The 144,179-nt window shown below is 37.0% G+C and overlaps 2 protein-coding genes across 9 annotated transcripts in view; one reads left to right on the forward strand and one right to left on the reverse strand.

Moving 5' to 3' along the window:
• Positions 1–508: 508 nt before the first annotated feature.
• Positions 509–92,841, reverse strand: LOC146000260 (sodium/potassium-transporting ATPase subunit alpha). Of its 8 annotated transcripts, none has more exons than XM_083137718.1 (19): positions 92,185–92,841; positions 91,318–91,398; positions 59,125–59,250; positions 54,981–55,184; positions 50,061–50,174; positions 41,060–41,312; positions 39,717–39,985; positions 36,472–36,670; positions 33,874–33,985; positions 32,413–32,738; positions 27,221–27,469; positions 26,147–26,285; positions 23,202–23,344; positions 21,943–22,199; positions 14,020–14,114; positions 12,505–12,679; positions 8,199–8,329; positions 5,736–5,837; positions 509–3,355 (listed from the first exon to the last, which is right to left on the reverse strand). In XM_083137718.1, exons 1-19 carry the CDS (start codon positions 92,194–92,196, stop codon positions 3,235–3,237), a joined length of 3,108 nt encoding a protein of 1,035 aa, XP_082993844.1. In that variant the 5' UTR covers positions 92,197–92,841; the 3' UTR covers positions 509–3,234. The 8 variants fall into 8 exon arrangements, with proteins under 8 accessions (XP_082993844.1, XP_082993842.1, XP_082993840.1 ...); XM_083137716.1 differs by lacking the exon at positions 14,020–14,114 and adding an exon at positions 17,022–17,116; XM_083137714.1 differs by lacking the exon at positions 50,061–50,174 and adding an exon at positions 49,398–49,511 and having other exon boundaries at positions 92,185–92,840.
• Positions 92,842–115,074: 22,233 nt separating this feature from the next.
• The window catches only part of LOC146000261 (sodium/potassium-transporting ATPase subunit alpha-like), a 471,911-nt gene continuing 442,806 nt past the window's right edge, over positions 115,075–144,179 (forward strand). Inside the window, exon 1 of the mRNA XM_083137721.1 lies at positions 115,075–115,191. The gene's annotated coding sequence lies outside the window, so the exon portion shown is untranslated. The remainder of the gene's footprint in view (positions 115,192–144,179) is intronic.

The following is a 144,179-nucleotide window of genomic DNA, read 5'->3' on the forward strand; positions in this document are numbered from 1 at the left end:
ACCCTAAGATTTACGGCCGAGATTGATGTAGAATCAAGTGATCCCAGGTTGGATACCTGGTGGATGCAAAAGTGGTTCAGATCTCACTTTAAACTGTGGGTCCAGTCTCTATTAGCCTTTCTGTGCATAAAGTGGACTTAAAAACTAAACAAAACCAACATCACCTGATGTAAGAGGGGATGAAGCTCATCAAACAATGTCACAGAATATTACAAGAATATCTAGGCAGTTGGGAAGGCCCCACGTCACCCTTCATATGTTGGAGCGACCGATTATATCCAGAGTATGCCACCATACAAACACTTATATTGACGCAATATATCTGAGGAACAATATGATCTGGTACAATGGAGACATATCGCCGACAGAGTCTGTAGTTTGGCCTCTGCTTAACATGCAAACAAATTCAGCAGTATCAAAACTGGTATACCTGAAAAACATCACTGACTGCAGAGATTTTCCCCCACAATCATTGGATAACAAAAAATCAAGTAAAATTCCATGAACATACGTTTCAGTACCTTTATTATACTGTGGACTGTGGCAATTTTTACAAGATGTTACCTTCCATTTTCTATCACCCAACAGGCTATTTAGTAAGGTAACTGACAGCATAGAGGGGGGTGTGGGTAATGGGAGGAGAAATTAAAATCATGCATACGATCCACAAAATGAAGATGAGACAATAGGTAATAACGGCTTCATAACATCACCACATAACTTTTTAGGTATTGTACTGGTTATTGTCTATTGTATAGCACTCCCCATTAAATCACCACGCTACAAAATAATGTAGTACATACAAACATGAAGGTTATTCTTTGTGTACATCATCTAAAAAAAATGATAAAGTCACAACCAAACAATGCTTTCATCAATGTTGAACCGACACAAAAACATACGTCAAAAAGTGTAGGGTACAAACATAATAGTATGTATATAATATATAATATCTTCTATATTATCATCAGTATATGTAACAATAATTATAGTCCTGTCGAACCTGGCACTCTTTTTATCTTAGAGAATACAATTTTAACAAATAAATACCCAATTGAAAACCGTTTTCATCAACACACACAAAAATAAATATTTCGAGTGTTAATGTATGATTTCGCACGGCCAATACAAGGTAGAAGAAACATTTAAACAGGAGGTTGAGGAAATGGGCTCTTCTTGCCAATATTCTGTTCTGTAAAGTTGTTTCTTGTTTTTCTGAATCTGTATTACCTGCCCACAGCAGCCGTGTGTTCCATTCCTTTGAATTTAAAAAAAAAAGATAGTTCCGGACTTTTCCTTCTGGTAAAAACCCAAAACAGAGCAGTTCTTCCTGCTTCTACTAGCACACAAAACACTTGTCGATCACATAGTACTGATGTGTAGACTGGAGACAAAAAACCTTGAATGTTCTCTGGCTAATTAAGGGTTCGAGAAAGCCCTTCCACAACAAAATGGACACTAATTCACAGATGCTTGTTCCTGGATAGTCCCCTTCCTATGTCCTGTTGTCAGTTTCAGGAATGTGGCCAGACACCCTAACCTAAAGATACACCTAATTTAAAACTACAGAAGTATTAAGCATGTATTCATGATGCAACCCCTTAACACCTGACCTGTTTTAACACTAAAAACTATGATCATACTGAGGCAGATTTCTACGCATTTACTGAGGAGGAAATAATAGGAAACCTGTTATGTCACCAAAGAAACAAAAAAAAAGTTACATTTAACAAGGTGATACAATGTTTTTCAACAACTTTGAGATGCAACAGACAAACTTCAGTCCACACCAAGCTAAAATGGAAAAATGGGGAGGGGTAGAAGGGGAAAAGAACTTTTTTTTAAAATTGTAACATTGAATTCTAGCGGATGTTATGTGCATGTTTTGTTTTTTTTTGTCATTATCACCACCTCCGTAAGGCAACTGATCTGGTTCACTGGAATGTAATGAGTGATTACCAAAGCCAGGTAATGTTGATGGCTGCATTTTTTTCTGTTTTTTTGGGCATGTCCAATCCAGCATAGTTGAGATGAGAATTATCTTACCTAACAGGACACCAAGTACTCTGAGGAAGAAGAAATTAAGGAACGGAGGATAATGAATGAACTTTGAAAAACTGACACAAAAATTGTTCAGAAGAGTAACTACATTTTGTTTTTTAACAATAGTGTATGTGTATGTGTGTGTAAGTGTATACGTGTCTGTGTGCAAAGCAGCAGATATCAGCCTGTTGAATGCCACTAATTTGAGCAAGGTGAAAAAATGCTTCCAAAGAACTTTGCGATTTCTCTGGACACTCCCAATGTAACAGCACTTTTTTTCTTATTTTTTTTTAAATATAACATTGCTATGTTGTCATCAATGATTTAATTTGTACAATTAACTCATTACATATATGACAACTTTCTTAAAACTTCAACATATGACTATATATAATATATTGCATTTTTACAATCACGAATTTTTTCTCTTTTTTTTTTTTTAACACTTCCGATTAGCTTAAGTGGGAACAATTTTTCAGCTCATTATAGTCCTTGGAACTACCCTGTAGGCATGCCTGATGCCTCAAAGGAATTCCTAGTAGCTTTTCTAAATCTACTAATAAACCATAAGGTCCCTGTTAACACAGTCACTTTCAGGATAGGCATATCTCAACAATGACTGTGTACACAATAACCTCAACACCTCAATAACATTGTTAGAACCCTGATCTATACAAACTAAAAACAAGTTAAAGTGTAGATTTAACAGCAGTATGATATACATCCCCGCAGTTATGACCAAACACTTTTTCTCTCCTCTGCAAAATACATCATAATGAAAGTCTAGCAATAACGCTTTTATATGGTGATCAACCAGCTGCGAAAAACTTTTTTTTTTTGCTTCTGCACTTCTAATGGTCCTATAACCCACCAATATACATTATAAACCAACAATTGCACATTTTTTTCAGCTCTCTTTTAAAATCCTTCGGAAGTGCCTACACAGGCATCACCACTATTACATGATTATTTTTTTTAAAAACTTTTTTTCTCCCCCTCAAAATCTTGCCATATTCAGAAAAAGTCTAGTGGTTGCCTACTAAAACATGGCTCCAGCGAAGCGTTGGTTGAATTTGAAAAATTGGGGGCCCCAGAGTTACTAGTACATGGCAGATGCTATTCACAATATTGACACGGAACATCACTAGTTTTGGGAGGCTCCCAGGTGCTGAGGTTTTCTGTTCTGTCCGTTTAATAGTAGGTTTCCTGCTCAAGCCATCCGCCTGGATTGCGACGAAGGTAGAAGCGACGGCACTCATCATACAAGAAGATGGCGAGAGAGAACGGCAAAGCAGGCAGCCACCAGTTTATCCTGCAAAGCAAATTAACAATTGAAACCACAACTTATTAATGATAGTAATTGTTATACAGGGTTAGCCTAAAAGAAACACAGTTTAAACGCTTTATTAATTGAAATTTGTTTGTTACATCAGAAAGCATTTAGTACTGTTTTATGGAGAAAGTCTTCAAGTTTACGACACCCACTTTTCCTTTGTTTTCATGACGTCAGCATCACATGAGCATCCTTGACGTCAGTCAAGCAATATGGCCCCTAGCCAGGTAGAAAAGACTGTGTGCGTGTGCTTGAATTTGCAAAAACAAATTATCTTACTGTTGTACAGCATCAGTTTAGAACATGCTATGGCAAACAACCACTCGTATCTTGCTTGATGGTTTGGTGAAACCTACCTCTTGGTGATAAAATTACAGGACATAAAGAATCATGACAATTTTTAAATCACCAATACTTCAAGCATGTTTTCTGAAGTGCACCTAAGACACTGGGAAAATATCTCAAAAAGGCACAAAAAGAAAGTAAAAATGGATAATTTGGAAGAGGCCAAGGTTTATGAGGTATCATGTACCGATTGTGAACAGAATTTATGGGTGAGAAGGAATGTAAACAAGGACAGCAGATGATAAGAAAGGACTGTATTGAGTAGCATGATATACCACAGACAAGAGTTAAAAAAGATAAGGTGCATTGTTCCATGCCATGAAGGCACATAGGGGGTTTGGAGGTAGGACTCCACACATTCTCAGCCTCCAACATAGTGGAGGTGATGTGATGAGCATCATGCTCCAGCCACCTTTAGCCCTACCACTACTTCAAGCTGGGTGAGCAACAGAGTCACTTTATGCAGGGACGTTATCAGATGCCCTAATCACTGGGCCATCAAGGATCTTGAATGAAATTAATTGAAAAATGGAAGCACAATATTAAGAGGAAGCTTAGTGGATTTGTGAAAACACAAACAAGAGTGTCAATCAAGTCAATCATGAATAATGATTTTCCAATTTCCAAAACCTGTTAACAATACAATTATGTTCACACTGCCAGTCCAGCATAAACACACAACACACACCAAGAGTGGCAAAAATAAAGTTTGATGGCATGGTTCAATAATAGGAGGAAGACCAAATTTCATCTAAGATTATTAACATTCTTTTGATTTTCATAATTAAATTTTAATTTGCTCAGTTTTATATATTGCAACAATTGTTACAGAGTTGTTGTACCAAGAAGTACTGAAACAGCACGAATTTCCAAAATGTGCTTTTAAGGGTGATTTTTCTGGCTTTGAAGGATATTTTTTTTAAAAAAAATCCTAGACTAATGTAGCTTGGACACAGTTTTCAGTTTTATATTTCTTATTAACTCCCTTTTAGCATGTTTCTTAAGCAGTGTTCAATGAATTAGGTGCAAGTCAAATAAAATTCAATTTTTGTCAACAGAAGCCTTGAAATTATTTGGCTTTCATGTTTTTATGGTCTTTATAATAATTTCTTTACATTACATTACATTAAATGTTAATTGCATTGTATACTTAGCTCTTGAGAAGGATGTATATGCAGTACACCAAAATATTTAGCAGATTAAATAATTTTAGCACTAAAGCTACAAATCTTATTATTATCTGAAATATTAAAATTAAATTAAATTCCGAGTTGATTTACTGGCGAAAAATTGTAGAAAATTAATAATTGGATGAATAGATGTGGGGTTCTGTGAAGTCTGGCAAACATAGGAAAGGAATGCGATGGAAATAAGGTACAATGTATAAATTGGGCATTGTATTATGAACTATTTTGTATTTAATATTGTAAACTACAATGACAAGAGCTTTAGGTAATAAGGAAAGATGTATTACTCACTTGAAGGCTCAAGAAATCAGTTACTATAAAACTGTCAACAAATTGCCGAATGAATGCTATTTTGTCGTATCTCCACTTTTTTTGTCTGAAATTAGTTGATCACGTAATTGTATTCTGTACATGTATCCTGTTCCGAATCGATGTATCTGGTTGTCAGGTGGTGTGAACTATCAACAGTAATAAAATGTTTATGCAAACTTTGTAGTGTATTCCAAATCCACATAAAGAAAGCTTTAATCAGCTGTCCTGAGAAGTTACTGTAGATGGACATACAACAAAATAGTATTCAGCCAGCAAAATGTCAAGTATTGCTGAAAAAATATATGTATAAAAATGACTTTGCTCTGCAAGCTAACTGAACAGTGTTCTATAGGTCATTCTATTAAGGCAGTATAATTATTGTTAAATAAGGGAATAGGTACAGTTAGTATAATGGGGATTGTACTCGAGTTCACATATACAGCACTCACTCTTGATAAACCAAAGAACATGTGAATCAGCTCACATAAAACTAAATATGGAAACAGTATACATACTTCAATGGGTACATCCTTAAACCTTTGTCCATTCCGGGTGTATATGACAAGAATGCTGCCAGGCAAGTTTCAAATACCAAACCAAAGTTCAAAACCCAATTCCTGCAAATAAACAGAGAGCATGTTAGGACACCACAAATTTTAACATAAAAGAACTGAGTTTGGAGTCTAACTGTAACTAGGGTTAAACTTACACCGAGGTACTAGTATTGGAAAGCATCAGTTGAAATTTACTAACCAAAATCAGCTGATCCTTGCAGGATCCGCAAAAAATACTGCAACACTTTTGCACATTACAATTAACCTAGAAATTATGCAAGAGCATAATTTTCATTGTTTTTGAAACAGTATTGTGGGGAGAAACACATTCTGATTAAATATTTATCTCGTGTAAAATTATGAATATGATAAAGCAAAACTATATTAGATTGACAAGATATATAGTACCTGCAAAAAGTTTAGGAACAAGAGAACAAAGACAGACATATATTGAACACGGAATGAAATGAAATGTGTTTCAAGAAAACAGCATGCGAAATAGTGGTGAGGTTTAGAATATCTGTCCACAGTGTCTGGGAATCAGTCAATCGCCAAATCAAATATAATATTATTGGGCATTTACTGATTGTCGTCACTCTTAACAACGCAACAAATTCCAATGATGATGGTGGCAGTGGCCACCGAAATTAACAACAGCTTTGCGGAAAACGTGAGTACTGAGTTTCTCTGCAATTATTTACTACCATGTGTCTCATTTCTCAAAATATGAAGTGCAAGTTTATTGTGGTGACCAGTAAACAAGAGTGGCACAAAACAATCCCAGAAATAACATGGAAGAAATTATTGAGCATTAGGACAGAAGGCAACCTACCCAAGAATGTAGTGGTAATGATGCAGCAGAGAAACCACTACTGAAGTGTCAAAATAAGAAGAAACACGTAAAGTGGACTCAGGAACAGTGGAATTATGTACCATGAACCAAAATTTGAACAGTTTTTCCAGCAAATGCTGCCAATATGTCCACTGAGGTGAGAGGAAAAAAAGTTGCCTGTTTGCATCCAGCCAACAGTGAAGCATGGCAGTGGTTCAGAAATGGTAAAGGGATGTTTTGCAGGTAATTCAGTTGGGAGAGTTTGTCACAATCGAGAGGAGCATGAAGAAAAATCATGCCTTGCACTACCAAGTGGCGAGCAGTTTGTTGCAAGAGACGTCACATATTTCAGCACAATAATTATCCAAACCACAGTTCAAAACTCTACAAGAATTACATACAAGATCTAGAGAGGAAGCAACAATTGAAAATCATAGAGTGGTCACCACAATCACCCAACTTGAATCCTATTGAGCTTCTGAGATATGAACTTGATCGAAGCATGCAGAAATCTGCAACAGCCCACCAATGCTACTCATACCTGTCAGTCCTCCTTCGATGTTTGGGACATTATTTCCAGAAAAAGCTTCTTCGACGAATGCAGAGGTTGTGCTAGTTTGTCGTCAAGGCAAAGGGAGTGATACATACACAAAAACAAAGTCTAAATAACAATATTTGTGTTTGCTCCTAAGTTGTACTTTTTGTCATTATTACCAGAAATGCTTCACGTTCCTGATTAACGTTTTATGTGTGTAGTTTGCAGCAACGAACAAGAAAATTTTTTTTTGATTATTTACAAATAACTGCATGTTTTGGTCTTGTTCCTAAGCTTTTTGCGATAGTGCAGATCAAGCGGAAAACTTATATAGGGTGTCACCAAAATAACAAATCCAAAATTCTTGACTTCCTTTTAGTTTTTCTTCACTTTCATTTATGTGACCCCACCTTAGGTAAAGTTGGAAATTAGCAATAAAAATTTATTTAATGAAAAACCCCTACCAAAAGGCCAGTTAAAATTAAAACTGAAGCTGTATTTAACAAGAGAATTAGACCTGCTTTATCTGTTAACACATCCTGGACTGCATTTGGCAGACTAGCGAGGCTCTGGCATCTGGACTTGCAGCCAATGTAATCTTATCTGGGACATACGTTGGTGTCCCTATATATTTGATATTGTCCCTTCATCTATCTTATCATACCACCTTCTTCGCGATTAGTCAAAGGGACAGAAAAGTGAAGTTAAATCATCTAAATCAATCATTGTGATAGCAAAAATTCTTGACCGGAAGTATAATATATTGACTTTTTATTGACATCGTGACCTACTTGTTGATTTCTTTACATTTTCTTGACTTTCATGACTGGTAGACCCTCTGTTATATAAAATTGTTACTAACATTACTAACTCTTTCCGCGAAACTTACTTGTAGAAGTTCTATTAATTTTCGGTTGCCCCTGCCTACAAGTAAGTTTTGAGGAAAGAGTTAGTAATTCGCTTACGTGTATCAGTATTGGCTCAGCACAGATTGTTAACACAAAATAAGATTTGAATTTACACTCAGAATAAATGAGCACAAAAAAGTAATATTTACCTCATTCCCTGATGTACTATAGAGTTACGTCTAGTTTTACAGATGATTAAATCGGCCCACTGCACAATCACAATAGAGACGAAGAAAGCTGTGTGGCAGGTGTACTCCAGAGTCTTCCTGTCAAAGTAGGTCTGAAAAGGAATTAACATCAGTTAATTTGCAAATCAATTACTAGCAAATATCATAGAAATATGTACACTAGATAATTTTTCATTATTTTGGCAATAGCATCGAGAGGAGAAATGGATTTTGTGATTTTACCTTGTGTGAAATTACAAATATTTTAAAAGCGAAAACTCTGGTGGATTGATATGTTATGGTTCCAATTAAAAAATACATTTAAAAATTTATAAACACTGAAGCAGGGTCCACGAATTTTAAATAAAAATTCAATTCTCGTCCAGGAGAGAAAATCAGCGTAAATGGGTTCTGGACCGTAAAGGACCTTTTCATCTGCAAGGTATTTCAATTTGGTCCAGGAACCTTTCTTCTGGATCAATTTAGATACGGTCCGGGAACCTTTTTTCTCGAACGAATTTAAATAAGGTCCGGGAACCTTTTTTCTCGAACGAATTTAAATAAGGTCCGGGAACCTTTTTTCTCGAACGAATTTAAATAAGGTCCGGGAACCTTTTTTCTCGAACGAATTTAAATAAGGTCCGGGAACCTTTTTTCTCGAACGAATTTAAATAAGGTCCGGGAACCTTTTTTCTCGAACGAATTTAAATAAGGTCCGGGAACCTTTTTTCTCGAACGAATTTAAATATGGTCCAGGTACCTTTTTTCTCGAACGAATTTAAATATGGTCCAGGAACCTTTTTTCTCGAACGAATTTAAATATGGTCCAGGAACCTTTTTTCTCGAACGAATTTAAATATGGTCCAGGAACCTTTTTTCTCGAACGAATTTAAATATGGTCCAGGAACCTTTTTTCTCGAACAAATTTAAATATGGTCCACGAACCTTTTTTCTCGAACAAATTTAAATATGGTCCAGGAACCTTTTTTCTCGAACAAATTTAATTATGGTTCAGGTACCTTTTTTCTCGAACAAATTTAAATATGGTCCAGGAACCTTTTTTCTCGAACGAATTTAATTATGGTTCAGGTACCTTTTTTCTCGAACAAATTTAAATATGGTCCAGGAACCTTTTTTCTCGAATGAATTTAAATGTGGTCCAGGAACCTTTTTTCTCGAACAAATTTAAATGTGGTCCAGGAACCTTTTTTCTCGAACGAATTTAAATATGGTCCAGGAACCTTTTTTCAATGAAACAATACGCAACTTGGACCGAATTTAAATTGTGCGAGAAAAAAGGTTCTGGTCCTGCAGCGGAACCCAATCGAACCCAATTAGAATTTTTAGGTTCCTGCACCTTTAACAACCCTGCTCTTAAGTACTTTAAATTGTTTCAATTTCTAACTTATCAGCATTAATATTGATGCGAATCACTAGCATTGGGATTGGTATCAGTAGCTAAAGTTTTGTAGCCCCCTCAACCCTTCTTCAGGGATGGGAATTAAATACAGGGTGTTTAAAAAGAAGGTAACAAACTCTGCACTCAAACCATGTTCAGATACTTTTTTTCAAAAACACCCTGTACAAGTAGGGCTGAGCTGGTACTGAAATATTAGAATCTGCCAATACCAGTGCTATCTGTATCTGAGAGTATTGATCGGATGTTATTTACCAATACCGGCTGATACATTCCTGGCATTTGATCAGCAAAATTGCAAAGCAACACTTTCATGGAATCTAATTATCCTAGAAGTTATGCAAATTCAAGGTTTCTATTGTTTTTGCACCAAAAACTCTTCTGTGATTACATAAAAGGTATTTTAATATTCTGATGTAATTTTTTTAATATTTTTAAGCAAAACTCTGGTAAACTGATGCTTATAATTGCAGTGGAATGCTCGCCCACTAATTTTAATCAATATTTTGAAGAACTTTTAATTGTTACAATTCTCAGACATCAGTACTGGTGGGAACACTAGGCAACAGCCATTTTGTATTATGTTAGCTAGTATGTGTTTTTAACTAATTTCGTCATGCTGATTTCGGATTTGCCACTAATTTTTCTCCATCACGTACCATTTTAGAGATACGCGTGACATCATATTTCGTATAATATGGGTAATGTATGCACCGCTGAATTCAGCTTTTCTTGTAATCTGGCAACACTGCAAATGTTTTGCATGCCAAATCATCATTTATACCTTCAGTCCTGTCCTGTGTGTTGTTGAGGTTTATTAAAACCCTGTGTGCTACAATAAAATATATTATATATCTTAATAAATAAACATGTAGTTTACAGCGGTTGATTTGATTTGTGCAGTGCTGTGATAAACTATGTCGACTGAAAGAAACCCTTAGCTGTGTATATCACCCTAACACATTCTGTTACATTTCTGAGCAATGCACTCCAATATTGCAATGTACATACATCACAGATTGTGTAAAGCTAGTGTACCACCTGTACTTTGGTTGTCGCTGGTAGATCAAGACCTGCCATAGGCCTCACATGGCAAATGTCATAGCAGTGATGTAACGCTAAGAGAATGGTTGAACGGCATTCATTCAGTGCCTTTTGATGTCTCTATGATATGGATTGAACGAAGAGACCACAAAGACAGATTGTTATTTTTGTTGCACTGTAATGCGTGGCTATTTCTAGAAGAATAAAAGCATGCGTATATGCCGATGTGCCCTTCGCATTGGCTGGTAGCACATAGTGAGAGATTCCACCACAGTGGAATTGAACATTTCTCGTGACAAGGAAGGTTCTTTCAAATATAAAAGATAGTGTTAGATAGAAAAAGATAGGTAGGTTAGTTTTTTGCACGATAAATTTCAAATCTTTTCTTTAATCTGGAAATCAATTGAATAACATCGCCAGATGTTGGTACACCTGGTACTTTACTCTTGCATGACCAATGTTGCCAGTACACTTAGTAATTTAAAAGAAAACATTTCTTTATGAATATGGCATAATCAATCCTATAAATAGTCTGTAATGCACAGAATTACTCCCACATCCCCTAATGTGCTTTTATTGCATGGTGCTACATGCATGGGGAACTTTACCTTTTTTTACCTTTTTATGCATAGAATGCATAAAAATGTGTCGTTCATTTATCAATTCGATAAATACCCATTGAGACCATGGACACCCATCGAAAATTATTTCAAGCGACTCAATATCTGTTTTTTATCCATGTTTTTATTTCCTTCGTACAGCATATTTTTTACACCTTACAAGCTTTTATTCCATACTGAACATTCATGCAGTGAATTATTTTCATGTTTAATGTTTATAGAATATCCATATAAATAAAGTTAATAACTAATACAAGGTTCATGACTATTGTTTTTTGTACAAAAGTTAAGAACGTTCAAAGTCTCTGTTTCGTGACTTTTGGGACACCCTGTATATCTCGGAAATGTGACGTGATGCACAAATTTTGAGACCTTCTCTGAATTCCTAGCACCAACATTAGTAAATGACACATTTCATCCAGGATACAGAAAAAAGTTGAAATTTGTTGCAAGGGTTTAATTAAAAGTGGTATCTGTTTAGACCTACATAAAAGTTAAAATGTGGATGTTCACCTTCTTACCACATCTTGTACATCTCTCTCATCCCTAAAGGATGATCTAGGTAGATTAAAAAATAAGACTATGAACAAAACAAAGGGAGTGACTGTATTAGCTGTTTGTAATGTAGACGACACGTGGTGTGAAATATCACTTTGATGGAATTCAAACAGATACTGGAATTGGCAACAGCTTGGTGTTGGACACTGAGGGGGGGACTGGAATTGTAGCTGCTTTCTAGGGAGATTGAATACACAATACAATATTTCATATACAGTAAAAACCTCGTCAATCCGGACAGGCAAAAGGCAAAAGTTGCAAGGTTTTTAAATGTGGCTAGAAGTCAACAATCGCATTTGTCATATTGCTGTTACATTTTACTGTACTGCATAGTGTATGAGGCCTATGCCCATTAAATACACTATAAAAAATGTGTTTTGTTGCTATAAACGGAGTTTTAATGCACTTTCTACTGTTCTTTTAGGTTACTTAAGTTAATCCGGACTTTCGTTAAACCGGTCAACTTTTCTCCCCATTAGTCTGGATTAATGAGGTTTTACTGTATTCAGAATTTCCCACTCTCAAAAATGGCAATCGGGGGTTGTTTCAAGAGGTTTTCACTTACCACTCCTGTTTTTCCAGAGCTTTTCACCGTTTCATTTGAAAAATGTTTATTTTTCTCAAGATTTTGTCGGGTCTATGTACTCACCCATTCTTGTCCATAAGAATCAGTCAGATCATTCACAGCTTTGGAGTCCCACTGCTTCCTCAGGCCTAATAAGTCCATAGGCAGGAATCCATTCTCTGCCATGATGACGCAATACACGAAGAAACCAGCAGCAGCTTGAATCATACCAATCTGACCATATGCCATGGAGATTAACCTGTTAAAATTATGCAAGAGATAATTTTGGGCAAATATATATATATATATACACACACACACACACACGGAAATTTTTGAAAAAAACTTTTAAAAAAGAAACATGCACTTTATATGTACTTTTCATTTAATATTATCTTTTAGTTACTCAGATTAATCCTCTTTGAAAACAAACAAACTGTTTCTTCATTTAAATTACTTGAAATCTTCTCAGTGAAAACATTTTAAAGTCACATGTTAGTAGTGCACACACACAAACTTCAAATCATTACTATTAATTGCTTGTTCAAACTTCAGAATGGTTAAGCCAAAAAGAAGTAAATAAGTGCATACTTACTTACTTGCATTAAGTGATTGGTGAATGCCAAAGTTCACATTTGAGACAATAATGATCACATTTTGTAATGGAAACAGACAAAAAAAAATATTTGGGACATGTATCAGACACATAGTAAATACACAGTATTTACAATGGACACTGAACTACTCTAGGTTACTAAAAAAAAAAGTACGTACTAGAGAGACATAGCACAATATAAAGCTTAAAAGCTTGAGTATATGTATTATGACGTATGTACAACGGGTCCATGTCTTAGCATACACAGCGAAAAAAAAAGTAACTATTGTCAAAGTCTTGACTGGTGTGTTACGGAGATTTAACAAACGGTCCACACACACCAATCAAAAAATTTGTCAAGACAATATGTATATCTTCATATACACGAATGTATTGTCATTTTTTAAAAAATAAATAATATACTTCCACATTAACACATGTGCAATACGTAACTATAGCAAGTGCAATGACAATCACACCACAAAATACACAATTGCATGTTCATTTATTGGTTTTAAAAAACAATTTTACAACTACATGCTATCGAAAGCTAGCACGTATTTAATTTTCTTTTTAGTTTTGCTTCAACAATTGAATGTGTACGTAGCTTTTGCATTCTAGCAATATCTCCCTAGTACTTAAAATTTATGACTTACAAAATATGCAAGAAGACTGTACATTTTTCTTTTTTCAATTCTTTCCAGAAAATAAATTTTGGAATTTTTCTAGCATTCTAGAAGCATTTGCTTTGTAAAAAAAAGTTCTGGAAAGTATAAAAACTGTACAAGTCATCCTGCAATAAACTTCTGCTATATCTTTTTTTGAAATTATATTTTTTGTAAAAAAAAATATACAACACTTTCGCAGCCAGAAACACACAAGAAAATATGGGAGATATTCAGCCATGCAAGGCATTAGAGAAAACTATATACTCCAAAGCACAGATCAGCCCTACACGCCAATCAATCCTATGAAGTAAAGACGAATCAAGCACAAAGACCCACCTGTGGTTCACCAGATTATCCCTGTATGGGTCACGTGGCTGCCTTTTCATAATGTCAGATTCAGGAGCTTCGTATGCCAGAGAAATAGCAGGCACCTATAGTATGGCAGTGTTAACAGAAGTTAGTAGAAGTCAAGAAACATGCAACTGTTTTACCCTCGATAGGATCTAGGTGTCAAGTTTACTAGATCCTGGTGCCTTTTCTGTCACTCTGAGAATTTTTTTTTTAAAAAAAGAGCAATATCTACGAAGTATAAAAATGTGAGTTTATAAAAAGATAAAAATGTATCAATAAAGAACAGGAAAAAGGATATTATTATTATTATTATTATATATATTCAAGGTTATACTTAGTTGCACGAGTTGTGAAAAAAAAAAATTAAAGCACAGAAGCTCGCCGTAAAGCATGCAGAAAAGGGAAAAAAGAAGAAAAAATTGAGAAAAAGCAAGAGCAATGAGGGTGGAGAAAAACAGGTTCGTCGGAGGAAAAAATAAGCCCCATTAGAAGAAATATGTACTTACCTCACAAGCAAGTTAACATTTATTATTATTAATGCAAAAATAAATAATTGAAGCAGAAGTTTACTTCATTTAATGGAGCAGTCGCATTTATAATATATGCTGCTGCTCGCATTACAAAAAAAAAAAATCATGTATACAAATATGTCAAGAACATACATGGGAGAGGCTTTACCTTTCGTTAACAAGTTTATCTGTGAAAGGGTTACGTGGCTGTCTCTTCATGATATCAGACTCTGCTTCTTCATAGGCCAGGGAAATGGCGGGGACCTAACAAAATGCGCAACATGATGAAAACCAAATAAATTTTTCAAAAAATTTTAAAAACAAAACAAAAATCAGGTACAAAAAAAAATCAGGTAGGATATAATACTTCTGATACAAAACCAGCAAGACAAAAAAATAATCTGCAGGTTATAAAAGCCAAAAGCAGCACTGTGCAAGCAAAATTGGTACAAAAAAACAAACTATACTCTGGTCAGGATACCAAATACCTCACATTTTAACTCTTTACATTCGAGCACGCAGTAATCTACAAACTCTGGCAAAAGTGCTAACTACATTATTGAAGGGATAAAAAAAAAAATGTAAAGAGTTAACATGTTACTGTAAGAGGATATTAATATATGGTAATGCTGGTATAAAGGATTCTGTCATGTATGAAATTCAACTCTACAAGGTCTATTAAGAAACACATTTTCCAAAAAAATATCACAAATCATTAAAAAAAAGGAACAATACGGCATCCAAGGCACCATAACTATTATTATTATTATTTCAATGTCAATTTTATACTTTTCTTTTTGTAATCTACAAGGGTATCAAATATGCAAACTTAAAAAAAAACACTCTAAACTCTCACTCCAACCAGGCAGGATTCTACCTCTCGTTTACTAATTTGTCTTGTCGAGGATTTCTTGGTGGCCGTTTCATAATGTCAGCCTCAGCCTCCTCATAGGCAAGAGAAATAGCAGGAAGCTAAAGAATAGAATACTTACTAAAACAAACTATTAAACTAAAACTACAAAGACTTAAGAAAAGTGCAGCCTATATGGTAGCATATAAAATAACGTACAAATAGAAATCAAAATAATTTCTTAATGATCAAGGCATGGAATTATTATATACACAACAATAATACAGAACCATCTGGATTAAAGACTTATATACACTACTGAACTTTATACTACCCTAATATGCACCTCAAGTCTATATTTTTTAATATTATCTTCACTATGCAACACAGATTTCTACTAAAACTATTTTTTTTAAAAAATCTGATTACATATTTTTGTTTCTTTTAAACACTACTTATTTCTTTTCCTACTATCAAATGTGATACGGTATCAACTCTCTAATGCAGTTTCATGAACATAAATGCTGGTAAAAGAAATGGTTTTCAGGGTATTATAAGGACCTGGATAGATCGAAAAGGTATTTAAGTAAAATAAAATCATGGCAGAGAATATAGAATAGTCAAAAAAGTTTTCACACACGCACGCACACATACACGCACAACAAACGAAGCTCAAACATATCCAGCTTAAAAAATTCATTTGGCCATGCAACAGACGAGTTTGTGAAAAGAACAAATGCTTTGAATAAGGCAGTTGTGAGAAGAAAGTTTCACCAGCAATTGTGCAAGAAAGCATGCAAAGAAATTCATAGTAGGTTAGCAAGTGGACTCTTAGATGTCGAGGATGGTGGTATTTTTCAATTTGTCAATATATTTTTATAAAGTTAACTGTTAGAAATCTTAACTTGCAAATGTCTGCTTTGTGTAAAAACTAAACTCTACGGTCTTTTGTGGATCTATTAGCAACTAAAATTTTATGTGTTTCCATATACTAGCCGATGTCTCTTAGTGAACATTTCCAATAGTTAAAATAAGAAAAATCATCAATAAGACCACTAGTGTTAAGGACATTGAGGATGTACTTTCTTCAGTAACTGTAGTAAAACAATGTGAAATGTATGTACTACAGAAGTTATTTACAATTATTACAATTAGTGAAATTAAGAAAAATATAAAAATTTACTTTAAAATACCACCACTATAGCATGCATTTAAATAATTATAAAGAAACATGCATAAAAATGCAAATATTTTTTGACACTCACCTTTTTACCCAACATATGTATAAAAATTAACAGTTCAATCTAAGAGCCCACCACATCCATAATTAATTTTAAAATGAGGAATTAAGAAAGCTATCACGTACAACAACAAAGAACAAAAAGGATAAGAATTGATAGAAGAAAAGAAAAAGCCACTTCAGATACAAACACACATCACACCTAGTCACCCTTCATTTTGTAGGATCGCAGAATAGTTTGTAGATGTTCAGATTCTTTCTCATCGAATGTTTACGTTTAACTGCTACCCAAGCAGTTATCAAATAGTGCAACAGGCATATGAATCGAAAAAGAATGAAAATTGAGAAAGAGAGAAAAAAGGAAGAAGCTATACTCATGCCTGGTTACCTTTCATTAACCAATTTGTCAAAAAAAGGATTACGAGGTCGTCGCTTCATAATATCCGATTCTGCCTCTTCGTAAGCCAGTGATATAGCAGGTACCTAATAATTACGTAAATGGTTACCACAAGAAGAGATGTGTATTGATATGCAAGAATTATAACAAAATTTTACACAATTAATTAATTAAACCTGCTCAAATTGTTTACAAACCCTCAAATTTTACAATCCCCTAGTAACGAAGGCATGCTTGTTCCTTACCCTTTTAGGGCATGAACCAGCCCTCTTTTATATACACAATCTGTGAACAAGTACAGAACACACATGCACAACAGAAAGACACAGAAGTGGCAGATGTAGTTAGTTGCCTGTTGCTCATTTATCCAAATATTTAGTGTTAACATATGTACACTTGCACCAATCAAGCACATGTATATACATCACTTTCACATGTCACAACACACATTACAGAACTTACTAGACAACAAATAAACAACACACAAATCAATGATGAGCAATAAATTACAAAAAAAAAAATATGTGCACAATCTGACTTAAATACACATTTTCTTGCATGGTAACAATTATAATTATTAATTATTTGCAATTTAGTTATATAATATTTTGAAATAATGAAAATACGGTGGCGATTGTCATATTATTTAATTTAAGTTCTCTAATCGCAACACAACCCGAATGAAAACTTTGTGGCTTGGTAGTTATTTTGTGCACATAATGTACGTGTTCGTTATTAGCAGTAAAAGTGTGTTTTGTTCCCTCTGCACAAGAGTATGGTAAAAACTACTTTGAAATGGATTAGATAAAAATTGACTGATAATTACAATAGCCATGTCATAATATTAACATTTTTATTATTTTCAAACTGTGTTAACTGCCTTTAATTTTGTAGTGGCAATTAATCTATGCATATTATACACACACAGACATATGGTGTGTGTGTGTGTGTGGGGGGGGGGGGGGGTTCAGGTTAATTATGCATTCTTTCATTGTCAATGTCGAATAAATTCTTCACTCTTACAAATAAGCATGTCATGAGGTTTTTGAATATTTCTGACAAAATAAATAAATTTGGTTTATCTTATCAATGATCTGACCACAGCTGTTATCTATAAAATATGATGATAGTAGTATTGATGTGTTTGTTATTTTCACGATTTCTATATTAAGACATTTGCATATTAAGGAAACCTTTTTATACAACAACTGCGCACATCTTGAGCTTTCAGGAGGTGGAAAAGATCTGTATGAAAATTATTAACCATATACTATATTTTTGTGAAGTGAACAATGCGTTTAAGTGTTTCAGATATTACAATGCTCGTCATTGACGGTTACATCTAAAACCACATACATGCATCAAAATAACATCTAACACACTAAAACATAAGCAGACTTAAGCAACATTTTCACCACTCTCACACTTGCACCAAGTACAAGTATCTTTTAAGCAAAATCAGCTACTCACTTCACATAAAAATGATTATCTATGCTGATCTGCAGCATGAAAATTAACCATAATCCTATTTGTCACATTTAATTTTTGAAAGTAGATGGAACATCATGTCTCAAGAAAGACTTGTGACAGGATCATTGGAATGTAGATTTATCTTTCATAGTTACATGGAGTAGTATGATGTTGAAAAGAATATTGAATATATTGGGTAGAGTTTTCATTATACTGTAAGTCTGAATTCACTTTTCAACACATGGTGGCTTTTCTAAATCAGGTTATGATAGCTGCTATAGGGCAGAAATAAAAAAAAGATGGTTGTTCTACAGCCTGAATTTAAAGAAGTGTTGTGAATGATGGCTGCCCTACAGCCTGAATCAAAAGGCAAGTTGAACAGCATTCTGTCCTACAGCAGAAATAACCCGGAAAGTCTCATACAATACTGCCTTAGCAGAAATGAAGGCACAGTTGTGCAAGGTGGCTGCTTTAAAAAGAATACAAAAGCAGGACTTAATTCAGTGACATGGATTGAAATAGGGTCTTCTGAATGTGATAATTTATAAAAATATAAATTCAAGATATACCAATATTTGTGGTATGTTAAGTATTCATTGCTTCCCTGAAGGTGAAAAATGGCCTAAGAGTAAGAACAATTACGGCATTTTAGTAGTTATATAAGCAACTACGATCTATGACATTATTTTGTAATTCCAATCAGTACTCTTTTTGCTCGAGTATGGTAATTGTAAATAGAATCATGATACATATAATAGAGGCGTAATAAGAATAATCACTTTGGGCCAGGGAAATATTCAGAAGGAGTATTCATAGATCAACCAATGAAACTTGCTATGAATATAACCTAGATCAAGATCAAGTAGAAATATATTTTCAAGAACCTGAAAAGGAAATTTCATACAACCAAATCATATGCAGTGTAGATTAGATCATTTACTTCGAAAGCCACTTTATGCATAAGACTAGGTGCTCTAACACTGAGGTAAAATTACTAATTTATGGTGCTCAAAGAAAATGAATATTGGCTGTTAATTTTTACTTACTGCCTGACCTCTTAATGAACATCAAGAATGAATTCAAAGGCTAAAAATAGCACAGACGGAGCTCACACATCATGTTACAGAACTACCCTTACGTATCGTACTCGTTAAAATACAAAATAATCATATGAATGAGCAGAAGTAAAATTTGTTCATTTTTCTTAGCATGACTATGATAATCTATAGGTCATACTTAATTCAGATTAACTTTTGTGTAGGGAATGGACCAAAATTACAAAAGTGCAGAGTATTTAGCTAATGCTAATCTTGCAAACCTTACTAAACTTGATTTACCAGTATAAAATTTACAGACACCAGCAGACATTGTACTGATCCAATATAAAAAGGTATGTACTTTATGAACAAAAAAAAAAATTACTTTCATAAACAAAGAACGAATTTGATTGGTTCTACCTTACAAAAAAAAAAGCATGTTAGAAGTTTTACAAAACCATGGTAAATCAAATAGATGTTCATATTTATAAGAATGACACTCAACTCAAGGTTCGGTACTCATTTTAGATTTAGTTTTTAGAAATGGGAAGTGTGCAGAACTCTGGGAAAAATACTTGTTCTATATTGAACCATGTTCCAAGATATCATTCCTTTAAACTAGGACTTATTACAATTCTCGTAGTCTATCAATATATTTTGTTTTATAAGTTGGAATGTTTCAAATTTCCTAAAAAATATTTCATTTGTATATTACTGCAGTGAATGAATAGAAAATACTTAAGCTAAAATATTTTCTCTTTCCAAATTAAAACTGTTTCATATCAGAATGTGTTAATGATCTGTGCCAATTACGACCTGTGTAAAATTAAAACATGCTTCACTATAATTCAATGGTAGTTATATAATTTACTGCTAACGCACAACTCTCATGGCGCAGATTTGAAGTTCGAGTAAAAAGTTCACTTAAAGTAACCATTTGATGATGATAAATCTGTATCACCTCTAGATTGTTACATATTTTACTAGCATTCAGTATAGTGGTTCACTACTTAATTGAGACCCCCCTGAAGCTGAATGGCTATCTGGCTGATGCTGAGGAGTTCGAAATGTCTTTTATTCAGCATCGTCAAGTCAACTACAAAGTTACTTGAAAGATAAAATACCAGATTTTGGTGTAGAAAGCCAGTTAACAGAACTATGTGATGACCACATGTTATCCAAGAAAAGGCTACTTGGATGTTTCAACTAGGAATTCAGTTTAACTATGCTATGTAACGGACTGTTTTACCCACACAAAACTGCAAGTATAAATTTTAATAATTCAACGATACAAAGTGGAACAATAAATCTTTATCAGAATGTAAATTTGACAATCTGGCGAGTTAATAACTTTTTAAATCTGTTATGGCTTAGGTGATCAAGTCAAAAAAAACAAAAACTCCAGTAACCAGATAAATCTGGGATAAACCATATGTATTATTTATTTCTGCACCATTTTTTTGTATCCTATACTTATTCTTTCTCGTACTCTCGAACATTACTAATGAATTATAATTACTGCTGAGTCGATACCGGCCAATACCAATACCAGGGGTATCTGTAACCATAAAGAAGGAAAAGAAAAAAGTGTTCCCCTTTGCTTTGCACAAATGTCATGAAGGCATATAGGGGGTGTGGAGTTAGGGGCCCACGCTTTCTTGATCACAGCCGAAGATGGGGGTGATGTGATCAGCACCATGCCCCTGGCTGCCTTTACCCCCCAGAGTTTCCTCCAGGTACCCAATTTATACGATGCTGGGTGGACGCCGGAGAGGCTTGAACAGGTGGAAAAAATCCTGGTTCTCCCCCACCAGGGATTGAACCTGGGACTCTCACATGGTAGTCAGAAGCCCTTACGACTGAGCTACCATGGCCACTAACCATAAAGTATCAGTTTGAATTTTATTTCCTGCATTTTGGTCTTTCATGGGGTCTGTAAAAATGCAAGACACTTTCGTCAAGTCTAATTATCCTTAAAATTATGCAAAATTCATAGTTGTGTGAAAAAAACACAACTGTATTTTGTGATTGCACAAAATTTACTTTAATATTCTGATACAATTCTTGAATATTTTAAATCAAAACTCTTGGTAAATTGATACATATAATTGGGGTGGAACACTTGCGTGCTAATATTAATGAATATTTTAAACAACTTTTATTTTTTATTACAATTTTCAAGCATCGATATCAGTATCGGGTGGGAATCTGTATTGGTATTGGCTCGGCCCTAATTATAATGCATGAACTTGTACAATAATCTGAAACAAACTCCCTGCCATGAGATTTGTATAGTTGTGTAGAAAACTGCTAAAATCTGCAATTACACTTCTATCTGCATATTTCAAATAACTCCTGTTACCACAGCATAGCCTACCCCCAATGTGGCTTGTAACATCACTTACCATGTCTGTACCCAAGTCGATACACAGGATGGTGACGGTTCCCAGAGGCAGTGGCACGTTGGCTAAGATGAAGAGCAAGAACGGAGAAATTTCGGGGATGTTAGATGTTAAGGTGTAAGCGATGGACTTCTTAAGGTTGTCAAAAATCAATCGTCCCTCTTCTACTCCAGTTACAATGGAGGCAAAGTTATCGTCCAGCAAGATCATGTCAGCAGCCTGCTTGGATACATCAGATCCTGCAATACCCATGGCAACACCTGTGGACGAAACGATTGTTTAGTTTTTCTTTGTATGTACACGTATTGATTACTTGTAGAATTAATTCTGTTGCAGTAAATGGTTGTTACAAACAGTTTAATTAATGTTACAGATATAACAATGGATTAAAGTTAACGAAAGTTAACAGAATCTTTGTAGAAAGGAGGATGATTTTGAATTACCTGATATTTGGGATGCACAATTAAAATTTTATTATATTATCTTCATTTAAAATAACAACAACAGAAGATTGCTTGTTTCACAGTTGTTATGGAGTTTGAATTTGAGTTTTAAGTCTACTTAATGCACAGAAAGGCTAATCGCAACTTGACCTACAGTTTAAAGTGGGATTCGAACTTGTGCCTCCACCTGGTACCAAATCCAGTATCCCTTGATTACAAGGTGACGACGTTACCATCGGCAAAGCATTAAGATGTTATGTTCCAACAAAGTAACATTATTGACAAGATTCATGCTTCTTTTTATTTTTGTTAAATTTATTTCATTGTCATAAATGTAACATTAAACTAAAAATAAATGTCTCCTGAAGAGAGCATGTTTTCCCCTGAAACGTACATCAAAAATTGTTTTCATACGCTTGTAACAACCATAACTACAACAGAAAATAATTGTTTATGGCAAAATGTTCCTTCATTATATAAAAACTACACCCTAACATGAAATGCCTGTTCATTTGAAATACGAGACTGTCAAATGCACACCTTTAACTATAAAATTCCTTTCATTAGGTGAAATGTTAACAATGTAGGTATTTACTTAATGCTATATGCAACTAAAAATAAGTAAAAGTTTAACATCTATTAGCATATAAAGACACGATAAAATATCAATAAATATGTTCAACATACTGTATTCCTTCAAATGCATAATGCATGGAAATATGAACACTTATATTCAGTTCACTGTATATAATCAGAGTAAGTGTGCACTTCCTCCAACTTTTTAACAGGCATTAACATATTACTATTATCTTAACCTACCAATATCGGCCTTCTTGAGGGCAGGTGAGTCATTGACACCATCTCCTGTCACGGCCACAATGGCTCCCATTCGCTGGCAACCTTCAACGATGATCAGCTTCTGTTGTGGTGAAGTTCGGGCGAACACAATTTCGGTGTGATGCCTGGAATGAACCATGTGTTAGCAATACCCATAGAATTAAAATCAGAAGTAAAAAGGTAGTTTTGCACTGGCATTAACACAGATGGAATCTACAATGCAAAGTGTGTCTGAATTAGGATAACAATGCAAATTTCTGCATTTCTTTGACATATTAGTAGAGGCATGCAGAATTAGTTTTTGATGAAAACATGAGAAGTGAAATAACACACTGTAATGTTAATTTTTCATGTTTCTGAAAGGTGTGAGGTGCATTTTCCTACCCTGTTTTGTCAAGAAATGAACTGCAAAATGTGAAAGACTCTCTTACACATGAAATTTACGGTTTATTTACAGACGCGACACTTTCTGAAGTTTGAATTATCCTGAGAGTTATGCAATTCATGGAAAATTGATTAATTCTGCTGTAAATATTTGAGAATAAAAAATGGACCCCTTTATACAGGAATAAACTTTATTAGAAGGGATATGTTTATTTTGTGTAATCGGTGCAATTTTTAAATCAAATTGAGGATTGTATTCAGAATTTTGAAACCAAAATGTCATTTCATATACCACTTGCTCACCACTATAACAGCAAAATTATATTTTATTTACCACTTTTGAACCCGAAATTGACTGTTTTTGTTCCGAAATTTTACTTTTTATTTACCAAAAATATGAGTCTCTACATATTAGTCAAGTGTAGTGAATGTAGGACTTAGCTGATGCCAATATGAATATCTGCAATACATTTTTGCAGTTCGGATCCCTTGCAGTATCTGCAAAATGCTACATTGACAGTCAAAATATCCTGGAAATTATGCAAAATGTGTAATTTTCATTAACTTTATGCCAATGTTGTGTGGCATAAGTTGACTCCATATTTAAACAGTTATTTTATCATTCTGATTACCTTATGTGAACCAATGATTATTTTTAATTGTAACTCTCTTATATTGATATGGAATAGTGGCAATTGTTACAGTATTGAAATATAAGTATTGTTGGAATCTGAAAGGGGTACAGACTCACTCTACATTATTCCTACACAGTTTTCTTCCAACATTGCTCCAAACTATAAGTCCTTCCAGTTACCATTTTTGATAAGTTTTATTATTAGTAGAGACCGGATGTTAGGCAAAATGCCTATTCGTTCCTGTTAGAGATATGATGAAAACGAATGTTGCGAAGGCCAGGGGGTAGGGATTAGCTTCATTTAAAGGCGATTTAATTTTGCCTATTTCATACGATATTGCCTATATTATTTCATAAATGCCAGATATTGCCTATTTTAGGCATTTTCTTTAAAATTGGGACATGACTGAACTCTGTGCATACAATTTCCTGTTCCCAGGATTAGTTTCCGATGCTTCCAAGAAATTTAAAAATAACAGTTAGCGAGTTATTGCAGCTAATAAGGACTTGGACAAATTAACGGCAATTCAACAAGTTCTGAAAGGTGAAAATATACAAACTGAGTTAGATCCACATGTTCTCCCGTGCTTTAAGTATGCTCCGGTAATGTCTGTGGAGGTTGAAAGATCTTTTTTCAATTCTAAAAAATGTGTTGTCCGATCGCAGACATAACTTGTCGGTTGATCACCTGAAGAAATACCTTGTTTTGATGTGCAACCACAATTAGTGCTTCTTATTCAGAGACTGCCAAACCGTACAGTACAAACTTGAAATGCATTTAAACAGATTCTTAGTTCGAACTTTTTTTAACTGAAATAACCCTGTGTGCAATGATAAAGTGTATATTTAAATAATTTGCGTACTGGTTGGAAGTAGCCAACAATTGCTTTTGTCAGACTATTGTGTGTAGCCATTATACAATGGAAAATTTTGGGCTGACGTGATTCCTATATATTTCAAGCAACTATAAAGAATGTACAGGTATGTTTCTATATTTTTTAAACACCTATTTCTTTTTGTATGTCTATCTTCATTATTTTGAGTTAAATTTAATTGCCTTTTTTATTGCCTATTTCTATTTTAATGCCTATTTTGAAAATTATAAGTGCTTATTTGCCTGCCTATTTTATATGTTTTTAGTGCCTAAACATCCGGTCTCTAATTATTAGGATATAATTGATACTCAGGAGAGATTCTGCCAGATTCCTGTCGATAACTGCACCTACCTGAACATTACAGTAAATTGTTCAATGCAAGCATACAATAGCAATGTGTCAGAGTTTAGGTTTAAAATAGTCTTAGGTTTGCTTACGATAATAAGAATATTAAAATGTCTGCTGTATAGTTACAAAACACACCTCTGTCACATAAAAAAAATATACCTGAATACCCTATGCAAAGTTTCCTACATCAGTACTGGTCTTGAAGGCACCTCAGTATTACTTTTTACTAATGTTTTTGAGTGACTTGTGATTATATTGATGTTTCACTTAGATATTTCAGAACCTACAGCAAAATATTTGGTGACCGGACATTCTAAGAACTCATACTAAACTTAAGCCAGCACCGCAGCCATGCAATCTAAGGCAAAATGCTTTGGACTACAGGACACACTCAGGTTCAAGTCTCCTGGGGAAGAGTAACAATTTTTCTCCTGCGTATGGGACCAGTGGCCACCCACCGTGAGAAAATTGGGAAGCTACAAATGAGTAGCGTAACCCGGTTATGGAAATCTACAACAATGACTGGGGCTTCTTCGTGCTTACCACACGTCACCCCATAACTGGTTGTATGATCTCCCACCTCGGGTGAGCGAGTGAGTAGGATCAGGTGTGAGTGAGGCCGGTGATCATTAGGTAGGCCTAGGCCGTCAATAGGCACCACAGATTATATGTTATTACATACTAACCTTAAAATTTCATCCAATTGTTCTGCATTCAATTCCCTCAATTCAGAGCCGTGGATAACAGCTGCCTTTGCTTCTCTTGGGTTAACTTCAGACACTGGGATGTTAAGACGTTGTGCGATGTCTTCAACAGTTTCATTTCCTGAAATTGTGAATTACTATGTTAGAAAGAAACTGCACAATTCTTCAGATGTTACCATGATCTCAGAACCACAGGGAACAAGTAATAAAACACTCATAAAAAGTGCTACAAGAATTTAGCTAGTTTTCATGACGATACCATTACAGAATACTTAAGGAGAAGGAAATTTTTGCCAATGCACATGAAGTATTGATAAAAAATTTACCGATACCAATAAATTATATGTATGTAGAATAAATGATAGTTTTAGCAATACAATACAAAGTTTGAAACATCTCATGAAGGAGCTGAACGGTCCATTCGCTTTCTTAATTAGCACATGTAACCAGGTAACAGCAACATGTCTTGCCTTAGAAAACTACACTGTATAATTAGACATTACCTTTACAACACAAATTCGGGATGGGACAGGTTAACCAGTACTCTATCGGTAACAGCCGATACAGGCAAATTGATGTATCAGTAAAATTTTACCGATCTGATATGTCTATAAATATATTATAATTTAGTGCAATATTCTGCACTTTGTTATAGATATAAACATATCTGCATTCCCTATGTTTTTGTTTTTTTAAATAAATGTCTAAATGTGCAACTTATCTTGCACTGGAGTCATCTGTAACACATTTAAAAAGGAGGTCTTCAAGGAGCATTTGAAATTCTATCTCGGATCAAAAATTTCATATCACTTCATCCTCAAAATATCTTATACCTTTATGTTCGTAAGCAAACAGTAACGAAACTTTGCATTGCTTTATAGAAATGCACAACATTAATAAAAATAGGTGCTTATGAGTGGGCCTTGTTTTGAAATTACATGTACACGTTCCTCCTATTTGGTTACAAAATTTTACCACTCTGGAACTGAACTTGAACACATTGTGGTCAACAACAACAGCAAAATCACATATGATGTGTACACAACTTGTGCCTACCTTCAGAAATAATACCGACAGACTTGGCGATGGCTTTGGCAGTGATAGGGTGATCACCAGTCACCATGATAACCTTGATACCAGCAGACCTACACTTGGCGACAGCATCAGGCACTGCTGCTCTTGGAGGGTCAATCATAGACATGAGACCGACGAAGCGAAGTCCGCTCAGGGGAAAGTTGGGGTCGTCGCAATCAAAGTTGAAACCAGAGGGGAATTTGTCTGATGGCAGCATCACATCACAGAAACCTGCAATAGAAGAGGATTGAAATCATGAATACTCTGCAACTGGTATTTTAAAACAAGAATAATGTTGCATTTAAATTCCGAACTGCACATGCTCAACATCAAATGAATAATTTCTTATGAGATTGGATTGAATCAACAGATTCTGGGAAATCCTTACTTTATTACCAGGGAACGGATTTATATGTAGTAAAAATGTGCTAAACATGTAAATACATACATAGGCTGATTTTTTAGTAGTGGCAACTATGCTGTAGTGGACACCATGCAATGGAGCCAGGCAATGCCGTTTATACCAAAGCTTGGTTACATGTGTACCCTCCCTCAGAGCAAATTACCTAACTCTTCCCACTCCATGCCAGTGTGCAGTGACAACAAGAACAAAGCAGTTGTGAGCGAGCGGTCGCGGAGTGCAGTCGCAATGTTTACAAAGCAGGAGCGCGGAGCTGGTTAAAAATTGAATGAGCTAGAGGTCGCACTGCACGATTGTCACCATGGACTGCAACAGGCTTAATCCCTAAGATGAAGGAACCACTTCGTGGGATTTGCTTCCGAACATTTTGTGACATTCTTCTGGCAGTAGATCACTCTCTTCACAGTATCAAAAGATTAGGCTGTGCCAATGGCTTCCACATCGATGGCAACACGTTGTACGCAACGCTGGGGACTACAGCGAAGGCCTGTAAAACTTAGAACCATGTATGTATGTATGTATGTATGTATGCTGTGTGTCTAGAAAATAAACAGTTGCCACTACTAAAAAATCAGCACTTGTATTTAGTTAGTTTCACCAAAATATGGAGTTAAATATGGACTTACAATTGTAAAAATTTACCTTTTTAATAATATGACATTACGTACATAAATCTAGAGTTTTAAAACAATTGATTGCGCTTCTCTTGGCACTGTAACTATTACTGTGTATCTTGAAGAGAAACCAGAAGCGAATCATGTACGTGTCCCACAAAACTGTTGCTTCTGGCAGGCACGAAACTAGTAGAGAGAATGGGTCACAAAACTGTTGCTTCTGGCAGGCACGAAACTACAGAAGGTCGTTCGGGATCTCTGAGGACAATATTGGAAGGGTGATAAGTTCATGAAAACCCATGTCGCCACCAACGATCATGCTCAATTAGAAAACCAGCATTCCGCGCTATAGCCCGACAACGTAATTTCCATTGCAACAGACTTTTCCGAAGATTTATCATGTCCAACTTTTCCCACTCCTCCTGACAAGCTTTCCAGAGGCCATTGAGAGTGCGTGGACGTCTCTTTTTTAAGGCCCGTTTTAGGAGTCCAAATGCAACGAAGTCCATGGGTGACCCATCTGGCGCCTTGACCGGAATGTCGCTGTAAGGAATTGCACGGATGCCAGTTTCCACACACATTCGCTGTACGAACAGACGAGTCGAACTGGAGGTATGGCTGGATGCTTTATCTTGGTGCACCCAGACCTGGTTTTTGCCCCCCCCCCCCCCTCATACAGTGCCGGGATATCTATGTTATAAATGGGTGTTAAAACCTCATCCTGATAGTACGTGGAGTTCATCTTCACATTATTAGCTACACGGCGAATTGCTAGCTTGCCATTATAGCAGTATCCAGCGATGATCATGAAACCCCGTAGAAAACTTTCCTGGCATTCTCGATACAATGTTTGATAATTGTTTTTGTCACGAGGGCGGTACTAAATCGCGCGGGGTTTGTGACAGTCACTAAGGTAGACATATGCTTCGTCTAATGTCACCACATTTTTCCATCACTCCCCTGCAAGATAGGTCTCGTAGAGCTTTCTAGCGTTTGTGCGACGTTCCGCAATGTGACGAGGCACCAGCTTGTGAACTCGCCGCTTATGCCGCATTTCTAGTTGCAGGTCCTTCTTGATTATGGTGTTCACTGTTGACACAGACATTCCCAACTTACGTGCGATACTCGTTTGGCGGGCAGGGTTACCACCTGACACAAGGACCTTCACTTTTCTCACTATGTCCGGTGTACGACTCGTAGCTGCTCGTGGATATGCCTGTTTCTTCCCCTTTGGAATTAGGCCCAGTCGGCCTTTGCCTTTTTCGTTCAATACCGCACCGATCCCGTTCTTCAATATCACAAAACCACGCTTCTTGCACATTCCTTTGATTGCCGAATAGCTATATTTAGCATCGGAAAGGGCTGTTATGTAGCCCTCCCAGTATGGTTCAATTTTCTTCGGCATCGTTCTAGGTAAATGGCACTACACCCTGCACACGCGTTCTCAGTACTGACGTGACTCAGCATGCACCGTTTGGACGGACTGACGTTGATAACAGCGCCGCCAGCGGCTTTCAAAATCGTCACCAGAGATCCCGAACAACCTTCTGTAGTAGAGAGAATGGGGTTAGCTAAGGGCTTCTTGACTTGGGAGGGACTCTCTTCCAAAGCGGCCAAAATAACGTTTGTAACAACCAGGAGCCAAAGCTTGAGCCCTCATTCTCTATTGTTGACAACAATTGTAAATAAACAGGGATTTCAAGTGTTTTACAATAGCAAAAGTAAAATTGAAAAAAAAAAAAAAATGTTGTTCTGATGACAGAAAACTTGTAATTAACACAATTCGAGGGTATAAAAAAGGTCTTAATAAACTTTTGTTTTGTTTAATGTTGCTTCATACCGTTTGTTATTTGCAAGAAATTCACCCAAATCTCTTTGGTCACACAGGGACACACTGTTGTGCGAATATGGAGTAAATGTTGAGAAATTTTCTGAAATAATATGTAAAATATGAGCCAAAACCTAATATATGTACAAATATGAAAAATAAAAACTGAATTTCTTGAGTCTACAAGCCATGATGCGCGAAGATAGAAAAAATATATATAACTGATTTCAGCTTCAAACATAATTATGTATTTACATATAAATCAGTTCCCTGCTTATTACATAAAGGTTGTAATGTTTACATGAATTTATATTAATTGTGATAAGAGAGACATTAATTTTGGTGTTTTAAGTCCACTTTATGCATAGTAAGGCTAATCAGGACTGGACCTACAGTTTAAAGTGGGATCCGAACCACTGTGTGCCTCAACTGGAGATCAAACCTGGGATTCCTTGACTGCAAGGAGACGACGCTACCACTGCACCATCAGGGAGGCCCTAAGAGAGACTTGATGAATATATTCTCTGACCATTGACTGGGTGAGTTCTGGAGAGTTTTCCAAGCTTTGAAGAGCTAATATGTAGAAGATGAGAACTCAATTGGCCAATAGCCAGAGAGAATGTATTCAGCAATCATTGCCAGGAAAGCTTCACAACTTTCTTGTCTAATTCATTAGTTCATCAAGACTGATGAAGTATTGTGAAAGAAAAAAAGGGGAGGGGTTGTTTTTGCAGAACTTACAATGTGGGAAAATTCATCATCCTGGGGAATTTTATGCATCATGATGCGAAATGCATAAAGATGGAAAATGTATAATCTGGGAATGCAAATTTGAGGTTCCTGCAATTAATAAATAATTATTTTGGTACAAATCTGAGATGTGCATTACTGGTCAGGTAATATGAATCCTTCAGAGAATACATAAAATGCAAGTTGCACTGTTAAGATGTTTTAATAAGGTTGAGATGATAATGAAGCTGATACCAGCTGTATCCGTTGGATTTGATTTGATTTATTTTATTTTACTTCGAGTTTTGTGCCTCTTGGCTAATTTGCGAAGATGGGGATGAGTGATGAAATTGATGAATGGACATTCACAAACAACCATGTCCGAGCGGGATTCGAACCCAGGACCCTTGGAGTCTCAGCGTGATTCGCTAACCACTCAGCCACAAGGTTGGAATATAAACCTAGATAGTGACCAATACTTTTCCAGTGTGTGGATATTTCACGAAGTTTGCACAAATGTTGCATGATAGTTTTACAGCTCAAAATACCCTGGAAATTATGCACAACAAATGTTATTTTTTTTCAACATTTTGAGGTTGTTCTTTTACATATTGTAGAATTTCTCTTCTAGAAACTTTGTAGACAAGGAAAAGATTTTGAATTACTTGTTGATACAGTAGAGTCTTGTTTATCCGACCTTCTTTATCCGACATTCCGTATTATCGGACATACCACCGGAAAAAAAAAAAATCATCAATCGGCAACAAGAACTGCAAGTTGTGAGCGTAGTCTATTTTTAGTTTCTCCCGCGTTGCGCGCCCGCCTACAATATGACTCGTGTGTCTGTCATTCACTACTCAGTGCAATTATAACATTAGTAATGCATCTGTGTAAAATTATAACATTAGTTTGATGTTTAATAGACTTTTTCTTAACACCTCCCTATTATCAGACATTTTCGCTTATCAGATGTTCTGCTGGCCTCTCTATGTCGGATAAGCAAGACTACTGTATTTAGGATTTCATAATTAAAGTTTGATAAGATTTTCAGTGAAATAATGGTTGATCACTTCACAGTTGAGTTGTTTAGGCCCCAACAATGTAGTATTACTCACCAGATTTACTGTGTGTGTATGTTTATTTTAGGAGCGTGTGTTTTCCAAAACATCACACCACAAGACTTGTTTAATCCTTGAAATAGCTGTAAACTAGAACATTGTCAGCAAAAATGGATTTTGTTATTAAATGATTATCCCGTGTGAAATTATGAATATTTTAAATCCAGTCGTAAATCCAAAGCAGTTCTTTTATGCACATCGACTAATAGCGATTGGAGTCTTGAGCCACTGAAATGTGCTCCCATGTGGAACGAAAACTCCTGAATTAAAAATGAGGTGACAAGTCTTAAAACTAGATTCTCTTGGTGGTACCTTATGAAATCATAAATGATACCATTGGTGACTCATACCAATAAATACAAAACAGAAGTGTATTGGAAAAGTTAATCACAGTCAAGACTTCCGTGCAAGCACACAAGTTTCACATTCCCTACATTGCACACTAAAAATATTAAATATCTAACCTAATACTCTCTCTCCTAAGCCACCAAGTTCAAGGTAAGCATTGTTGAAAGCCTCCTTCATTTCTTCATCCAAAACCTTCTCCTTTCCATTGATGAAGATCGAAGAGCATCTATCCAAGATTCTTTCGGGTGCACCCTTCATCACAAGCAGATATCTGGGGTCATTGGCATCCTCCGTATCATGAATTGAAACCTGATACTTGTTGGTGGAGTTGAATGGAACTTCACACACTTTCTTATTTTTCTTCCTTATTGACATGACATCTCCCAAAGCCAATTCCATACATTTCAGTAAGGCAGCTTCTGAAGCATCTCCGTTCACCTCTCTGAAAGTAACAAGATACAAATAATTCTCTCATTTTGGGGTAGATTTTTCACAGCAAAATGTGAATTTTTCCCATGAGTGTTGTGTGTTCCAGGGGTGCATTAAGGGGCAGAGTGTGCGCAAACACATAATACTGAGATATATATAATATGATGATCCCTCCCTGAGGCACACAACACAAACATTCAATTAATATAATTGATTGATTGAGTTGATGTTTTAATTACACTTTATGCACAGTAATGTTAATTGGGACTGGACCTACAGTTTAAAGTGGGATCCGAACCACTATGTGCCTTCACCAGGTATCGAACCCGGAATTTACAAAGTGATGACGCTCCATTGAGGAGGCCCTCAATCAATTAATATGAGTAAGTTGCAACCCCCTCCCCCTGCTCAGTCACCCAAATTTAAGCAAGCACCCCCGAATGCTAAATCACAAAATTAAGTAAGCACCCACTCCAAGTCACCAAAAATTAAGCAAGCTCTCCTTTCCCTTGAATCACCCCAAACATAACAAGTAACCCCCCACCAAGTCACCCAAAATCAAGCAACTGCACACCAGAGTCAACCAAAATCAAGCAACAATGTACAGTTGTAGAAAGAAATAATCCCCCCCAGACTACTTTTATTAAGGTTCTATGGGGGAAGTATTTTTTCCCATTATTGTACATACCCAAGTCACCCAAAATCAAACAACTGCACATCTAGTTCAGCCAAGATTGGGCAACTACCCCCTCCCCTCTCCCAGTCAGCCAAACAGTAGACCTCCCCTAAACAAGCAAGTCATCCAAAACTAAGCAAACACCCTCAGAAACAACTTCTTCCTCTCCTGCCAGGACCACTCAGCAAGTACAATTTAAGCAAACTTTATTCGCTTACACTACCATGTCTTTTTGATTACAAGGTGTCTTAAAACTAACAATAAATTGCCAATTAAATTAAGTCATCTCTCCCGAAGAGTACATCTGAAACTAACTTGTGTCGTTGAACCTACCAGGGAAGAAAAAGTTGTCAACACTGTCAGTGTTCACTATGCGAGAATTCGGGGAGACCACTTCAGGAGTGAAAGCTAGTTGTCTCATTATATGGACACTGAGGCAGAACTCTTGTATAATAAGACTTTTGGAACTTACTTCTTCAAAATAGGAACACCATCCTGACCAGGTTTAAATTCAGCTCTGTTACACAGGGTCGCAATTCGAGACAGAGCCTTAAATCCTGGGCTGGTTCTATCATACTGTACACCTAGAAAATAAATTACAAATAATTACATATTTTTAATAACAATCTAAATTAAAAGCTATGAGAAAATTCAGTGTTCTCAATTTTACGTTTTCCTCCATTATACACTGGACCTTCCTGGTCTCAATAACGATAACTAGAGGCACATATTTTTGGTAAATAAAAAGGCAAAATTTCGGTACAAAAAACGAGTCAATTTCGGGTTCAAAAGCGGTAAATAAAATAAAATATCGGTGTTATAGCGGTGAAAAAATGGATGAAAAGTGGTATATAAAAAGACATATTGGTTTTAAAATTGTGAAAATAATACTAAATTTGATTTAAAAACTACACTTATTCCACAGAATTAACATTTCACTTCTAATAGCACATTTATGTAGTTATCAGAGTATTAAGTTTATTTCTGTGTAAAGGAGTCCATTTTTGCTTCTCCAATATTAACAGCAGAATTAATCAATTTTCCGGGAATTGCATAACTCTCAGGATAATTCAGCCTCGGAAGGTGTCGCGTTTGTGAATAAACCCTTGAATTTCGTGTTTGAGAGTTAATTTCGCTTTTTGCAGTTCATTTCGCATTATTTCGTGACAAAATATGGTCACAAAATGCACCTCACACCTTTCAAAAACATGAAAAATTAACACTACAATGTGTTTTTTCAAATTTCGTTTTTTCGTCAAAAACGAAATATGCATGCCCCTAACGATAACACTTTAATGAACTATCCTAGATTTTTATGTTCTCTGCATCAAAACATTATTTGTGCATTTTATTACAGTGACGTATACATTCAACAAGTAAAAAATACTCTTTCAATGTATGCAAGAAATTCATGAAAATCACAAAAATCAATGAGCAATTAAACTACCTTTTCACAGGCAACCCATAACATTCACAGAAATAACTTCTAACATCACATGCTCAGCAGAACATGTTTATTTTACCTATTGGAGAGTACAAAGACAAGAGAAAACCACAGCATGCATAAAAATAAACATTTTCATGTTCCCCTGGCATCGTCAAGGACACAATGGAGTTAAAAACAGGTGTGGCCAGTACTGTTCATTTATTTTCATGGTTTGATTTATTTTACTTCATTTTTCAGGATGAGTGATAATATGACGAAACTGATGTAGAGGTTCTCACAAAGAACATCGATGCCCTGGTCAGGAACCAAACCCAAGACCCCTTGTGTCTTAGATAGCATGCTGTGCTAACCACTCCAACACGGAGGGTTGTTTGGCCAGTAGGAGAAGCAGAAGTATATTGTGTATATATGAGGCACAATCAATGAAAACCTTACAGTCTGACACAAAGTATATGACAGACTGTATACAACTCAAATTTGTGTGGGGGTATCGACTGCTATTTACAAAATGACCTCAAGGCTGCAACACTGACCAAGCGAGCTTCACAAAGTCATTTTTGTAATTTTACACATGGCTTTTCCTCCACATATTTGCACCAGTGGAGAGCAGTGGTTTCTTACGAGCAATGGTTTTTTACCCTCTGGAAGCCTAACACTTACATAAATTTTCCAGCAAATGAAATTCAATATCTCCATGCATGTTTACAATGCCAGCAAAGTTTATGAATGGAGGAGAAAGTTCGACAATGGCCTTAGTTTGCAGCAAGATGGGTGGGAAGTCCCTTGCAATGACTCATAAGTAGGGAGCGGAAGTTGATGACCTAAAAAATATAGGTATATAACCTATAGAATGTCCTAAAAAATGAGAAAAAATTACCAATAAATTTGTTAAAGTTAAAAATTGAAATGAAAAGGAAATTATCTGATCTTAAATCTGAGTTTGCCCCAGACTGACACCTGGTAGTTTCCTCCGACACAACAAAGACTGTCACCAGTTCAGAATTTCTTTTGCTCGGAAATTGCAAGCCTGCGAGATATATATAGGCCTATGTTAACCTTGGTGAAAAGACTCAAGAATATTACCAAAATGAAAGAGAAGTGACAAAATATGACTGAACAATACACCAAATATTGCAAAATTAATGACTGAAAAATGCCAAAAATCTGGAAAAATGAATTAAAATCTGAAAATTGGCAACAAAAATGCAAATAATGCACTTTAAAATTATCTTTTTTGGGTTCTAGACGAAGTGTAATATTGTATATATTTAATGGGCATCGTGTTAAAGATGTCAGAAAAAAGATGACATTTCATCAACTTCCGCTCCCTACTCGTAAGTGACTGCTTGTGCACCACAAAGATTATTCTTCTTCAGATGTACAGGTGATAAGTAAAGACTTGAAAATATACATAGATCAGCAAAGTGTCTGTGCTAAACTGCAACAAAATTGTGCAACCCTACTAGTTACAAAACAAACAAATTAAGGTTTTCACTTCACTTTCCCATGTATATATATAATCAACATAGACCAGAATAGTTGTTTTATGTGAAGAATTGAATTTTAACCATAAATGTATGCAACATGTGCCATGAATACAAAAAACAGATTAAAGCCACGCACCTGATTGGTCCTCTGTAGTATCAGCTTCAATGATCTGGTTGTCGAACCACATGTGAGCGACAGTCATCCTGTTCTGAGTCAGAGTTCCGGTCTTATCTGAGCAGATTGTAGACGTGGATCCCAGAGTCTCTACAGCTTCCAAGTTCTTCACAAGACAATTCTTAGAGGCCATCCTTTTAGCTGTCAGGGTCAAACATACCTGAAAATATACAATGTCTACTTTATAGACATCTCTAGGAGATTTGACACTATGAATAATACACAAAAAAAGAAATGTCCGATGAAAAAGAAATGGTCAAAATACAACCTGCAGTTATACTTTCATACTATCCCTCAAGTAGAATGTACCGGTAATATATTGTATTTTTGTTACTTAGCATCAGCTTTTTCACTCAGATTGTTATTAATTTTGTTTCAACAAATTACATGACTTTTTCAAGAATTTTAAATAAATTTTCAGACTACTCTGTAATACTCTGATTAATAAATGAGTGTTGCAAATGTTCATTACTCCACACAGTTACATGATTCAATTAAACAGATCTCGAAATAAATCAATTTAAAGAAATAAATGAAATGTGATGTCCTCCATACACAACAGAATTATGTTTTATGTGTAAGCAGAGCATAATTTGCTCCATGGTTTTGCCAACTCGAAAGTACAGAAGGTCGATCCGCGTATGTGTGTCCGATTTTGGACTAGCACTTACCTTATGAAAATCCACGGGATCACCATCGGTTGGCCTCAATGTGATCACCGTGTGTCTTGGCAATAGCCCTGCACCATAACTTCCATTGTAGGAAGCTGCGATGAAGTACAGGAAGTGGAATCTTCTGCCATTCCTCCTGACAGGCTTTCCACAGCCCCCTGAGAGTGGTGACACCATGAGAGGAAAGTGCCCCCGTTTCAGTAGACAAAACCCACAGAAATTCATGGGACTCGCATCCGACGACTTCACCAGTATATCGTGAAATGGAATACCCCGAATGCCGATGGCTGTCGCCATATGTGGCAAAAAGTTCTTAGTAGAACGAGATGTATGTGATGAGACATGACACCGATAGGCCTCACTGAGGTAATGTTCACAGCTTTTAAATCCTTCCGGAGGTTTGATTTCTCACACAAGGTGCGGTTCACAGTTGACTGGTCCACGTGGAGTCGTGTGGCCATCACACGTTGCGTCGGGAGGTCTCCTTTAGTGCCATTCGATGCAGCTTCCAAGACACGGGTGGCATCACTGCAGTGCACGCTCCCTTCCTCGTCCCCCTGGTGGGCGACTGAATAGCTGGAACCTTGAGGATTTTATGCCGCTTGATTGTGTTCTTGATGGTCATCGAACCCAAGGCACATCCATATTCTTTGCACTGTTTCTGAATTTTTGACACAGAATATTTGGCGTGGAAAAGTGCAACTACGTACCCCTCCCAAAAAAGGTTCACCTGTGGAGCCATGATGCACACAACACACACTCGTGATAGTGCCACGATACTACAGGCTCTAACCATCCTCCCATGCTTTTAACCACTTGGATTGGTCGATTCTGTGCACAGGGGTGACGGTTCAAAATCGGACACACATACGCGGATCGACCTTCTGTATTTACTCAGCACTATAATCTGGAACTGTTTATGTTTAATATTGATGGCCCTTAATCTTCCTTGGACAAAGACCTCTGGTTTACTGGTTCCCTTTGCAAGACTTTTGTGTTGATGTAACATACCTGCTACAATAAAATGCCATCTGAAAAATCTACACATGGTGAGCATAAAGTCTTGCCCTGATTACAAACTTTTATTGCTAAAGAACTATGCTAGATACATATATGCAGTTTGTTGGAAATGGTAGCTTAACTCATAATGTTTTGTTATCAGTACACTTCAGTACACTTTGACATGTGCTCCCTTTGGTGCCATTAGAACGTCTAGGCGATACTCAATTTCTCTCCATGTCTTTGACAAAATCTCTTCTGTCACCGTCTCTATAGCATCCCGTATTCATGTCTGAAGAGTTTGCATATCAGGAACTGGTGAACTAAACACTGTGTCCTTAACGAACCCCATAAAAAGAAAGTCAAGAGGTGAAGTCCGGTGAACGCAGTGGCCATGATATGGGAATCGGAATAAGAATCAGACAAACCAAAGAAATGGAAAAAACTTGATGTATTGCACTACTTATTTCCATAGGTTTTATTTGCCTATCTACCGTGGAAGTTGAGATATAAATATTCATAATCAGGGAAAGACTTTATGCTCACCCTGTATATGTGATAAGTATAACCAGATGTTTGTAAAAAAAATCCATGTTAGTTGCAAAAAATATATATATTACTTGCTTATTGATTTTGTCAACACAAGTCATTCACAACTGACTTTAATTGAACCTGGAATATAAATTGCAATCTATTTGTGGAGTGTCACTGAAATTAAAATACTTTCTGGAAATATCGAATTATGTTTTCTGCAATGATAGTCTTTACAACTGGGCCCTTTAAGAGCAACATTTCAAATTATGTACAATACTTCTCTAAATAAAATGTTCGATCTCAGACTGAAGAAGCTGTAGATACGATTTGTTCAGAATTAATCATGCTATAGTGTTTTGCTAAAAGCAATCATGTATACCTTCATATAGTGGTTCCCAAAGTGTGCCGCAGCACCCTGGGGTAAGCCGTGGCTGGCTTACAGGGGCACCGTGAAATGTTCCAACATTTTCAGTGAAATGATATGATTGTTCCAAATATGTGCTTATTTAGTACTTTTTACACACAAAATGTGTCTGAATTTGAAATGTGTGTTTATTTTTTAACTTCAGGCAAGCAACCTAACATCAATAACTAAGCATTGTAAGTGTTAGATAGGCCTACATTCTGACTTGGGTGCTGCAGAAATGTCTTGAAACACTAAGGGTGCCGTGAAACCAAAATGTTTGGGAACCCCTGCCCTAATAGTTTTTAAAAAGTGAAAAATTTGTTTTCACAACATTCGAACTTAGCTTTCACCTGCCCCAGAGACCATGAATTTGTTATTTTTTCTTCCCGTGGGCAAACAATGAATGCAACTTATCATGCCTTATACACAGAGACAATGCATTAATGCATGTTTCAAGATCTGGTATTTCCCCAATGTCATATTCCATCACATAACAATAACAAAAATCAAATTACTCTACTACTTTAAATAATTCAGAGTAAGTTTAACACCCTAACTTAATCTTATTTTCAAATAATAGATGCAGCGCCACTTACCGTTACAGTAGCCAACAGACCTTCAGGCACATTAGCTACAATGATACCAATCAAGAAAATGACAGCATCCAACCAGAAGTAACCAAGGATGAATGCAATGACAAAGAATGAGACTCCAAGGAAGACAGCCACTCCAGTGATGAGATGGATGAAATGCTGAATTTCTTTGGCGATTGGTGTTTCTCCTGTATCCAGTCCAGATGCCAAACCGGCAATTCTTCCCATCACAGTGTTGTCACCGCAACTGATCACAATGCCCTTTGCAGTACCTACACAAAAAGAATTTCTATGTTAACACTAGCTGAAGGTTAGTACACATACATGTAAAGTTGACTGGCTGTAGGATCAGTGGAGTATTCTGCACGTTACCTGGTTTACAGTTTTTTCATATATATAGAAATTGATGGAAAATTTAAAGTTGATGGACTTCTGTTTTTATTTTACATGCATGCCTGAATTGGTGTTTTATATCTAATTAATATACTAGGTAGGGATGTGCCGAAGCCGATTACAGATGTATGAAAATTGGCAGAAATTGACATATCGGCATCGGTATCAGCAAAAATCCGATATTTAAACCGGTACAGATAATACTAGAGTATTACCTTCTAATAAGTTTTATATTTTAATTTTGTAAGATTTATTGAAAATTAGGTTATGATTCTTCATCCTTGTCGAGTTTTTGTAATAAAATTATTACAAACTCTCATTCAGAGATCAACCTACCTCAAAATAAAGAAATAAAACAGTACATTGCTGAACGAACTATTCCACGTGACCGCTGTTGTATTAGAAATTCAAAAGTGAGTATCCAAATCTGAAGCAAGTGGTGAGAAAATACTTGGGCATACCTGCTGCATCAGTATTCAGTGTTGCTGGACGGATTTGTGATAAGAAAAGAAGTAGGTTACTTCCAGAAGTGATTCAAAATCTCGTGTTTCTGAAGTTGAATCAGCCAGCATTAAATTTACAACATTCAGAACAGGAATTCATTTTGCATTTCAAAGAACTGCTTGTGTACTAATGTTAAATCTCTTGAGAATCTATGCTGCTCTTAAAGGTTCACATACATATGTATATTCATATGATATGCAATAGAAAGGTACATACCAAATTTATTTTTGTCATGCTGAAAACAACATCCCATTTCTGTTGAATCATCTTATGTATCGTTATTGGAAATCACCTTGTATTTTACATAAAAAAGTACTCTAATGAAGATAAAAAAAATATATATATAATGGAAAGAAACCAGCATGTGCAGGACTGCACACAAATTTACAAGGGGAAAAAAGATCAGCACATCAAAACTTTGTTACATTATCAGAAATGAATAACATTACCTTCAACAGCATTTGTTGAGAAGAAAGCCAGGTTCCTGGTTTCCAGTGGGTTCTCATTTGTGAACTCTGAAGACCTGTGTTGAGGTTCAGACTCTCCTGTCAAGGATGAGTTGTCCACCTTGAATCCTCTGGATTCTATAATTCGGATATCTGCAGGGATCCTGTCACCAAATTTCACTTCTACAACGTCACCAACAACAATATCCTCTGCACGTAGTGTCAACTTCTCACCTTCACGAAGCACTGTTGCAAACTGCACAAATGCAAAATGTGTCACTATTTGTTTTCATATAATGCAAGAATGTCATATTTGGCAACAAACTACTAAACCATTAGAAAATAAAAGCTAATCATTAGACTGGATAATACTTGTTCATCAATATACTAATGCAAAATTACAGAATTTACAAATACAATTATATGTGGTAAATTTAATGCAAACAGTCAAGGTAAGTTCCAAGTTACATTAATGATAAAACATTTTATAGGCATTCAAATGTTACTATTATAACAATGAAAAAATTTAGAAAAGTATATTACCTGCATAGGTAGTTTTGCCCACAATACAAAGAAGGATAATGTACATTACTTACATTTTTTTTAAAAAATGTTTGAAGGAAATTTTCTAGATCTATGTAAATTTTTGGAACCAAATTCTCACCCTTATTTTACATTAGTTCCCCCTACTTTTTTAAATATCATTACTTCTATTTATTATGCAAGATAATTTTTTGGGGTGTGTGTGATCAGCATCACACTCCAGCTACCTCCAGGGATAAGGTTGGAAATATTCTGACTTTATATCACCACCCTGGGAATTGAACCCAGGTCTCCAGTGTGGCAGACCGTATTGACTAGACCACCATGGCTCCATGTGTACAGGTTACAAGACTATCAATCTGATCTTCTCTTGATGTATCTGTGCAGAAACCTAGTCATATTTGTACTGAAATATCTATCCAAATAGTTACACAGAGTAATATAAAAATGGCTAGAACTGATAGTACTGAACCTACATTTGGTTAAAATGTCAGATTGAACCTGTCACAAAAAACGTGAAGCTAACTGCTATTAGAGGGGGGGAAAAATAGCAGAAGGAGTCCCAAGATCAAAACTGCTTGAATTTAAATTATTTTCCCACTTGAATAGTACCGTCAAGAACAGCATTACAACTTCCTCTGTTTATTGAGACTGAACAAGAAATGCAAACGCTGGTTTATATCACTACAGATAGCACCCAGATAAAAAAAAACAGCAATAGATTATAATTAGTTTCTCTAGAAAATGTTCCCTTTCAATGCACATTGAAGAAATAGCTACACTACGTTCATATTTTCCCTGGTTTTAAAATTTAACTTACCCCTGATATTTCTACATATACTTTTTTCTTTTTACTATATCAGTTCACACATGCTATGTCTATACTGTGACTATATCTATTCTACTATTATTTTTCAGAGCAAGCATTTACTTACTCTAGTCCGCCAAAGAGATACCAGTTTTTCAATCACTCATTTTCTAGCCTAGTTTCCAAAGTGATTCTTATTCGTCTGCCTAAATTCTAAAGTTATGTGCAACTAAAAGCACTATGGTGGAATTTTTGCCTAACCCTACATTTGAAGCCATGACTTAACTAAGGGCATACTAATAGTATTAATTATTTCATACCGGTTACCAAGAATTGGTTCAGTACAATGCATCAAGGAGATAAAAACAAGTTAACTCCACACTAGTTAGAACACACTGGAAAGCTTTAAAATATTAATTACTTCAGAAATGTGTGGAAAGTTAGTTGTAAAATAAAAGTTGAGCAAATGTGTAATGAAATTAGTGATTGGTACGGTTTACACAAGCAGGTTGTTTTGTCATGCAGAACAATTTTAGAAGTCGAGCTGAGAAGATACAAAACTTTGAGCTGATACAAATACAGATTTCTGTGCTCTTGCTGATTCCCTGCCTATGTTTATAAATTATACCCATTAAAAATTGCTCAAAATATCCATGAATACTAATATGCATGTATTCCACTGATTTGAAATATTCAAGAATTACATCATAATATTAAAATAGTTGTCAGTTAACCCTTAAACACAGAGGCTGATTTTCCAGGTATTTGCACTAACGCCGAGCATGTTTTCAGCAGGAAATTTGAAATTCTGCATGCTTCTAAATTAAATTTTATATTTCCGGAACTAAGAATGTTAGAGGTACAAATGATACCTTGTTTTGTTCAGTATACTTTGGGCTCTAATCCTGATGAGAAAAAAATCCGTAATCAGTTAGAAGAAAAAGAGAAACTAACTATTTTTTTACACAAAATTTGAAATTCCAACCCTTTGTTGTCAGCTGGAGGCTTTTGACTTTATTTCCCTGCCGCTGCCCCCACCCATGCTTTTGGCACCAGGAATGTTGGAAAGTCTTACTTCTATTGCCAAAAGCATGTTTTGAAACACCTAAATTGAGAAAGAGGCTAGGTTTTCGAAACCAATTGAAAAAAAAATTATCACAATTTTTCAGACATCGCCCCCTCCCCAATAGTAACAATGAAATTAAACTTTACTAATTGTTAATTACATACCTCTAGACTCGTGCACAACTCAAAACATGTATCTCAGATCATTATCCAAGTTACAGTATGTTAAAAAAAAAGTAACATACTATGAGGAAAAAGCTCCTTGTGACCCGTCACAAGCAGTCCTTAAGGGAAATACTTGCTGTGACACGCCTGTCACGGCCTGTCCTTTCATAGTTAATCACAAAATGTATTCTTTTCATGCAATACTGGTGCAAAATAAATTAAAACTGAATGTAGGATATTTCCAGGAAATTTATTTTCTGCAAAATGTTGCATGGCACTTGCAAAATAGACAGACTACGGAAAAGTATCAGCCAATATCAGTGAACAAATTCAAATGGATACTTTCAGTTAGCAATAGATCAGCATGGGTATCAGCTCACCGTAATAAAAAGTTTTGACATTTTAATATTTCTGGAATGGATCTAGACATTACTAGAAGTAACAGTTTTCAGGGTTTAAAATAATATGAAATGCGACAAGGTAACTTGGCTATGAACAATTACAGACAAGTTGTATTTTTGTTTCAAAATAAATTAAGAATTTAGTTACATAGAAAATTACAATTTTTATTTTCAAATACGTAGATTAATTAATTTTATTGAAATATTTCAGAATATAAATATAATTTAAAAAAATGTCAAAACAAGTGACTAGCAAGCAAGGAATCCTAGTTAACAAACTTCAGTTGCTTTCTCTTGTCTTCTATGTTAGAAATGGTATATTAATAGCTGTCTACTTGTTTACTTTAATAAACCAGTGTGTAAACAAAGCACAGTGTTCAAAACAAACTACCAATTACAAATTAATTCACGAAATTTCATGCACCCTACATTCTTCTTAAATAAAACATATTCTGAAAGAGATTTCACAGCTATTAAGAAGAATGAGCAGAAGTGGTACGAGATGAAAAAAATGGCACAAGTTTTCCTGTTAAGTACAAACCTAAGAACTGGGAGTGAAAAACTTGATTGATTGATTTGTTGTTTTAAGTCCACTTTATGCACAGTAAGGCTAATCAGGACTGGACCTACAGCTTAAAGTGGGATCCGAATCACTTGTGCCTCCACCGGATATCGAATCCGGGACCCATTGATTATAAGGCAACAACGCTACTACCACTGCGCCATCGGGGAGGCCCTGGGAGTGAAAGTGCTTTGAGTTATGTATCCCTAGCTTTTCATGAATCTTTTTTTGAGAAACTCAATATCTGACTTCTGGAAAATTGTTCTTATACAATACAGAACCACCAAATGTGATGGAAGATGTGTCTTAATGGAATATAAAAATTTTATATCATCATGTGTGGAGTGTGAATATATGGATCATAGTTCATACAAAAGACATTCTTACTCAACATAGTTCATACAAAGACATTCTTACCAATCAGAATAATAATGAATACCCCCTCGCCCACCTGTAACAATGTAAGTAAGATATAGTTTTGGTGCAATAGCTCATTTTGTGTACACCAAAAAACAGAGTGGGGCATTATACCAAGCATTGTCTCCCAAAAATCTGACAGTGTTATGGAACACTCCTTTAGGTGTTGATGCAAAACATGCATTGTACAGCACCACCTTCGAGGTTTTATTGCACCAATGCAATGGCTGCAAAATAACACCACGTATAGAGGGCTTTATTGCTCAAAAAGATCATTCTTTCCTTGCATGTGTAAAGCCAGATCAGTAAATTCAAACAGCCCACAAGTTGGAAACCTGAAATTGTTGTGTGCCAAGTTTACTGATCTGGAATCGTGAAAACCTGTCCTGTTCAGCATGTGGTGTTAGAATGGACATTTCCACTTTGACATGAAAAACGTTTTAAATCCATTCATTTTACAGATAATGACACAAACATGAGATGTGCAAAATATCTCGGCGATATTTGTTTCGGTTCTCGAGAAACACGCCTTCAAACACCGCTGAAATTCACCTACTACGTCACGGATTTGAAAACGTCCTCTCCACAGACAGGAGGTCCTCTGACGTCATCACTTAGAAATGCGTGCAGGCGGGGCTTCTGCTCGTCCCGTCAACTTAGCATCAGCCACGGAAGCGACAGAAAATTCACTTGTTACTGTGTAAAACGAAAAACAAGTATCTTGGAACTTCCAGTGCAAAAATCTGCGCTCCATTTCTTGGAGATGAATTATGCCCTAGCAGTTTAGCAGTATTTACTATAATTCAGCCACTTGGTAGAGGGTTTTCCCATTAGGGTGACAAAGCAAAACTTGTAACAGTGAATGGCTGAACACGTGAATAGCCTTGTTCATTGAATACATAGGTTGGTTCTGACTGGCAAGAACTTAATGTTATAGGAATGGCTTTTCTGGAATTACAATTATTTTCGTCATAATATTTTCTTCACAAATGTTAAGATAATACTTTTAGAACACACTGGTTTACACGCCAATTTCTGCAATATAAGAGGTGATACGGTATAAAAAGGTACGGTGAGTTTTGAAATTTCCTGCAGTAAATGACAGTTTTCTTCAGTTAATATACATATTGCACATTTTTGTATTTAGCCTACTTTTACGTCGCTTTTCCGTTCACTTTGTTTAACCGCAATGATGAGAACGCATGGTAAATTTATTATGTATCATCTCTAACATCACATTTCTTCCCACTTTTGGCTAATCGCTACAATGAAGATGAATAACTACAAGCTGTATTCGAAGTCGGGGTGCAGGAGTACACCCCCCCCCACACACACACACTACCACCAACTGCACAATCTAAGTATCACCCAACCTGCCATGATAAGAGACGAAATTTTTCTTCTGTCCCATCTCATTTCGAAAACATTAACTTGTCCCCCAGATGGAACATGCCTCGTCTCGTGAGCAACACTAACGTTAACAATAGAAGCATCCCCCTAACTGTCTCCAAAGTCTCGAGCAAACATCCTCCCATGTAACAATTTCCAGTTCAATGAAATGTCACTCACAAGGAAACAGTCATGCCCAGATCGAGAGTCAAACCTGGAACATGCGTCTTCCTCAGATAAATCATGAATTTTGTGAATAATAATTACAACGCCAGTTCATTCCTGGTAATTCTGAATCTGCAGTTTGGTTTGCATATATAAGCAGGATTATATTTAGTTTTCGAGGGCTGTACCGTCGAAACGAGGAGTCAAATAATAATAATAATAATAATAATAAATATTAAGAAAGTTTTTTTTTGTATTTATAATGATAAGTCTCTGCATACGTTGTTAATTCTATATTTTTTCTAGACTTGAGACGAGAACGAGAATTGCCCTCCCAACCCGAGACGGATGTTTATAAATTGAGACGAGACTGTCAATGAGACATTTACAAATCAACACGAGACAGACATTTACAACTCTCAACAAGAACGAGACCAAGGCTGCCATCTCTCGTCTCGATAGGATCCTTAGTGGTGAAGTTGTGAACCAACCAATTAATGCTTTCGGGGTAACGAGATGAGGCTCCTTTTTTCGCAGTACAAAATTCAAAATAATTATATCGTACCATTTCAGTATGGGATATTGTTATACACATGGGCGTATATATAGTTCACGGGGGGAGGGATGGATCAACTTTTGGTATGATTAGGGTTGCTTTATTTCGTGAAAATCCAGGACACTGCTGGCCGGAAGCTTGTTGGGGAGAATGGGGGGAGGGGATGTTGGACCCGACAAAGTTGTGTGTTTGTAGTCACGAAGTAGTAGTAGTCCGTTTTTAAGAACCAAATTTCTTTAATATGATTCGAGGGGGAAAAATAACTGATTTGACAGTCTCAATGCAGTTTTTTTATCGCAGAAATTCCGAAACTATCAGGAAATTGCAGATATTAGTCTGCAGTCCCATCTGGTGTGTGGAATTACGAAATTTCCTTCCCATCCGTATCCCGTCCTATACGTCTCTAATTTAAGAGAATGAAATAAGTCCGAAGGAATTTTTTATGAACAAGCGGATAGAACAAGGAAACTGGTAATTTTGTGAACCAAAAAAAGAAGGGGGTTGGAACCGTTGAACCCCCTTAAATACGTCCATGGCTATACACATTATTTCCTTGTAATAATTATACATAAACTAAGTATAGATATGTACTGTGCAACTAATGTAATCTTCTCAGTGTATTTTCTCTTATCTGCACGAAAATATTTGATCATAAATTGCGCAACAGAAATGGAACATAAACTGAAATTGCTTTATAGAAAAGAAAGTTAAATAGGCTTTATAAAGTGAAGAATGTGAAAATTCCTATTTTGCACTACATAGGTTACGGTAAATATCCATAAATATAAGTTTAAAAAATATTTTTGAGTGTCTTGTCAGCAACCAATTTTATAAGCAATATTTTTCGCATGGCCTGAGAACACACGCAGCTGAACCCTTTCATTTATCTTGCACGTGAGCAGCACGGATATTTCATAGAAGAATGATCATTACAAAGCATAGCTTTCCTTTCTCCTATCGCTCCTTCTTCCATTATTTAAATCGGTACAGATTTGTAAAACTGTTGCACGTGTTCGCTCACCGTGGACTACCCATCCGGAACTGGACGCTCGAAGCAGACGACAAACGAGCTCTCCCTAAGGAGTGACGTAGTAACATGGCGGCGGCGTGTTTTCAGCGCAACGCTAGCCTCGCAACTTTGGAAGTCTCGTTTCTGCCTTAAACTGGACGCAGAGAAACGCGAGAACTTGCAGAGGTCATTTTTCCAGGGTGTAGTATTTAAATATGCTTTAAAAAAAATTGAGTGGAAATGTCCATTATGTACATTAATATTCTATTGGATGTTGTGCAACACAAATTATCGTGGCTACTACTGTACCACTTGTACACTCACCAGCAGTAAAAATTGGACAACCTAGATCCTGAATACTTACTTGCCTGCAAGGCGTTGTGTGTGCTGCCTAACTAAGGCAACTAAGTAGATTTTAACAGCAAATTTTCAATGGCAAGTTCTGCCACCACCGTCGAGTTAGGCAACACACAATGCAGAGGAGTGAGTATTTCAGGATATGTGAGACCTATTTTTATTGTACGCGACTGTACATGCTACCACTTGGCAACTCTGCAGCAACTACACTTGTTACTCAAGTCTAGGCACCTGTCTTGATATTTCTTGCCACTCCAAATAATAATTTGATGGTATATTGTGATTACAGATCTATCATTTGGCATAATAGTGTTAGATGAGCAATTCATTAAAATATAAACTGTACAGATTCAGCAAATCTTCATCAGAAAAGTATTAAAAATAAAACAGAATGCACAATACAAATTCACATAGGTTGTAGCAATTAAGTTTCCAAAATTTAAACATATTCATACCAATGCTATTCTTGTGCCATGATTACAAATTTGAGTGTGGTGTCCACTTCATGTACAGATAGGTTAATTGGGACTGGGGCTAGAGTTTAAAGTGGGATCCAAAGTATTATGTGCCTCCACCTGCTATCGAACCTAGGACATCTTTATTACAAGGCTACAATATTATCATTACTCTGCCATCAGGGAGGCAGTGAATCATGTGTCCTGATCAATTTGACTTATGACTTCTCTGATGAAGATTTGTTGCATAAAATGTTACCTGAAAATGTAATCTGAAATAAATTAATTTTTTAACAATATAGTGTAGTGTTGTAAATAAACATGAATTAAGTATTGTGCACTTATTCTGTACATTCTTTAAAAAAAATTTACTTCAATGTGTTTCCGCAATTAACAAAAGAGAGTTATATTGATACACAAACACGCACATACACACAACATCAACATACCTGTGGAACCAAGTTCTTGAAGGACTCCATGATTCGAGAGCTCTTGCTTTCTTGGTAATACGAAAAACATCCAGTGATGATTACAACAGCAGCGAGTACGACACCCAGGTACAACTGTAAGTGATTTCAATGGAAAAGCTACTATACTAAAAGTGTACAACAGCTAACGTCCATACCTTGCCACTGTTCAGCTCGCATGTCTCGACAAATGCTGTTGAAGCTTGGTACAGTGGCCTTAAAAATATACTTGCAAGGGGTGAGCAGTTTCAAAAGTGCTGAAGCTAGTTAAACTCAAAAAAATACATCTATATGTTGGTTGCTGTTGCTAACATTGTCAATACCTTTGTAGTGGTACCATAGAAGTGAGATACAAACTCATAAAAAACAACAAAAAAAATTGTTATTAATGGCTTCTAAATGTCGTCCTGTCACTTGCAAGCTGCTATTGTAACTACAGCTCACACTAAATAAGCGTCGTTAACGTTCATACAAAAAGCCAGCAAAGGGTACAAGATAGCAAGGGTGCAGGGTACAACTAGTCATCACAACACTCATATTACCTGTACAGTGCGCATACATTGGTCGTGATGACTAAACACATCAAACGTGTAGCCATCAACTACCTACAGTCTGGTCCCCAACAATTATAACATAATGCCTTACCTGGGGTACCAAACTTTTAAAGGATTCCATAATTGCAGATGATTTGGCTTCTTGATAATAGGAAAAACAGCCAGTGATGATCACAACAGCTGATAACACTACACCCAAATATAACTAGAAGAATCAGGAAGAAACATTACAATTTCTAATTTGCAATGGCGCTAAATGAAACTACTGCAACACATTTTCCCCAGTGCCAAAAGATTCCTAGAAAGGTTAATCAAGTACGATGGAAGTTTACTCCACACCAAATTTACACATGATTAGTCACACTGACGCATGCACTGTTGTGTGAAGGAAAACATTAGGACACAAAAAAAATAAAAATTTAATGTGTATGTATTAGGAACAAAACTGATTAATCTGTAGTTAGCACTCTTGCCTTTGAGGTAAGCAGTTTCTGGGAGATATAAAATTTTGGTGTTAACCAGCATCGCGAGAGAAATTGGCGGAAGTGCTAGAAGTGAGGGGGGGGGGGAATGATCTAGACCATTTTTGAGGTGATGTGATCAGCACCATGCTCCAGTCGCATTTACTCCCCAAGGTTGCCTACTTATTTGAGGCTGGATGAGCCTCAGAGCCACTTTATGTGGGAACAACATTGGAAAAATTCCGACCTTAGATCACCCACTCCATGAATTGAACCTGGGTCTCCCACTTGACAGTTAACATGTCCTAGTGATGGACCACTACTGCTCACTGTTTTGTATCTTTCTTGTTTTCCATTGCTTTTCTACCACTTTTTGGCTAATCATGATGATGGTTACATGAAACTTATGAAGGGACATTCACAAAGAACACCCATGCTCAGACTGGGGCTCAAATCTGGAACGTTCAGCATTTAGATTGTAAGTCTTACCATTTACCAAGACAACTACATTGTTTTGCAAAGTAGATTTATAAATATGCAGTTTCTCATAAGGCAAAACCAACCGGAGTCACTTCATTACATACACTAAAGAGGTGAATAAACCATTCAGGTTCTTCATAGAACGTTTTAATTTATCATCAGATCAGTTGTTGGCAAATTATCAGTACTTTATTGTTAATTGATATCCTGCACTGTGGCCTAGTGGTCGAATGCATCATGCTTTGGATCTGGCTACAGCTGTGCAGGTTCGTGTCCCCTGGGGTTAGCGTAACAACTTTTCTCCTGAGATTTCGGCCTGTGTATGGGGCTGGTGGCCACTCACCATGATGAGAAAACCCCGTCATAGAAAGCTACAACAACTGGGAGATCCTCATGTTGACCACACGTCATCCCATAACTGGTTGGATGATATTCCACTTCGACAGGTGGTAGTGAGGCTGGTTGTCAGTAGGTAGACCCTGGCCCTCATGGGCTGTTGTAGCAACGTGTAATTGTTAATTGATATCTTAATATTCCACATCAGTTTACATCCCTAATACATGCAAACACACATACACACAGTACTTATTCACTACTCTTAGAATAAAGAACGCATATCTATTTTCACATACTAGTAAAACATTTCTACGTAACTGATGGAGGAAGAATTCTGTTTTCAAAGAGTTTCACAAAAAGCAGAAAACAACAAATGTTAACAATGTGTTCAATTTTTTATGATCTATGTCAAGTATGGTATTCCCTAAATATATCAAAATGAGGTTAGTGGAATAATGAATCTTGCAGAAAAAATCATGTGATAAATTTGGGGGAAAAAACTTTTCCATGATGTTAATTATGCAGCTCACTTTTGCATTTAATGTTTAATTCCACTTTTTGGTGCCAAAGTTCAGTAAATGTACCTGAGATTGCATGAAAAATTAAAATGCATGTTAGAAATGCTTGCCTTTGGACAATTATCACTACAGTTTTTTTTATAGCTATTTTCAAAAGTGTTATTGATTTCAATAACGAAATATTCGAAACCTACGAAAATTATAATATAAATAATAAGGATGATGCAATTAAGCTGCAGTATATCAGTAACTGCAAATGGAGGCATAAAAGTATTAGTAAAATTCCCAATAATTTTTACTAATCCAATATTTCTATAAATGGCCTCTTCCAAGGTGAATGAACCATTCTGGTTCTTTGTGGAATATTTGGCATTTTGTACCTGATCAGAATGTTTCTACACAAAGTAAAAGTCTTGGAAAACAATGAAAATAATTTTTTGCATAGTGTGTCAAACTATTAATATATATTTAAGCCACAAAAACAGTGCATTTTATTATTGTTGTTAAATTTAAGATTGGACAAAAATATGGTTTTGAAAGTGTTTAGAGCAAACAGGAAAACAATTGATGTGAATAATGTTTACATCAACAGTTTCCTGCTATTTTGTTTTCTTTCTTCAATTTGTGACACAAATTTAAACAAATCTCACCTGTTCCCCAAAAAAAAAAAGGACAGTTTGACACATGATTTGCATGAATCATTTTCTCACTGATGTAGTGCAATTTATAAATTAGTTTTTCTTTTTAAAAACCTCAAGGAGGGAAATAAAACACTTCTGAAACTAGCTTCTGACAAGATTATTCTCATTACCTACACAGTTTCTACAACAAGTGGTAGAACAGATTTGCACAGCGCTCCAACACCACTACACACGGAAATCTGTCTCTACTCTACAAGCTACCCACACACAGACCTACATATTGATCTAGCTTCACTATACCATGATTATTTAAGACTAAAAGATTAAATACTTCATAAAATAAGATCCATCATATTTTAACAAAGGTTGAGTCAACTGCGATTCATGCAACGAGAAAAGTTATTACAAGTAACAGGAATCACTAGTCTTTCTTCCTTGTCAGATCATGACATCTTCTTATAATTAATTTTAAAAAATGCTGTACTGCTCAAGAATACCTCCTTAAGCTATTTGCAAACAGTTTATAAATTACATTTGTAACAAAATTTGTAACCTTTTTGTAACTCATTTCACGTAGCCCATCCTATATTTCCAGCAGAAACTTCCAAGAAAAATATTGATATGACAATATTCAGAATTTTGAAAAATTAAGGTTATTACAGCATTCCAAAACAATCAAAAACTTATCATTCTAATAAAGATGTGATTCATCACTAGGTTTTAAAACTTGGAATTCTGAGAAAGGTAAATGTGATGTATGGAAACTCCAAAATACAGTGGAACCCCGATTTTACATTTTCAGGCATTGTACATTTAATTATGATAATCTAACACAGCAAAACGTTATAAAATTTTCCTCAACATTACATTTTTCCAGCATTTCAAGTTTTTTCAGCATAGTCCCCTGAAAAATGTAAAATCAAGGTTCTACTGTAGTTTAAATTCAAGTACCTAAAATGAACAGAATGCTATTAATTTATCATAGTATATTAAAGCATGTTACTACTTGTAAATTTATTCACTATAGCAAATATTAATCCATAAAAAAAAAGTAGTTTCTACTAATATTTAATATAAAATGTGTGTTGTGAACACCATGGATTTTCTGCAAATACTAAGATTCTTTTCATAATACAGTTATCACAAAGTAATTCACACACACATTAAAAATTACTGAGAGCTTTACAAAAAAAATTTTTTTTGAAACTTTGTTGCTAAGAATATTGTTTGTAGCAAAAAAATACTTTCTTGTTTAACAAGTTGTTCAAAAAGAAAACCTGTTTTTTCTAGCAATGAAGTTTCCAAAAAAAAAATATTTTGTGAAGTACTCAATTATTTTGAAGTCTGTCCAAGTGGAAGTGGCATTTTGTCCCATTTTGTAACCAGTGACAAGGATTACCAGTTCAATTTATGCACCAAGGTTAATCATGGCTGGAGCTACATCTTGCTAATTGTAAAGCAACAACTGCAAACAGTTCAAACTACTTCATGGCTCATTTCCACAGTAGGCATCATAAGATCTTCCTAACTCCAAACGTTTTTGGCTGCATTACTGTAAACTTAACTAGTTTTGGCTTAGAATCAGTACCTGCGATAAATTAACACTATATTGTTGAAAGTGTGATGAAATTTTCTACGCAAAAATGTACGTGCAATTAATACTAATGTATGCACTGTTGTGTAAAGCAATTAATTTGCACAATGCCACCATAACTTTTTACTAGAAATAGCAGTTTTCATGGAGTGGATGCTCAATAGGAAAGCGAAATATATTTTCCTGAAACTACTCATTTGTCACACAACTTCATCCATAAATTCCTTATTTCTAATTCAATAATTTCAATAATGCACCGGCATCAAGTGAAAATAACTTCTCTCTTCTCCAAGTTTAAATTATTTTTTGACTTCTTGCGACATGTTAACTCTGTGATAACTGCATTATGAGCCTAATTTTGAAAAATATATCAATTAAATCACACAGACACTGTGAAAGACAAATATTATACACTGTTATACAGAATATTCCAGAAAAGTGATCATATTTTCAAACTTAAGTTGATTTTAAAAAAATAATCTTTCAAATTCTGGTATGATACTCAAAATTCTTACAAATTACATCTACTTAGAATTTTTTCTAGAGCATCCAAGTAGATCATTGCAAGGTTTGTTTTCACTGTCTACATAGTTGTAACAGAAAATACCTTTATGGTGCCATGAAATTGAAATATAGACAACAGTGAAAGCAATCCACACAAAGATTCCCATGAATGTTCTAGAAGAAAAGCTAAACAGAAATAATTTTTCAAAATTTGTAATATCATAGCAGTTCTTGAAAGGGACAGTGCAGGCCAAATGGGCTGGGAGATTTTAAAAAAAAGTTTTCTTCTGCATCAATAACCACAATATATCTCTAAAATGTTTAACATGTTGCAGTTTTATACACCTTTCAAAAACATTCTGTATATAAAAATTTACTGACCAGCAAAAACTGTAAATAAATCAGAGTTTGTGCATTAGGTGTGTATGTTAATGGAAATTTGAGTGGAAAAAATAAAGGCATAAGACCAATACATACATTATCATCTTGCGGCTCCTCAACCGTACTAGCCTGGATGGAATAGGCAAGAAAACATAGAATTGCACCAATCCACAACAACAAGGCAAAACCTCCAAACAAGTTTTTGCAAAACTTCACCCATTCGGGTGTCTGCTTTGGAGGAGTAAGGGCATTTGGTCCATCTCTTTCCAAGTTTTCCTTTGCTTTTGTGTGTGTGAGACCCTGAAAGATAAAACACATACAATTACATTCTGAATGGCTGTTAAATAAAAAAGGTTTTAAGAACCATTTTGTTAATTACAGATCCCTTTAAAATTTCTTCACAATCTTTTCTGTTGCCACATTCGTCATTGAGTTTGAGATATCATTCATATAAAATCACAGTATTGAAAGGGTAAAAATATTATGAGGCAAAAATTGGACACTATGAGTCATTGTCATTTGGTATGTCCGTAATGCATATGTAAATCTATTAGAAACACCTACATTCTTGTTACAAACCCCCAGGACTTCCACTAGAAGTAAAAAAAGATGCTAGAGATGCCTTAATGCATGGGATTCAACTCGTTCTGAATTCTAAAATATTGGTGTTTATTGCTTTAAGCGTTCCTTTTATGCAACTTAGTGCTACTTTAATGCATCAAAATGTTCATCACAGTCTTATTACAATACACATTTTTTATTGAAATAAAAACAAACAGTGAATGAAGGCTCCTCTCCATTATATAAATAAAAGATAATTAATCTTGATTAAAACAAAAAATAAATAACTATGAATATGTGAAGGTGGTGATGAGTCCTTCAGTTTGACTTTTGATAATTAATTCTTGCTAATTTTAACGATGTGTCAAAAGAATGCATGCATATGCACATACGCATAGCGCAGGCTTTGTAAATTATGATGCTTCTAGCATTACATGAACAATGTAATTATTAGCATATTCGTAGAGCCTTCTCAACATAAGAGCATGTCACATAGTAGACATTGTATAAACCAGCCAGTTTCTGAGAATGCATTGTGGAGATATAAGGGGAAGAGAGAGGGAGGGACACAAAAGAGAAAAAAAGAAAGTATTTATGGATTGAATTAGGTTATTTTAAGTCACTTTTCTGCCACTTTTGGCTAATAGCAGCAATGGGGATGAACGGTGACATGATGAGCTGAATGAAGGGACAACACACCATAATTTCAGCAGAGGATTAGTCTGGCTGTAGGTCCGGCACCAGAGCCTCGGTCTGCAAAATACAGTTCAGGGTGTAAAATGTGGAAGACAGGTTGATACTCTGGTGCTAAAAAAAAAAAAAAACGGCACCCCTTACACCCCTGAGAGAATTTTAGCAGCCATAATAATCATGTCATATTTCAGGGGCATTAAAACAGCTACTGTATACACAAAAAATATTATACTGTGCATTTTAAAAGTCCTGCAGGATTCTAAAAGCCTATAACTTTTAAAAGTAATAGGTTTATTACAATGAAATATTGTTTGTCACACAGAGGAATCATCCTGATATTTGTGTAATGACTGCAGAATGAACATTATAAACGCAAGCAGTGCGAAATTTGAGCCATCAAATCAACATCAGAACTAAAGACAGCATCAAATCAACTACATGCGCCACCTGACATTTCATAGGGGGTTATACAAGACACATACAGAGGGGTTATATTTATCATCCATTCATAGACACACAGTGGCATTACAAGTCTTATCTGCATGGAATTACAGCAACTTAAGTGATAATTTATGACTCCATATATTTTACATAGATAAAAACCTTAGCAACCTAAAGTCAATGTGTACATTTCCTGCATGTTTGATCAGCAGGCCTAATTAATCATATCAAGGCCATGCTCTTGATAAGAGAAATCACACATTCTATTACATCAAAATCCCAATCAGACCTTTATCAATGCATTATGAAATGGTACAATTATTACATGTAGAATGCAACAGTCAATCAATTTTTACACTGTGCTTAGATCAGGTTTTTCCAATAAGTTAATCCAACACATTCTTCAAAAGATTATGCACTTGTCAGGTACAAGGTTACAATGGAAAAATTAATTCTTTTATCAATAAAAGTGTCAGCCAATTTGAAACTAAATTTTTACTGTTACTTTCTTACAACCTGGCATTATTGTTAATTTGAATCTTTGCTCCCATGAGCTCCATACAAATACTTTCAGATATCTCAAACATGGAGGCCATCTCAGAGTAGACAGTTGGCAACACTTGTTACATAAAAAGGTCAAAGGGACTGATTATTGAAGGGTTTGTGTCTATTTTGGTTAATTTAAATTGCTTCTTTTCCTCTTGGGCTAATTGCAGAGACAAAGATGAATGAACTAACATGGGTGTCTGGAATGGGGGAAGGGGCAAGGGGAAATGAAAGTCAACCAAAAATTATATATTTTTCACATATAATTTCATTTCAGCCACAATAATGTGTGTTCATTATTGCATGAACATGATAAATTCAAATTTAAGCAATGTTTTTTGAGGGAACAACACTATTATTGGGGAAAATGTGACTTGTTTGCCCCCCTTGGAAAAAAATACTTCTTTGCCCCTCCCTGGAAAAAATCCTGCTGACGTTCATGTGAACTAATGAAGGATGGTTGGACAAACAAGGGCACTCGCAGGATTTTTTCTCAGGAGTGCTCAAAGTGAAGGGAACGTGGGAGATCTCCCAGTTAAGAAATTCTCAGAGCATCCCCACTAGGATAATTTGCATATGAATCCACCTACCCACTGCAGTCTCTGTTGGTTTACATAAGCATCACACAACTTCCCCAAACTGGGCAAAGCATTCCATTAGTTGTTTTAGTACTCCCGTGTAGCCATATAATTAATGCTCTCCCCTTTATTGTGAGCAGTGTGAGATTTGATCCCTGTTGATATCTTAAAAATTTGACTAACATTGTCGGGACAATAGTGGAGCTATTTGAAAGAATTACATTCCAGTCTAGAAAGACAGTAAAATTTGGTGTTGAGACTATGCAAAGTCATTTAGCAGGCAGGCCTTGGGTTTCACAGTGCAGTTGTGTCATGGACTTAAACCATTGTAGGTCCTATGGAAAACCAAAACATTGCAATGAAATGTGAAGAACTATATCTACTGTAATAGTCCATGAAGTTCTGATGTAGTGTCAAGTAACTCTTAATAATGTGAGAAAACAGATTTTGAAATTGTGTGCCAAAAAAACAGTTTCTGTTTACCAACTGCAAATATTTTTGCTGTAAATTATTTATCTTTGAACCAATTTCTTTACTTACAACCCCATCCTTGAACAATCACAAGACACTTCTGGGTTGTAATGATCCCTTGACTTTCAATGGAATTGTTACAACCCAGAAGTGCCAGTGACTGTACACAAGGTGAGGGTATTATGGTATAAACACCTCGGATTGGTTTAGTAAATAATTTACATTATATGCATAATAACTGAGAACACAAAACTGAATATTCAGAAGAGCTCTGAAAAAATTTATTGTATGCTTTTGTAGGTGGCCTACAAATATACCCAGCAGATATATATTTTTTAACTTGAGTGCATGTGTAATAATTCTGATCCTAAATTTAACTATAACCCAATAGGATTTTTTTTTAAAATTAGGAAACATGTGGTTTCTTTAATTATAAAGTAATTTTTCTTCACAATTTCATGAATATAAGTGTTGACATATTGTGATAGGTAATTCATAATAATAAAGGCAAAAAAAAATATAGACATACAAATAATGTTTTTATGGACATTAAAATTAATATACTAGTAACATCAATTTAATATTTGGATTTCGTGTTTAGAAATGAGTTAGGTATAATCTCAGTACTACTACTAAGTAAAATATTATTAACAACAATAGATTAAAAATTTTAGGATCTTTGGGTGCCAAAATAGAGCCCATCCTATTCTTTATGCGCACGGCCAAGTACAGCCATGGATGGACACTTGTGTTGTAACAATACCACTGACTCTCAATGAAATTGTTACAACCCAGAATTGTCCATGACTGATCTTAATATGACGCTCCCGTTTATTCAGTATTTCTACTTCTCACATTCAGTGCATAAGCTTATTACTACCAGTCTCGGTATGAATAATTCAACTGATTCTAATAGCTATGGACTTATCCAATTATAAAATAATGCTTACTGTATCAGGATTTGAGCTCAATCGTTGATATAGTTCTTCAATCGGAACTTTATGATGATCTATGTCCAATTCCTGTTTCAGGTCATCCAAATCATCTGCCTTCTTTTGTTTTCGTTTGCTACGTGACTGAAAAACCAGAATGCTAGTCAGTACATGGACACACTTAAAATCTATACATATATGAATTATTTCATTCACATGTTATAAATTACAACTATGGCATTACCAACCAGTAAAATAACCACTTTTTCTTACACAGAAAAACTAACTTACTTATAGAATACTGCATCATATTTAACAAAAGAAAAAAAATGAAAAATATACGCACTCAACATTTTATATGATAACCAAATCAATTCAGCATGCAACAAATACTTCCCCAACATGCTAGTTACCAAGAAAATATATACACATTACCACTAACTAGAAAATGTACCACAATGTACTTACCATCAAGTACACTTCGGTTCAGATAAAATCTCGCTACTTAATACATCAAGTATGTTACTTGAACAAGAGTACACATGGTCATATTAGCAAGTTTACAAAAATTGATGCAGTCATGCCCTAGCCCACAGGCTATATAGTTCTTATATTCTGGGCTGTGTTACGACTGTTAATATTCTAACATACTTTCTTCTATTTTGTGACTTTCAGCACCAAGCTGCAGAGTTTATCCAGAATTTTCAACCTTGGGGAGCAACGGGGGGGGGGGGGGGGGGGGTCAAAAATTTAGATGAAAGATGAACATAAATTAGGGTTGTGTGTAAATTTTAGGGATATACGGAGAAATTTCAGGTCTTGTTAGAAGAGGGTGGATAAATCACAATCTACAATAACAAACATGGTGGTGTTTGAAGGGGAATTCCCATCTAGTTACTGCACATATAATTTATATTATATCCCAATACTTCTAGTAACAAATTCCTCAAGCCCTGGAATTCTATCAAAATACAATACTGATAACAAAATGTTCTTTCATTATCCAAGATAGAGCTTCCTGCATAACTTTCGTGAAACAAGGAAATATATGGTTCGGAGACTATGATGGAAATGGAAATCCAGTATATAACTTTAATCATGCTTAACTATGAGAGGGACACAGTGATTAATGGTTGCATTGGCAGATTACATGTATTTATTTGATATTAAAGGCACCTTTAAGCACATTCAACTTTTGTTTTTCAAATATCACAAGTTTTTTGCTATGCTCAGTGACATCGTTATAGATTCTGGAGAAATAATTATAAGTAACGATATCTGGTTAATGCAAAACTACAATTGTTATTTGCAATTTAATAGCAAGTGCTATACATGTATATGTCTACATACAGGTCATGTTCGCACTAATGAACATTTAGCACAATTACACATGTGGAGAAATTAACCAAGATGCCACACATATTTTTTGACAATGTCCTAATTTAGACAGAGAACGAGACAAATTATATAATGGTTTACATCGGCATGGAGTTCCATTCCCTACATCTCTAATTGCCCTGCTCACGGATCCCATTCCTCCCACTATATGGCTTCTTTATGGATATGCAAGAAGATGTAATTTCACGATCTAGCTAACAGCATATATATTTTTCGTCACTCTTTCTTTCTTGTGAAAAATAAGTGCATAGTGAACTAAATATATTTTGCCAAAAATTCAGAAAGATAACTAAAATCGACTAACAGTTGATAGGTTCACAAAAAAAGAAGTAGTACATGTAAGGGACATTCCACAAAAAGTGGCCCACCCTACTTCATGTAAATAACAAAATGAATCAGCCTGGAAATTATTGTTTTAAATTGCTTTAAGGTTTAAATGTTTGAATGCATATAATTAGCATATTTTACCAATGAAAATTTATTAGCTTCTGTAGCCTATATGCTTGACAGAAAAATGAAGTCAAAATTTGCTACATTTTTAAAACATACACGTGTAACACATTTTTGTTAATACTTTTCATGTATTCCGGCTATGTAATCAAACTCAAGAATTTTTTTTTTTCATTTGTTAGCAGGTACCACAAAGTACTTCATAATTCTATGAAATCAGTTCATTATGAATATTCATCCAATTGCATGTCGAACCTTAACATGTCATGTCACACATGTAACGCTGGAAATCCCCAACAACAGGTTATGGCAACAGTGATTAATCTTCTCCCTGTTTGTAAAACTTATGGTTCTATGACAGTGCAAATCTACAATTGCATAAACTCAGTGCAAATACTTTTATTTGTTCAAAGTAAATAAGGTGAGCCATGTACCAGATCATAATATATTTAACATTTCTCAAAAGTAAATATTATCATCATATTTAATCTTGCCAGATAAATGATATTATGCAATGTATGTTTGCTTTATATTATCAGTGTCAAGATAAATTATAACATATTGTGCCTATCTTCCTTCCTACCACTCAAATTGAGTGTTGAAATGCTCTAGTAGAAGAGTGCATAATTGCTGATAGTAATGACAATTTTGAGAAGAAGAATATTTCGAAACTAACAGCATCATTAACTTTCATTTATTGCAAAATGGGTGAGAGTGGGATAAATATGATCTAAATTTTAAAAAAAATAGAAAAGAAAAAAATCACGAAACATACTTTTACAACTAGTTTATCCAAATTACATTTATCCAAAAATTCAGCTTATCTGAAATGATTTACTATTTTTTTAAAAAATACATGAACATTTCTATGTCACTATACTCAATATTTAGTAGTGTACACAAGTGATTCCACATAACATTGAGCACCTATATATATGGCAATCCTAACACAAAGTAGAACAGATAGTAATGCACATTTATGGAAAGTTTTCATTAGTTAATCATATTTGTATGCATGTGTGCTTGTGCTCAGTTGCATAAATTCCAAAAAAAAAAAATTTCTGATAGTAATGACATTCTATACAAAATCAAATGATTGGCAGACTAAGAAATACATGCATTAAGAAAATTGAAGAAATTAACTATAACATGTATGTGGCATTCATAATGAAATTAAAGCATTTACTAAAAACATATTCCAAAATGTATTCAGATCAATTTTAAATCTTGATGCAGATGTAAAAATATACAAAGACAGGCTGACAAATATCAACAAAGGTGATAGTACCAAGAACATTCTCAAAGAACATGCAATAGTCCTTACTTAAATTGGCAATTGTTGATAAGTACTTTGTGTATGTGTGTGGGGTGTAAAATAATTTGGAATAAAAATTAAATGTCTTGAATACTATGAAGACATTTAAAGAAAAACATGCAACAAATAATAAAAATAAAGATTTGGAATAGTCACAAAACTTTCTCAAAGTAATACCACAAAACTGCTACTAGATATGACATGTAGGTCGAAACATTCTTTGATGATTTTGAGGAGGGGGAAGAATCTTTGATACAGTTCTCTCTCTCGTCAACCTGATATGCTAATAGCTACTAAGCTTACCAACGCTCCTGGATTATCCAGAAGCATTCCAGAATTATGCACGTTCCCTCAGCTCATCTATGAGTTTAAAATCTGTTGAACCTAGTTTCACAATTACTTTTCATGTTATTAATTTTGTGGTGAAACTGTGTGAATACTAATTACTGGAATAAATTATTATTATTTGTGTGACTCAAATAGGAAATATTTTATCTCATTAATGCTGTATAATTTATTAAAAAAAGAAATAGAAAACGTTGTCACCAAGTTTTTTAAGATGTTGCATTTGATAAACTTTTCTTTGAAAATCCCATAAAATCTAACAAGTATTTTCTCTCAATTTCCATATTTTTATACTGTATGAAAACAATGGGTGCTGTATATAATCAGCACATGGACATTATTATACACAGGCCAGACCTTGGGGGGGAGGGGAGCATGGGTATAGAGAGATCATGTATGCCCATCTTTCCCTACAAAATTCATCTTAAATTGGAGCAACTGATGTTACACCGAAGTGATGTAACTTAAATAATTATATCTACAAGTGAGATTATGGTAATACTTCAATGGAAAATAGTTGCTAGATGGAGCAAGTGCTCTCAGCAATAAGTAGATTTTAATAGTAAATTTTCAATGGCAACTTCCACCACCACTGTAGAGTTGGGCCACACAATGCCTTGCAGGGAAACTAAAATTTCAGCATCTAGGTGTCCTATTTTTATTGCAGTAGATGCTTCTTGTGGTCTAGCTGATATTATATAGAGATTGCCCATAATTTTTCTTCAGCCATTTCGAAATTAGCAGTTTGAATTACATTGAAGAGTATCAAGCACTAAACACACGGCCATGAAAATAGGTGGCTGGTGCCACATATGGGAAAAGCAAAGTGAGAGTGGGACAAAAGTTGCTGGTTTCCGTGCACTGTGTGGCAATGTTAACCGGGCTGTGTTGCCTAGTTCGAGCGTCAGACCGACCTCTGTCCGGGGCACTTTTGTGTCATCCCTGACCTTTTGATCAAATACTGTCAGTTTGTATCACATGGATTACAAAGACCAACTCTACAATGAGAACCTTCATTCTCTTAAACCTCCAAACACACGGGATTGTGCTTAGACATGGCAACAGTGCAAACTTCTGGCACCCGCCTTATTTCATGGCCATGTGTTTAAAACTAAACTGCATAGTGCAATAGCACCTACAATATCAGGGTCTACATAGCAGGTGTTTTGCAGGGATAAACATTGTCCACACAGAGTCCCGGCTTTCTTGGCCAGAATCCACTACTTTTCCAAGCAGCTCCACAACTGTCCTGGAATAACAATGAAACTTTGTGGTTACCACTGAGGAACACACTTTGGACCACTCGCACCAAGATGAGAGTTGATCATTTCATTAACCTTTTGACAATAAAAGAATATGTATTGCACGCAATATATGTATGTATGTGCCTATATGGTCAGGCAAGTGATCGAAGTGAAAATTCCTAGCTGGCAAGATGCTTTGTGAAAATATTTTTAACTAGAGGGATAGCATCCCTACTTCAAGCACTGTGATTTAGAGTATAACATATTGTGAATGAACAACAGGTTATATTCTCACCACGTCTCTTGTACATGTGCACTGAAAACTTATTTCAAATTTCAATTGCTAGATGAGCTGAGTCTTACATGTACACTTGTCAAATTGCATTGTGCTTTCACTCTTGAGAATTGCATGGAACAATTTATCTGCACATATTATACATCTGTGTAAAGAGGACAACTTGTAGATTTCAGGCAAGTTTGTTAAATAATAAACTTTGAAACATATTTTCTATGATTTTTGAAAAACAGAAGGAAAAAACTATCCTACGTGGAAAAACAATATTTTCAGGCCAGTCAATGTGTTAAAATAGTCCCCCTGCCAAGTCTTTTTGACATACAACATCCACATAATGCAGATATAACAACAGTGAAGTTCCCAGATGGGAGAGGGGTGCACCCCAGTCAGACCATCTCCTCCTCCCAACAGGTGTTAAACGAAATATCAAATAATAAGGGCTTTCACTTCTAAGAGTATGACGATTTATATTCGCCGCTCTTCAGTCATAACATGCAAGTTCTCTCTTTGCATATGTCAAAGAACATACATACACATAGCATTGTCAAAAGGTTGGGTCTATCTCCAGCAATAGTACTCTCAAATATAACTAGCTTTGCCGTCCAAATGGTAAATTAAATCTAAATTCTCTCGTAGTGGCATACTGATCTTAAGTATAAAACAGGGTACATATGCATTCATGTAATAGGCATAGTTCTGCATATGTATTGTGAATGGTTAGATTTTAATTGTGCTGAAACATCTAACATTGGATATTTAGGATATGTATCATTTTTGACATCAATCTTTAAATTTGACATAAGAGGCTCAAACATGTGAAAATCACCAGGAATATAAGCAGGTACCATTTGATTACAAGACAATGGTGTTACCATTATGTCATTAGGTAGGTGCACACACAAACGCGTACATTAAGGTCATAACTAATTATTAACCAGAAACAATTGACAATATCTGCCTCTTGGCTGCTACACCATGTAAAATTATTTAGCTACAGTCTGCACGTCCAAATATTGGACTTGAGGAAAACCAGACTTTCCGCCTCCAGTTCAAGGGGGAAAAGCTATGTTGCTACCGGCTGTTACAAGTCTGACTTTTGTCCAGTCGAACACGACACCTCTGCCTGTCAGCATACCCCTTTCGCTCGCATTTCAGGGAGAGGCAGGGAATCGGAGACCTATTCGCTTGCTGTGCTGCGGCAACCATTAGGCACCGCTGTGCTTGGCCTTGTTGAGGGTGCCACCCGTTTCGAAAATTACTCAAAACGAAAAATTTGGCAACGCGTCGCCACGGCAAGTGGACAAAGCTGATTGGTTCAGAGGTTCATGTGACCCTCTTAGGCTTTCGACAGAAAAGATAAAAATAGAATTTCCAAGTCCATTCTCTAGCCGGAACAACTGTAGTTGTAAAATATGGCAAACCTCTAAACCCACAATTGAATTGAAACTGCAAATGAAATAGGTTAACCACAATCAGGAGAAAAAAAATAAAAATTTCCTGATCCCCCCCTCAAAAAAGGCAACTTTTCATCGGGACATATCTTTCCATTCAAAAAAGATGGCTTTTATGCAACTCAACTCATGAGGAAAGATGTTTATCTGGCTGTCTCCTCCCACTAGGTTGTGAATGCTTATTGTCTGTGTTTGGAAGTAGCGAGTTCCTGTATTGCAGTTACAAGCAACAGTTACTTTTTTTCTGAATAACGGTACCTGTAATCAATTACAATTAACCGTAACTTGCTTTTTTCAGATACATTAGTAATGGAATTAATAGTTTAATAGAAACAGTAAAGGATAGAAATAGGGACATCTTCATAAGATGCAAGTTATATATAATCCAGAATAAACAATTAGTTACTTTTTTTAAAGTAGCCAACTGCAACAGAGTAACTAACTATAACGGTGTTTTGATTTTTGAACAAAGCAAAACTAACTGTTACTTTTAGTAAGCCAGCTTAAGTTTTAGTCTTTGTCTCTGGAGTAATTGTTTAAATGGCAATGTGAGCTGACTACTATCCTTTTTTTAAGACATCCAGTTTCAGTCACTATTCGCTTTAAACATTTCAGAAGGGTGGGGAGTTCACCTAGTCATCTAAGATGCGGTGATCTATTTAGATGTTGAGGAAGAGCATTTTCAAATTAATGTTATCTTAATTAGCAATTTATCGAGGGGAGTTTGCTAAATTTTAGAATTCAAGGGATTGCGACCATTTTTTTAGATGCCTTGGGTATCACTGTCTTTCCCATTCCCTTTAATCCAACCATGCCATACTGCAAACCTCATACGTAGGGACTGATTTTTCGCAAACACGATAGCACCTAAAAATGTTAATTGCTGCAAAAAAGTGTTTTTATGAATGTGCAGTGGCATGTTCTAAACATATTTTCACCCATTGGAAATCGCGAAATAATGCGAAATAGGCATAAAATGCGAATTGTGACCTCTTCCGCAAATTTCAACACATTTTGGGCTTAAACAACGAAAACACATCGAAAATCCAACATTATCATGTTGCAGGCTTAATATATATATATATATATATATATATATACACACACACACGTGTTTATGCATGTATAACGCGCGCGTTTTCCAACATTTTATCCAAGTGAAAACTATAATGCGAGTTATACATGGAATAATTCTGAAACCACGTGTAAATGGATTTTTCCCCAGGGCGGGATTCTGACAGGAGATCGATCGAGAGCGAACCTACCGTCACACGGGAGCCCCAGCATTGCGATTTGTCGCGCGAGAAAATTTTTCCATTACCGAGCAAAGTGGTGCGATTTTGGCGGAGATCGAGTGCGCACCTGCCGTCACACAGGTGCCGTAACATCGGTATTTGTCGTGTGAAAAATAATGGAAAATAACTTAAATCAAAAATCGGTTCCAGCGCACCACTCTCCCAAGAACAGGCGTATGCTATGTGAATTTTATTTCGGAAAAGGTTATTATTGAAAAGGTATATTCTTGTGTGGGGGTGAGGGGGCGGAATCCACAAAATATTTCATAATTACTAGGGCTGGGCCGATACAGATACCCTTGCCTATTCTCAACGATACCGATGCCTGAAAATCGTAATTACTAAGAGTTGTTTAAATATTGACATATTAGTGTGTAAGTAACTATTGCCAATTATATGCATCCACTTATTAGAATATTACCTTCAAATGTTCGATGAATATTAAAATACATCTTATGTAATCACAAAATACTGCTTTTCCACACAATATCTGTGCAAAATAAATGAAAATTGAGTTTTGCATAATTTCCAGGATAATTACACTGCGAAAGCATTTTTGCAAACCCCGCAAGAATAAAATATCGGAAAGTATCGATAAATAAAATCCAACCGATACTTTCAGATACCGATATAAGGTTAAAAGTTGCTAATCAGGGACCAATTTACGGGGGGGGGGGTTCAGTTACCAGTTTGATTTTCCCGAGTAATTTACTAATTTCATTTGAAAATTTCGGGAGGGGCGATACCCCATCAGCTCTCCCTGCATACGCCAGTGGACCTACAAGACTCCAAGAATATAAAATCTGTTTCGAACGAGGTTACAAGAATTCCAAATGTTAGTGAAAATTCTAGATCGATTTTTCCAAAAAGTAGCCCTCTCAGCACTGTCTCCCTGTTATTTCCACTTGCTATAAAAATACAATTTATTCGATGTCGTTCAAAATACTATATGAACAAAATACAACTATAAAAAAAACATCTTTATATAGATCATCTCTCAAGAAGTTGGTTCCAAAAAAAGCGGGATTTATTTTTATTTCAAAATCCTGGCAAGTACAAAAACAAACTAACTTACATGACTTTTCCAGGCATGAATTTTTTAAATTCCGTGACTTTTTCACTGTTTGATTTCCCTTTACTTTCCCATAATTTCAAGGTCAGTGGAAACCCTGAATTCAAACAAAAATACATACATCTTCGGTGTATTGAACTCCTACAAGAAACTCAATTTAGCACTGATCCCTCCTTAATACATCTAACACAGAGAGATACATTGTGTGAATTTTCTACAATTGAGCGAAAAATTAATCAGTTTTTACAAAAACACTCACGATAAAATTATTTCACGTGCCTATAAAGTTTGAGGATAGGAGGGAAAAGTTCACAGCACGAGAATTTTGTGTGTGGTTCGGCCAGTCACTATCGTTTAGTTGATAACAGACTTCAAGGTTACAAGATTACTCAAGAGCTGGGTGGAAATGCTGGTAGAAAAACTGGTTGCCCTGACAATGTAGCCTGAAGGAAGTCTCTTTCCATTTAGTCTAAAAGAACAGAATGAATTATCACTGAAAACGAGGAAACTAAGGAGAATAAAAGTTACATGACCAATTGAAGGACTTTGGTGTAAAACATGGTAAGTGACATTTTGGTCATTTTTGAGTTACAAAGTAAAATGTGCAATCCTCCAATTTTCGACTGAAATTGCCATGTCATACAATTTGCTCCGTGAAGCCTTCTGAAATTGGTAAACACAAAATTAAATCAATTTATCTACAGTGTAGCTTCTAATAAACTGTTTTCTTAATGAACTCTGAAATGACCAACATGTCACCATATTTTACACCCGAGCTCTTCAATTAAAGGCATTTGAGATGAGATAAAGACAAATAATAGCCTATCAAGTTATTCAGTTCTAGGTAGATTAGAATATGCAAAGGATCTAAACAATTTGCTGACGGTGAAAATAATTGCACAGAAAGCAGACAATGGGGAAAGGTAAAAATAAAACTGCTCATGAAGTGTTTAATAATGTTTAGTCAGTATTTTAAGTCTGCAATCCGATCTATCACTGGCAATTCCTAATATCTGACGACGAGGTGGACGAATGGTTAAATTGAAACTATGAATGAACATAACCTGTCCGAAACCCGCACAAAGAGAGATTAGGAGTCAAAGAAGCAGCGGCAGTGTTTGTACTACAGCAATAAGTCCACACGCTTTTATATAAACAATGGCCACTTAAGCAAATGAGCTCTTGCGTAGCGGAACTGCCAACACACTCGCCTTTGGCGAGAACGCCAAAATTTGTTTATCCAGTATTCTCGTGGACTACTTGAAATTAAAAGGTTAAGCAACAGTGGCGGTGAATGGAAGCTTGAACACATTTTTCAAAATCTAGTTTCAAACTAAAACACTTAACTCTTGCGATGTCACATTACGTTATAGTTTATTTAAATCAATGTCGTCATATGGAGCGTAGAGTTGCGATTAGCCAAAATCGGAAGATGACTTAAAATAAATAAATCACCACTGAGTATAGAATGTTAGGTATTGAAGTCAGGCTGCTAATAATCTATAAATGCAAGACATTGATCCTAATCTGAAAGAGGAGCTGCATTTACTTTCCTACTGGCGACAGTCTACAAAGATATGACAAAGGAGAAAGCCCGACAATAAGCGGCGATGAGACTCAATGTGCTGACCACAGATCTCACAGTGAAAAACTGGCCGGCATGCTTTGGTTCTCAAAAGGACAAATATTGCATCAATCCAATCCTATGCATTCGACGTCGTCCACAGGGGCGACTCAAGCTAAAATGTGCTCCTGGGCGAGGTGGATTTTTGGTGCCCTATAGTTTTTGGAGCACCCCCAAGAACGGCGCCCCAGGCCTTACGCCACCCCTGGTCGCCCATATCAAAAATACAAACTCCCATAAGGAAATAAAATTGCACTGCGTTATGTTAAATACTAACAACTGAGGCGAACGGGTTTGCGCATGTGCAGAGCGTTTTGTCGCAAGCATACAACAGACAAACCACGGCCAGACTGGGAACACCTTGCCAAAAAGTTAGCCGGATCAGCAGGCTAGCATTGCATTGTAGATTACTTTGGAGTAATAAAATAAAACTAACCCCAATTAGAAGTGCGGCCATGGAAGTTACCATTCGACTGGAACGTTCTCTATTATGAACCATTAACTCACGAGAGCCCAGGCACCTAGCAACCCATCTCAAATAGAATAACGTTTCTACACAGAGGAAACCGTTTGTTGTGAATACCCCCCTCCCCAAAGTTTCTTGTAATCAAATATTTGTTTAACCAGGCGGCAAACAACAAACGAATCAGCACCCGAGCCGAATTCATTCAATAATCGTGCACATTTGCTTAGTTACACCAAAGAATTTAGTGAACATTAACAAATTTAGCAAAGGTTACTAAGAAGCTTAATCAAACGTGGTTTTTGTTAATTCATACATTTTTTCTGTTTTTTTTTCCCCACTAGCGCCAAGGTATCTGAAACCTCTGCTTCTTTCCCACCGTTGAAAAAAGTTAATTGTTGAGAGTTTTCGATTCAGTGAATGTACTTTGCCCACCCCAAAGGCCATGTTAAGAAAATATCAAAATTATACCTAGGATGAAGTAATAAAATTCAAATTCAAAATAAACACACTCTGAAAGCACAGTTGATTGAGTGTCCTCGCATTTGGGTGTCTAACGATACTGCTTCCAGCTAGGCTGATGTGTTTTGGAGGGGAAGAGGACAGGATAAATATAAGAGTTGTATGTGTCCAAGATGAAACCATTGTAATGTGCATGCAAAGTTTTCTAAACAAAGATTTTGGAGAGCTTCTATAATATATATTTCTTTTTGATCTAAGCCACGGAAAATTTCTGAGTGGGCAGTGACCTGCCCTTGACGTCCCTGACGCCAGAGTTTCAAATACGGTGGTGTTTCAGTCTGTTACCACGCAGAAAAATAGCATTAGCCGACGAATTGGCTTATTTTACTGACAACTGGATTACTTACCCCAGAACTTTCCTTGTGAATTCCTGGAGAAGTCGTTCATTTAGAACAGTTGAATTCAGGCTCAATTATTAATATTACCGAATCGTGTGCTTTAGAACTCAAATACACTGTATAAAAACAAGTATAATAATTCTTATTACTTTTACGTGATTTGTATACCTAAAAATTTCTGATCTTGTGCTGACATCTATGGACAAAAAAAACAAATCTTTTTCGAGCGTAAATTCATTGTCAACTACGGAGGTGCCTAAAACTTGTATGTGACATGCTGTCGCTATGTCAAGTGTGTAGTGTATACATCTTTTCGGAGGCCCAATTGAAGCAGGGCACATCGGGAATTGGATCAGTATCCCAGTGTGGTCGTGGACAATCAGTCTGACAAAAATGTGTCGTGTGCGCGACCTGATGCACGGGTGGCCTTTCGATACGGTGCTACATGTAAAACGCCAGGGTATAACTAAATGTAGACCGAAATTATTTCCGTAAAATATCTTGTTGTTATACACTTGCAGCTCTGGAGCGAGTAACTCCCGAAGCCACCAATCAAACAAGCTAGTCCCTCCCTCAACACAACACCTATTGCTATTCACTGTTGGTCGACTCTGTGGCCAGATCCGCACAGTCCGCTGGAGACGTTCCGAAAATAATCTAAGTGGATGAAAGGTTGTTGATTGAGATCATTGCTTGACAAATACCACACCGAGTTCACCCGTCGGCCGCTTAATGGGAGCGGGAGGGTCACGTTGTAGTACAATATGAAATCACTCCAGAAACACACTGCTATAGATCGACCACAAGGAAAAAAAACTTGGGCGAAAAGTCCCCGCGCAGCTTTCCCTTCAGCTCGGGCCATAAGGAAGAAGGGTCCACTCTCCACCTCCCCTCCTTGCGGGAGTACGGTGCACAGGAGTCGTGGGTCTGCGCAGGTTGTTTTGCTTGTGGTTCCATTAGTCAGTGATGAACTCGAGGGAATCCCCCCGTACCGAATTTGCAAAGTCTCCCTCGAAAATTTCAATAACCTGCACGAGCATTCGGACAATAGCTAAGAAATTTTGCAACCGTATTGACTTTGGCTTTTTTTTAAGCACTTTAACATAGAACGTAATATTTTTGCTTTTTCTTAATAAGCACTGTCTCACACCTCTTTATAATTAATATTGAGTGTGTTTTAAGTCCCTTTACGCACAGTAAGGCTAATAGGGACTGGACATACAGTTTAAAGTGGGATCCGAACCACTATGTGCCTCCACCAGATATGAACCCGGGATCCCTTCATTACAAAGCGACGTTACCACTACGCCATCGGGAGGCCCGCTTTTTTACAATTAAAAGTCAAAATAATGAGCAATGCAAATTATAGTCTCTTTTCGTAAGTGCAATTTAGTAATAAATAATAAAATTCCATTTCATTGAAACCCAACAATGGACACGTGTAGAGCGGCAGGACTGGTGTAATGTACGAGACTATTGCAGTTACAAATTTCAACTTCTTGCAACTATTTTAACGGTTAGTCTGTCAACAGTTTGCTGAGGAATGGTGTTGTGCAGTTTTATCGAAATGTACACTTCATTTAACTACGTATTAGAGATAAGGGGCAATTTTAAAATATTAGTATTGTTTTTATTAGTATTTATAATGTTACCTCTGACATTAACCCCTCCCCAGAGGAAAGTGGCTGAATCCAACAGTATACTTATACTGGGCTGCTTCATTCCGTCACTCGCCAACTCAACTCAACCTTTTTGGCTCTTGACAAACAAGGGCCAAATATAAACTGTGACCGTGTTTTCACTCTGGTTACACAATTTCAGGAATTAACATTCCATGACGTAATGACAGGGTTATTTCAGTTAAAAATGGCATCTTCGGTATTCCATGTACGTCACCCCCTCCCCCGGTTCTGCCGCCCATGCCACTTCCTTCTTTTCCATTGTTCTAACCACGTAAAAACGCTGACTGGAAACATTTTTGCTGGCTGGCTTGCACGTGTGAAGAAAGACAAAGGCAAAACAAAGATAACGTGTATCAAGCTTCCAGTACGTTGAAATACAAGGAACGAACGTGATAAGACCCGAGAACCTATAGTCATGATAACTTCCTACGTTGTGATAAGTCTTACCTTAATTCCAGTTTTCGTACAGTCAGTTCTTAAATTTTTAATTCCAGTTTTCGTACAGTTTGTTCTTAAAAGGGTAAATGTCTGTTATATCGGAGACACATTAAAATCGGATATTTTGTGTTTCGGATGGTTCGTACTTACCAATTATGTATTGCGGAACATAGTTGAAGGTGCCATTATGCTTTTTACATAAAAATAACATCGATTTTTCACATTACGAGTAATTATTTTGGTTCCTTTCTTCCGTTGAGGAACATACAATATGGCGCGCACAGCTGTGGACCATCGCGCGTCGTGCTTGTGTTTTGTCGATTTGGAGTGGGTATGCAGTGTTTCAGCCTTCTTAACCGAAAAATACCCACTTTCGTGTTCATTATGTCATCACAAACCATTGATAGCCAGCCCCACGAACCATTCACGATAGCCCCACGGACCATTTCCGGCAAGGTTAGGTTAGTTTAAGTTAGGTAAGCATAGTTAAAAAAAATATTCTCGTAAAAAAAAGGCACGTTTGGAAACACTGGCGAGACCGCGTGACTTTCGACGCTCGGGCCATCTGCAGGTACATACTGGAAACAACGGCATAATGTTGTCGCTTTGCACAAAATGCAACTTTATTATATCAAAAATGCTTATTTCTTGTTATGCAGCATTATACGGTGAGAAAATACCTCCACGAACTTTCAAAATGCTACAGAAACTCATTTCCGTACGTAGTTTCTTCTGTAAAAATAAAGAAATGTGTCTCCGATATAATAGACATTTACCCTTAAAAGTAACTAAGTTCAGTGTGCGAATTAACGGGGGAGGGGGTGTGTCTGGAATTACTCTCCCGAACAAAATAATATAATTTTTATCCTTGCCAGGAATGTTTTTATCCCTTCCCCCCAAAAAAATTTGGGAAGCATATACAGGGCTGTTCAAAAAAAATGTATACACTTAAAAAGCACGTCATACGCTTCAATTCGCGTTGGCTACGGGTTCAACAGGGGCCTCCGAGATGCGTATACGGGCCGCAACCTGATGACGTCAAAAGATTAATCGTGTGTTTTGGCGAAATACATGTATTTGAATGAGAGATTAGTACGATAAAGATTTCCTGCAAATCTATTCATTTCAGAGTAAGAACAAATAATTGTTATCGCAAACTAAACATAGTTGTCTCCTGATCAGTTACAAGTAAATTTATGCGTTTTTATGTAGTACAACATTAAATGTTAGTAAAAAAAAGTGTGTTCAATCAGTGCGATGTGTACGACATTTAGGAATTTGTGAACATTGCTGAATGGTAAAATATTAATTACATGAATGCCGACTTTGTAACTATTATATTCCTTTATTTACACGAAAAAACGTTGATTGTTATTTATATGTCCGTTTTATTGCTCATACGTTGTCCGAAATTGTGCAGTTTAAAGTGCAAGAGCCACGTCTTTAACACATTTTATTTCCAGTCACAGTAAAGAATATTCACTTACTTCTTCATGCTATGTTCCAGTTTACAAGAATTATGTGCTTGATATACATGACGTGACAGAAATACAATGTACATCAATATAATTTTACGACTTTGTTCAATTTTATTAGCATATTTCACAAATACATTGTGGATAATTTTGTAGCTTTGTACTCTGTAATGGATGTTATATTTTCGCTTTGTCGATTATTTCTGTCAAAAACGGGATGATCTTTTTGATTATTGCCATGTGGTTAAGGAACTAATTAATATAAAAAAACGTGTACTTGGGTCAACAGCATTTAAGGTATTTCGAAATGTAGACAAGTTGAATACAAGTTGCTAAAGTGAAAATTTACTATGTAAAGAATAACGATTAGTCAGTCATTGTGATTTCCTGTAACACATTTGATTCATTTACATTTATGCTCTGTGGAAAAGTAGGAGAGCGAGATATTATCTCAACCTGTTCTAAATATCACAAGCACAGGGGAAGATATAATTATCAACTTATATGTCAGCGAATATTTGCATGACCCTATTTCAGTACATGTCCAGGTACAGTTAGAAGTAAATTGTCGTTATTAGGGATGAATAAAACACGCTGATATATTAAACATTACGCCTTATCCTGGAAAATAACTTGGCTAACTTGTCTCTTGGTTTTTACCATTATCTAGCATGCTTACTAAAAAGGAATATAATTATATAAGGACTTTAGAATACGATATTCTTTTAACAATAATCTCCTGATAGAACATGAGGTTTATTGTATTCTCTTGCTTTTTGCTTTGGGCTTCTTAACTAAAATAAGTTGCTTGCATTTTGCATTAATATTCTGAACGAGTTTCATTTTTCGTGTGTGATCGAAAATCCCTTTTCATAGGCTTGAATTACTGTTAGGTTATTTAAGATTGGTATTCTTAGTATTTAGGTATTGCGAATAGGTTAGGCTAGAAGTTTGTTGCATTACCATTTGTACACTTTCTCTCTTTGCTTGCATGTCAAGATTTTGATGCGAAAAATGTTTTTTTTTAAAAAATTTAACCTACAACCAAACCCCGGGAACTTGTGCCATTCTAGGCTTGTGTATCCAAATATTTATCAGATTTCTAGAAAATTAAACATTTATCAAATTAGACACGGGAATTTAGTTTCGAAAATTGGAAAGCTTATTTAATACGAAATTCTAATCTTACAAGTTCTTTCCTCAACTATCTGTACGTAAACTTTTACAAAATTTTCTTGCATACATAACTTGGACAGTAAGTTCTCATTCCACAGCAATTTAATAGCAATTATATACTAACGACGATAATTCTTTACGAACTTACAGTAAGTTCCAAATGTAGGATGAAATTTTATCTATATCGCCTTTTTTCCATTGGTAATTTGAAAAATAAAGGTACTTTATGTAGAACGGTAAAGATTGGATTTTACTTTTATCAATATTATTTAAGTATTTCCCAATGTCATATAACATTTGAAACGTTCTTCAGGTGAAAGCAATGTTCTATTCACTCAGAAAACTAAATATTATACTCTTACAATGCACTTTGTTAAATGTTGTAAATGGACTATACTTGACTAATCCTGTGACGTCACGAAAGTTGGTGTGAGGTACGTTCAGAAGTATAAGGGAAGGTGGGGGAATGGCGCTCACCCCTCTGTAGTCGTTACGGAGGGTGTTATTGAAGAGTAACCTGTGCTGACATCTAGAACCCAGTACTACGAGGCACCAAACAAAAGGCGGAAAATGTGGAGTTGACTTTTAAGAAGCAGGGTGCGAAAGACGAATTCGTCATATTTTCTTATAAAATTGAGAAGGGAAAAAGTGCAAGGTAAGTAGACGGAACGTTTAAGCTAGAGTCTTGAAAATTTTACAGATATAATAATAGTATCTCCTGTTTATTTCTTAATTATTATAAAGTAAACATTTGAGGTTCTTCATGAGACGAGAAACAAATAATATAATATGGCGCCTATCGGGTAATGACGCTCACGCTGTTTGTGATGGGAACACGAAGGGTGCAAACACGTTTCTCATAATAAGCATCCCATGTGTGCATTTTTGTGCAAAATTGTGCTCAATTTAATTTGTATCTGCATATTAATAAATATAAGTACTTAAAGATATAGTTTCTGTATAGTACAAAAATGGTATTGATTTACTGTTAGGATGATTACTGAGTGCCATTACCCTACCAATAGGGCAATTGCGCTCACACGCACATTGTTACTTTTTGACGTTTACAGAGATAACTATTAACGACAGGGAGCAAAGTGATACGCAGAGATGTACTACAAACATTGCTTTTTCAGGCCCACATTTTCTTTTTGTTTCACTGCGTACAGTTTTTGAGATTTTTAAAATCTCCCTTAGGTGGTCGCAATTCCCCCACTTTCCCCTAAGTATCTCGGAGGCCCCTGTTCAACGTGTAGTACTATCGTTCAGAAACAGCAACAGATAGCGTTAGTGTTCAGCGACGCGATGCGCTGCGCAACTCGATACGATGCAATAAGTTGAGAAAGTGCAGCGATGGCGCGAAAATACATTCTGAAGTGGTATTGGAACTTCGAGAATGTCTGAAATGCAACGACAGGATTATGGAACTGAACCGCCAACACGCCTAAGCATTGTTCGCTTGCTTGCGCGAAAAGTTTGAAAAGAAAGGAACAGTGATGGATATGCATATGTTACTCTGGATCATGTCATCAGGAATGTACAGCATCGTGTGCAAAGGTGTTTGCAGGCTGGTGGTTTGCAGTTTGAGCACTTATTGTAATTGCTCGCAGAAACTGTGTGACTGTGTCTATGTTGTAACTTTTGCCTTTGTATTATTGTAATACTCTCAATAATATAACATTCCATTTTAAAGCAGGGTTCTACTGGGTTCCACTGCAGGACCGGAACCTTTTTTTCTCGCACAATTTAAACTCTGTTCAAGTTGCGTATTGTTAAAAGGTTATACACTGTCTGGAACTCATGTACGTTTGCTGATATTCTCTCCCAGCCCGGGATTGAATTTATTTACAATTCCTGGAGCAGGGTTGACCCATCAAAAGTTGACTTCTAAAAATGCCCGCGAGTACGTTTTACATTAGAATGTCACACTGCGGTTGTAGAAAACTTAGCACAGGGAATAAATCAAAACGCTGGCCACGTTCAAAAACTCCCTTGTCGAAGAGTTACTGTACATAACGCAATGGACTATATTGAGTTCAAACAAACCCTTCACGTGTTGCTCTGGCCTTTGGCATCCGATCTAGGAACGCAGCCAATAGGAGCCGTTCATGAGGTAACGTGAGGCTGCTGTGTTCCCAGCAGGAATCACAACAGGGACGGGCAGTGAGTGCTGCTACAACCGAGTGAAAAAGAGAATGGGACTACATGCAGAGGCGCAATGTGACTTCATCGTTTGCCTTTCGCCCATTTCTACCTTGTACCTGAGATTCTCGAGACAGCCAGCACCTGGATTAGTCTTTCATGTGCAGAAGTGGATAATTGTTTATCGTCAGGTCCGTATTCGATCCAAGTTGCGTATTGTTTCATTTCAATACGGAACTTGGACCCTATTTGAACTGAAAAAGTTCCTGGACCGTATTTAAATTGATCTGGAATAAAGGTTCCTGGACCGATTTTACATTGGTTCGGAAAAAAGGTTCCCGGACCGTATTTAAATTCATCCGGAAAAAAGGTTCCTGGACCGTATTTAAATTGATCAGGCAAAAAGGTTCCTGGACCGAATTGAAATGCGTTAGATAAAAAGGTTCTTTACGGTCCAGAACCCATTTACGCTTGCGGATTTTCTCCCTGGACCGGAATTGAATTTAATTAAAATTCCTGGACCTTTAACAATCCTGTTCTTAAGTACGTATACATTTTTTTTAACACCCCGGTAGTATACAATTTCTTCTCTATGTAACAAAGTGAAAAATCATTAAGTGTCCATGAATGGCCCGGTCCAGTCATCAATGACTTCCACGCTGAAAAGTAAGCAGCCTTGTGGATTAAAGATGGACGCCATTCTGTAACTGACCAACCTCAACGAAAATGTATTAAAGCAGTGCCGGATCTGCAAGGCTTGGGACCCCCGCAAAATATTACCAAAGCGCCCCCCCCCCCTACCCAACCAAATCAAAATTTTTAAATGGGAAGGGGGTTGGTTATGTGATATATATATATAGTACACTGTTTTCTCACACCTGGAAAATGATAGGTACATTTGTTACAATCACGCAGTCGTAACTTTTTCCTGATTAAAGATTGGTTGAAGGAACCTTTACCCCGGCATTTCTCGTGAAATTCTAGCCTGATTTGATTCTAGTCTGACTTTCACGCGGGAAATCTGGGGTGGGTGACCTAAGGTCGGAATTTTACCGGCTTTGTCCCCGCATAAAGCGGCTCTCTAGGGCCCACCCAGCCTCAAATCAAATGGTATCGGGGGCGTAAAGGCGGCCGCAGCGTGGCGCTGATCAGATCACCTCCAAGATGGCAGACATCGAAAATATGTGGGGCCCTACCCCTCCATTCCCTAAATGTGGCTTCATGGCACGGTGCTACATGCACAAGGAACTTCACCTTTACCTGTATATATTGTATTCGTTTCTGTACCCCTGAGAAACTACGTTTATTTTTTACATACGCGTATACGAACCCTCTACTATGTCAATGGCTGAGGGCCCCCTAAAGGCTTACTTACATCTCTCCCCCCGCCCAAAAGGAAAAAAATAATTCGCACAGACAACTACGTAATAAGTAGCTACAGTTAGAAATCCCCAAATAAGTAACTGGTTACTTCCGAACACAGCTTCATTCATTTGTCAGGTTATGTTGCCATGAATGTTTTAATGCGGGTGGGCATTTTTCAAGCTTTAAGTTACTAACTTGCAATGCTTACTGGGGAGCCTCCCCCATCACCAAGTCAGTCCAGTGATGAACTTAATCCTGTCGGCAAAACCCTCAACGATAAAGGCGTAAGCCAAGCCCCTCCAAACATCCTGTCAAGACAGGAAAACCGAAGCCAAGCGCAATATGGAACCCGTGCATGAATAGGAAGACGTGACGTAACATGGGCGCGTTGGCAGCTGTCCTTTGACCTGACGCTTGGCGGAGGTACCAGGTGCATTTCTGCGATCCGACCGAAGGACCTGTAACCAGCGGAATTGTGGCTGGCGTAGGGAACTAACTATTTGAAGGGCTCGAGTGTAAAACATGGTAAGTGACATTTTGGTCATTTCAGAGTTCATTAAGAAAAAAATATTATTAGAAGCTATACTGGAGATAAATTGTTTTCGTGTTGTGTTTACCAATTTCAGAAGGCTTCACCGAGTCCAATGCAAATTGTATGACATGGCAATTTCACTCGAAAATTGAAGGATGGCACATTTTACTTTGTAACTCAAAAATGAGCAAAATGTCACTATGTTTTACACCAGAGCCCTTCATTTAACCCTTCAATTGCGAGGCCCATAGGGCGCTGACTTAAGGAGGGCCAGGCACATCCTGCCCCCAAAACACTTACCTAGGAGGACAGATAAATATTATTTCTGGCAAACTTCCCCCCCCCCCCCCCCAATGATTTTAAGTTGGCGCCTCTGCTGAGGCTCGTTTTAGGCAATAAGGACTGAACGCCGAGAAAGTTTTTGGCGGGAAGTTTTTAAGTTGCGCAAGATATTAAATAAAAAATCATTTTACTACGAATGCTAGTTACAAATTATATCTACTTTTATTCACTACAGACTAGGGTCTAAGCCTGTGGTCGAAAAACAATTTTACCAAGGAGAAGAAATTTGTCGGGCCCCCACTTAAGCAACGTCGGGACGTGAGGGTTCAAAATGGTAATTGCATATTGCCTGAAATACTTAATCTGCCCAATCAACTTTAACAGAGCAACAATTCCGACTGTGTACTTCTATCTATCCCTAAAAATTTATGAGCTATCAAGTAACTAGAGAAAGAAAATCAGACGGAAGGGAAAGACAAAGAAAGAAAAACAAATTTAAAGGAGAAGAAATGACAGGAAAATAAGAAAAAGTGGAAGAATATGGCCAACAAGAATAATATTTGGCAAGGAAAGCAAAGCTGAAAAAGGTATAGAAAGAGAAGGGAGGACGAGAGCAGAGAAAGAAAAGGGGGGAACAAGAGCAGAGAAAGGAAAAGGGGGGAACAAGAGCAGAGAAAGGAAAAGGGGGGAACAAGAGCAGAGAAAGGAAAAGGGGGGAACAAGAGCAGAGAAAGGAAAAGGGGGGAACAAGAGCAGAGAAAGGAAAAGGGGGGAACAAGCGCAGAGAAAGGAAAAGGGGGGAACAAGCGCAGAGAAAGGAAAAGGGGGAACAAGAGCAGAGAAAGGAAAGGTGAACAAGAGCAGAGAAAGGAAAGGGGAACAAGAGCAGAGAAATGAAGGGGGGACAAGAGCAGAGAAAGGAAGGGGGGCCAAGATAAGAGAAAGAAAAGGGAACAAGATAAGAGAAAGAAAAGGGAACAAGATAAGAGAAAGAAAAGGGAACAAGATAAGAGAAAGAAAAGGGAACAAGAGCAACGAAAGACAAGAACAGAGTAATGAATGAAAAGAGGAAAATAGTACAGCAAAAGGATAAAGTAAAGAAATAAAAGCGAAAAGGAGTAAAAAGAAAAGAGAACCGAAGCAGAGCCTACTTGAAACTATTTCCAAGACCACTGAGGCTTTAGTGGTTATCTATGCCCTGAGGCCATCCGAACGCCTTATAACAAAACAATGCATGAATCACACGAGGATAGATTTTCCAGATGCAGTTGGACTAGTTGTGTGGTACTGGCTCATCTGCTTGTTTTCGCGTCACACGATACTCGTTACCACTTGTTGGTAGACTGTTGTTCCCACAAGACATTGCAAAGACAAGCTACTCCTGCTACTTTCCTCATAATTGCCTAAATTAAAAGTAGCTACATCCTGCTCTAGAAATTTGCTGGAAAGAAAATATGGTAGTCAAGGTATACGCAACATGCTTAACTAAATGTATCAAACATTTAATACAGAGAGTAATAATAAAGATTTTCATTATCAGCTAATCGCATCTGTCGTGTAGAAAGCTCATTGCTATGGGTATCAATGAACACGAGTGTACCTCATTTCTGATACTTTTAGTTTTAATCAAGCTTTGAACAAAAACAACCACCACTCGGAAAGCACAGACAAAACAATTTTCCTCGCCAAATTCACAGATTATCTTTACATGACTAAACTTTCGTTCTGATTGGCTGCTATCAACGCATCCAGCAGAGAAGCCAGCTCAGCGCCACCTAGGGCATTCCTACGGAAAATCCAGTTCCGTGTGAATCTGCCTTTACACGAGTGATTTAACAGCTCTATTGTTACTTCGAAGTACTTGCTTCAGTTACCTGGACGATTTATTAGCTAGGGTGGAACATACTTTCTTGCGCGGTTTTAAAATTGTGCATGTCAAGTTACATAGTGGAAATATGCACTACAGACACGATGCGATATTTGTGTAAAGAGTTAAATGTCCGTATTGTGTGTCGAAGTAACGGCAACGTGCTACTTTTGGGAGCGCAGTAACTGTAACCCGTATCTTACCAACTCTGCTTCTTTGAGAGCCATCAATCAGGCTTCTGAAGTACTCAATGCTCAAAGCTCTTGACACAACTTCACAATTCCCGGGGGAAAATATTCCCTGCTCACTTCATATCGGTTTCCGGGTAGGTTAATAGCGAACACGAGAGAAATTTGGAAAAAAGTAAACGTCGCGAAAACCCGTGAAACGTTGGCTGCCTTTGCAAAAGAATTACGTCTAAACTTTTTTCGCTCTCAATCCACCAGTTTGTGAAAAAAAAACACCAAGCTCGTAATTAATGCTTAGAAACAGTCATTGTGTACGATTTGCTTACATTAGGGGTAATCTTATACACCGTGGCTCCTTAAGTCGCGTGCCCAAGAGGAGTTGGCGGGGTGGTTAAGTATTCCTAAAAAAAAAGAACGTATTTTTGTTACTTTGCGGTGTCTTTCTCTCACTTTTAGGCTAAACGCGACGATGAGGATGAGTGTATTACATGAAATTGACGAAGAGACACAGAACACCCATCACCAGGTCGGGGGAATATGTTGCGAGATCGAAAGTCGACCACTTACAGAGTCTACACAATGCTGTTGTGTGACTTAGTAATTGTGGAGTCCGAGACTATGAGGCACAAACAATAACGTGTCACCAATTTGGAAGGTGGTGCAATCAGTTTTTTAAAATCAAAATTAGACTAATTGTTAAAAGTTTCAAAAACTAACGGGCATCAATACGGAAGTGTAAAAATTGGCACTTGCACATTGGAGAAGTGGATTTCCACGGAATCTTTGTAACACAGAATTATGCGTCGCTTTTTAGACTCTTAGGCTAATCGCGACTATGAGGATTAGATTAAATCGATTAACACCCAAGACTAACCATGAACCGTCAGCCACTAAAACATCGTAAGCCTATCAGAACAAACTCGTACCACCAGCACAGCAACACGCACGGGAACTTGCAAGTGTAGGTAAACTAAAGCAGCATGCTCAAAAATACTTCTCCGAAAATATTAGTCTGCCGTGATATCATTAAGAGCGCCAAACACAGAGAAAATGGTGCGTGAAATATCTTGCAGGTGGACAATCACGTTTGCTGTTCATTATTTCGGATTTAAAAATACTGTAATTACATTTCTCCTTATCCGCTCTTTCTCTCTGGCATCGCCACTGTTGTCTTGCCAACTTCATTGCAGATCACAATCTTGTCCGAAAATATTTCCGCACACGACAATGGCTACTAAAATGTTTGAATTTTCATTTAGCTTTAAGGTCTATCGAAAAAAACAACTTCCGGTTTGTCTAACTCTGAATTCATAGTAGTTTCGAGTGTCGGCATATATCCAGGAAACAAATCCGCTATCCATTCCCGCAACCTACTAGGGAGGGGAGGGTATGCGTCCTACTTACACAAGAACGGTGTACCCTGTGACCTCAAACCACGTGTATTTCAGTATTATGCCCGACACATGACATGCGCTTTCGTCTAAATTACTTCCTATTCATACTGCTTCACAAGCTACGTAATTTCTACAAAATACGGTACTCACGTCAGGGCCGTACAAATTCTCAATTATGAGATCCTGTTACATTTACTTTATATTACTTTCCAATCTCTTAGTGGAGCACCTGGAGATGGTTCGCGGGGTGCAGTTTGGTAACTGCTGGGGCATACTATCTTGAATAATACACTAATTTTCGCAGAATATGCAAGAGGTCTGTCTGGTACAGATTCATAAAAATTGGCTCTTCTGAGAAATATGCTTGAAAATAAATGTGGTAATGTCATTTTAAATGGAAATTTATACTCATTTTTTATGGAAAATGTGCCAATGTCCAAAAGGCAAAAATCCCCACCCTAGTCATTATTGTTCGAAATCTAATTATATTCTCGCTACAGGATCAGAAATCTAGCTAAGGTTTATCACATTAAAAAAAAATCCATCTATCCGGTTGTCAGAATCAAGTACTGCTTACCCCAGCGCAACATGAAAATGATGGCTAGACTGTATAGTGAGAATCTCTGCCAATGGCAACACTGCAGCGAAGCCCGGATTGCGGAGAGGTAGAAAGAACACAGAGAATTGGCCAAGGGGGGGGGGGGGGCTGAAAGCTTGCCCTTGACCCGTCGCAAAACTGTAAAACAAAACATTTCGCAGTCGTATTGGAATGTATTGTAAAGAAAACAATCTGCACAATTTTACGTGCATGTTACGCGACCGACTTATATTAACTAGATATTCTCGTGTCTAATTCTCATTCTTTCAATCACTAGAATCTACAGCGTCGCATTTCTGCCACTTTTGGCTAATCGCGATGATGAAGTTGATGAAGGAACAACACATCTGGGATTCGAACCGCGCTGTAAACTTCCGTGTCTGCTATAAATGTAACTATTTGCAATCACTAATACAGTAATAAGTTAAAATATAAATTAATTGTTCCATAACATTGTTAGTTGACTTTCGACAAACTTCAACGTGTACTGCAGTAGCGAATAAACTACATCCTCTAGTGGTTTTGGATTGAACATTCTGTTAGCATTCAACCATTCACCGATCACCGCTGTAGGAAAGTTTGCGTGAAGTCTAAGTTACTTTTAGGAATCTCAATTAAGGAAGTCACGCCCTCATTCGCATTAATCAGCACATGGCGAAATAAGGAAGTTGTCAGTTTTATCATATTTCAAAATATGGCGAATCTATACGAATGTTTCTAGGAAATGGTTCGATATAGTTTACTAAGAATGCAGTCAAACATTCAGTGCGCGTTTACATAACTACAAAAAATGTAAGAGAGTGATTTCCTCACTTCACGAGCTTCTCCCAAATACATTCGACTAAGGAAGTTACTGGCGCCAATACTTCACTACAAAAACACACATGCAGGCTTCAAAACAGTCAAGACAATGATCTCCAATCCAAAGTTAACATGCACATAAACACACACCATTGGAAAATGTCCACGGAAGCGCATTTTAAGTGTCGTTGCCTTTTTGATATCAGTTTTATAGTCTGATGAAGTGAAGGAAGTACCTAGCATTGGACAGTATTTGCTTCAACACATTAGACAAGTAACGTGAACTTAACTCGTAAGTCTGCATCGGATTCCATGAAAACAAGGGCATACTCATGCTGTGTTACTCAAACATTTGGCAATTTCTATACAAAAACGTAGGGCCAACTTATGTTGAATTGATATTACCCTTTCGATAAAACATTTGACAATTTCTACATAAAAAATTAAGCCCAATTTATCATTACCTTTTTCATTACCCTTCTATTAATCTATGAAACAAATTCAATTATGTTAGTTTTTACAAACTAAACAGAAAATTCATTGAGATCAAAACCCCAGAATTAATGCAGCTTGAATCAGCGCGGTTAGGGCCTTACTTTCATTTTTGATACTGTGAAATAGACATGTAATATTGTTTCACTATTACTCTCAAATGTTTACACTGAATAAATGGCGTCACTGATCATTTAAAGGCATAGGATCTATGTTGCAGACTGTTGTTTATCTACAGTTTGAGTCAGAACCACTGGCGTACGCAGGATTCTTCTTCGGAGGGGGCTGGAAGTAGTAAAAGTAGCTGCGTCTGAGAGGTGGGTGGCATACAGAATAAAATATTTCGTAATCATCAAGTTTAGCCTTAGTTTTAAAAAGTTGTTCAAAGACAAAAATGGTAATCGGGGGTCATTGTAACGGGCGTTTGCATTTAACCCCCCCCCCCCAGTTCATTGCTGCTTTCGTTTGAAAATGTTGATTTTCTCTAAATTTCGGGAGGGACTGCGGCCCCATCAGCCCCCTTCCCGTACGCCAGCGGTCAGAACAGACTTCGTCTTCTGAAATGCTCCTTTGAAAACATTGGCCACTTCATTTCTAAACTGATTACTTTTTAGTCTCTTGAAAAACAAATTTTGCAATGCCACCCTTGTGGGAAAATACCAAATACACAGCTGGCACACGAGAAACGCACACCTCGTAAAGTAATCAAGATTTTAACACACACATTCGAAAAGCACACAATGCAGGACTCAAGACAATGATTCATGCAAAATGAATTGGACAGCAACTCTTCACAATCGAACGACCGAAACAACAAACGTTGGAATTTCTCACAAGGTATGAGCACTTTACAAAGAATAAGAAAAAGACGCGAGGTATCAAATTGTATTCCCCACTCTCCTGCCCTTGCCAGGCCACAAGAGAATGAGGGTAATGGCTGACCTGCAGAAAGGGAGGCGTCCTTTCAGCCCAATTGTGGAGACAGGTGCAGAGGCGAAAAGAAACTGGTTTTCCGCAGGGGTTTGGGAATCCCAAATGTCGCTGCTGTGATTAGGGGTAGATGTTCTGATATTCCTAAGTTGTGATTGCATTCGCTTCACCAGGGAAATGGTTTATGAAGTTCTGAATTTCGGGCACAGCAACTGTGACAATGCAATGGTATATTATTTTTGCAAAACATAATACAATCTTGCTAGATGAACACTAACGTGTTTCACGAACTTCGAAACCTAGACAAGACTTTGTCTAAATAGCATTAGTTTGGAATCCATAGTAAATACAGCCGGACCCTGTGGCCGAGTGGTTAGCACATCGCGCTGCGACGCCAAGGGTACCGGGCGTCTCCATCTTCGCAAATTAGCCAAGAGGCACAAAACGCGAAGTAAAATAAACTAAATCAACCATATTAAATACAGTAATCTACTCTTGATTGCTCTAAAAGGAAACCTAAACAAATTAATTTCTTAGATTTTAGAACATCAACGTGGTGGTTCGAAAAGAAAAGTTCAGCAGGAGGTCCTGAAATTTAGTGACGTAATACCTCTTCGAACCCCACCTTCGAGAAGTAGATGACAGCAGCAGTCCATACAAGACAATAAACGAAAGGCTGCTTGCTAAACAAGAATCATATAGAAGTGAAAATGCGTTCAAGACAAGACGCAGTAGTAATCATTAAAACTGAAGCATGTGTTAACAGGCATAAACAGAAATCGAACGTAGTAAAAAAATGCCTCTACCAAGATTAATCTGGAATTAAACAATCGGAACTTGTACTTGGGCTCCCCTCTAGTACTCATTGATTTTAGACTGGGTGAGCCCGAGAGCCACCGTATGCGGGGAACAGGCCGGAGAAATTCCGACCTTAGTCACCCACTCCGGGTATCCAGCCCTATGGACTAGAATATCGCGGCTCTGTAAACATTTGATTAAATTCATGTTAGTTTTCGAATAAGTGAGATTTATGCACATTTCAAACTATATATCTATCAAATGACTATAAATTATGCACAAAATCTTCAGTGAAAAACATCCGCATTATTAACATAGTTCAGTTCTTCTGACGCTCAAAACACACATTTTACACATGAACGTCAACTTGAATTCATTATGTGCGTGAGACGCGTGCTGTGTCCGTTATGTTTGCAGGATGTACCGTCGGATTTTTACTTCTCGATCATAAATGCACGAAGACACCGTATGTTCCAGTTTCCTGAATTACACTATTTAAGCATAGTGTAACCCAAGACGTTTGCTGTACGAAATTTCACTAAAAAACACTTACCTTCTGCCATTATCTTCAAGTGAAAAATGACTTACGATTCAAGCCTTTGTTTTAAAAGCCTCAAAGAGCATTCTAGAAGAGACTATCGATTTCACATTGTTCGCAATAAATTGCACACTAACTAACGATTCACAGTTTTCTATTATTAAAACGCAACGCACGTCTTTATGTGCTTTGCTGCGTCAAGTATATGAACTAATTTGCTGTGTTATCGATTGTATTTAAAGCACTGAACAAATAAGGCCACAGTGGACAGTAGATCATACCGACCCTTGCATCACTATATTCGCACCTGCGTTTGAAATGTAGGCATTTTGGAGGAGGAAAAATGTTCAATATCTGGCAAAATATCGTGAACGTAGGAAAAACAGGGCCTGTGATAACTATTTCCCTGCTGAAGCAAAACTATAAAGTTACTATGAAAAAAAATACTCCTATCATGTCATGATAAAAGTTATTTCTTTATATTTTCAGTCCCCAAAATTGTTCCACTAAGAAAAGTTTTCACTAGCTATGACTTTCCTTTGCACTTTATAGTTAATTCATAAGCTTGCTTCCTAGCTGGGTTGGGAATTGCCATGCAAAAAACTTTGATAATATTGTGAAATTATTTCCTTCACTTTGTGCACTACTTTCTTCCTAACATTTATATTATTTCATGTCGAAACAAACCTTATAATGCAATTTAATGGCAACCATTATTCACTAATATTTAATCAATTTGTAAAATTCAATCATTGAAGAGGAAACAAATACCTACAAACCCCAATCCACTCTATAAATTATCATTATTAATAATATTCATAACTGAATACATTTTATGCATTTCAACCATGCAGTAGAGCTTTTAATAGCATACATGAGAATAGCTCCCATTTATGTGGATTCATTCAAAAAGTAACAAATGCAACAAGTCCTGCTTTTCTTCAATTCTGACACTATTCCCGTTATATGTGCTAAATATGACCATCTGGATCTACACTGTACACATTGCATTAGCATAACTTAAAACTAAAACTAGACTACTACACAATACTACATCACAATAAAATAAAAAAAATATTAAAACACCAATGCTATGGTTAAGTGCAAAAGAAGATTAAAAGCTACAGTGGTATCATGCTAAATTAACCTAAAGAGAATTAGAATTGTTAGTTTCATGTAAATATTTAACTTTTAAATAAAAGCACATTAGCACAAAAAATTGTAAGCTGAGACCACAAGAACTTCTTACTTCACAATGTAAACATGTGGTGACACCCCGACACAAACCTGCTATCCATTAGAGAGAAGCAGGTCTGTATATATCAATGGTCATTTCCACACAAAAAAGGACAATTTCTGGGAAGTATGTAAACTGATCTATAAATAATCCTTAGGCAACTTGTGACAGGGCTTCACATCAAAATATATTGACATTCTATCAGCGCTGGATTCCGTTTTATAGAACCATGTTGCACTTACTGTAAGTTCAACTAACTTTAAGAGCCACAACCTTCAAAATAATCTGAGCGAAAAATTGTAATTTTTCACATCGAATTTCATGAAAGGTGTGCACATGAAATATCAAGTTTGTACAGTTCACACGAAACCTAAAAATTTATGATTATGCATGCATGAAGCTGAGTTTCTGTATAATAAACATCGTACGAATAAATTTCCAAATTGGTTCAAACCAGTCAACGAATTCCAAGCATGCAACATTTAAATTCTGTGCAGTTTATTAACCCAACAAGAAGCACATTAATATTTCACAAAGTTTGAATGTCTGTCTCTCCCACTACTTCATATATTAACAAACACTGTGTGAGAAATGTTTCGTCTGCATGCTTAGTAATAGAAACGGAATGCAATCTTTGCAATTCCTAGGGCAAGGTGCAGTACGGATGGACTTTGTAGTCTGCCAGCCTTAGCGAATTATTAAATCGTCGCCTAAAACTGCTATGATTGTATTACTTTTCGGCATACAATGCAGATAATGGTAAAAAAAATCAAGAAATACTTCATGCAGCAAGGTAATTTTTAAGGATAGGGTGAAAGTTGCAGGAATTTCCGAGTCTTTTTCAGAGTTCATAACAATGTAATGTGCTCATGACAGTATCAAACTGTATTTAAATGCCACAGCCCATGCAAAACATAACTACTAAAAAAGTAGAAGTGATATGGTGGGACATTGTAATGTATTAAGATATTACGCCCGAACAGTTTTAGCTTGAAAGGGACCCCCATGCAATTTTCACACAGAAGGAAGAATGGCAATGACCGCCGGTAGAGTGGGCGAATATTGATCTTGCCATAGAAGGTTCCGGGTTCAAGTCCCGGAAGAAAAATTAATCTACTGACCATTCATCCTCATCGTCGCGATTAACGAGGAAGAAAAGCAACGTAAAATAGTACTAATTCAAGAACGGTAACGAAGTTATGGAATGATTATTTTGACTGTATTCACGATTTGTACTTGCACTGCTAGATTGGGGCGACTAGATAAACAGTCGCAATTGACATCAATGCATGCTCTGTTTCAGAGTTGTATCCCTAGACCTTCAAAGCTTAAATGGTGAAGGTGCGAGACAGGGAGGGGCAGGGGAGGAAACGTTCCCCGATTGACCGGGGCCTCAAGCAAAGAAACCAAATAAATAAATGCGGTTTTCCCCCAAATATGCACTTATCGTACTGAATTAGGGGTATATTGAATGTGACAGCCTACCCCAATCATCTTATTATGCCACAAACACCACAAGGTGTTATTTAGAATCCTTTATGTTTACGCCTTAATAATTTAATTCAGCTTTCTCCTCGTCGGGGTTAAGTATGACCATGAGGATGTAATTAAAATTTAGGAGAACACCACCTGAGGTTCAAACTCAGGGCCCAAAGCTTCACAATGCATTACTATTGTAACAGCATGCATACAGTAATTTTGCATTCCATGCCAGTTGCCTCCCACCCAAAACACACGAGGACGCATGGTCATCAAAATATCAAAGGAAATTTTCGGTTATCTAAAGTGCAACATTATTGAAGAAACCTGTTACTGGACAGTATTTTTTTTGTGAGGGCATTGAATCGTCACCCTATATCCACTCCTCGCCATGATAGAATACCCGCATCCAAATGCATACTCTGTATGCTATGTGTATTCTACAAGACTAGGTATTGAACATTCTTCTTTCTAACTTAACACACTCAAGTTGTAAGTTATAAATGCTTTAGGAATGGATTATACTAGTTATCAGCACGTAGACTATATTTAGAATCAACGTACACTGTGATATTTTGCCACAAGATTGATTATAGACCAGTTTCCTAATCGCTTTAATGGGGGAGGGGCAACTAAGTCAGTCTCAGCTTACAGTTGAATATTCCATTAGTACTGTTAAAGTGACGTCACTGGAGAAAAATGTGCTATTAGATTCAGCGGCGATAGTGTGCGTGGAAATGTTACTAAAGTTCAGAAAAAAATGAATAAAAAAAAGTAAACATGAGCTCGAAAATACCTCGAAAGAAGTCGTAATTATATATATTTTTTAATTGCCATGACCAAGAGAAGCCGTGTAAGCTAACACAAAAGACGAAAGTCATGTGCCAAAGATACGGAAAGATTTGCCCAACACCACCACCATCAAAGAGAAGCTATAACAAAGAATATAAAAGATGAATCTTTATTTTGTTACTGAAATTTATACCTTGAACCGCCCATCGGCTCTCTTGTTGTCGTCAGGTATAGACGTGGTAGTAGCTACTCTGTACGAATCGGTCCTTCCATGCTGAAACATAAACGGGGCTTCTAATCACACTGCAAACTAAAACTTTAAAAAAATTGGGCCTTGGGCACAGTAATAATCGAAAAAAATTAGGTACAAAAAAAAATTAACGAAAAATCACATGAAACAAGGTATACACATAAAGCTTACTACAACGTAATAGCAGCCGATATATTGCCCCACCTCCGTCGAAAGGTAGGCGTGGAAACGAAGGGGAAAACAGCATACAAGAAAGGTAAATGAACTCGAAAAGGGTTACAGCCAATATACGACAAACAGTGTCTGAGAAAAAAAACAAATGACGCTATCAAAACTGGGGGGAAACTTATGTAGCTTAGCGTCCACGATTGCAAATAAACTTTTCGCGTCTTGTGACGAGGTGGAGGGGGGGAATATATCGGGCACTTTCATCATACTAAAAACTACGGTAGCGGAACATGAGTTACGATCACTACCACATTGGGTACAAAGTGAAACTAATACAAACAAATACTTACAAATAGTCTGCATTTTCAGTTTTGTCTGAGGATGAATCATTTTCTTTATCCCAAAGTCTTGCGTACATGACTGTTGTGTATACTAGGTAACTTTCTTCGCGGTTTGCAAATAATGTAACAGACATTTTTTAAATGTACTTTCTACAGCAGGTGAATGGGACAGGCAAAACAAAGCACTGCTCTAAATAAAATTGCTACAATTACCTTTCATTACTCGCCACGTTATTTCAAATACACAGAATATTTCTAAAAAGTAGAAAACAGGAACGGAAGCAGAAAAAAAAGAACTCACCTCGTTCGCCATTTTGACTTCTCTCGCGAGGCACTGTAAATGTAATGGAACTCGGACAACGCCGCGACTGGAATGCTGGTTACTCTAGCTGTGTATCACCTCTTAGGGGGGAAATTATTCCTGCCGAAAAAGGTGGGCTTGTTCCAACAACAACACACTGCTACACAGTACGAGGTCTCCTTTTCACGTTAAACCGTTGGCGCTGTTAAAGAATGTTCTTGCTGTGCTAGCGCCTTATCGATGTTTGCAGGAAAATCGTTCTTGCACCTAAGATACAGGCACTTGTTTGCGGAACACGACAATGAAACAAACGGAACAGACAGGGATCTGTGTTATCTTGGCCTTAGCTGATGTGCGCGTAACTGAAATCCACACAACATGGGAGAGAAATCACTTATTTTTTTGTTGCTGCCTCCCTCTTTAGGCGGTTACTTTCTCGACGCTCACTCCTATCGAGCCGATACAAATATAAGTCGTATTAATTCTTGTTCGTAATAACAGTTCCCCTCTTTTTTGTTCTTCCGTAACAAAAAAAAGAGTTGGAACACACACACTCACTAAAACATTCACTCAAAAAAACCTTTCAGGCTTGCTGTCCAGAGCCGATACGACTCTGAGACCACTTCGCCTGCAATAGACTTTATCGAACCTTGAAGCTCAAGCTAGCCCCTTCCTCGCTGACGTCACACTGCGTCAGGAGCTTCCTGCGCCGCCAGCTGGCACTGCGATCGCTTCGACTCGGCAGAAACTGTAACGCGAAAATAAAAGGAGAGAAGAGAGACAGCCTTTTATTCGAAGGGGTATGAGAGGAAAGATTTCTCGCAAGTCAGAGACAAAACGAATTATTCGTTCGTTTCGGCACGAACCATTCGGGAGGGACGCGGGTTCGATTCCGAATGAAGTCGACCTCGATTTTTGTCTGGAATCATTGATCCCGTCTCGCAAAGGCTCTGCATTCCATGCCCGGCTACAGACACTCAAGAATTCATAAAACTTGTCAAAAGACCAATCTCTTGCAACACAGAAGTTGCCTTCTTCGTTGTGCCACCAAGAAAAGTGACGTCACAGATGAGTCCAGCTTCTACAGGATATTGTGTTGTTATGATGAGAAAAAGAAGAAAAATAACGTTGATTTTTGGGGGAGGGATGTCATTAGGAGATGAATATTTTGCAATGATATCCATGTATGCACATCAATAACGATGATAATGACTAAAATAGTGCAAATAATAATAAATACTATATATTTTTCACTCGATTATTTCCTGTTCCACTTCTATTGCATTTGTATTTTTTTAAAATCTGCGTTAAGATGAACGATGATGATCTAATTAAAATAGATGAAGAGACAAAACAATGACAAGTTTATGCCTTGGTCAGGATTCGAACCTGACCCCTGGTCTCGAAGCATGAAAGGAAGGCTGGCCATTACGTGACGGGCATTGTATTCAAATACAAGGAAAGGTCACGCTCAACTGACACGATGATTCCAGAAAAGGAAAACAGAGCAACGGAGAACAATAAATATGTAGACAGAATGAGGTGAAAATGAAAGAAAGAGACGTAAATGGGTAGAGAGAGGAATGGAGTAAAGATATTGAAAGGAACAAAAAATGAGAGAGAAGGAAAGAAAGAGGTGGACAGGCATAAACGAGTGAGAGAGAGAGAAAAAGGAAGTAAGAGACAGAAATGAGAGAGAGAGAAAGAGGTGTAAAGATATGAAAAGAGACAGGGAAAAGAATGAATATGTGGTTTGGGAGAGAAAATAAAAAGAAGGATGGAGGGCAAGCGATATAAAGAGATGGAAAGCAAGAAAAGCGAGAAGAAAACTGAAGATACAGAGTCAGAAACCGTAAGAACAAGAGAGAGAAATTGAAATTGTATGCGACTTGAGCATTCAAATTTGTCTCATTTGGCAATTGAAAGTGAAGTTCAGTACGATTTTCCTAAATATTCCTGCAAGTCTGCAAACAGTTGCCATTTCGAATAATCAAAATATTAACCTAGTTAAGGAAATATACAAGTTACGAATTCAAATAATAGGTTGCAATTACAACATTCTTGCAGAGAAGCCACAAATTAATCTTTGTGGCAATTAAGGAATCTTGTTTCTCCTTTGTGAAATGAACACATTAAAGCAAGTTATTTTTAAACTGACGCCGATTGATTTGACTTTTTGTTATTAGTATGTTGCTTTCGTATCTCTTAATTTTAACATTGACGATGGAGATGGATAATGTTGATAAAATTATGAACGAGGTAAACGAAACATTCATGCTCTACCAGGGATTCAAACCTGGGAAACGTGACTTTCAGAATGCTTATTATTACATTTAAATTATAAGTTCGTGATTCTTATGAGCTGTTTCTCTTTCTCAAATTCATACTTGAGGTTTCATTGAATGCTGCGCTATGCACAGATTCGATGCTTAAGACTTAAGCTGTTGAGTATTGTTACTGTTTATGGTTTATTAAACTTTCTTTTGTAGGGGAGCTCACATTGGGGGTCCCGAGCAATGGCACGTCATTCTGCTTTCTTTACTCGATCAATTCGTAAATGATTCTGACTGCCATGTTGGAGAACCAAATTCGATGACCGAATGGGTGACTCACGAGACCACTGGCATATAGGCAATACTGATGGGTAACTGCCGGAGGGTGGTGCTGATCGCATCACCATAGGCGTGCGCAGACCTTCTGATTAAGGGGGGTACTAAAGAGGGGCGTATATAGTGTGTATCCTCACCCACCGGAAATCACTCTCTTAGAAGTTTTCTGTTCTCCACCTCATTTATTTTCCTTATCTTCCTTCTCTGTGGTTCAGACCAGGCACGTATTTAGAAATTTATTTGAGTTAGGGGGGTCCGAACTAATAATAATAATAATAATAATATAAACGTTTAAATTAAAATAATTATATTAAATTAAAATAATAAGTCGGACCCTGTGGCCGAGTGGTTAGCACATTGCGCTGCGACGCCAAGGTTCCCGGGTTCGACTCCCGCTCGGGCTTGATTGTTTGTGAATGTCCATTCATCAATTTCATCATTTCATCACAATCTTCGCAAATTAGCCAAGAGGCACAAAACGCGAAGTAAAATAAACTAAATCAATCAATCAATTAAAATAATAATAATTAATAAATATTAAAAGAATATTGTATTGTTATTATTACATTAATAGGTAAGAACGGTGTAAGAATAGATATAAAAGCATGTATTCATTATCTAGCGTGTAGTTAAGATTGCTAAAATTTGTATGAAAGCAACTGCCCTGGCAAGGATCTCGGTGCCAAATAGGTAAAGAATCGAATATTTATTAAATAACAAGAAAGAATGTTAGATCCAGTTAACGAAAATTAAAGTTTCAGATTAATATCTTTGGTACTGTCACTCAAAGTTCGTCGAAAATCTGTATATTTTCATTGTTTAATATTAGTACTTGGTAAGTCTTTAGGGGGGGGGGCGGAACCTTGGGCTTCATCCCTAAATACGTCCTTGACAGTGCGCTAGGACAGTTTAGTGTCAAGCGTCTCCCAATAAAATAATTATGTTATTGTTATACAGTCATTGTACTACGTTAGCTTTTGTTAAGACACACACACATATCAAATTAATGTTAAATAAAGGACTCAGAAAAATTAAAAATTTACTGCCCTCAAATAAATTGTAACAAATAGCCCTCGATTCTACAACAAATGTTAAACAACGCATATTTTTATTACTTATTTTTGTACTTGGTAAATCTTTCAGGGGGTTAGGGTCCTTGGTTCAGACTAATTTACGTGTAAACATGATTTCGTACAGCAGATTCAAAACAACTTTTACACATAGTTCATTCATTTTCAATAAGTGACCGATTTACTCTGCGACCACATAGGTGTAACACAACTAGGCTAACAAATATAATGCGTGTGTCATAATAACACGTACTTTGCTGGAGAACGATCCCAATTGTATAGGAAATAAACCGGCTGTAGTTGCTTGGAATTTTCGTCGGCTCGAAAACACTTTATTTCTTAAAGAGAATAATATTGTTTAATAAGGGTAATAAGATTTCTCTGCACTAAATTTCTAAGTGAGAGTATTAGGAGGGGCAACTGCCCCTCTTGCCCCCCCCCCCCTCCTCCTTGCGCACGCCTATGCGCATCACATCCAGTAAGAAGCGGCTAGCGACAGCCTTAGCAACTTGGGAGATATACGTTAACAGCATCAATCCTGACCTGCCTTATCTAGCCACGTACGCATATAATAGCTTAAACAAAACTTAACCTAACCTATTTACATGCTTATTTCTGCTATTATATATCTACGATGATAGTTGCGAAGTAAAGGAAATCAAATCAATCAATCAGTCAAATCAATCACTTATAACCTTAGCAAACTACACAGTAGCAAATATTGCCGAAGGGAAACTTGACGAAACCTCGGCGTGAAAAAGCACCAATTGCGCTTGAGTTGAGGGGATACGCACATTCGATTTCGCCGGCAAGCGGAGTGCTTTCAGCCGCTACACGGACACACGTTCGAATGGCACAGTCAGGGTGCGAAATCATTTAAGACTGGTGGGGGGGGATAAAGATCTTAATCTACAAACCACTCTCCCCACAAACATAAATATAAATTATACTATATACATATTTATAATTAAAAGTAAAAATAAATTACTAAATTACAAATATATTATTATTATTATTAATTTCCCCCCCAAAAAAATTTGTTGCTTTTAAATATATCAGATATTATAAAGTAGCAAACTACGTCCTTTACTAACTGGTAAAGATGTTAATAAATTATGAAATAGTTGAAGTGGTTTTATTATGTGTAAGTTTTTATTTTATTTTTGCTTTATTAATATAAATCAATTAGATTTCATAGTTATTACTGTTTTGCATTCTTGTTTTATTGTGAGTATTGATGTAGATTTGTTAATGATCTCTTGAGAGAGAAAAAGCATTGAACACTCACAACCACACTAATTTGTGTATGTTTTCGATATTATTCTTAGTACAGTATATTTGAAATTAAAAGTAATTGCTTATCTTTTGTTTGTGGTAACATAAGCTCAATCCCGAAAATTTTTCATGGCACGTTGTAATGCACCAGGTAGAGTTTTACGTTTTACCTTCAGTACCACATTTTTCTAAATTTGATGTTTTCTTTTGGGCGGGTTGGGCCAAGTATGACCCCTCCCCCAGGCAGCCATTGTCTCAGACTCCAGAAACACAAACTGAAAGGTATTTAATTTGATCAATTTCTAAACTTGACATATTTCGATCTAAATTAGAGAGTGAAGAATGCTGACGTGCACCTCGGGGAGGGGAGGGGAGGGGAGGGGATGGAAGGTCACAATTTTCTTCCTTGACTCGTTTTGATTAAGGAAATAAGGAAAAGGAAACTCCATGGTGAAAACAGCTGTTTGAGAGCCAAGGCTTTCCAATTGGCTCTTTGTTGGGTGCTGTGTCCTCAGCGCATCCCATCGCCGCTGTTTTTCTCGCTGTCGAGACCGGAGTCCTCAAGCAGCTCCTCAATTGTCCTCGCGATGGGACATCACAGAAATTTCTGGAGCTCCAATCGTGAATCGAACCCATAACCGCTCGCACCAAAGGCAAAAGCGATAGAAATATGCCTACTCAGTAGCTATGGATTAAGGCATTTGGGCATAGTCATTACTCCGACCTCCGTGACGGAGTGGTTAGTACGACGCTAGAGGTACCGGGTTCGAATCCCAGCCTGGACATGGGTGTTCTTTGTAAGTGTCCATTCATTAATATCATCAGTAAATCCTGATCTTCGCGATTAATCAAAAGTGGCAGAAAAGCGAAATAAAATGAACCTTATCAATAAATTATTATTACCCCCCCCCCCCCCCACGTCCCCTCAGTTACTTTCAGCAGTTAAAACCTCCCATTTAGAACAATGTCTCTGTGCCTGTAAAATTGTCTTTCGGTATAATCTTCTCGATATTGCATATGTACAGTCACCGGCAATAAAAATGTGGCACCTAGATCCTGAAATATTCGCCTCCATTCACGGCGTTGTGTATGTTGCCTAACTCCACGGCGGTGCTAGAAATTGGTATTTAAAATTTGCTATTAAAATCCACTTTTCGCCTTAAGAGTTAGACAACACTCATAACGCCTTACAGGGAAGAGAGTATTTCAGGATCTAGGTGTCCCATTTTTATTGCCGGTGACGGTACTTGGAGGCAGGGTTGTTAAAGGTCCAGGAACCCATAAATTGTAATGGGTTTTATTGGGTTCCGCTGCAGGACCGGAACCTTTTATTTCTCGCACAATTTAAATTCGATCCAAGATGCGTATTGTTACATTGAAAAAGGTTCCTGGACTGTATTTTAATTGTTCCTGAAAAAAATATTCCTGGGCCGTATTTAAATTGATGCGGTAAAAAAGTTTCCTGGACCGAATTGAAATTTATTCTGGAAAAAAGGTTCCTGGACCGTATTTAAATTTATTAATTTATTTATTTCGAACACACAGGCACATGCCCAATTACAGTGTTCACAGAGTAAACAAGAAAGTAATACAAAATACAAAAATAATATTACATCAATGAGAAATATGACATTTCAATCTACAACATACTTATAAACATGACTGATTTCATATATTGCTTGAGTTTATGTAATATTTGTATACAAGTTATTCAGAGGTATTCAGCTTGTATACATGTAAATAGTAGTTGTGTAATAGAGATATTGAGTAATAAGTTGCACATATAAGAGACACAATGATAAACATACGACAGTGAAATTGAAACAGTATTTTATATTAAGTAAACAAAAATATAGATAATGTCTAATTTAGGGTGAGATTATGAACATAACAATCTTAATTGTGTCCGGTTTGTATAGGCTACAGTGTTCAGAAAATACAATGACTTTTAAAATCTGAAAAGATCGATACTAGGTTTATTACTAGACACAGAGTTGAACAACTTGCGCATTCTCCTCAGGGGTTCCATTTCTGCCATATTGGTTCTTCCATGCGAGATTTTAGAGAGATTATTTCTGGGTCTTAAAATAGCGTTTGGAACATAAAAGTTTAATTGTGAGAGTAAAAGATTCCTGGACCGAATTGAAATACCTTACAGATAAAAAGGTTCTTTACGGTCCAGAATCCATTTACGCTTGCTGATTTTCTCTCCTGGACCGGAATTAAATTTATTTAAAATTCCTGGACCTTTATCAACCCTGTTTTGAGGGCCTTCCCACTGGCGTAGTGGTAGTAGCATCGTTGCTCTGTAATGAAAGGGGTACCGGCGGTGGAGGCACAAAGGTACTACGGATCCCATTTTAAACTGTAGGCCCAGTCCCGATTAGCCTGAACCTAAACTAAACAAACTTTGAAACTAAAGCTTTGGCGTACTAACCTTAGAAGTTGGTTAGTTTTCTTTGTGCTTGACGACTCATGTCTATTGATCTGTCCATTGTTTCATCAACGCCAAACCCTCGACATTATCAGCCAGCGCTATTGTTCTCGACGAAATGCAAAATTTCACTTGCAGTTCCTTCTTTGCTGGCCTTTGAACTCGGCATGTCTATTGTGAACGACAGGGGTGTGGCGAGGCACAATGCATGCAACCATATCAAGCAAGGTGGAGACAAAAGATGCATCATTTCGAAATATCTCGTGTGCAAAATCACATTTAACAGTTGGGCTGAAAAGTTCGTAGGCTAACATAGTAAAAAATATTTTTTTGACAAAATTCGATTTTATTATTCAATATAGTTGCCTTTGAGGGCGATGCAACGATTATAGCGGTCATACAATTTTTCGATGCCATTATTATAGTACGATTTCTCTTTAGCCTCAAAATAGGCCTCAGTTTCGGCGATTACCTCTTCATCAGTGCTAAATTTCTTTCCAGCGAGCATTCTTTTAAGGTCTGCAAACAGGAAAAAGTCACTGGGGGCCAGATCTGGAGAATATGGTGGATGGGTAAGCAATTCGTAGTCTAATTCATATAATTTTGCCATCGTTTTCATTGATTTGTGGCACGGTGCATTGTCTTGATGAAACAGCACTTTTTTCTTCTTCAAATGGGGCCGTTTTTTCGTGATTTCATCCTTTAAACGCTCCAACAACGCTATGTAATAATCTCAGCTATCTCGATCAACGTCACTTTACGATCATTTAAAATTATTTTGTGGACTTTTTTGATGTTTTCGTCGGTAACAGCCTCTTTGGGGCGTCCACTGCGTGCATCGTCTTCGATGCTCATTTCGCCTCGTTTAAATTTAGCAAACCACTTCTCAACGGTTGACTTTCCTGGTGCAGAGTCCGAATAATGTTTATCAAGCCAAGCCTTGGCTTCAACAGTATTTTTTTTCGCCAAAAAGCAATGCTTTATTAACACACGAAATTATTTTTTATCCATTTTTTCACAATAACAAAAGGTGCTTCACTCACAATGCTATATCTCACGAACTAATTATCCGGCAGCTGTGAAATTTATACACGTATCTTTTGAAGGTTAGTACTAAGTAAAAATCACATGGATTTAATTCTAGTAACGCCATCTATGAGTCAGCCTACGAACTTTTCAGCCCAACTGTTAGAGAGGAGCAGGAATTGAATTGTTACAATATGGCCAAGGACGTATTTTAAGGGGTCAAGGGGTCCGCACCCCCCGAAAGACTTACTAAGTACAAAAATTAAATAATGAAATAATTGAAATTCAATCATGAAAATATACTTTTTTAATCGAGGGTTATTTATGTCCGCCAAATTTATTGGAAGGCAAGGATTACACTATGATCATACGGGCCGGCCCCCGTGGAGTGGTTAGCACATGCGCTACGACGCTAGGGGTCCCTGGTTCGAATCCCGGCCTGGGCATGGGTGTTTGTGAGTGTCCATTCATCAACTTCATCACTCACAAAAGCGAAGTAAAATAAACTAAATCAATCAATCAAGCAAGCAATCATGACCATACGGGATTGAATGACAGTACCAAAGAAGATTTATGGAAGATTTAATAGTATTTATAATGTAACATTTACAAAATACTACCAGGAACTTTACTTTTCATCCACTGACTCTAACATCCTTTTTCGATATTCAATAAATATTCAATCCTTTATCTATTTGACATTAATTTCCTTGCCAGAACTTTGCCGACCTTAAGTACACTTAAGCTACATAATGAATACGTGGTTATATCTCAATTCTTATACCGTCATTTTACCCATGCATGTAAAAAAAAGATAATATTAATTAATTTGAAGATTTTAATTTATTACATAATTATTTATTATATATTATTATTATTATTATTATTATTATTATTATTAGACATTTTGTTTGGACCCCCCAAAACATATTTCTAGATACGTGCCTGAATATGGCCTGCACTGTCGCCATAGAATTTCATGGGCTTAAGCATTGACGAAATATTTTCGGGTGTGAGTCGCACAACTTCTTTTTCTTTCTCTCTTTCACTTTTATTTCTCGCTTCTTTTATTCTCCCTCTACCTTTCGTTCTCCTGAGTCACCCTCTCTCTCTCCTATCTTTCATTTAATATCTCTCTTTCTTTACTTCTTATCTGTATTTTTCTCTTCCTCTAGTTACATCGTTCATCTGATCCTCTCTCTTTTGCTTTTCTTTCCCTCCTCTGTTCCTCTATCCCTGTCTTTCATTTTCCTCTTCTTTTTCTTCCTCTCTTATCCTCTATTTATATTTATTTTTCGTTCTTTTGTATCTCCCTTCTCTCTCTCTTTCTCCCGGGTCCCAGCCCTTTCGCGACCGGCTTATGTAGCACCAAAACCTTATTTCTTATTACACAAGTCTGGCTATTTTTCTCCCTTCTTTCTCTTTTGTATTTTACAATATTTCGTGATTTTTGTCGTCTCTATATCTGTGAACCGCATATTTGATTATCGCGTGACTCCTTGAGTTACCCCCTGTCCCATTTGTCCGGAATTGTCCCACTTTTCACGTTCAAAGACCTGTGTCTCGGGAAAATTCTCGTTTTCTTTTCATCCAACTGATTTTCTTGACAGCTTACAATATTAAGGTTGCCAAATGCAACCAGATGCTTTAAGTAAGTGGCTCAAATTAGAAGAGTAGATATATATACACATGATGATAGAAACGTTATGCTGTTGATATTCTTTATCTGGTCTTGTAACGACGTGCTAGGTTGGGCCTGAAAGAAGTAAATTGTCCCAAGAGCTATACAATATTACTGTTACGACAGTGGCGTATACTGGGCTATCTCACTATGTCACGTGGTCCTAGACTATGAATAGAAATCAGGTTGCCAACTCATAAGAAATCAGGTTGCCAACTCATAAGAAATCAGGTTGCCAACTCATAAGAAATCAGATTGCCAACTCATAAGAAATCAGGTTGCCAACTCATAAGAAAAAGGTTGCCAACTCATAAGAAATCAGGTTGCCAACTCATAAGAAATCAGGTTGCCAACTCATAAGAAATCAGGTTGCCAACTCATAAGAAATCATGTTTGCCAACTCATAAGAAATCAGGTTGTAACGACGTGCTAGGTTGGGCCTGAAAGAAGTAAATTGTCCCAAGAGCTATACAATATTACTGTTACGACAGTGGCGTATACTGAGCCTAAGGTCTGGGCTATCTCACTATGTCACGTGGTCCTAGACTATGAATAGAAATCAGGTTGCCAACTCATAAGAAATCAGGTTGCCAACTCCAGAATCACCATCATCATCTCACTAATATGAATAATTTTATTTACAATTTCTGATCTATTTTCCTCCTGTATTTTATTCTCTAGACTTCTGGCTTCGCAGATAGTCTGGCTAGCCTAGAAAATACGCACCTGTGTTACAAACATAATGGAATTGTGCCCTTGCACAAGAGTGCCCGCAGGATTTTTTTCTGAGAAGGGGAATCGTTTTATTATTATTATTGCTATTGTTATAATAATTATAATAATACTAATAATTACTATTATTATTATTTTCAGTTACTACTACTACTTTACAAACCATAAAATTCAAATGGAATTGAAAATACTTTGGCGTTGCATACAAGTTCAGACTCGAGTCTACTATTTAGATAGAAACTGGATTCACCTTTCTTCCTTTCAATAAACATCTAGCCTATATCACTTTGTTGATGTACAGTTCCATTTCTTTTTGTACTGCTTTTTCACAATGCACAGATATTAATCAGAATCAGAGACCACTTAATCTACTGTCCTTCATTTTACCTCTGCTCCATGTTTTTACGTGCCGAAGGGTACTGTAAAATAATAATCACAATAATGATAATAGAGTCACTCGGGGGAATACGCAAAAAAATTTTTTTTGGCGGTTTATAGCTTCGCTAAATGAAGGAGTGTCGCAATGAAAAGGATGTCAAATGAAAGCTACATGTTTTGTTATTGTTACCTATAAGTATTATTACTGTAAGTCTTATAGCAAAAGAAGCATAGAAAAATAAAAAGATGAACGTCAATTTGGGCAAATCACCCCGTGTTCAGGGTAAAATGCCCACCCATTAGGGGTAAAATGCTCAATACAAGAAACAATTGTTGTAATACTTGACATGACATATCTAAAGACAAATAATGCATAGCATTAACTGGAAGATTATTAACGTTTGTTTCGTAAACAGAACATCATTTGTACAGACAAGCATAGCGTTTCTAACAACATTTATTTTGAAATTACCATAGCCTCTTTTACTGTTTACATTTGTGAGAAATTTCATTGCACTTTTGGTTATAAAATATTGCTACAATTTCACCATTCCAATTACATTAAATCTTTCCAAAAATCTAAGGGGGCAAGTGCCCTCCTGGCCCCTCTCTGCGGGCGCCCTTGCCCTTGCACATTATATTTCAAAGAATTTGAATGCGCAATTTCAACATCGTTCGTAGTAATATCTGTATAATATTTTTTAAATTATATAGTTGGTATTTCTGATATGAATTTCTATAGAGATTGAAGTCAAAAGATACAGATGTGAACGAACTGCTCGTACACTCAACGCCAAAAATAAAAGTACACGATTTTCATTCAGTCTGTTTTCCACAATGTGATGATCATGAATTAAAATAAGAATGTCAATAAGGAGATGACAACGTCTACTTTGCATAAACAGATTCTATTCCTTACAAACAACGCAGGATAAAGAGTAAAAAACAATGAAACTACATGCTTTGAAATGCGTTTATAAAGGAATGTTTGTGCTGTTCTGATTGTGACAGAGGTTGAGAGGTTTCGATACTGTAAGATCTTGGTCAACTAGAGGAGTAGGTAGATAATACAATAAGAAGAAGCATCGACAAACAAGACCTGTATTTGCAATTGAATGCAGCAAAGATTGTGCAAAGGTAACGCTGTACAAAAATCATTCTCAATTCAAGGTCTTAACAAGCGCATGTGTGTCGACGTTTTGTGTACGATTCAACCATGAAGTCCGCCTGTTACTCGATTACGTATCAACGTTGCTCACCAACCTACAGAGAAGCAAGTTTCATAAGCCGGCTGGACATGCAGCCAAATGGTTGTCCACGTCACGAGTCTTTGAAGATTAGCCAAAAGGACAAGAGCACGCCGCTGTCGCCTATTTACGTACGGCACGATCTTACGTAACATGCTAACTCCCTGCTACTTCTTTTTCTTCTGCGCTGTGCTCTTGGTATATCTCGTCGTTTCGAAGCTGGGTGTTTCTTTCGGAGCGAAATGAGTTCTGTAAACGATAGCTCCGATCGGATGAATTAAAAATTTTATTCATGGAAGTAAGATCGGTTTTTTTTTCTGTCAGTCTTTTTTTCCTTCACCTTTTTCCACTTACGTAACCTGGTAATGGGGACAAGTTTGTAGCTGGCTTGGCAACTCTGCAAGTTTGTCACTCGCGTCTTGTGAAGCGAGCAACAGCAGATATTTTGCAAAATTTTAACTTTCATGATTGTTACCTGTCCAAGAAGGCGGCCAACAATGAATAAATCAACACCAATTATCTAGGATTTGATTTATCTGGCTTCGTAGAACCTTTCTTAACGAAGGCTCAAACGGTAATTTTTTGTATTTTTTTGAAAATTTTGAATTCATTGAATTTGCGGTCATGATGATTTTATTACTATTGAGTTTGACCGAAAAATGGCTGTTGCAGTGAAAAATATTATCTTACAAAAAAAGAAGGACTGTGATTTAAGTTTAATGTAAATCAAGGATCAATTAAATTTAATATCATGAACCAGATCTATAAAATGTTAAAGGAATATCTACAATCTACGTTATTCAAGAAAGGTGAATTTTCCTGTTTACGATATAGGGCCTCCCCGATGGCGTAGTGGTATCATCGTTGCCTTGTGATCAAGGAACTCCCACATTAAACTGTAGGTCCAGTCCCGATTAGCCTTACTGTGCATAAAGTGGACTTAAAACATCAAATCAAACAAAAAAAAATCCTGTTTCCGACAGACAAATTGTTATTCACGTATAAAATTACAGAGTGTCTCCAAAATCACTCACACATTCTATTTTTCGTAGTGATTTTGATGACAATCTGCTGCTGAGAATTTTCATCCAAAATTGTGTGGCCATCCCCATTGTCAGGGAGATGACAGAACATGACGGTTACGTCATCAGAGAACTTTATTCGGGTAGGCTCAAAGTAGAAATATTTTCAGGTGTACTCTCCGGCCAAAATTCTAAGATTCTCTGTCTCGTCTTTCACATACACTCTCCCTCTCTCTCTCTCTCTCTCTCTCTCTCTCTCTCTGCTTCCTTCTGCCTTTCTCTCACTTTCTCATTATCTCTGTTTTCCACTGCTCTCAAGCTGTCATTCTTTCTTTCCGACACTCTATCTTTCCTTTCTCCTTTCTCTGTTCTAGAGCTGTCTCTCATTTGGTTTGCTTCTACCTATCTATTGTTCTTCCTTCTCTATATAGTTCTTGTCCCTGGAGCCAAAAATGTAGTTTTGGTACAAAAATCACGTGGGGGCAGCACTTGATCTTTGGACTGTAAGGAACAGGAAAATCTCAGACATCTCAGAAAGGTACCTGTCCAAGATGGCGGCCAACAATGAATAAATCAACACCAATTATCTAGGATATGATTTATCTGGCTTCGTAGAACCTTTCTTAACGAAGGCTCAAACATTTATTTCCATTCTGGCAATTGCTTGTATTTTTTTGAAAATATTGAATTCATTGAATTTGCGGTCATGATGATTTTATTAATATTGAGTTTTACCGAAAAATGGCTGTTGCAGTGAAAAATATTATCTTACAAAAAAGAAGGACTGTGACTTAAGCTTCATGTAAATCAAGGATCAATTAAATTTAACATCATGAACCAGATCTATAAAATGTTAAACATTTAGTTTTACGGGTCGAATTTAGAAACAAAATTAATCATTAATCATATATTTCTCTCTGTACAGTCATGGACACTTCTGGATTGTAATGATTCCATTGAAAGTTAATGGGATTGTTACAATCCAGAAGTGTCCGTGACTGTACAAGAGAAAGCAACCTTTGGTGATAAACTAGTGCCACTTTGTGTAGATATTTATCACGATGTTCGTTCCGGGTTCGAATCCCGGCCTGGGTGTTCTTTCATCAATTTCATCACATTATCACACATCCTCATCTTTGCCATTAGCCGAAAGTGGCAGAAAAGCAACGCTAAATAACAAAAATAAACATTAACAACGAAATATCGCATAAAGACGGTTCTTTTAGCCAAGAATCGCCTGAAAAACAAGAAAACGAAGAATTAGAACAATATTGCATAACGTCAATTTTGCAAGGTAAAATGTGATAACAGAACTAAATCTTGAATTGTAAACTTTTTATAATAATAATAATGTCGGCAGGCCCCAAAACAAAGGATAGCCTGAGAGCCCAAATTTTATAAATTTCCCCTGCCCATATTCAATTCGTCAGTTTATATTCATCCAAATCGTTGTGATTAATCTAAAGGAGCTGAAAAGCGTCGTGAAATAGAAAGTGTCGAACCCCGAATGTGATGGCTTAATGGGTTGCGGCTGCTCACATCATTTTGCAGTGGATGCGCGTGTTTGCAATGAACTCCATACGCCATTTGCGTGCCAAAACCGCTAACGGCAGTAAGTACTTCATCCGTTTTCGTGCTAGTGTCCCCTTTCCCCTTTACACAGGTCTCCCCTACCCCCACCCAATCATTGTCATTATAATTCTCTGCATTGTCTTATATTTTTTACAGACACTTTCAAAGTTTTACAGAAATGAAGAGTTTTAATAACATGTATGAGATACTTAGATGGTTCGAAGAGTATGTCCTGAAGTTTACATGGCTAAGTTACAAAATGTTCTATGTGTAACCCTTTTGTAAAGCGACAGATATCAATGTCCAGTTCCAGATAGTCCATTTCTCCTCTCCCAGGACATTTTGCCTTGCACAGACAACCAGTTTTCTCAAATGTCTTGCTCCAATCGTAGATTGACTGCCTTGTGGGTGGTTGTTTACCATACCGCGTTCTAAACCGACGCTGTACGACAGTAACAGAATTTGTTATTGCAAATTCAATCACGCAGAAAGCCTTCTCCACCTGGCTAGCGGCCATACTGCTTGACTTACGTCAAGGGTGCTCACGTGATGCTAACGTCACGAAGACAAACGAAGAGCGGAGGTTATAATCTTGAAGACTTTCTCTATACAACATTACTAACTGCTTTCTGATGTAACAAAGAAATTTCAATTTATAAAGCGTTTAAACTGTCTATTTCATTTAGGCTAACCCTGTATACTGTTTATTTTATCCACATAAGTAAGTATTGCATAACAAACTTTCTGTGTAAAATATAAAGGAATGTATTTGTGTCGTATGTTAAAGAATAGTGTTAGGCTTATTAAGGTAATGAATGAATGGTCCAATCTATACTGATCAGCCACCATATATTGTAGCATTGGCCTGAAATCAGTATCTCTAGTGTCGTTTTTGTTTTGATTTTAAACTCTGGTCTCGATATAACTCCCAGTTATGGAGCATTCCAATGCCATGGGTGGGACACGCGGACTTTTTTTTATTTTAAATTAACTCTTCTATTGATAGTTAAGCAACATTTTTATTACAGTTTCTATGGAAATGAAATATGAAACTTAACACTGTGTATTAAATATAACAACCCTTAAAATACTTTCCCAAATTTGTAGCTATAAGTGCCGACCTCCGTGGTGGAGTGGTTAGCACATCGCGCTACGACGCCAGGGGTCCCGGGTTCGAATCCCGGCCTGGGCATGGATGTTTGTGAATGCCCATTCATCATATCATCACTCATCCCCATCTTCGCAAATTAGCCAATAGTAGCTCAAAAAAGCGATGTAAAATAAAGCAAATCAAATCAAATTGTAGCTATAAGTGAAAAATTATGTGTCACGAGTGGGACAGACGAAACACTGCTTCTTCATTTAATAAAGTAAAGATTTTAATTTCTGTGAATTGTCAAATGATGAAAAATAAATTATTTAAGACAAAGAGAGAATGTAATTGACCTCTGAATATTCTAGTGAAGTTGAAGGGGAAAAGTAACAGTCAAAGGAGAAATTAATTGTTTTTTGGTGTCACGGATGAGGCACAATAGAAATCAGAAGTGAATTAAAAGAAGTTAAAATGAACAAATATTAAGTAAGATACCTTCTACTTTTTAACTTAATTATGTATAATACTTGAATTCTTATCCAAAAGGCAATTTTAAATTGTTCACTCAGAAGAGGATAAAGTTACAGCATTGCAATTAATTTTAAAAATTGAGGTGCAGGGGCACTTTCACAAGGAATGCCCCTGATACATACATAATTTTGCATAATATGTACAGTAACACTGACCAAATTTAAAAAATCTACACCTCATTATATGGCTTAACCATTTGATTTTCCGCTTGTTCTTTTCTCTCTGTCTTTATGACCATCAAGACGACACCGACGGGAGAAAATCCTGACATTCCACACACACACACACTCACACATACACACAAAGCAAACAAGGGAGACACAAGCTGATAATTTATCTGGAGGTTATATAACAAAATATCTTATCTCGCCATGCTGAAGGCACAGGGGTGGGATTGTATAGAAACGTACGAAACTGGGATATATCTACAAGTGTAAAGAAGAAGCAAATTCATATTCATTTAAAAGGATCATTAGTTTTTTGCAGCTATTGAATACACCAGCGATAATTTCCAATTACTTTCGTCGACAAGAAGTAACAAGGCTCTACCACCGCTATAGGAGACATCTTGAAACTGATTCTCTGATTGAATCCTGGAACATGAAAGATTCTTGTGTGGGAAGGAACGATGGACAATTTGAACAATACCAGTGTTTGGAAGCAACAGTAACTTTTTAAAGGAACTCTAACTGTAGCTAACTACTTTCAAAAAGTACGTATCTGTAAATGTTACAGAGTTACTTTTTGCAATAGAAGTAACGTTACCAACAATTACTTTACGACACTTAAATTTTTAACTTGAAAATTTGTAACGTGCAATTTGGCAACTCTATTTCCAACTATGTGTGTTATCTGGATGTTATTTCGGGGAGTCTCCTAAGGCAAGGAAGGTAGTCTTGGTTGCATGTTAACGAACATCCACGCTTTATTGTACTTCGTCTATTCTTATTGCACATTGAAACTTCAGTATTTTGTAGTATATCCACATAAAACTTTACTATATTTAGTGAAGCAGACACAATTGCCAAGTAATCTGTATTTCCTGACTTCAGCCTCCGGTTGATGCACATTGTCCACCGTTTGGATTCCATTTTAGAGTGTACAGTGAGATGTACAAGTATTGCCCGGTAAACTGTCCATGACTATTTTCATTGGCTTTCTCTTGCTTTTAAAGAATACATTTTTATGTTTGCTGGTGCAGAGATTGTCAGCAGATTGTTTGGCGTTTTGTTCCAATTTTTGGTGCTCTCATTGGGTAAAACAAAATGCATGAACATGGTGATGGACAATTTGCTTGTAATTGCTGATGCATCCGGTTTTGAATAGGCTGTATGAACAAAAAGTGAGCTTGAAACAAACCTTGACAACTTCTTTGGCGGCCACAATTATGTTCAATTACAATCTTTTAATCTCGACTAAAAATTAAGATCAGACAGGGACTACCAGGGAGTCTAATTCGCCCATTCGATTAGATTATCAACATTTATTATATACTGAAATAATTTGTGAAATGAAATGAAAAGTTCATCAGTTAAAGGCGATTCAAAAGATTTTGAAAGAGTCGAAGAAATCTCGTTATCCAAAGTTCACTCTACTAGCAAGTCCGCTGGCAAGCGCTGTTGAGTAACTCCTTCTGGGAACGACTGTTAATGTGTCACTTCCTCACACAAAGAAGCACTTATGGAATTAGGTCTTGCATGTGTTTCGCTACGCATGCTAAGCACACTGCTGCCACCACGTGGCTCGGACGATCTTTAAAGCATGTCTACTGAAGAGCGGCTAACGACATCTGTAGCAACTTTGGGAAATATGCTAAAAGTACAAAACCTGACCTGCCTAACCTATTCACGTATGCATCAAATAGCAGAAGTAAACGTGTGAATAGGTTAGACAGGTTCGGTTTTGTTTATTTCTGTTATAAGGTGCATACGTGAGTAGGTTAGGCAGGTCAGCTTTGGTGCTGTTAGCATATATCCTCACCGCTCGTTGTCTACTCGTGTGATTTCGTAACGATTCTGTAGCTATTTATTATCAGTGCTCGAATAGGGTGAACATGGAGGGGGACTGTATCCCTTGTTCTTGTTGTTACGTAGAATATTTATATGATTAGGTTAACAGAATCGATGAATTTTGGCGATGATTCAGTTACTAAAATAAACAAAGACAATTCACCAGTAATGGAAACATAGACTTAGATTCACCAATAAGGTTATGTCTGTATTGCGCGGTAGCGTGTTTAAAGTTTTGGTAACTATAGACACGCCACTGAATATGGAACGTAAAGAGAAAACGAAGAATAGGAAATAGATAGATACAGAGTGAAAGAGAGAGAGGGGGGGAGCGAAACAATGAGCAACTGGAAGTATAAATATTATTGTTCTAGGGACCCTCCTTTCTACACATACATCAGCGAGCAACAGGACAACTCATCCTCATCTTCCTTGGACATAGCAAGGCGGGGTCCAAAGATAGTGGTTCCGAATCAAAAGAAAATTTGCCATCTCGTTGGCCGAATACTAGGCTCACATTCATCTCGAATGTTCTGGTCGCGACTTCCTTTCATGCCATGGATTGCTTGTTCTGTTCTTCCATCTACTGACAAATCATCCTCATAGTCAGTATTAACCTACAAAGGGAGAAGAGTGATGTTAATTAAATATCAAAAGAATCAATAGGAAATATTGGAAACTCAATAGTATCTTTGGAGGCATTTAAGTAGCCTGGCATTTTTTGCTTCAAATTGACGAATTGTGAAGGATTAGACCTTTTCGGTTGGCAACCAGACTGTCTCTCCGTGCTATGCAAACCTATCTCGATTTGTTAGCAATATACATGTATAGTAGGGTGGAGTGAAAAAACTTTTATTTTTATTTTTATAAGCTAGACTAGGGAAAATGTGCCATTTGTCCATAGTAAGAATCCTGCAAAATCATATTATTTTCTGTCAACTCTTTGATCGCCCTTCACCTTATTGAAATAATTGGCATTTTAACCCTTTTTATGACTTTGTAGCCTGATTCAGTTTGATTTCAGCATGTCTTATGAAGTAGCGATTCTAAGTTAGCTACTTATTGAAAAGGTTTTGGCCATCTTAAGCTTACCTATACATTGTATGGGGATATCCTGAGGATAACATTATGTCCCCAGGATATCCCAAGGATATCCTGGGGACATCATGTTATCATCAGGATATCCCCATCCCCAGAACTTCCATTTTCAGAGAGATGGCAGTTACAAGAGATATTTGGCGCTACACGAAACCTACCGACCAATACTCTGCCGACCTACACCGATCTCATGAAGAAATATATTCAACTGTGACCAGACCTGAGGACGGACAATGGAAAATACCCATCATTTTTGGACATATCTCACAAACTGTGCTACGAAGTCGACGAGATCTGGGAAAGGGCCTCACTTCCAACAGTAACTCACGCACAAGCGATTGAAAAACTCAGATGGTTCCACGACAATACAACACAATCCTAAAAGTCTACAAGGGGAAAAAGGATCAACCCAACTACCAACGGAGACTCTCGGACTTTCGCGACAGAGGTAACAGTCTGTTTGATCTCAGCAAATGCAAGTGCTTCGACATGGTTTCCAACTGCAAATGCGCGAAAGAATTCAAAGTTCCGGCAAAGGAACGCCATTTCCTTGAAGACCAGAGAGGACCAAAAAAGATGATAATCAACAGTATAGATCAAGAGAAGACGTCAAAATTGAAGAATAAAGCTGAAAGAGAGGAAGCTAATCTCAAACGAATGAAGAAGCAGAGGACCGTTGAGAGTAAAGGTCAAGCCGATTCTGCCGACAGTGCCGAAGATGACACGTAGCCGTCGGTGAGTGCCACTGGCGATGAGTACATTCCAGATACAGAATCAGTCAAGACTAAGACAAAGCAGAATCGCCAATGTAAGAAAATGACAATCTCTCTCCGAGAACGCAGCAAAACTCGTAAGGAACTCCAGCAGAATGAGGACCAGTTTGACCACACGCACACTGGCATAAGGCAGTATTCTTTGATGGCCACAAGGATCAAACTTTGACACAAGTTCTCGGCGACGACAACAAGTAACACAGAAAAACCCTCAAGGAAGAACACATAAGCATCATCATATAGCCTGGTTCTTCGTACTTCAGCCACACGACTCCGCCATCAGGCTCCAGCAAAGACATAGCTGAGTCAATAGTCGCTAGTTTCAAAGAGAGGAATGCACAGACAGGGAACATTAAAGTTGTAGGGTGTCACGGCACAAATGTGAACACGAGACACACAGCGGGCGTTATCCTCCGACTGGAAGAAACCTTGGAGCGTCCTCTGCAGTGGCTGGTTATGTCTGCTCCATGCCAAGAAGGTGCCCTTGCGCCATCTATTCCAGGCACTCGATGGCACGACTACAGGCCCGCACGGATTCTGTGGAGATATCGGAAAGCGGCTAGTGACGTGTAGCGAACAGCCTGTCTCCTCATTTGCACCAGTGCAGCTGACCGAGCAACTGTCCAATGTTGACCCGAAGGAGTTGAGCACGGATCAGCGCTATCTACTAGAAATGTGCAATAGCATCGGCAAAGGTGAATGTAGCGTCAATCTGGCAATGAAAAACCCAGGTTGCCTGAATCACTCAAGATGGATAACGACAGCCAATCGAATCCTCCGATTATATGTAAGCGACATGGAACCGTCAGAGAATCTGAAAAAGCTGGTGACGTTCATGATTCGCGTATATGCTCCAACGTGATTCGCCGTAAAAGCCCACTGGTCACACAAAGATGGAGCTAGGCACCTTCACCAGATGCTCGTCAAGTGACGATACCTCAGCCCTAAGCACAAGACGATCGTTGAACCCGTCATTCATCGCAATGCATACTTCGATTACCCGGAGAATCTGCTCCTGGCCATGATGACGGACCATCGACCACACATACGTGAGCTGGACCTGCGACGAGTGATGAAGGCCAGAGCTGCAGCAGACCCCAGTGGACAAATACGGAGTTTTAAGGTTCCCGCAAAACTCAACTTCGACGCCGTGGAATACTTCGACGTCATCGACTGGGCCATCTGCTCTATCTCGGATCCTCCCGTAATCAAGGCAATGACAGACACTGAGCTCAGGGATCTCATCACGATGGAGGTGACTCCAACTCTCACCTTCTCAAAATTCCCCAACCACACACAGGCTGTAGAAAGACACGTGAAGCTGGTGACCGAAGCGGCGAAAGCTGTTTGTGGACAGAAATCGCGAGATGGCTTCATCCGTGCACGCATCGCTTCTCGACAGCTAATGCCGACGTTCGAGTCGAAACGTGACTTCTCTCACTTCACCTTGTAACTGTTTGTGGCATTTGATCGCATTAACTGAGTTTTAAGGTGACTAAACTGACTAATAGTCACTATTGACTGACTATATCGTTATATCGTTGTAATGTCGCTTAGTATTGCAAAATAAAAGGTTGCGAAGGGCGATCAAAATATTGTTCAAAAGTCTTGACATTTTTACACAGTGTTCTATTGATCTATTGGCACCTTTTGACATATCTAGCTAATTGAAATTCAAAAAAATATTTTTTTAGGCCATTTTCACTCCACCCTAATGTATAGGGCTACCGAGAAATCATTTACACAGTTATCGTAAGTGTTTAAGCCAAATGCTGCTTAGTTTGCATGCGAGTTTTTATAAATATTCATAGCTACAGTGAGATGCATAATTATTATTAAGCAAATTGCCCATCATCGTGTTCATGTACTTTGTTTTAGCCAAGGAGAGCTTCAAGAGTTGAAAGAAAAAGCTGCTGTAAGCCTCTTCACCAGCATACTTGAAAATTTATTCATTAAAAACACGTAGGATGCAAGAGCAAAATTAATTATATTAGTCGTGGAAAATTTGCCGAGTAATAATCCCACTGTTCAGTGAGATGCTCAAGTATTACTTGGCAAATTGTCCATGACTATTTTCATTATTTTTTTTCTCTTCCATCCTACGTGTTCTTAAGGAATGGATTTTGTCGTATGCTGGTGCAAACGTTGTCAGCAACTTGTCTAGCATTTCGTTTCAATTCTTAAAATTCTCCTTGCGTAAAACAAAGCGTATAAACATTGTGATGGATAATTTGCCCGATAATACTTAAGCATCCCACTCTACTACATATTATGGTCGAAGTAATTCCAGAATAATTTCATTCTAAATTCCCTTAAAACGTTTCTCAATAATACATGTAGGTCTAGGTTTCGGATGCTAAACCAGAGTTCACTGCAATCAGTAGGCGAGAAGTTTGAAGGTGACTCGGTGACTTGGCGGGACGAATTGCATCTGTAATTTTAACATCTAGTGAACAGGTAAGTAAATATGTTTTGATTGATTCTCCTAATTAACGCGATCAATACGACGTTAAGAATATGAACAAAACAGGTGTGCTTCTCTCGTCTTTATGTATCGGCGTGTTCATAATGGATAAACTTAATTTGAACAGTTTTTTGCTTCTATTGGAAGAATATCTTGGATGTATGACTTTGATTTATACCTTCTTAGGTCATGTATTATTGGGATTACGGGACCTGCATTCCCTACTCCTTTATCTCAATTGCTGTTCAAATCCTTTTTATTGAAGTGTATTCGCTGTGGTCAACTCCCGGCAATGGATCATAATTGAAAAGACATGCATGACAGGCAGCTGTAACTTTGCCAGATGTTACGAATGCAATGAGGAAGATATCACTTCTCAGAGCGTATCATTGTAATAAGTCGGCTGAATTGTAATAGCCTTCGCCTGGCCACTGATGTTGCACCCTAGGCCAGACAAATTTAAACTGGGGGAGGGTAAAATGACAGCAAATGAATGTCGTCGCCTTCAGTGCGACCAACTTATAAACCAAAAACAGTGTGTATGTACGTGTGTGCTTATTGTTTATTAATCGCTTAATAGGGTAGTATAGTTGACGGTTTAACCACACTTTTCTGGAATTACAAATGACTACAATTAAAACGTGAAGCTCCCATTTAGCTTTTACATCACCGAGGTCAGTTTTATTTGACTCGAAGAACAAACTAATTAGTAATTTTGTTATGGGTCCCGGGTTCGAATCCCGGCCTGGGCATGGATGTTTGTGAGTGTCCATTCATCATATCCTCATCCCCATATTCGCAAATTAGTCAAAAGTGGCACAAAAAGCGAAGTAAAATTAAGCAAATCAATCATATTATAGATAAGATAGAACTATGTTATTTTTATGTACGCACAAAAACAAGGCAATAACTATGTGGCTTAACCCACACGCCCGAATTAGAAATTTGGAAATGAAAGTAAATACGAGAAATATGTGGAATTACTTCAAATTCATTTCACGATTGGCTGACACAATTTTACGTGGGCTGCGTAGAGGCCAAGGTCATTATATAGTAAGTTCTGGAGCGCCTGTTTTGGTACGTGGCACTGCAGGGTAGACGCTATGCTTATTTTCTCTAGAGCCAGATTTCAGTGGCTGAAACATGGGAATTCGGCTTTTGGAATATCTGGTTTCTGTCACTGCGAGGAACCTGAATTTCCGAATGTGTTTCTTTTGTGATAAATCTAGTTCTGAGTCATACGCAAATTCGCATAGTGTGCTCCACGAATTCACCAAGTCCCATTTCAGAATAAGTTTTCTTTTGTCATTATTTTTATCCTCTTAAACAAATTTATTTAAAATAACAACTGAACTAAATTTACTAAAAACGCATTGTATGTTTGAATGATGAGTAATGTGGTTATAATTTTGAACGTGTAAATGTCTGAATCACTAGTTCATATCGTCATATCTGCAAGTTATGTCGTATATGTAATATTCTTCCTCTCCTGTTCAAATTCCCTAGCAAACTTGTTTCGAATGTACAGAAAATTTTATTAAAGTCACTTTTTGGAGAAACTGTAACTGAAGTTAGTTACTTTTTTTGCAGTTTCAGGTAATGAATAACGAAATAACAGTTACTTTACAACAATAATGATAAAAATTATGAACTGTTGATAAAATAGAAACACACATACACATACACATATTTGATAAATGTTTTGCGTGACATAATATTTACAAATATTATGAACATTGCATTATCTTACTTCTATAGTTTTAGTAACAGTATATGAAATTGAGTTACATTTCAAAATGAGTGGCTACGACTCCGTTATATTCAAAAGTATCAAGCACCGGTCCACCATGAAAAAAATTGTTGCTAGTTACTTTTGGCAGCTTTCAGAGCGAAGCAACAATCTATAAATACACGGGTGTTCTCCAGTCGGGAAAAAAAAAACAATCACTGCTCATTTGCGACCAACAGGCAGAGACGACACTGAGAGAGAGAATGATTCAGCTTGTCACGTCACTTCGATACTAAAGGTTGCATTTATTTCTGAAGTTCGTTTTCAAGTGACACGTGTTGCTTCGGCCCTAAAGCTGCGTAAGACTCCATGTAGTTCTTCGCGTATGTGCGTTCACTACTACGCAATGCTTCTTCTACAGTTGATTATTCACGAGCTGGAATGTTGAGCTCAACCTAACAGATAAGGATGATCTTGTTTACGAAAACTACCAATTATATCCATCCTGGGAAAAAGGAAGTTGCAGTGAACAATGTACCCATCTTGCTTTTTGCACTCTCCCAAGAGTTCCATTCCGTTTATTAATTGCACGTTTATATTCTTGTTTACTTAATCTACATCACAACAGGGAATGTGGAAGAAAGAGGAGAGGTACCAACTGTTGCTAAAAATTTCAAGGTAGCCAACTGTTTCGTTTGACTTGTAGAAATGAAGCCGTGTGGAAAGACACAAAGCTGTTTCCTTATGTCCTTGTAAGACGTTGACAGAAGAAATGACTAAGAAAAACCGTCAATTTTCGCTACCATCTAATTACCGTTTTAAATGTAACAACGGTCATGATACAGTTGACCTAATTAATATAATTTGAATGATTCAGTTTTAAAACAATACATTTATGGTGCACGCAAGTGTAATTTATAATCATTATTTATCTTTATGCATGATAAAACATTCAAATTGAAATAAAAAACGGTAGGCTGTTAAATTTTAACGGTAGAATATTGTAAATTTTACGTTTCAGCACATGCAAAAAATGTACAGCCAACGGCAAAGATAATGGTAGGCAAATTGTCCATCGATACTCTCATTCTCTTCTATTCTACATCCTGTGTTGTTTTAAGGAATGGAATTATGTTTATGTAAAGCAAATTTTTTCTCCGCTTATTGATGGTTTTGATTTGATTTAGGTTATTTAACGTCGAATTTCTGTATTGATGTTTTTATTTTAATACATGGGCCATTTCATCTCAAATCATGCAGGTAATTCAAATTTCAAAATCAGCTGAAAAACATATGTTAAAGGACCCAGGGAGTCGTAACGTACCCAATTTGCGTTACACGTTACGTTCCATTTTGTAGGAGGAAGAGTATGGTTCAGCTGCTGGTACCCATGTAACGTAACGAAATGCAATATGTTATAGATTGACGTTACAAGGAACGTAACAAAATGTATTATGGTAGATATTAACGTTATAAAGGAACGTAACGAAATGAGCACATTGGAACATAACGTAATATGCAATATGGTATATACTACCGTTACAAGGAACGTAGTAACGAAATGCAATATGGTATATACTAGCGTTACAAAAACGTAACGAAATGCAACATGGTAGTAAATAACGGTACAATAGGAACGTAATGAATGCAATCCTCCGTAACGGAATGAAGTGAAAGGCAATATGGTTAACTAACGTTACATAGGAATGTAACAAAATGTAAACCACTGTAGCGGAACGGAACAAAATGCAGTTGGGTACATACCATCTGCATAAGGAACGTAAATAAATTCAGTATGGTAGATGTTAACGTTACAAGGAAAGAACAATTCACAAATGTTAGCTAGTAACGTTATAGGCGCGTGACGAATATAATCTATTTAACATCAAGGAAGAAAAAGGAATAGCCAAAATCTCTTACCTTTCATTGGAACATTGCGAAAAATAACTCACTATATCGTATGGGATTAATGTGAAATAGCCGTGAAAAATATGGTTGTTTGTAAAAAAATTAATTTCAACCAGGGTTGTTAAAGGGTCAGGAATTTTAAATCAATTCAATTCCGGTTCAGCAGGGAATATTAGCAAGCATAAATGGATCTGGACTGTAAAGAGCCTCTTTATGTATTTCAATTCGTTCCAGGGACATTTTCTCCTGATCAATTGAAATACGGCACAGGGACCTTCTTTCCGGATCAATTTAAAGACGGTCTAAGTTCCATATTGAAATGAAAGAATACGCAACTTAAACCGAATTTAAACTGTGCGATAAAAAAGGTTCCGGTCTTGTTGCGGAACCCAATAGAAGAACCCATTAGAATTTATGGGTTCGTGGACGTTTAACAACCCTGATTTAATATTAAATTACATTTTTGGCTCGAATTTGAATAAAGCTTCCAACTAGTGTAGAAATGAGTAGCAATAGGCGTGCGCACGGGGTGCAAGGGGGGGGGAATGCCCCCCCCCCCTCGTCATGGACATCTTTCGATATTTTAGACGCAGGGAAATATGCCATATCCAATTGCATATTAACCCGATAATAGTGTTGCCCCCTCAAGAAACACCACTTGAATTCGAAATTATCGCATTCCTGCATCCCCATTATAATAATTAATGTAAATTACTATGACAAATCAAATTATACGTGTGAAATATATACTTTTAGCTGACATTCGTTTTCTAAAGGGGAGAGGTGGCCATCCTCGCCCCCCTTCCAGATTTCCATGCCCCTATTTTATTATACTTTATTCCAGAAATTTAGGGTAGAGGAATCATATCGCCGGTTATTAAACGATATTGTGCTCTTGAAGAAAATGAAGTATTTTGAATCCGATGAAAGTTCACAAAGCAACAACGGTGGAAGAAGATGCAGTGGCACAACCACAGGGGGCAGGGGAGATTAACCCTCAAACTTGTACAGAAATCAATTCTAGGAGGTAAGGAAGGCAAACATTGGACTATAGAAAGAAAGGTTGCAGAATCTAAGAGTAGCAAGACAAAAGGATACTCAAGATGGATTTAGTTTTCACGTCTTTCGTGCACTATTTCTTCCAGACGGCCAAGAGCACCTGCAAGGGGGCACAGAGGGGCAATTGCCCCCTCTCGATTTCTATCTTTATACTTATTTAAAAATAGTTATATAAACTTGGACAGTTGCTGCTGATTACGGTGTAAGTTTTGCCCGTGTAAGGTAATAAATAGATTTATTATTAATTTTTGAAGCCGCACCGTTCATTTATAAACACACTGTATATGAGCCATTGTGAATTCGAGTTAATTTAAACATTTTGCGTTGTTGCGAGATTATCTATCAGGATAAAATTTGGACATAAATAATCTAAGTAGAAAAGTGCAACTTGTATATCAAAATTGCCATGTCCATCTGATCTCCGAAAGTAGTGTTTAGCACGTCACATTTCAAGTATATGATTGATTGATTTGGTGTTTTGAGTCCACTTTATGCACAGTAAGGCTAATCGGGACTGGACCTTCAGTTTGAAGTGGAATCCGAACCACTTGTGCCTCCACCGGGTATCGAACCCGGGACCCCTTGATTACTAGGCGACGAAGCAACCACTGCGCCATCGGGGAGGCCATTTCGAGTATAGTCCATGATCGTATCTAGTATATGAACGAGATTTGTCCCTCCTCTCAAACAATTCGTGGCTTGTCCCCACCGAACGAAGTGTGTCACTTATAAATTAAGTTTCCGAAAGCAGGCATTATGCATGAACAGAACAAAAAATACTCCTGAGAAATTACAAAAATTATAAGCCAGTTCGTGACCGGGAGTTATTGACGGTCTCCCCCCCCCCCAACCTATCCGCTTTAGGTTCCGGGTTCGAGTCCTGGTCTGTAAATATATTTTTTAGGTGTCTCTTCATCAATTTAATCTATTTATCATCCATCTTCATAGTTTCGATTAATTATAAAAGTGACATAAAAGCAAAGCAAAATAAGAACAAATAAAAATAATTGCAAAATGACTAGAATGTCAGAACTACATTTGAAAAATAAAATGGGAGCAGAAGATTCATTTTCAAACAGGTATTTTGGTAGAATTGTGTAGACAGACAGCATGCTCCCGAAAGTTGCCAATCCACGTGTAGCATGACCTTCGATACTGGGGTTGCGCTTTTTCAGGAAAGTTTTCTCGACCCTCGTCAAGCGTCTTATCAAGAATGCCTCGGTGTTCGCAGCATTGCCAACTTATTTTCCGTCAGAAAAAGTATTTTTCCTCCTATTTAATCTGCGGTTGGCTCTACAATACATCATATTAAACAAGATACAACAACTGAATTACGGCGAAGTAGGTTAGAAACCCTGCGTGCTCAAGAGCAGCTTCGATAAGGCACCTGAATTGTTTCGAGAGGCAAGTCAACCAAAAATTATATATATCGCGCAATTGCATTTTACCTATAATAATAATGTTAATTATTGCATGAACATGATAACTTCAAATTAAAGCAATGGCTTTTGAGGAGACAACACTGTTATGGGGGAACATGCACCTTGTTTGCCCCCCCTGAAAAAAAAAACTACCCTGCTTGCCCCTCCCTGGAAAAAAAATCCTGCAGACGTCCATGAACCTTTGGTATCGACTTCGGAGTATAAAGCTGCAACGTGCCACCACTCGTAACTCCACGGTATGCCGAATTGGCAACACACCGCTCCTTGCTCCGGCTGGTCAGTTGGGAGCACCAGTTTTCACTCAGGGATCGGGATTAAGACGATCCACATTCCTCCAGGAAGAAAACCACCGAATTGCGACACGTGACAGTAAATAAAATTCCAAATGCTTTATAATTAAAATGTCCAAATCTTTAATCACGAATCGCGCGCGTACATACTGATTCGCACAAGTTAAAAGTTATAATTTATTGAGTCATGCACGCTCGCAGGCAGTCATAAGCAATTTATTTAACACGAGAGTCCGCGCACCGCCTTCACAGTTAATAGCAAAACCTCAACTGCTACCTCAAGCGCGAGGCGCAGCATAACAGATTGTTCTAACTTACAATACAAACTCATAACATAAAATAACACAAGAAAAACTGATAATTTATATAACACATCAATGTTAATTAGCGATAGTAAGCTAAAGTTAAGGTTGGCAACAATTAAAAATGCCAACATGGAAGTTTTTACATCGCAAAGAACACGAAGCGTGGTTCCCCTACTCCTAACATAAACAGCCAATAGGAATACGATATTTTATTCAAAACTAGGGAGAAATACTTTGCTATAATATTACAATATTAAACTATATAGAAATAACTAAACTGATTTTATCAAATAAATCATATTTGCCCTTGTACATAAAAAAATGATTAAATAAAGATTTACTTTATAAGGAAGACAAATTACTTCAATCTTGTACATTGTTGAACAAAAATCGATATTAAGAAGAAATGTATTTAACTTGTGCTTCAAAAACAATGAAAACGTTGCATATATTATTTGGGATCCTATAAATTCTGAATAAATGTTGCAAAAATACGCGAAAAAGAAAGTAAAAAAAAATACGTGAATGATATTATAAAATATAAAGAAACGTAATATATACATGAATTATAAAAACAATTAACTATAAATAATTTAATCCAAGTTCTTAACTTGAAAATATACGAATAAGATAAATGCCAATATACAACTGAAATCTGCCCAACATGGCGGTCGTTAGAAAGCATTGTTTCTTCAATGTATAGCGCGGCAATAGACCTTGACAGCCTCTTATTTGCCAGGAAATATCAACACGAGAACAGGGATAGGAATTCCTCTTATTTTAGATTTTCTCAAACTAATGGAGTGCATACATTGCTCTAAGCAGGATGCTCTCTACCTTATGATGGGAACAATGTATCCGCTCAAAACATTGGACGCTAACGCCGATTTAAGCTGGCTCGCAAGCCGAGAACACTGTTCGAATCTCCACAGGCATATAATAAAAATGTATCATACCAAAATGACACATCTGGTGTAATACCTAACGTGCCAAATTTTGGAAAATAGGAGCTGGTAGCGCCACTTCCCCAGGATTATTATCCGTGGCCTGCAAGCAAGGTTCTTGTATGTGTGACTTTTCTGTTTCTCAGACTACTTGTGACTACCTACAAATTATGTGAAACAATAACAAACAACTTCCCGACCGATTTCCAAGGCTCGTTTCACCCTAGCTACAAACTACCACTTCGATCACTGCATGCACGAGTGAGTAGTGGTATTCGCGTGTCTTCCCTTTAATGCAAAACCACAATTTGCTCCACAGCTGCTGCCATATTGCGTAGATGAACGAAAAACACACTCAATATACCAAATTGCTTGTATGTAGACATCAGACGATAAGAGATGAAACAATTGCAGCCTACAATTTCCCTCAATCAACTACAATTGCCATCTGAGTATGAGAAACCACTTGCATTCTAACCGGGTTCGATTCCTGGTGGAGGCACAGTGGTTCATTTCCCACTTTAAACTGTAGGCCCACTCCCAATTAGCCTATCTGTGCATACAACTGAACTTAAAACAAGACAAACTTTCATTCTAACCTCAGTCAATTGTGGGAGCTGCTTAGAAGTAGTAGCGTTGCTGGCATGGTGGACTTCGGTTCTTACTTTTGCTTTTAACAGATAGATACATTTTGAATAATAGTGAAATCAAAGTAATCGATTATTTTACCGAATGACAAAGTTATAACGGAATTGTGTTACCTCCATTACAGAACAACTACCTAATCTCATTCAATTCCAGTGTTCTATCTGGTAGATAGATATATCAGCCTTTGCAATGATGTAAACTTTCAGTGCAATGGCGACAAAGGTCCAATAACTATAATGTCAAACTTTAAAGATTTCCTGACAAAATAAAAAAATGGACAGATCATTTACATTCTCAATGGACATGTTGAAAAAAAGACATATTAATTTTTTTTAATTTCTTTTTTTTAGCGTAGGTAAAAGGAAGTCACTTGAATAAAGTGGGAATATAATCAAAATGTCCATCAGGTATTCATTGATTTCAAAAAAGCATATGATTCGGTCAAAAGAGATAAATTATATAATATATTAGTCGAATTTAGAATACCTAAGAAGCTTGTTAATATGATAAAAGTATGCACCAGTGAAACAGAAAGTAAAATTCGTGTGGGTATTTATGTGTCTGACAAATTTACAATTCATGATGGGTTGAAACAAGGAAATGCATTATATCCATTGCTCTTTAATTTTGCCATAGAATATTCTGTTAGGAAGGTAACAGAAACTAACGAAGGACTAAAATTAAATGGTGTGACTCAGTTGTTAGCATATGCAGATGATGTAGACTTATTAGGGGATGATATAAATACAATTAAGAATAATGCTAAAATACTTTTCAAAACTGCTAAAGACATAGATTTGGAAGTTAACAAAGAGAAAACTAAATATATGCTTACAGGCCGAAACCAAGGGTTAGGTAATAATCAAAATCTAATTATTGATAACAACTCGTTTGAACCAGTTTCCAAATTCAAATACTTAGGAGTAATATTAACCAATGAAAATTATATTAAAGAGGAAATAAAAAGTAGGCTTAATTCAGGAAATGCATGTTACTTCTCTCTTCATAAACTTATGTCTTCTAGTTTAATAACTAAGAAACTAAAAGTTAAAATATACAAAACAGTAATTTTGTATGCAGTACTCGTATTGTATGGGTGTGAAACTTGGTCCCTTACATTGAAAGACGAACATAAATTGAGAGTATTTGAGAATAAGATCCTTAGGAAAATATTTGGACCTAAAAGGGATGACAGGTGAGTGGAGAAGGTTACATAATTTAGAACTACATAATTTGTATTCATGTCCAGATGTTATTAGAATGATTAAATCAAGAAGACTTAGGTGGGCAGGCCATATGGCACGAATGGGAGAGGAAAGAGGAGTTTATAGGATTCTTGTTGGGAAACCTGATGGTAAGAGACCTATAGGAAGGCCAAGACCAAGATGGAGGGACAACGTTGAGATGACCTAAAGGAAATCGGTAGGGATGGAAAAGAGTATATAGATCTTGCTCAATATAGGGACAGATGGAAGGCCTGTGTTGCTGCAGCCATGAACCTTCGGGTTTAAGAAAGCTAGAGAGTTAGTTAGTTAGTAAGTTTAAAAGGAAGTAGCTAAAAATGAGTAAATAAAAATATTACGTGGCAGAGTGGTTAGCACAGCGCACTACGACGCCAGGGGTCCCGGTTTCGAATCCCGACCTGCACATGAGTGTTCTCTGTGAGTGTCCCTTCATCAGTTTCAGCCTTCGTCGCTCATGCTCATCTTCGCTTTCTGAACCGCCAGGTGTACAGCACGTGGCATAGCGTTTCGCGTCCGAATTCCAGGAACAGGCAACTTACGGTTACCTGACCAAGTAGCGTTTCGTCCGAGGGCTACCATCCTACTAGTGTTTAATGAAGCAAACTCTTGCTAACACTCTTAAATGCTCCATCCAAGAAAATATCTTTTTGTTGTTTTAATATTTCTTTCCCTCTGGAAATTGCAAATCTCACCTTCATAGTTGTCAGATAGTAAGAAAGTGTTGCCATCTGACATGACTAAAATTTCTAGATCCAAGTTCACTTCCTCTCGACGATTTGTTTTGATTTGATTTGTTGTTTTAAGTCCACTTTATGCACATTAAGGCTAATAGGGATTGGACCTACAGTTTAAAGTGGGATCCGAACCACTTGTGCGTCCACCGGGTATCGAACCCGGGACCTCTCTCTCGACAATTTGTCTTGAGTCTGCACTCCGCTGTCTATGCAAATGTAGTTTTAAAAGTTGTAAACCGAGGTATACTAGTCACCAATTCCATCGCTGCCAGTGGTTAGTCAAGGTGTGACTCATCATCAGCCAGGCTAGAGCGAAACGCAACTCATTAAACCGTCGCAGACGAACTGTAGCATTTTTCCAGAAATTTCGCTTTCGGACGAAACGCTACTGAACCGTACAGCAGTCCCAATGCCTGCTCCAAGTTGCACAGCTGCTTTCGGAGCTCTTGGTTTGGAAAGGGGGTGGGGATGAGGAAAGGGTCTTGATTTTTTATACTGAAGCTCGTTCATTTCGTTCTCCTATTTCTCTTGGTTGAATTTTCTGAGATACGGAATCTACCTCATTTTGCTTTTCATTACGTTTTATTACATCACCCACGGTACGCTTACATGTACTACTTAACATTTTCAATTTCCCTGTACCCTTTGGTTAGGTACGGTAAACATAAATAGCTGCCGTTCGTCAAATGTTGTATTTTTGTTTTTGTTACCCATTTTTCTCGTACTTCAGTCAGGGAGCAATGCAGCTACTGGTAACAAATGTAGTCAGGAAGTAGCATCAATTGTTCCTTCCCCGCACTGTAGTTGACCAGTAAAAAAAAACTATGTAAAGCCTCGTTTCTATTACCACAAATTTGCCGTGCAACATGACGCGCGGCATGCGACGCTGCATGTGCCAAGCATTTGTTGAAATGGAAACTGTCTGCAACATGCCGCGGCGCAAGTGCCGGGGACAAAATTGCCCCAACAATTAATACGCACAACATGCGCCGCGGACAATGGAAACAGCCTGCAGCAAGTTCCTGGGGCATGCGCACTAGAGTAGAAACAGACGACGCGACTACAATCTGTGGTCCAACAAGATTTAATAACAATGCAAAATCACTTACAGTCATTCTTACAAAGTTTTCGTATCCACTTTGAAGACGTAAGTCTCTCATCAACGAGTTATATGCTCCTTCCGAATTTCTTTTCGCTAGAAAACTTCTAATCCACCATCTAGGTCGTTTTCCCCTCTTATTTTTACAAGTTCATGGTACGCGCCTGCCATAACCACAAAACCCGCCATAGTTGTATTGTTCATCTTTACAGAAGTTAAATCACTACCAAATTATTACAATACAAGAGAAGAAACACTGACTACTCTAAAGCACAATGGAACAACGCTACACTCAAGTCCTGCACTCCGGTGCTGTTGCGGGCGTATTTTGCAGAAGTAGTTTTGAATTGGAAACAGTGCACTGAATGACGCGCAACATGCGCCGGCACATGTTGCGCGTCATGGGTCTGGAATTTGTCAGAATGGTAACGTAGCTTAACAGGAACAGAAGGCTTTCACGATTTGTCTGAATATTAAAGTGATCTCTTTTTTCACACCCAAACATAAATAACTATTTTCAGATTTGAAAACGTAACAGGGGTGTAAGGGGTGACCTTCCACGTATTACATCCAATCCTCAACTTCATTCCACGTAGTACACCCTGGACTGCTCTTTGCAGACTAACGAGACTCTGGCGACTGGCCCTATGGCCAGTATAATTCTGTGTGTTCTCCTGCTTTCTGTCATATGCGCTGAGTGCCTCTTTACAGCCTCAGCTTTTAACCTGTCAGAATATTTTAATATTTTTGTTATGCGACATTACAGTTATGTTATTTGTTATGGTAAGGGGCTGCACCCCGTATAACGTAGCGGGTGCAAAATAGCCTAAGTGCTGACGCACCCAAATTTTTTTTAAAAAAGTTACATATAACTTTAAGAAATGAGTACAAATATTTCACCATCGTTTATATTTATGTACATGTTGTTAATTTTCAAATATTGTGAAGAAATGCAGCAAGATGCTACGTATTTGATTACTAATGTGAGCCACTGTATATGTTATGTTTTTATTTCATGAACAATGTATGGTCAAACATTACTTTGAGCTCCGTGGCGGAGTGGTTAGCACAGTGCAATACGACGCCACAGGTTCCGAGTTCGGATCACAGCCTGTGCATTATTTTCTTTGTGATGTCCTTTCATCAATTTTGTCATTTCATCACCCATGCTCGTCTTCGCGATTAGCCAAAAGCGGCATAAAACCAAAGTTAAATATAACAAATCAAAATGAAACATTACTTGGCATGACAAGAATGGATAGGTTATTTTGAAGCTGCTGTTATTAAAAGCAAATTGTATGTAGCTTTCCTAGACAGAAGTTTCACACACAGAAACTGATTGATTGGATAACGGCTGCGGATTCCTACTCGAGCAGAAAATATATATATTTCCATTTATTACTTACAACAATAGCAGACTGATTTCCTGCTAAATCATTCACAGTTACAAATTGACGTGTTGAATGAAGTTAAGTACAGATTTCTCTCACTCCAATTCTGATTAATCGAACAGCACACCACACCGTGGGTCATTATATATTTCCAACTTACTCTCGAGTTCCTCAACTAAAAATATATTGACTGCGAGACAAAAACTCCTCTCCGATAACACATTATATGCAGAGTATACGTAAGTTGAAATTCCATCATAATAATAATTTGAATTCTTCAAGTAGTAGCTACAAATATAATTTTTCATACATATTTTGTTAGCAAAATATGAAGTTCCTCACTTCACAAGGATAACATATACACAGTATTTCACAAGAGTTTTTAGTTCGAGCTAGTCGTAGGCCTAATATGAATATAAACGTCACTTCATTACTTAGTTAAAAAAAAAAAAGTACCAGGCAATCAGAATTCGAGGGTATGCCTGAAATTATTTGTAGTATCTCATGTATCAAGGGGGCTTTTTAAGTAAAATGAAGGATACATACCACATGCTTTGGTCAATTCAGAGTAGTAGAAACGTAATTATACTGCATGTTGCAACTGAAACCGTAGCCTCGAAGGCCGAAGTCGTTTAGTGATCCACTCATACACTCGGTACCAAACATTTCAAGTTCGAGTAGACATCTGGGCATGGCTGTTTTTTTTTGTAAGCATCCCTTCATAGATTTAATATGATCATCATTCATCTTCATCGTCGCGATTATGTACAAGTGGCAGAAAAGCTATATAAAACATGAATAATACAAAAGTATAACAAACAAAAGAGGATAAAAGGATGAACTGAGTTTGAGTTAATGATAGGAAGTTTTATAAAATTACTGTTTCTTGAATAATCTTGTCCTTTGTTCCGATTGTATTTCTCAGTCACACGTTGCTCAATGTCCATGTCGACTGCCGTTCTTGCGTTCTTGAAAATTACTTTCTTGTCTGTCTATGCCCTTCTTTCAAACGTGGTAGGTAGGCGGGCGTTCTGTCTGTTTCTACACCAAAAAGTTTAATGCACCTCCTGTCCAAGAAGACAAGAATTACTGAAAGTAATTTTCAAAATTGTAAGCGGATGAGGGCCCTTGTAAATGATAAATATACTGTCCTTTTATTCGCTTAGTTTTGATAATCACTTTCCATACAATTCTTGCCTTCTTGAGAGTCCAATGGCCCTGTCTAGCTACAGACCAGTTGCACAAACGCGGTGTCGTTTGTTTCGTACAACAATTACATCTAACACATAGACATACCATAGAAAAGTTAGAAAACTTTTCTATGGACATACTACTACAAGATGTTACAGCTGCGGGTTAAAAATGGTTGACAGTATGGCGGCACTGGAAGGTCGTTTCCTCGCGACCACCGACGGCAGCACCGTCGGGGAAAAAAAACAGAAGACGAACGCTATGCGCAAGGACTCGCGGATTGCTCGAAACGACAAAACACTATCGTGTTCCGTACCATTCGCGTTCCGATACTTTCTAACCGCGTTCAGCCGATTTGCGCGTATAATAAATTATACGCGCAAATTGACTAAACGTAGTTAGAAGTGGCGGAAATTAATTATATGCAATGCTTTCGTTTAAGTACAAACTTTTCGCATTAAAATTGATTTCTATCACAAAAATAAAAGTATACGAAAATTATATGGAAAACGTTCTATTACCAAAACTTCCTGAAATTGCACTCTTACTTTAAGCGGAAATATATAATTTCCTCTAAAGGCATTTTTAAAAACATTCTTCATCATACGAAAATGACAGTCTTAAAATAGGTGACTTTTTTTTCTTGTGTGGAGAAATGGAATGAAATAAGGATACAATAATTCAGAACGATTTATGTCATGCTAATCCATATTTGCAAAAAAAAAAAAAAAAAAAAAAAAAAAAAAAAAAGGCTGATCCTTCCGCTATACAGGATTGTATTGCAAGATATTACACCGATCAATAAAACATTTTGTTTACCACATATTAAAACGAAAAATAATAACTGCCTACAGCAACTACGCTCCATTCGATAATAAAAATTTCAATACTGTCAGGGATCAGTTCACATACCTTATGGCCATGGACGTCCAAAAGGGGGGAGGGGCACGCCCTTCCCCTGGATAATGAATGTCTGACAAAAGGTATATATTTCACACATAATTTCATTTCAGTCAGTAATTTATGTTAATTATTATAAGGGCGTTGAAGAACATGATAATTTCAGACTGAAGCAGTGTTTTTTGAAGGGACATCACTATTATGAGGGAAAATATGACTCCTTTGCCCCCTGGAAAAAAAAATTGCCTTACTTGCCCCTCCCTGGAAAAAATCCTGTGGACGCCCATGCTTATGGCACTGATTAGAAATAGGTTAGTCTGCACAGAAACAATATAATAATTACCAAGAGAATGCTCGGAAGTTTTCTCAAAAATCAAATAAATAAAAAGTACTAGGTTGAATGCTACGAAAAGGTTCAGCCTTTTAACACATGTCATGACACTGACCATTAAGTTGAAGTGAAATTTCATACCTTATTGTAGCAAGTGCAGCAGCACCTACTATACATATATGCTTTTTACACTGAAAGAAAAGTATGAAAATATACTTTGGAAAATTAATAGTTGTTCCTTGAAGACTTCTTTCAGCATTTAACGCAATTGAAAGAATGAAAACCCCTAATATTGAAAATTAATATTTCTACTTTAAAAAAACAGAAAATATTAACAAAAATAATATCTACACACACACATATATATATATAAAATGATATCTACAATATCTCTCACATAAAACAGCTTATTTAAAAACCAAATACTCATCATTTACTAAATAGCTGAACATGAATGAAGAAATGTTGATTTATTTCCCTCCACGATGAACTTTGTGCTAGCTGATACGAGACTTAAACAGAGAAGTGCCATATTTATTACACTTCCCACGTCCAAGTCCCATACCGGACTTTGCATTTGTATCTCTTCTATCTTGATGTGTGCATAAAACACGCACACAGGTGGATAATTCCTAGAAATTAAATAAATGCTCTACAGTGCCATACAGTAGGATTCATTTTCTTGCATTTTCATCTTCAAATACTATGTACTGGGAATTGCCCAATGGGTAACATAGTTTCCCTGGTGACACTAACATTTCAGTAGCCAACATGCTAGAATGCTCACCACATAAATGAGAGTACACTTTGAAAAAATAAAGTTGACCGACGCTATGGCAAACAAACAAAAATAATGTACTTAATGTACTCACTTTAAGAAATGCATGACTTAATTATCAACTTTGGCTGCTTTTTCCTAAGGACATACGAGCACCATTACAAGAATGAAAAATTCATATTGGACCTTGCTACTCCATACCTCCTTTCTGTAGTTATTACGAATAGTTTTATAACATGAGCAACTAGTATTTAATGAAGTACAGCATAAACAGTGTGCAGCAGAGACTACTTACTTTCATACATCTCACTGGACTTGATTATCTGTTATATCAGTAACTACTGTACTGCGTGTATCATGATACATGCATGTTACTGAACACAAAAATGTTCATCAAAATAGATAAATTGTGGAAATGATCACACTCTGAAGTGTTGTTTTTTTCCCACAGAAAGGTTTCTCCGAACTGCAAAGTTATTCACACAGTTGTTTGCAGTACTGAAAGCACCTTTTCATTCTCTTGTATAGCTTCTAAAAAATAAAAAAAATGGGAACCATGATTTTCAGTAATTATTCTCAAAATAAAAAAAAAAAAATGTGCAACTACATTCATGAGGTGTTGAGACTAGCAGAACAAGTTATTTTCACCATTTTTTTTTTATTATGGTAACAGTTTCATACATCGGAGACACATTTCTTCATTTTTACAGAAGAAACTACTTATTGAAATGAGTTTCTCTAAGGTTTCCAACGTTAGCAGAGGTATTTTCTTTCATCGTGGTATCTATTTGACCGGGAAATCATGTCAGTGTTTCCAACCCACCCTTTTTTTAACTATTCTTGCCTAACCTAACCAAACCTAACCTTATCGGAATGGTTCGTGGGTCTGTCCGTCAGCTACCAGTGCATAATGTACAATTTGCACACGTGACGAACACAATAGTAGGTATTTTTCGGTGAAGGTTGGAAAACACTGATATTCGAAAACAAAAGAAGCGATATCATTCAGAAAGTAAGCGATATAGCACCGTTACGTGCGTTCAGTAGCACTTAGATAAATTAGTAGAAAAAGTGTTTGTTTTCGTGTAAAAAGCATATTGGCACCTTGAACTATGTTCCACAATACACAATTGGGTACTATTATCGTATGGGTGAAACACCTACGAATCATATATTTCGGACTTGTTTACATTGCTAACGTGTTGCGGAACATTTCTTAAGGCGAAATAATGCATTTCTAAATAAGATAATGTTTATTTTCTCTATTTACGAGTACTTACTGTTACTTGTTGTTTCGAATCTGTAACACATTATGGCCGTCATAGCATACAGGTTTAGGGGGCGTTCTGAGAGTGTTTTGTCGATTTATGCAGTGGTGCAACCTCGTTCACCGGAAAATATCTACTTTCGTGCCCCTATTTGAAATTATGCTAATACGTCGCATTTACGTATAGAACTTGTAAAATAACCTTGCGATTTACCACGTTCATTGTCCATACACAGCAATTCGGAACCATCTTTCTTTCGCAAAAGTTAATGCTCTTCCTTTACGCACAACACTCTTGCAACCTTGAATATTGACGTCAGACGAGGAATGCCTACGTGGTTAGGTTAGGCCTGTTAGGTTAGGTTCCATTAGCATAAATACAAAGAAAAAATAATATTTTCGCTAAGAGACGCGTTACCTTTGTATTGCCTAACATGATAAGGGTCTCTCCTGTGACATCAGAACACAATGTTGCTAGAGTGTTGTGCGATAAGTGACACCCATTCGGGTCGGAACCATCTTTCTTTCGAAATTTGTTAATGCTCTTCCTTTACGCACAACCATCTTGCAACCTTGAATATTGACGTCAGACGAGGAATGCCTACGTGGTTAGGTTAGGCCTGTTGGGTTAGGTTCCATTAGCATAAATACAAAGAAAAATTATTATTTTCGTTAAGAGACGCGTTAGCTTGTATTGCCTAACATGAAAAAGACCTTTCCTGTGACGTCAGAACACAATGTTGCTACAGTGTTGTGCGATAAGTGACACCCATTCGGGTCGGAACCATCTTTCGTAATTCGTTAATTCTCTTCCTTTACGCACAACAATCTTGCAACCTTGAATATTGACGTCAGACGAGGAATGCCTACGTGGTTAGGTTAGGCCTGTTAGGTTAGGTTCCATTAGCATAAATACAAAGAACAATTGTAAAAACAGCTCTCTCCTGTGACGTCCGAACACAATGGTGCTACAATGTTGTGCGATAAGTGAGACCCATTCGGGAAAAATGGCTTGTTCCGAACTCGACAGGTGGTTCTAGTGAAAACACGGCGAGGCTGAAACACTGGCTATGGGGTTGCATCGTCTTAACACACGGAACATTGCACTCTCATGCAAAAAGCAAATGGCGGGAGCAGAAACAGCGTGTCGGACAGAGATTTTCGCAGAAAACAAATCGCATTCACATTAAAATGGATCAAATCTACATTCAGGAACTTGCAAAACGCTCAAGAAAATGATTTCCGTAAGTACTTTCTCCTGTAAATTTGAAGGAAATTTGAAGGAATCCGTTTTACCCATACGATAATGTTACCCACAATTGGTAAGTACGAACCATGCAAAACACAAAATATCTGATTTTAATGTGTCTCGGATCTATGAAACTGGTACCTTTATTATTAAGTACAGATGCTATTATATTTCACACATTGTCAATTTTTGCAAGTTAAATCACTCAACTAACCACAGAGCTTAACACAAATTAAAAATGATGATTATTGATTATTATTACCACTTTTTAGAGAGAGCAGTGATATCACATGGTATAGATGATTATTTTTTGAGACATAGAACCTAACAAGCAATGCAAAACAAAATCTTACAAGAGAACGTGACTGTTTTATAAAATAATTCCCACATTGTGAGGAATCATGAGTTTAGGTGAAAATTGCACAAAAACGAGGTTGACCTCTTGGTGAAAATAGTAACTGAAAATATGTTGCTTTCAATACAAAGTTGCATTTACCTCAAATGATCCTTAAGCATTAGCTACATACAAATAGAAAAGGCTGCGACTATTTTCAAATAATTACCAGAATCATAACATAAGTAGGATAGGATCATTAGGTTTAATTATCTGATTATTTCCGCGCGTGTGTATAATTATAAAAGTAAGAGAACCAAACCTGGTCCACCTAAACCATTCAAGCAAGAAAATACGAGAGGAATTAAAAAATAAGTTATTGTAGAAGCATAACATCACAGAATAAGTTATACACGTGGAACTTGGCCCTTACAGAACAGTATATAATATTATTACCATTTCATTAAAATTCCTGAGTTTTTATTTTAAACAACAAATTATACACAATTACAATCAGAAAGTTCGATTTCGATACTGAATGCAAGCCTGTACCACAGAGATGAAATGAACGGAATTTGATTCGCGTTTGGCGATACTTCTTTATCACTTTTTGAAAAAAGCTTTGATACGTATTACGCAGTGATTTCATACAATGTTAAATTACGATTTCATTAACTACATTAGGCAACACTTATCGCATCCCCAAAATAATATTCTAATGACAAGAATCAGACGACACAATTTCAAAATGTAAACAAACTGGTCGGCCGGATGAAGCTACTTATCCAAATTAGAAACTAAATATTGTGTAAATGAAAGAGTTGTAGAATACGTACATTCCTGGTACTATTTGTAAATATTACATGTATTCTACTCTCATTCTCGCAATAAAATTTAGTAGAAGAAAAGATTCGTGAATATGGACACGAATTTGACTCCAGCCGGTTCGCGAGGAACAGTAGAAACACAGAATACTAACTACGGTCAACCAATCTCCCATAAGACTGAAACAGCCCTGATCTAACATTTCGTTTCTAAGCATTTTCTACTTGCCAAAAGTGCCTTTCATATAGCCCCAAGGCGTTGTCTACTCGGATGCTTTGTGATCGAAGGTCACGTGTACAAAGTTTCAGGATTCAGATTTTGCGTGGTGCTGCTGCTATCAGTTCTGTTCGCCTTCTCAAGGTCGCGCAGCAAGCAATTATTTTTCGTCTTCCGATAGGAGAAAGCTTGCCTCTCGCTTAGGTGGACGAACGCGTGGCACGGTTGATTTTTTGATTCGACCATGGTTGGTCCTTTATGTTTCGTCCTTCAGCAACTTAATCTAAGCACGAATCATTCTCATCGCCAAACAACTGTATTTTTTTAAAAAAAATTATGTAATACATGTAAACAGAGAGAGAGAGAGAGAGATAGATAGATATAAACGTTTTCCCTCAACAAACGTTTGCTTTGCTATCGTATAAAGTGAACGTACATGTTAAAATTCATCTAGCATAAATAATCAAATTAGAACAAATTCACATAAAGCGATTAAGTATGCAGAAAATAAATATATTTGTGATAAATACATAGTTAATAAGTAAATTCCAATAACCAGAACTTTAGTCACACCGAATCTTGTTTACTGATGTTTTCAAACGTTTTGTTTTACAATTTAATTTTTTCACTGACATTCAAAACGAAAATACGTATTATAACTTAGTGACTTTCAAGGGGTCAAAGTACTGTAATGTTAATATGCTGCCGATCATAATTATGAAGCTTCTTCGAAAACGCCTTCGATAACGGTATTTGCTATTCGTAACGGATATGTGTATCACTTTTTTCGAAACAGACTTTTGTGGAGGAAAAGAACTGTAACGTTACAAAAGTAACGAGCACAATTATACGAGAGACCTATGTTATTCTCTCCGGAACACGGCATCGGACACGGTATTGCACATCGGAACGTCTGTATCATACCAGCTATAAATAACGTTGTTGCTTTGAAAAAAGGAGTGTAACGTTTTTACAGCCATGACCTCAATTAAGTTACTGGTTAATTGTAACGTTAATATCACTTTCCACACACACTAAAGTTACTAGTCAATACGTGACGAACCTCTTTCTTACCCTGTAACGTTACTGGTTGCCGGCAATGGATGTAACGTTAAAGTGTCACGTGAAGACCTACTCCTTTAGAGATCAGTTATGGTTCGGTACCGTTATGCACACCTGTAACGTAATGTTCATATACCTGAGGTAACGTTTCTGTTCACGAAAAAAGTTATTCTGTTTCTGGTTGTAACGTAACGGAAACCGTAATTGAAAATACCGTTCCATTTCGTTACGTTACGACTCCCTGTGTGGTTCTTCATTTAAAAGAAAAATGGAACTTTGAAAGAATTTCAAATTTTTGTATTTTGATTCTTAATTTTAGAGTTGAAGCTGGTTTCATAAACATGTTTCTTAATAAGGTTTTGGAAGTACTTTGAACAAGCTTTTAAATGAAGGAAACCTTGTCTCTACCATTTTTTGTTTTTGATTTATAGTGGTTTGAATATTGCATTATTTTCCTTGCGTAATTTTTTTTTATCAAATAGTGTCTTTCTTCGTGAGCTTGTAACACTGTAACAAATCAACAGAAGATAAAAATATTTTATTTTTGGACATGTATCATGTGGTCCTTTAACATATATTTTTTTATGCAAAATCCATTCTGGCGAGTCGACAGCACCTGTATGATTTGAGATGAAATCACCCACATGGTCATCACATTGTGGAAAATAGACTGATTGAAAATGGTGGTGGACAATTCGATTGCTATTACTTTTGCCGTTGGGTGTACAATTAATAGCAAAAAAAAAAAAAAAACACTACGCAAATTGTCAATTGTTATTTTCGTTATTGTTCTTCTTCGCAATAACATACTTGAACTACATTAATTCTACATACCCCTTCCAGTATATTTCACAAGTAACAAGGGGTGTCACACCAAAGTGACAAGCTACAAAGCGACTCGTGCCCTATCCACTCTGTAGTAAATCATTCACTGCGGATGCGCTGCCTACAGACCGAGGCGACACGATGCACGATATTGAGAAAAACGGCCCACTCTGAGAGGAAAGCGACACTTGCAACTTGTCTTGCTGCTTCGGTACGGACAATTGCATTTTTTCTGGATGTTGATTAACAAGTGACATGTGTAGCGTTCGGTCTGAAAGTTTCTTTTGAAATAGAGTCACTCGGGGGAATATGCCCATTGGGGTTAAATGCCCACCCCCTCGTATCTCGCGCAACGTTAATGTTATGGCAACTCTGTGACTCTTGTTTGAAAGCGCCCTCCGTGCTGAGACGAGGCAGCAGGTTTGGAGCTTCTGAGAAGAATCTGAAGCCATCCAGGGTTAATTTCATGAGGTAAGAAAACAATTTTTGAGGTAACAATTTTTTGGACGTTGCTGTATTAACAGTGTGCGATAAAGCCTCTATCACACGGAACTGGATTTCTAGTAGGAATGCCCTAGTTGGCGCTGAACTAACTTTCTAGGTAGCAATCATGACCGCCTGGCTGACTGCTTGACTGGTTTGGAGGAATAGGACATGTTCTAATTGCTACTTGCTTTCCTCGACTGGATTCTGTGGAACAGCCAATCAGAGCAAAGTTTCGCCATGTGAAGATAATCTGTGAGTGTGCAAAGGAGCGCTTTTGTCTGTGGTTTCCGAGTGTTACTCCAGCAATGTATAACGTATACAGCATGAAAGGCGCGTTGAGTGCACGGTGTTTACATTTGAAACAACTAAAATATTCTTCCATACGTGTACAGTAAACGTTGTAAAGTATGTATTTAAGCAGCGCCATTGTTTTGTACCTAATAACGTTTTATACGAAACGTTATTCCTCTCGGTTGAATAGTTATCGGCTTTTAAAAATGTGAAGTGATACATTGTTTACATCTCACGCGGCCGCCATTACAACTTCCCTCGTATGGGAACAAAAGTCTATTGACAAGTACGCTGATAAGTATCGTGTGAGGCGAAAACTAGCAAATTGATAGCCAGTCCAGCGCCAAGTAGAGCATACCTACTGAAACTCCAGTTCCGTGTGATGCGGGCTTTATATTCCCAAGAGAGAAAGAAACTGAATTATATTTGGTATAAAGATCAAGAGGCAGGGAAACATATCTACAGAGTGAAACTGCCACATGGTGCTCAGAGTTGCCAACCCAGTGACTCAATTTTTTGCTTGTAGCTGTGGGGTGATATGCACACAGACATTAAGTACAATATGCCCATGGTCATTATTTTGAGAAGAAAGGACCACATTGTGACTGGATCCAGTGTATTCGTTGTAGTATGTAGATGCATGAAATATGTACCAAATTCACGTCCATGTGTCCAAAGTGCAATGCAATTTTTTCACAAATGTAAACAGTAAAAGAGGTTATGGTAAATTCAAAATAAATGTTGTTAGAAACGCTATGCTTGTCTGTACAAATGATGTTCTGTTTACGAAACAAACATTAATAATCTTCCAGTTAATGCTATGCATTATTTGTCTTTAAATATGTCATGTCAAGTATTACAACAATTGTTTCTTGTATTGGGCATTTTACCCCTAATGGGTGGGCATTTTACCCTGAACACGGGGTGATTTGCCCAAATTGACATTGATCTGTTTATTTTTCTCTGGTTCTTTTGCTATAAGACTTACAGTAATAAAACTTATAGGTAACAATAACAAAACATGTAGCTTTCATTTGACATCCTTTTCATTGCGACACTCCTTCATTTAGCGAAGCTATAAACCGCCAAAAAAAAAAAAAAAAAAAATGGGCGTATTCCCCCGAGTGACTCTATTTGTATTTTACGATGAGCGTAAACATGACACCACAAGATTTTCAATTAGATATATTGAGATTTAGAATACAACTTTTGGTTCAACTGTAGGAATGTGGTTTCGAAATGAAACCAGATGACACGAATTTGAAGCATTAGAGCCTAAGTTGTACTACAGTCACGGACACTTGTAGGGTGTAATGATCCTACTGAAAGTGAATGGGATTGTTACAACCCAGAAGTGTCCGTGACTGTACAAATGAATAGATAGACAGACTGATTGATTTGGTGTATTTTACTTTGCTTTCTGCCATTTTTGGCTTATATACCCCTGTCCCAGCTATCTCTGGAGCAGGACCGCGCATAACGTCAGAGAAGGGGAGGAAATAGAGTTGGCAGAGCGAATCAGTACACGCTGCTGCGCTTTTCCCCCGCCCCTCCACGCAATCCAGTTCCCTTTCACGGTGTTCATTGGTGGAGCTCTCTCGCGTCACTACTTGCGCGGAGACTTGGTTTTGTTCGCCTCCTCCAGAGATAACTGGGACAGGGTATAGCTAAGATAAGGATGAGTGATGATATGATGAAATTGTGAGGGGACAATAATGCCTAGAGGCACATATTTTTGGTAAGTAAAAAAGCAAAATTTCGGTACAAAAACAGAGTCAATTTCGGGTTCAAAAGCGGTAAATGAAATAAAATTTCGCTGTTATAGCGGTGAAAAAGCAGCATATAAAATGACATTTTGGTTTTAAAAATGTGAATATAATCTCAAATTTGATTTAAAAACTGCACTATTACACAAAATAAACATATCCCTTCTAATAGCACATTAAATCATTACCAGAATGATAAGTTTATTCCTGTATAAAGGGGTCCATTTTTGCTTCTCAAATATTTACAACAGAATTAAACAATTTTCCATGAATTGCATAACTCACAGGATACTTCAGACTTCAGAAAGTGTCGTGTCGCTATATAAACGGTAAATTTTGTGTTTAAGAATCTATTTTTCATTTTGCAGTTCATTTCGTGACAAAACAGAGTAGGAAAATGCACCTCACACCTTTCAGAAACATCAAAAAGTGTTATTTCGTGTTTTCGTCAAAAACGAAATATGCATGTCTCTAGTAATGCCCAAGCCGGGATTCTAATCCAGGATCCATGGCGTCGTACCGCGCTGCGTTAACCATTCCGCCACGTAGGTTGGCTACGAAGGAATAGAAGAGGCACACTTCCAGTTATTACATAAAAGTTCCCCTGTCGTTCCCCAGTACAAACCATCTTTTCCTCGCTTTGTCCCGTTAGCCTTGGAAAATAAGTACCTTCTGGCAAACCTAGAGACCTAGTTATCCCACTACTCGAAAGGGTAGGTGCTAAAATAGCCTCCGCAGTCATACCAACTTCGCTATATCTCGCGGTGGGAGAAATATAGCCTTGCCCTGGTTTACCAGGTCCAAGTAAGCACCGTACGGACATTTTCCCTCGTCCCACGGCTACCAACCCAGAACTGAAGCCAGTTCTGCGAGAAAGCCGACTTGCAGACACAACGTCGCCTAACTACGATGCAATGATAGGTTGAAATATTGCCTTCTTCAAATCATATTCTGAACAAGCGAGCCCGGTTTGTTCAGAGTTACGCCGCCAGAGAACTTCGACTTTTTACTCTATCTATTGCTTGTCCTTTGTTTCTCTTCATCTCGTCCTCCTTCTCTTTAACACTTTCTTATATCTTTCTATCACTCTCTCTGTTGTTCTTCTCTGTTCAACTCTTGTCTCCTCTTCCATTTACTCTTTCTTCCTTTACAATTTTTATGTTACTGTATCATTTCCTTTCTCTCCCTTCCTCCTTCATTTTCTCTCTTTTCAATTTTCCCTTCCTCGTTCCTCTCTTTTCTTTTTCCTTTCGTTTTCCTTTTGTTTCTTTCACTCATTAAATCTGTCTTTTCCCTCTTACTCTGTTTTTCTGTTACTCTCGTTTACTCTTTCTTTCTCTATCTTTTTTTCCTCTCTGTCTTCAATCCTTTTTTCCACTTTATCTTTCTTTCTCGTTTTACCATTTTTCTCTTACTGTATGCTTTCCTTTCTGGCTTTTCCTTTTTTATATCTTTCTACTTTTCCGCCTTTCTCTTTCTGACGTTCTTTTGTTTCTTTCTCTCTTTTACTCTTTCTGTCTCTCTTCTTTGTTCCTTCTCCCTCTCTCTCTTCAAACCATTTCGCCTATTTTCCTCTTTACTGTTTCTACTTCCTATCTTTCCAGGGAGGATTTATAAAATTTGGGCCCCTAGGCTATCATTTGTTTTGGTCCCTGCTTACATTATTATTATTAACAGCTTTTTCACCACTATGTGTATTAACACTTTTAAATTTTAAAATATAGACACATCTGATTAAACATTATTCATTAAACTTTGTTTTCGTTTATATCAGCCACGCTATGCATTTCGCCACACAACACTAATACCACACACGAACCAAAGGAAAAGAAACCAACACTACATTACGGTAGCCACATTGGTCGCGAACTGACAAACAACGATGTTGATATCATCGCTCCACTTGACTTCCAATTGTTGGCATTCAAAATGTGTACATTCATTTCTTCCAGAAACATTGTTTATATTCGAGCGCTCTTACGCGACCTGAAGTTATTAAATGGTCAATTGTTTTTGTCACTTCTGCCCTTCAGGCTCTCACTTTTGTGCTCCCACCCTCGATTTGCGGCCCCTAGGATGGCCTAGGGGCAAATACTCCTGTTTCTTTCTCTCTTTGCAATTTTTCTCTATTTTTTACTCCCGCTTTCCCTTCGCTTCTTCCTTCCTGTGTTTTCTCTCTCTTCCATTTTACTTTCTTTCTCTCTTTCTTAAACCCTTCCTTCTCCACTTCCCAATGCCGTTTTCTCTATTTCCTTTTCTTTTTCTAATCTCTTTCTTTCTTATTCTTACCTTCTATCTCTATTTTAATTTTTCTTTTACATCTCTCGTATTCCTTTCTGTTCTCTATCTCTCCAAATTCTTTCATTTTTTTGTTATCCACTTCTTCTACTCCCTCTTTGGGTGGGCTAAGATAATTATACGGGGGCCGAGGCCACCCTCGCTCATCTTGTGGCGACGCCCCTGCCTGTTGACGTGGTATTTGCTAGTTGGAACGCGAGGTACAGGACCGAACGCCAGGTTCTATTATTAACGTCGCTGTTGGCTGAATTTCGTGAAAGAGCAAAGGTCGAATGTGAGATAGTAGACATTTTTTTTGCTTCTTTTGTTGGCCCAGTGACATTATTAGGTACGCTTACACCTAGTGGCGGATTCAGATGGGAAATTTTGGAGAGGGCAAATATTTGTCCCTGTTCCTCATCTAACAGAGAGGAATCCGACGTTTTGCATTGTTTTAGGCAGAGTGGCGTCTTGACGCTGTCAAATAGTTTAGCTCGCCCTCCTGCTAACTAAAACAGCCTACATGAGTGATTTTCAGGATATCTTAAAGCAGAGCTAGTATCACATTCACACACAGAGAAAGAGAGAGAAAATGGGGAATGAAAAGAAAGGAAGAGAAATAGAAAGGTCCCTGGTTCGAATTACGGCCTGGGCCTGGTTCTTTGAGAGTCTTGCTTCATCACTTTCAACATGCCATTTCTCATCTTCATCGTTGCGAATAACCAAAAGTGGCAGAAAACCGACTGTAATTAACAAATAACAAATCAAATCAAAAGAAATAGAAGGAATGATAGATGGACATGGACGTCCGCAGGATTTTTTCCAGGGAGGGGCAAGGAAGGTATTTTTTCCAGGGGGGGCAACATGGCATATTTTCCCCAATAATAGTGTTCATCCCTCAAAAAACATTGCTTAAATTTGAATTTATCATGTTCATGCAATAATTAACCCACATTATTGTGGCTGAAATTAAATTATATGTGTGAAATATGTAATTTTTGGTTGACTTTCGTTTTCCAGGGGGGGGGGGCACGGCCCCCCTTGCCCCCCTTCCGGACGCCCATGTAGATGGAGATAGAGAAACAGAGGAAGGAAGGTTAGAAAATATAGGGAAACAGAGGAAGACGGGATAGGAGAAGAAATTAAGAAAAGGATAAAGGAAAAAAAGGGAGGAAGAGTGAGAAAATGAAGAAATAGTGGTACAGAAGGAACGAAGAGAGAATGTGAGAAAGAGAACCTGAAAAAGAAAGAAAGAAATCAGAAAAAGGAAGAAAGAAAGAAAACCAGAAAAGGAAGGAAGAAAGGGAATCAGAAGAGGTAAGAAAGAAAGAGAATCAGAAAAAAGGAAAAGAAGAGAACCATGAAAAGGAAGGAAGGGAAGAAAACAAGAAACGGAAGGAAGAGAACTAGAAAGATGAAGAAAGATAGACAATCAGGAAAATGGATAAAGAAAGAGAATCAGAAAAAGAAAGAAAGGAAGAAAGATAATCAGAAAATGGAAGGAAGAAAGAGATAAGACAACCAGAAGAAGAAAGAAAGAGAGAAAAAGAAGGAGATTGAGAAACAGACAAAGAAAATAAGGAAGTGGGAGAGGAAGAAACACTGTATTTGAACAAATTTAGAAATGTAGAGAAAATGCAAATAAAATCAAGAAGGGGGGGGGATTCCCCAGTTCCTATTGGGAGATTACTTTCCACAAAACCACTTGAATATGCTGAGGTTAATTCCCTGTACGGTGATTCTTTAACCTATTTTCGACCTAATTCTTGTCCATTGTCTTTCGCAATGCTTTTTTGTATCCTCCTTTCAGTTGATAGGGTTGGAGCGGGCCGCACTCAAGGGAATGAAACTCAGCAGCTTTGCTTTATTATTAGAAGTGCAACAATGCGTCACGTAGGCGATTGTTAGGCGTACGTCTTTCTTTCGAGCGACCTTCGGTGTAATCGGTTTCTAACCACGGTAACAGCTCTCTGGCCTCTTATGCAATATTTCGCTTGCAATGTGGTTTACTCTGCATTTTACACACCACTGGCTGGCTTCCTCATTCGTTCCCTGTCAATTTCTGAACATACGTGTTCTACATCCGTGTCGCGAAGGTGAGGTGGGGGGGGGGGGGGGTTGAACCAATCAGCCACCACCCTTTATTATTATGATAAAACTATCATTTTTTAGTTGTTTTTTTTAAACTACGAAATTCAAATGTCACAGTCATGTTACATTTCAAATTAAAGTTCATTAAAAGCATAAGAACTACACCAATTTTTGAAAATGTCAAAATGTCAAATTTTGAGATTTTTTTTTTTTTAAAAGTCAATAACTCAAAAACTAAGAGCTCCAAAAATCTGAAATTTGGCAGATTTTGTCAACTATACTGGTACTACCACTGTACC

The sequence above is a fragment of the Lepisma saccharinum genome, chromosome 16, assembly GCF_977018435.1.
Source record: "Lepisma saccharinum chromosome 16, izLepSacc3.1, whole genome shotgun sequence".
NCBI classification, from domain to species: Eukaryota; Metazoa; Arthropoda; class Insecta; order Zygentoma; family Lepismatidae; genus Lepisma; species Lepisma saccharinum.

Excerpts from the sequence above, each read along its gene's own strand:
- LOC146000260 (XM_083137718.1), bottom strand. Across the intron at positions 55,185-59,124 it reads TGAGCTCAAATCCTGATACA|GGTCTCACACACACAAAAGC; the intron begins GTAAGCATTATT and ends TTTATCTTTCAG. Across the intron at positions 26,286-27,220 it reads TGTCGGTATTATTTCTGAAG|GAAATGAAACTGTTGAAGAC; the intron begins GTAGGCACAAGT and ends TCACAATTTCAG.